The sequence below is a fragment of the Engystomops pustulosus genome, chromosome 6 (assembly GCF_040894005.1).
Source record: "Engystomops pustulosus chromosome 6, aEngPut4.maternal, whole genome shotgun sequence".
Lineage (NCBI taxonomy): Eukaryota > Metazoa > Chordata > Amphibia > Anura > Leptodactylidae > Engystomops > Engystomops pustulosus.
The window spans coordinates 187,736,031-187,880,209 of record NC_092416.1 but is presented as its reverse complement, the minus strand read 5'-3'; the positions used below and the strand labels follow the sequence as shown (position 1 = coordinate 187,880,209).

At 48.4% G+C, this 144,179-nt stretch overlaps 4 protein-coding genes and 1 pseudogene across 7 annotated transcripts in view; 3 read left to right on the top strand and 2 right to left on the bottom strand.

Annotated features, from left to right (window-relative positions):
- The window catches only part of TMEM220 (transmembrane protein 220), a 38,021-nt gene extending 25,023 nt beyond the window's left edge, over positions 1 to 12,998 (bottom strand). Inside the window, exon 1 of the mRNA XM_072112737.1 lies at positions 11,757 to 12,998. Coding sequence (XP_071968838.1) covers positions 11,757 to 11,891 — 135 coding nt within the window. The 5' untranslated portion in view covers positions 11,892 to 12,998. The remainder of the gene's footprint in view (positions 1 to 11,756) is intronic.
- On the top strand, positions 12,182 to 22,644 carry ADPRM (ADP-ribose/CDP-alcohol diphosphatase, manganese dependent). Of its 3 annotated transcripts, XM_072112735.1 has the most exons (5): positions 12,182 to 12,239; positions 12,778 to 12,975; positions 20,689 to 21,294; positions 21,592 to 21,708; positions 22,137 to 22,644. In XM_072112735.1, the coding sequence occupies exons 3-5, from the start codon at positions 20,724 to 20,726 to the stop codon at positions 22,430 to 22,432; spliced, it is 984 nt and encodes a 327-aa protein (XP_071968836.1). In that variant the 5' UTR covers positions 12,182 to 12,239; positions 12,778 to 12,975; positions 20,689 to 20,723; the 3' UTR covers positions 22,433 to 22,644. The 3 variants fall into 3 exon arrangements, with proteins under 3 accessions (XP_071968836.1, XP_071968837.1, XP_071968835.1); XM_072112736.1 differs by lacking the exon at positions 12,182 to 12,239 and having other exon boundaries at positions 12,756 to 12,975; XM_072112734.1 differs by lacking the exons at positions 12,182 to 12,239; positions 12,778 to 12,975 and adding an exon at positions 12,991 to 13,149.
- An 8,954-nt stretch (positions 22,645 to 31,598) lies between these two features.
- MAP2K4 (mitogen-activated protein kinase kinase 4) lies at positions 31,599 to 92,573 on the top strand. 2 transcript variants are annotated; one of them, XM_072112732.1, is made up of 13 exons: positions 31,599 to 31,762; positions 37,736 to 37,768; positions 41,486 to 41,579; positions 42,202 to 42,315; positions 43,147 to 43,321; positions 43,403 to 43,522; positions 43,602 to 43,721; positions 45,124 to 45,175; positions 64,633 to 64,760; positions 69,486 to 69,563; positions 70,804 to 70,952; positions 75,714 to 75,759; positions 91,804 to 92,573. In XM_072112732.1, the coding sequence occupies exons 1-13, from the start codon at positions 31,645 to 31,647 to the stop codon at positions 91,915 to 91,917; spliced, it is 1,341 nt and encodes a 446-aa protein (XP_071968833.1). In that variant the 5' UTR covers positions 31,599 to 31,644; the 3' UTR covers positions 91,918 to 92,573. The 2 variants fall into 2 exon arrangements, with proteins under 2 accessions (XP_071968833.1, XP_071968834.1); XM_072112733.1 differs by lacking the exon at positions 37,736 to 37,768.
- Positions 92,574 to 95,945: 3,372 nt separating this feature from the next.
- Positions 95,946 to 99,597, top strand: LOC140065170 (E3 ubiquitin/ISG15 ligase TRIM25-like). The gene has a single exon (XM_072112731.1). The coding sequence runs from the start codon at positions 96,099 to 96,101 to the stop codon at positions 97,662 to 97,664; it is 1,566 nt and encodes a 521-aa protein (XP_071968832.1). The 5' UTR covers positions 95,946 to 96,098; the 3' UTR covers positions 97,665 to 99,597.
- A 2,898-nt stretch (positions 99,598 to 102,495) lies between these two features.
- On the bottom strand, positions 102,496 to 104,949 carry LOC140066207 (nuclear factor 7, ovary-like; annotated as a pseudogene).
- Between the last annotated feature and the right edge of the window lie 39,230 nt (positions 104,950 to 144,179).

The following is a 144,179-nucleotide window of genomic DNA, read 5'->3' as shown; positions in this document are numbered from 1 at the left end:
TGATCAGCTCCTCTCCTGAAATACTCTGTGCTGCTGTGTCCTGCTCCCCCACTATGTAACTCTCAGTCTATACCCCACATGATCAGCTCCTCTCCTGAAATACTCTGTGCTGCTGTGTCCTGCTCCCCCACTATGTAACTCTCAGTCTATACCCCACATGATCAGCTCCTCTCCTGAAATACTCTGTGCTGCTGTGTCCTGCTCCCCCACTATGTAACTCTCAGTCTATACCCCACATGATCAGCTCCTCTCCTGAAATACTCTGTGCTGCTGTGTCCTGCTCCCCCACTATGTAACTCTCAGTCTATACCCCACATGATCAGCTCCTCTCCTGAAATACTCTGTGCTGCTGTGTCCTGCTCCCCCACTATGTAACTCTCAGTCTATACCCCACATGATCAGCTCCTCTCCTGAAATACTCTGTGCTGCTGTGTCCTGCTCCCCCACTATGTAACTCTCAGTCTATACCCCACATGATCAGCTCCTCTCCTGAAATACTCTGTGCTGCTGTGTCCTGCTCCCCCACTATGTAACTCTCAGTCTATACCCCACATGATCAGCTCCTCTCCTGAAATACTCTGTGCTGCTGTGTCCTGCTCCCCCACTATGTAACTCTCAGTCTATACCCCACATGATCAGCTCCTCTCCTGAAATACTCTGTGCTGCTGTGTCCTGCTCCCCCACTATGTAACTCTCAGTCTATACCCCACATGATCAGCTCCTCTCCTGAAATACTCTGTGCTGCTGTGTCCTGCTCCCCCACTAACTCTCAGTCTATACCCCACATGATCAGCTCCTCTCCTGAAATACTCTGTGCTGCTGTGTCCTGCTCCCCCACTATGTAACTCTCAGTCTATACCCCACATGATCAGCTCCTCTCCTGAAATACTCTGTGCTGCTGTGTCCTGCTCCCCCACTATGTAACTCTCAGTCTATACCCCACATGATCAGCTCCTCTCCTGAAATACTCTGTGCTGCTGTGTCCTGCTCCCCCACTATGTAACTCTCAGTCTATACCCCACATGATCAGCTCCTCTCCTGAAATACTCTGTGCTGCTGTGTCCTGCTCCCCCACTATGTAACTCTCAGTCTATACCCCACATGATCAGCTCCTCTCCTGAAATACTCTGTGCTGCTGTGTCCTGCTCCCCCACTATGTAACTCTCAGTCTATACCCCACATGATCAGCTCCTCTCCTGAAATACTCTGTGCTGCTGTGTCCTGCTCCCCCACTATGTAACTCTCAGTCTATACCCCACATGATCAGCTCCTCTCCTGAAATACTCTGTGCTGCTGTGTCCTGCTCCCCCACTATGTAACTCTCAGTCTATACCCCACATGATCAGCTCCTCTCCTGAAATACTCTGTGCTGCTGTGTCCTGCTCCCCACTATGTAACTCTCAGTCTATACCCCACATGATCAGCTCCTCTCCTGAAATACTCTGTGCTGCTGTGTCCTGCTCCCCCACTATGTAACTCTCAGTCTATACCCCACATGATCAGCTCCTCTCCTGAAATACTCTGTGCTGCTGTGTCCTGCTCCCCCACTATGTAACTCTCAGTCTATACCCCACATGATCAGCTCCTCTCCTGAAATACTCTGTGCTGCTGTGTCCTGCTCCCCCACTATGTAACTCTCAGTCTATACCCCACATGATCAGCTCCTCTCCTGAAATACTCTGTGCTGCTGTGTCCTGCTCCCCCAACTATGTAACTCTCAGTCTATACCCCACATGATCAGCTCCTCTCCTGAAATACTCTGTGCTGCTGTGTCCTGCTCCCCCACTATGTAACTCTCAGTCTATACCCCACATGATCAGCTCCTCTCCTGAAATACTCTGTGCTGCTGTGTCCTGCTCCCCCACTATGTAACTCTCAGTCTATACCCCACATGATCAGCTCCTCTCCTGAAATACTCTGTGCTGCTGTGTCCTGCTCCCCACTATGTAACTCTCAGTCTATACCCCACATGATCAGCTCCTCTCCTGAAATACTCTGTGCTGCTGTGTCCTGCTCCCCCACTATGTAACTCTCAGTCTATACCCCACATGATCAGCTCCTCTCCTGAAATACTCTGTGCTGCTGTGTCCTGCTCCCCCACTATGTAACTCTCAGTCTATACCCCACATGATCAGCTCCTCTCCTGAAATACTCTGTGCTGCTGTGTCCTGCTCCTCCACTATGTAACTCTCAGTCTATACCCCACATGATCAGCTCCTCTCCTGAAATACTCTGTGCTGCTGTGTCCTGCTCCCCCACTATGTAACTCTCAGTCTATACCCCACATGATCAGCTCCTCTCCTGAAATACTCTGTGCTGCTGTGTCCTGCTCCCCCACTATGTAACTCTCAGTCTATACCCCACATGATCAGCTCCTCTCCTGAAATACTCTGTGCTGCTGTGTCCTGCTCCCCCACTATGTAACTCTCAGTCTATACCCCACATGATCAGCTCCTCTCCTGAAATACTCTGTGCTGCTGTGTCCTGCTCCCCCACTATGTAACTCTCAGTCTATACCCCACATGATCAGCTCCTCTCCTGAAATACTCTGTGCTGCTGTGTCCTGCTCCCCCACTATGTAACTCTCAGTCTATACCCCACATGATCAGCTCCTCTCCTGAAATACTCTGTGCTGCTGTGTCCTGCTCCCCCACTATGTAACTCTCAGTCTATACCCCACATGATCAGCTCCTCTCCTGAAATACTCTGTGCTGCTGTGTCCTGCTCCCCCACTATGTAACTCTCAGTCTATACCCCACATGATCAGCTCCTCTCCTGAAATACTCTGTGCTGCTGTGTCCTGCTCCCCACTATGTAACTCTCAGTCTATACCCCACATGATCAGCTCCTCTCCTGAAATACTCTGTGCTGCTGTGTCCTGCTCCCCCACTATGTAACTCTCAGTCTATACCCCACATGATCAGCTCCTCTCCTGAAATACTCTGTGCTGCTGTGTCCTGCTCCCCCACTATGTAACTCTCAGTCTATACCCCACATGATCAGCTCCTCTCCTGAAATACTCTGTGCTGCTGTGTCCTGCTCCCCCACTATGTAACTCTCAGTCTATACCCCACATGATCAGCTCCTCTCCTGAAATACTCTGTGCTGCTGTGTCCTGCTCCCCCACTATGTAACTCTCAGTCTATACCCCACATGATCAGCTCCTCTCCTGAAATACTCTGTGCTGCTGTGTCCTGCTCCCCCACTATGTAACTCTCAGTCTATACCCCACATGATCAGCTCCTCTCCTGAAATACTCTGTGCTGCTGTGTCCTGCTCCCCCACTATGTAACTCTCAGTCTATACCCCACATGATCAGCTCCTCTCCTGAAATACTCTGTGCTGCTGTGTCCTGCTCCCCCACTATGTAACTCTCAGTCTATACCCCACATGATCAGCTCCTCTCCTGAAATACTCTGTGCTGCTGTGTCCTGCTCCCCCACTATGTAACTCTCAGTCTATACCCCACATGATCAGCTCCTCTCCTGAAATACTCTGTGCTGCTGTGTCCTGCTCCCCCACTATGTAACTCTCAGTCTATACCCCACATGATCAGCTCCTCTCCTGAAATACTCTGTGCTGCTGTGTCCTGCTCCCCCACTATGTAACTCTCAGTCTATACCCCACATGATCAGCTCCTCTCCTGAAATACTCTGTGCTGCTGTGTCCTGCTCCCCCACTATGTAACTCTCAGTCTATACCCCACATGATCAGCTCCTCTCCTGAAATACTCTGTGCTGCTGTGTCCTGCTCCCCCACTATGTAACTCTCAGTCTATACCCCACATGATCAGCTCCTCTCCTGAAATACTCTGTGCTGCTGTGTCTCCTGCTCTCCTCCCACTATGTAACTCTCAGTCTATACCCCACATGATCAGCTCCTCTCCTGAAATACTCTGTGCTGCTGTGTCCTGCTCCCCCACTATGTAACTCTCAGTCTATACCCCACATGATCAGCTCCTCTCCTGAAATACTCTGTGCTGCTGTGTCCTGCTCCCCCACTATGTAACTCTCAGTCTATACCCCACATGATCAGCTCCTCTCCTGAAATACTCTGTGCTGCTGTGTCCTGCTCCCCCACTATGTAACTCTCAGTCTATACCCCACATGATCAGCTCCTCTCCTGAAATACTCTGTGCTGCTGTGTCCTGCTCCTCCACTATGTAACTCTCAGTCTATACCCCACATGATCAGCTCCTCTCCTGAAATACTCTGTGCTGCTGTGTCCTGCTCCCCCACTATGTAACTCTCAGTCTATACCCCACATGATCAGCTCCTCTCCTGAAATACTCTGTGCTGCTGTGTCCTGCTCCCCCACTATGTAACTCTCAGTCTATACCCCACATGATCAGCTCCTCTCCTGAAATACTCTGTGCTGCTGTGTCCTGCTCCCCCACTATGTAACTCTCAGTCTATACCCCACATGATCAGCTCCTCTCCTGAAATACTCTGTGCTGCTGTGTCCTGCTCCTCCACTATGTAACTCTCAGTCTATACCCCACATGATCAGCTCCTCTCCTGAAATACTCTGTGCTGCTGTGTCCTGCTCCCCCACTATGTAACTCTCAGTCTATACCCCACATGATCAGCTCCTCTCCTGAAATACTCTGTGCTGCTGTGTCCTGCTCCCCCCACTATGTAACTCTCAGTCTATACCCCACATGATCAGCTCCTCTCCTGAAATACTCTGTGCTGCTGTGTCCTGCTCCTCCACTATGTAACTCTCAGTCTATACCCCACATGATCAGCTCCTCTCCTGAAATACTCTGTGCTGCTGTGTCCTGCTCCCCCACTATGTAACTCTCAGTCTATACCCCACATGATCAGCTCCTCTCCTGAAATACTCTGTGCTGCTGTGTCCTGCTCCCCCACTATGTAACTCTCAGTCTATACCCCACATGATCAGCTCCTCTCCTGAAATACTCTGTGCTGCTGTGTCCTGCTCCCCCACTATGTAACTCTCAGTCTATACCCCACATGATCAGCTCCTCTCCTGAAATACTCTGTGCTGCTGTGTCCTGCTCCCCCACTATGTAACTCTCAGTCTATACCCCCACATGATCAGCTCCTCTCCTGAAATACTCTGTGCTGCTGTGTCCTGCTCCCCCACTATGTAACTCTCAGTCTATACCCCACATGATCAGCTCCTCTCCTGAAATACTCTGTGCTGCTGTGTCCTGCTCCCCCACTATGTAACTCTCAGTCTATACCCCACATGATCAGCTCCTCTCCTGAAATACTCTGTGCTGCTGTGTCCTGCTCCTCCACTATGTAACTCTCAGTCTATACCCCACATGATCAGCTCCTCTCCTGAAATACTCTGTGCTGCTGTGTCCTGCTCCCCCACTATGTAACTCTCAGTCTATACCCCACATGATCAGCTCCTCTCCTGAAATACTCTGTGCTGCTGTGTCCTGCTCCCCACTATGTAACTCTCAGTCTATACCCCACATGATCAGCTCCTCTCCTGAAATACTCTGTGCTGCTGTGTCCTGCTCCCCCACTATGTAACTCTCAGTCTATACCCCACATGATCAGCTCCTCTCCTGAAATACTCTGTGCTGCTGTGTCCTGCTCCCCCACTATGTAACTCTCAGTCTATACCCCACATGATCAGCTCCTCTCCTGAAATACTCTGTGCTGCTGTGTCCTGCCCTCCCCTCCCACTATGTAACTCTCAGTCTATACCCCACATGATCAGCTCCTCTCCTGAAATACTCTGTGCTGCTGTGTCCTGCTCCCCACTATGTAACTCTCAGTCTATACCCCACATGATCAGCTCCTCTCCTGAAATACTCTGTGCTGCTGTGTCCTGCTCCCCCACTATGTAACTCTCAGTCTATACCCCACATGATCAGCTCCTCTCCTGAAATACTCTGTGCTGCTGCCTGCTCCCCACTATGTAACTCTCAGTCTATACCCCACATGATCAGCTCCTCTCCTGAAATACTCTGTGCTGCTGTGTCCTGCTCCCCCACTATGTAACTCTCAGTCTATACCCCACATGATCAGCTCCTCTCCTGAAATACTCTGTGCTGCTGTGTCCTGCCCCCCCACTATGTAACTCTCAGTCTATACCCCACATGATCAGCTCCTCTCCTGAAATACTCTGTGCTGCTGTGTCCTGCTCCCCACTATGTAACTCTCAGTCTATACCCCACATGATCAGCTCCTCTCCTGAAATACTCTGTGCTGCTGTGTCCTGCTCCCCCACTATGTAACTCTCAGTCTATACCCCCACATGATCAGCTCCTCTCCTGAAATACTCTGTGCTGCTGTGTCCTGCTCCCCACTATGTAACTCTCAGTCTATACTCCACATGATCAGCTCCTCTCCTGAAATACTCTGTGCTGCTGTGTCCTGCTCCTCCACTATGTAACTCTCAGTCTATACCCCACATGATCAGCTCCTCTCCTGAAATACTCTGTGCTGCTGTGTCCTGCTCCCCCACTATGTAACTCTCAGTCTATACCCCACATGATCAGCTCCTCTCCTGAAATACTCTGTGCTGCTGTGTCCTGCTCCCCCACTATGTAACTCTCAGTCTATACCCCACATGATCAGCTCCTCTCCTGAAATACTCTGTGCTGCTGTGTCCTGCTCCCCCACTATGTAACTCTCAGTCTATACCCCACATGATCAGCTCCTCTCCTGAAATACTCTGTGCTGCTGTGTCCTGCTCCTCCACTATGTAACTCTCAGTCTATACCCCACATGATCAGTTCCTCTCCTGAAATACTCTGTGCTGCTGTGTCCTGCTCCCCACTATGTAACTCTCAGTCTATACCCCACATGATCAGCTCCTCTCCTGTAATACTCTGTGCTGCTGTGTCCTGCTCCCCCACTATGTAACTCTCAGTCTATACCCCACATGATCAGCTCCTCTCCTGAAATACTCTGTGCTGCTGTGTCCTGCTCCCCCACTATGTAACTCTCAGTCTATACCCCACATGATCAGCTCCTCTCCTGAAATACTCTGTGCTGCTGTGTCCTGCTCCCCACTATGTAACTCTCAGTCTATACCCCCCCACATGATCAGCTCCTCTCCTGAAATACTCTGTGCTGCTGTGTCCTGCTCCTCCACTATGTAACTCTCAGTCTATACCCCACATGATCACCTCCTCTCCTGAAATACTCTGTGCTGCTGTGTCCTGCCCCCCACTATGTAACTCTCAGTCTATACCCCACATGATCAGTTCCTCTCCTGAAATACTCTGTGCTGCTGTGTCCTGCTCCCCCACTATGTAACTCTCAGTCTATACCCCACATGATCACCTCCTCTCCTGAAATACTCTGTGCTGCTGTGTCCTGCCCCCCCACTATGTAACTCTCAGTCTATACCCCCCACATGATCAGCTCCTCTCCTGAAATACTCTGTGCTGCTGTATCCTGCTCCCCCACTATGTAACTCTGTCTATACCCCACATGATCAGCTCCTCTCCTGAAATACTCTGTGCTGCTGTGTCCTGCTCCCCCACTATGTAACTCTCAGTCTATACCCCACATGATCAGCTCCTCTCCTGAAATACTCTGTGCTGCTGTGTCCTGCTCCTCCACTATGTAACTCTCAGTCTATACCCCACATGATCAGCTCCTCTCCTGAAATACTCTGTGCTGCTGTGTCCTGCTCCCCACTATGTAACTCTCAGTCTATACCCCACATGATCAGCTCCTCTCCTGAAATACTCTGTGCTGCTGTGTCCTGCCCCCCCACTATGTAACTCTCAGTCTATACCCCCACATGATCAGCTCCTCTCCTGAAATACTCTGTGCTGCTGTGTCCTGCTCCCCCACTATGTAACTCTCAGTCTATACCCCACATGATCAGCTCCTCTCCTGAAATACTCTGTGCTGCTGTGTCCTGCTCCCCACTATGTAACTCTCAGTCTATACCCCACATGATCAGCTCCTCTCCTGAAATACTCTGTGCTGCTGTGTCCTGCTCCCCCACTATGTAACTCTCAGTCTATACCCCACACATGATCAGCTCCTCCCCTGAAATACTCTGTGCTGCTGTGTCCTGCTCCCCACTATGTAACTCTCAGTCTATACCCCACATGATCAGCTCCTCTCCTGAAATACTCTGTGCTGCTGTGTCCTGCTCCCCACTATGTAACTCTCAGTCTATACCCCACATGATCAGCTCCTCTCCTGAAATACTCTGTGCTGCTGTGTCCTGCTCCCCCACTATGTAACTCTCAGTCTATACCCCACATGATCAGCTCCTCTCCTGAAATACTCTGTGCTGCTGTGTCCTGCCCCCCACTATGTAACTCTCAGTCTATACCCCACATGATCAGCTCCTCTCCTGAAATACTCTGTGCTGCTGTGTCCTGCCCCCCACTATGTAACTCTCAGTCTATACCCCACATGATCAGCTCCTCTCCTGAAATACTCTGTGCTGCTGTGTCCTGCTCCCCCACTATGTAACTCTCAGTCTATACCCCCACATGATCAGCTCCTCTCCTGAAATACTCTGTGCTGCTGTGTCCTGCTCCTCCACTATGTAACTCTCAGTCTATACCCCACATGATCAGCTCCTCTCCTGAAATACTCTGTGCTGCTGTGTCCTGCTCCCCCACTATGTAACTCTCAGTCTATACCCCACATGATCAGCTCCTCTCCTGAAATACTCTGTGCTGCTGTGTCCTGCTCCCCACTATGTAACTCTCAGTCTATACCCCACATGATCAGCTCCTCTCCTGAAATACTCTGTGCTGCTGTGTCCTGCTCCCCCACTATGTAACTCTCAGTCTATACCCCACATGATCAGCTCCTCTCCTGAAATACTCTGTGCTGCTGTGTCCTGCTCCCCACTATGTAACTCTCAGTCTATACCCCCACATGATCAGCTCCTCTCCTGAAATACTCTGTGCTGCTGTGTCCTGCCCCCACTATGTAACTCTCAGTCTATACCCCACATGATCAGCTCCTCTCCTGAAATACTCTGTGCTGCTGTGTCCTGCTCCCCCACTATGTAACTCTCAGTCTATACCCCACATGATCAGCTCCTCTCCTGAAATACTCTGTGCTGCTGTGTCCTGCTCCCCCCACTATGTAACTCTCAGTCTATACCCCACATGATCAGCTCCTCTCCTGAAATACTCTGTGCTGCTGTGTCCTGCTCCCCACTATGTAACTCTCAGTCTATACCCCACATGATCAGCTCCTCTCCTGAAATACTCTGTGCTGCTGTGTCCTGCTCCCCACTATGTAACTCTCAGTCTATACCCCACATGATCAGCTCCTCTCCTGAAATACTCTGTGCTGCTGTGTCCTGCCCCCCCCCCCCCACTATGTAACTCTCAGTCTATACCCCACATGATCAGCTCCTCTCCTGAAATACTCTGTGCTGCTGTGTCCTGCCCCCCCCCACTATGTAACTCTCAGTCTATACCCCCACATGATCAGCTCCTCTCCTGAAATACTCTGTGCTGCTGTGTCCTGCTCCCCCACTATGTAACTCTCAGTCTATACCCCACATGATCAGCTCCTCTCCTGAAATACTCTGTGCTGCTGTGTCCTGCTCCCCACTATGTAACTCTCAGTCTATACCCCACATGATCAGCTCCTCTCCTGAAATACTCTGTGCTGCTGTGTCCTGCTCCCCACTATGTAACTCTCAGTCTATACCCCACATGATCAGCTCCTCTCCTGAAATACTCTGTGCTGCTGTGTCCTGCTCCCCACTATGTAACTCTCAGTCTATACCCCACATGATCAGCTCCTCTCCTGAAATACTCTGTGCTGCTGTGTCCTGCTCCCCACTATGTAACTCTCAGTCTATACCCCACATGATCAGCTCCTCTCCTGAAATACTCTGTGCTGCTGTGTCCTGCTCCCCCACTATGTAACTCTCAGTCTATACCCCACATGATCAGCTCCTCTCCTGAAATACTCTGTGCTGCTGTGTCCTGCTCCCCACTATGTAACTCTCAGTCTATACCCCACATGATCAGCTCCTCTCCTGAAATACTCTGTGCTGCTGTGTCCCGCTCCCCCACTATGTAACTCTCAGTCTATACCCCACATGATCAGCTCCTCTCCTGAAATACTCTGTGCTGCTGTGTCCTGCTCCCCCACTATGTAACTCTCAGTCTATACCCCACATGATCAGCTCCTCTCCTGAAATACTCTGTGCTGCTGTGTCCTGCTCCCCACTATGTAACTCTCAGTCTATACCCCCACATGATCAGCTCCTCTCCTGAAATACTCTGTGCTGCTGTGTCCTGCTCCTCACTATGTAACTCTCAGTCTATACCCCACATGATCAGCTCCTCTCCTGAAATACTCTGTGCTGCTGTGTCCTGCTCCCCCCCACTATGTAACTCTCAGTCTATACCCCACATGATCAGCTCCTCTCCTGAAATACTCTGTGCTGCTGTGTCCTGCCCCCCACTATGTAACTCTCAGTCTATACCCCACATGATCAGCTCCTCTCCTGAAATACTCTGTGCTGCTGTGTCCTGCTCCCCCACTATGTAACTCTCAGTCTATACCCCACATGATCAGCTCCTCTCCTGAAATACTCTGTGCTGCTGTGTCCTGCTCCCCCACTATGTAACTCTCAGTCTATACCCCACATGATCAGCTTCTGTCCTGAAATACTCTGTGCTGCTGTGTCCTGCCCCCCACTATGTAACTCTCAGTCTATACCCCCCACATGATCAGCTCCTCTCCTGAAATACTCTGTGCTGCTGTGTCCTGCTCCCCCACTATGTAACTCTCAGTCTATACCCCACATGATCAGCTCCTCTCCTGAAATACTCTGTGCTGCTGTGTCCTGCTCCCCCACTATGTAACTCTCAGTCTATACCCCACATGATCAGCTCCTCTCCTGAAATACTCTGTGCTGCTGTGTCCTGCTCCTCCACTATGTAACTCTCAGTCTATACCCCACATGATCAGCTCCTCTCCTGAAATACTCTGTGCTGCTGTGTCCTGCTCCCCCACTATGTAACTCTCAGTCTATACCCCACATGATCAGCTCCTCTCCTGAAATACTCTGTGCTGCTGTGTCCTGCTCCCCCCACTATGTAACTCTCAGTCTATACCCTACATGATCAGCTCCTCTCCTGAAATACTCTGTGCTGCTGTGTCCTGCCCCCCACTATGTAACTCTCAGTCTATACCCCACATGATCAGCTCCTCTCCTGAAATACTCTGTGCTGCTGTGTCCTGCTCCCCACTATGTAACTCTCAGTCTATACCCCACATGATCAGCTCCTCTCCTGAAATACTCTGTGCTGCTGTGTCCTGCCCCCCACTATGTAACTCTCAGTCTATACCCCACATGATCAGCTCCTCTCCTGAAATACTCTGTGCTGCTGTGTCCTGCTCCCCCACTATGTAACTCTCAGTCTATACCCCACATGATCAGCTCCTCTCCTGAAATACTCTGTGCTGCTGTGTCCTGCCCCCCACTATGTAACTCTCAGTCTATACCCCACATGATCAGCTCCTCTCCTGAAATACTCTGTGCTGCTGTGTCCTGCCCCCCACTATGTAACTCTCAGTCTATACCCCACATGATCAGCTCCTCTCCTGAAATACTCTGTGCTGCTGTGTCCTGCTCTCCACTATGTAACTCTCAGTCTATACCCCACATGATCAGCTCCTCTCCTGAAATACTCTGTGCTGCTGTGTCCTGCTCCCCCACTATGTAACTCTCAGTCTATACCCCCACATGATCAGCTTCTCTCCTGAAATACTCTGTGCTGCTGTGTAGATCCGCTGCTCCAGCATGCTCGGGGTTACCTGCACATAAGCCGCCAGGGCAAAAAACATGGACATGATGAGATTGCAGATCCTCCATAGTGTGAGCTGATATTGGGGTCCTGGTAATGTTGGGGGCTTCATGTGGGGGTCCGGGGCTCTATCCGCTCCCTCCATGGCCTCCGGGGCTTTTTGCTACTCTATGCAGATTCTGTCACTCCCATTTGTCAGAATGCTTCCTGTTCTGTCACAAAAACCCCACCCACCTCTCCACAGACTCCGCCCATTGTATTAACCCCATCCCTGCCACTCCGCTATAACCTCTGCACTTTCTTTCCTTCACCATTGCCCTCTCTGTACAGGTGAAATTACTTCAATCTGAAAACATGTGTCACAGCTGAGGGTTTGTTACAATTGCTCCTTGCTACAGCATCTTCTGGCGGCAGGAATCTGTATTCAGTTTGTTACAGTGTATCGGTGCAGGTGACATGTAGTTATGTTTCTAGACGATTCTCTAGACTGGAGGTAATTGTAACAAAGTTTCAGCAGTGAGAAATCTCAGCTGCTATTCACTGACAGCAAGCAGTCACCTTCCTGTCATCAGTGATATCATAATGGGAGCTTTAACAGCTGAAATTATTTAGGAACATGAGGACCCCTTTAACCGGGGGTCATGTTTGCAGGTATAACGCTATATATGGTCCAGTCCTCACTACAGGATATTCTTAAAGGGATGTTCCAGGTGGTCTCTGGGTGGGTCAGCAGCTACTCAGGCCAGGGACAGCACCTTTAACAGTCCTGAGCTGCGACACAAGGCATGGCCACTATAGACTGTGCGGCGCTGTGCTCATGGCAATAATTCACACTTGGAGACTGCCCCTTTAACAATAAACGGCTGCTAACAGAGAGCAATAGTTTATAATCAATTACACAAAAACAGGCTAACAATGGGTTAAAAAAACAAAAAATGCTAATTACTTGCTACTCCCTATAGTGACTGACACTGGACATCCCCTTTAAGGAAATGGCACAATTGTTTGCTAATGATGTCATCTGTGTATAGATGAACTGTTACTAGGCGGCTGATAACAGAGAACAATAGCCTGCAGCTCACTAACTGATCCTGCAGAGGCGGCTGCTAACAGAGAGCAATAGCTGCGTGCTGAGGCGCTATACATGCCATGGATGGCTGATACAAGAGAGCAATAGCTTATGCGCAGGAGGATGTCACGGATTCAGCACTGGAGCCCAGGAGCTTGAGGTGAGGTCTCTGTGCGCTGCACATGGTTGTGTTGTTTCAGTGTGTCAGCTCAGATTGTGGGCGGAGCCTGGTCACATGACATGTAGGGGGCGGGCTGTGATGAGGAAGGACACCCCTGCGCCTGCAATGCAGCCGTGTGTCACCAGCACCTCCTGACGTCACCCAACATGCCGGGTAAGAGTGACCCCTGCACCCCGGGCACCCAGCTGGGCACCCGTAACCCCGGGCAATGCTCTGCTCCCAGTCCCTCATAGCAATGCTCCTGTCCCTGTGTCCTGAGAGGGTTAATAGTTACTTCTGTATGGCCCATAGCGGGTCGGGCAGGACAGAACCGCTGCCCCTACCTATAGTCTTAGTATTGTAGACATCAGTCAGGACTGTGACATCTTCTCTCCTGCCCAGAAGTGGCTCCGCGGAACATCAGTCATTCCGGACTCTACCTCAAATGTAACGGAAAAGATACATTGTATAAGATACCTAAAACCTAAGGAGAATATAAGAGAGCAGCAAAGGTCCTGGAAGGAGAATATAAGAGAGCAGCAAAGGTCCTGGAAGGAGAATATAAGAGAGCAGCAAAGGTCCTGGACAGAGAATATAAAAGAGCAACAAAGGTCCTGGAAGGAGAATATAAGAGAGCACCCCAGGTCCTGGAAGCAGATTATAAGAGAGCAGCAAAGGTCCTGGAAGGAGAATATAAGAGAGCAGCAAAGGTCCTGGACAGAGAATATAAAATAGCAACAAAGGTCCTGGACAGCGCATATAAGAGAGCAGCAAAGGTCCTGGAAGGAGAATATAAGAGAGCAGCAAAGGTCCTGGACAGAGAATATAAGAGAGCAGCAAAGGTCCTGGAAGGAGAATATAAGAGAGCAGCAAAGGTCCTGGAAGGAGAATATAAGAGAGCAGCCCAGGTCCTGGACAGCGAATATAAGAGAGCAGCCCAGGTCCTGGACAGCGAATATAAGAGAGCAGCCCAGGTCCTGGACAGCGAATATAAGAGAGCAGCCCAGGTCCTGGACAGCGAATATAAGAGAGCAGCCCAGGTCCTGGACAGCGAATATAAGAGAGCAGCCCAGGTCCTGGACAGAGAATATAAAAGAGCAACAAAGGTCCTGGACAGAGAATATATGAGAGCAGCCCAGGTCCTGGACAGGAAATATAAGAGAAGAGCCCAGGTCATGGAAGGAGAATGTAAGAGAGCAGCCCAGGTCCCGGACAAAGAATATAAGAGAGCAGCCCAGGTCCTTCACAGAGAATATAAGAGAGCAGCCCAGGTCCTGGAAGGAGAATATAAGAGAGCAGCCCAGGTCCTTCACAGAGAATATAAGAGAGCAGCCCAGGTCCTTCACAGAGAATGTAAGAGAGCAGCTCAGGTCCTGGAAAGGGAATATAAGAGAGTAGCCCAGGTCCTGGGCAAAGAATATGAGAGTAGCCAAGGTCCTGGACAGAGAATATAAAAGAGCAGCCCAGGTCCTGGACAGAGAACATGTGAGAGCAGCCCAGTTCTCGGAAGGTAAATATAAGAGAGCAGCCCAGGTCCTGGACAGAGAATAAGAGAAAGCAGCCCAGATTCAGCAAGGAGAATATGAGAGAGCAGCCCAGGTACAGGAAGGAGAATATGAGAGAGCAGCCCAGGTACAGGAAGGAGAATATGAGAGAGCAGCCCAGGTACAGGAAGGAGAATATGAGAGAGCAGCCCAGGTACAGGAAGGAGAATATGAGAGCAGCTCAGGTCCTGGACAGAGAATATAAGAGAGCAGCCCAGGTACAGGAAGGAGAATATGAGAGCAGCTCAGGTCCTGGACAGAGAATATAAGAGAGGAGCCCAGGTCCTGGCCAGAGAATAGAAGAAAGCAGCCCAGATTAAGGAATGAGAATATAAGGGAGCAGCCTAAGTCCAGGAAGGAGAATATGAGAGAGCAGCCCAGATCCTGGAAGGAGAATAAGAGAGCATCCCAGGTCCTGGAAGGAGAATATGAGAGAGCAACTCAGGTCCAGGAAGGAGAATATAAGAGAGCAGCCCAGGTACAGGAAGGAGAATATAAGAGAGCAACCCAGGTCCTGGCGGGAGAATATAAGAGAGCAGCCCAGGTCCTGGACATAGAATATAAGAGAGCAGCCCAGGTACTGGCCAGAGAATAGTAGAGAGCAGCCCAGGTACAGGAAGGAGAATATAAGAGAGCAGTCCAGGTCCTGGCGGGAGAATAGAGGAGAGCAGCCCAGGTCCTGGCCAGAGAATATAAGAGAGCAGCCCAGGTACTGGCCAGAGAATATAAGAGAGCAGCCAAGGTCCTGGACAGAAAATATAAGAGAGAAGCCCAGGTCCAGGAAGGAGAAAATAAGGAAGCACCCCAGATCCCAGAAGGAGAATATAAGACAGCAGCCCAGGTCCTGGACAGACAATATTAAACAGCAGCCCAGGTCCCGCAAGGAGAATAAAAGAGAGCAGCCCAGGACCTGGCCAGAGCATAGAAGACAGCAGCCCAGATTCAGGAAGGAGAACATGAGAAAGCAGCCCAGGTACAGAAAGGAGAATATGAGAGAGCAGCCCAGGTACAGGAAGGAGAATATGAGAGAGCAGCCCAGGTACAGGAAGGAGAATATGAGAGCAGCTCAGGTCCTGGAAGGAGAATAAGAGAGCAGCCCAGGTACAGGAAAGAGAATATGAGAGAGCAACCCAGGTCCAGGAAGGAGAATATAAGAGAGCAGCCCAGGTACAGGAAGGAGAATATGAGAGAGCAACCCAGGTCCAGGAAGGAGAATATAAGAGAGCAGCCCAGGTACAGGAAGGAGAATGTAAGAGAGCAACCCAGATCCAGGAAGGAGAATATAAGAGAGCAGCCCAGGTCCTGGCGGGAGAATAGAGGAGAGCAGCCCAGGTCCTGGCGGGAGAATAGAGGAGAGCAGCCCAGGTCCTGGCCAGAGAATATAAGAGAGCAGCCAAGGTCCTGGACAGAAAATATAAGAGAGAAGCCCAGGTCCAGGAAGGAGAAAATAAGGAAGCACCCCAGATCCCAGAAGGAGAATATAAGACAGCAGCCCAGGTCCTGGACTGAGAATATAAAACAGCAGCCCAGGTCCCGCAAGGAGAATAAAAGAGAGCATCCTATGCCCAGGAAGGACAATATGAGAGAGCAGCCCAGGACAGGACTTAAAATATAAGAGAACAGCCCAGGTCTCGGAAGGAGAATATAAGAGAGCAGCCCAGGTCCTGGCCAGAGCATAGAAGACAGCAGCCCAGATTCAGGAAGGAGAACATGAGAGAGCAGCCCAGGTCCTCGACAAAGAATTTAAGAGAGCAGCCCAGATTCTTCACAGAGAATATAATTGAGCAGCTCAGGTCCTGGACAGAGAATATAAGAGAGCAGTCCAGGTCCTGGACAGAGAATATAAGAGAGCATTCCAGGTCCAGGAAGGAGAATCTGAGAGAGCAGCCCAGTTCTCGGAAGGAGAAAATAAGAGAGCAGCCCCGGTCCTTGCCAGAGAATAGAAGAAAGCAGCCCAGATCCAGAAAGGAGAATAAAAGGGAGCAGCCCAGGCCCAGGAAGGAGAATATGAGGGAGCAGACTAAGTCCAGAAAGGAAAATATGAGAGAGCAGCCCAGGTACAGGAAGGAGAATATGAGAGAGCAACCCAGGTCCAGGAAGGAGAATATGTGAGAGCACCCCTGGTCCTGGAAGGAGAATATAAGAGAGCAGCCCGGGTCCTGGCAAGAGAATATAAGAGAGCAGCCCAGGTCCTGGAAGGAGAATAAAAGAGAGCACCCCAAGTTCAGGAAGGACAATATGAGAGAGCAGCCCAGGACCAGGACTCAAAATATAAGAGAACAGCCCAGGTCTCGGAAGGAGAATATAAGAGAGCAGCCCAGGTCCTGGACAGAGCAAAGAAGAGAGCAACCCAGGTCCTGGAAGGAGAATAGAAGAAAGCAGCCCAGATTCAGGAAGGAGAATATAAGGCAGCAGTGTAAGTCCAGGAAGGAGAATATAAAAGAGCAGCCCAGGTACAGGAAGGAGAATATAAGAAGGCAGCCCAGGTCCAGGAAGGATAATATGAGAGAGCAGCCCAGGTCCTGCAAGGAGAATATGAGAGAGCAGCAAAGGTCCTGGAAGGAGAATATAAGAGAGCAACTCAGGTCCTGGAAGGAGAATATAAGAGAGCAACTCAGGTCCTGGAGGGAGAATATAAGAGAGCAGCCCAGGTCCAGGAAAGAGAATATAAGAGAGCAGCCCAGGTCCTGAATAGAGAATATAAGAGAGCAGCCCAGGTCCTGGACAAAAAATATACAAGAGGAGCCAATGTCTGGAAGGAGAATATAGGGGAGCAGCCTAAGTTCAGGAAGGAGAATATGAGAGAGCAGCCCAGGTCCTGGAAGAAGAATATAAGAGAGGAGCCCAGGACCTGGAAGGAGAATATAAGAGAGGAGTACAGGTCCAGGAAGGAGAATGTAAGAGAGCAGCCCAGGTCCTGGACAGAGAATATAAGAGAGAAGCCCAGGTCCAGGAAGGAGAAAATAAGGAAGCACCCCAGATCCCAGAAGGAGAATATAAGACAGCAGCCCAGGTCCTGGACTGAGAATATAAAACAGCAGCCCAGGTCCCGCAAGGAGAATAAAAGAGAGCATCCTATGCCCAGGAAGGACAATATGAGAGAGCAGCCCAGGACAGGACTTAAAATATAAGAGAACAGCCCAGGTCTCGGAAGGAGAATATAAGAGAGCAGCCCAGGTCCTGGCCAGAGCATAGAAGACAGCAGCCCAGATTCAGGAAGGAGAACATGAGAGAGCAGCCCAGGTCCTCGACAAAGAATTTAAGAGAGCAGCCCAGATTCTTCACAGAGAATATAATTGAGCAGCTCAGGTCCTGGACAGAGAATATAAGAGAGCAGTCCAGGTCCTGGACAGAGAATATAAGAGAGCATTCCAGGTCCAGGAAGGAGAATCTGAGAGAGCAGCCCAGTTCTCGGAAGGAGAAAATAAGAGAGCAGCCCCGGTCCTTGCCAGAGAATAGAAGAAAGCAGCCCAGATCCAGAAAGGAGAATAAAAGGGAGCAGCCCAGGCCCAGGAAGGAGAATATAAGGGAGCAGACTAAGTCCAGAAAGGAAAATATGAGAGAGCAGCCCAGGTACAGGAAGGAGAATATGAGAGAGCAACCCAGGTCCAGGAAGGAGAATATGTGAGAGCACCCCTGGTCCTGGAAGGAGAATATAAGAGAGCAGCCCGGGTCCTGGCAAGAGAATATAAGAGAGCAGCCCAGGTCCTGGAAGGAGAATTAAAAGAGAGCACCCCAAGTTCAGGAAGGACAATATGAGAGAGCAGCCCAGGACCAGGACTCAAAATATAAGAGAACAGCCCAGGTCCTGGACAGAGCAAAGAAGAGAGCAACCCAGGTCCTGGAAGGAGAATAGAAGAAAGCAGCCCAGATTCAGGAAGGAGAATATAAGGCAGCAGTGTAAGTCCAGGAAGGAGAATATAAAAGAGCAGCCCAGGTACAGGAAGGAGAATATAAGAAGGCAGCCCAGGTCCAGGAAGGATAATATGAGAGAGCAGCCCAGGTCCTGCAAGGAGAATATGAGAGAGCAGCAAAGGTCCTGGAAGGAGAATATAAGAGAGCAACTCAGGTCCTGGAAGGAGAATATAAGAGAGCAACTCAGGTCCTGGAGGGAGAATATAAGAGAGCAGCCCAGGTCCAGGAAAGAGAATATAAGAGAGCAGCCCAGGTCCTGAATAGAGAATATAAGAGAGCAGCCCAGGTCCTGGACAAAAAATATACAAGAGGAGCCAATGTCTGGAAGGAGAATATAGGGGAGCAGCCTAAGTTCAGGAAGGAGAATATGAGAGAGCAGCCCAGGTCCTGGAAGAAGAATATAAGAGAGGAGCCCAGGACCTGGAAGGAGAATATAAGAGAGGAGTACAGGTCCAGGAAGGAGAATGTAAGAGAGGAGCCCAGTTCCAGGAAGTAGAATATGAGAGAGAAGCCCAGGTCCAGGAAGGAGAATATGTGAGAGCAGCCCAGGTCCCACAAGGAGAATATAAGAGTGGAAGAAAGCAGCAAAGGTCCTCGGCAGATAATATCAGAGAGCAGCCCAGGTCCTGGACAGAGAATATAAAGAGAGCAGCCCAGATCCTGGACAGAGAATATAAAGGGAGCAGCCCAGGTCCAGGAAGGAGAATAGAAGAGAGCAGCCCAGGACCTGGACAGAGAATAGAAGAGAGCAGCCCAGGTGCCATACATAGAATATAAGAGAGCAGCTCAGGTCCCGGAAGGAGAATATAAGAGAGCAGCTCAGGTCCCGGAAGGAGAATATGAGGGCAGCTCATATCTCGGGAGAAGAATATAAGAGAGCAGCCCAGGTCCCGTACATAGAATATAAGAGAGCAGCCCAGGTCCCGGAAGGAGAATAGAAGAGAGTAGCTCAGGTCCCGGAAGGAGAACATGAGGGCAGCTCATATCTCGGGAGAAGAATAGAAGAGAGCAGCCCAGGTCCCGTACATAGAATATAAGAGAGCAGCCCAGGTCCCGGAAGGAGAATATAAGAGAGCAGCCCAGGTCCCGGAAGGAGAATATAAGAGAGCAGCTCAGGTCCCGGAAGGAGAATATGAGGGCAGCTCATATCTCGGTAGAAGAATATAAGAGAGCAGCCCAGGTCCCGTACATAGAATATAAGAGAGCAGCCCAGGTCCCGGAAGGAGAATATAAGAGAGCAGCTCAGGTCCCGGAAGGAGAACATGAGGGCAGCTCATATCTCGGGAGAAGAATATAAGAGAGCAGCCCAGGTCCCGTACATAGAATATAAGAGAGCAGCTCAGGTCCCGGAAGGAGAACATGAGGGCAGCTCATATCTCGGGAGAAGAATATAAGAGAGCAGCCCAGGTCCCGTACATAGAATATAAGAGAGCAGCCCAGGTCCCGGAAGGAGAATATAAGAGAGCAGCTCAGGTCCCGGAAGGAGAATATGAGGGCAGCCCAGGTCCCGGAAGGAGAATATAAGAGAGCAGCTCAGGTCCCGGAAGGAGAATATGAGGGCAGCTCATATCTCGGGAGAAGAATATAAGAGAGCAGCCCAGGTCCCGTACATACAATATAAGAGAGCAGCCCAGGTCCCGGAAGGAGAATAGAAGGGAGCAGCCCAGGACCTGGACAGAGAATAGAAGAGAGCAGACCAGGTCCCGTACATAGAATATAAGAGAGCAGCTCAGGTCCCGGAAGGAGAATATAAGAGAGCATCCCAGGTTCTGGAAGGAAAATATAAGAGAGCAGCCCAGGTCCAGGAAGTAGAATATAGGAGTCCTGGAATGACCTTCATACAGCTACTGTTCCTGAATGGGTATACCCAGGCCTAGAACAGTCAGGGGTTGCTGTGGTGGGCACAGAATTCCCAGTCATAAATGTAACACAGAGGTGAGAGAGAGGATGTGATGTACCTGCAGTCATAGGTGGAGAATCTATATGGGTGGGATGTGTAGAGGATGAGCCCAAGTAAGGATGGACCACTTCACTGTAGACGTGGGGGTTCTTCTAATGTAGCAGGTGCGGACCTATAAACATGTGAGTAACCCTTCCCCATAGGCTTCATAATGGCCTATGATGTAGTGAAGCGTCATCACAATGGCTCTGAGAACAATTACATGCAGAATCTTGGGTGAGGTCCATGTCCAACCATCGCCGGTGGAAGACAGTGATCACTCTTGTTATAATTTCCATGAATCTTGTGTTTCAGAAGCTGAGCGGTTAAAGCCCCCCATAAATAAAGAAATGGAAGACCCACTATTTACGTTCGGTGTGATTGCCGACATCCAGTATGCCGACATTGACGACGGGTACAACTACACCAAGACAAGGATGAGATACTACCGAAACAGCCTGTCACTACTAAAGGGGGCCATGAACGAGTGGGCTTCTGAGCCCCACACCCCTCAGTTCATTCTCCAACTTGGTGACATCATAGACGGTTTCAATGTCAAGTACAAGACATCCGAGTCCTCTCTGAAGAAGGTCCTCGCCGAGATCGAGAAACTGAACACCCCTGTCCATCACATCTGGGGAAACCATGAGTTCTACAACTTTACTAGGAAGCAGTTAATGGAGTCCAGGCTGAACAGTTCCAGATGCCAAGAGACCTCAACCAAGTTTACTGAAGATGATGGTGACCTCCTGGACTCAACCTACGCCTATCACTTCAGTCCGTGCCCCAATTTTCGGTTACTTCTAATTGACTCTTACGACTTTAGCGTCATCGGAAGAGATCCGTCCACTGACAAGCATCTCAAGTCCTCGAAGCTCTTGAAACAGAAGAACCCAAATGAGGACAAGAACAGCCCTAAAGGTATTGAAGACGAAACATGATGGTAACCTCCATGGGGGGGGGGGGGGGGTATCGGAGTTGGTCATGTATATCACAAACTCACTAACTTATTGTCACATAGAGGCATCCTCTAATGAAACCTTCAGAAGGTCTTGGAATAGAACCTTTAGGTGGAGCCTTTGGCCGAACTTTCGTCCTCTTTAGGGCAGATCTGGACAATCCTCGTGGTGTTTTTGAGTTGTCAGATGACTAGTGTAGCATGGAGGGCGTTCCTGGTGATCATTAGGGTTATTACCTTTGTCTTTTTTTACGTTGTAGATCTTGCCGAAACTCGTTTTGTCCAGTTTAACGGTGGGATCAGCACTGCCCAGCTCAACTGGATCAATGAGGTTCTTGAGGCCTCAGATAAAAACCTTGAAAAAGTGATGGTTGCAGGTAGGTCATCTTATGGGGAGTTGTCAGATGTAGCAGCTGAAGAGGGTGCTGTGTCATTTGAAGACCATGCCATCTGGTGGCTTCTCGTTTGGATACGAGACAGGCATGTAGAGGGTATTGCTATCTTGCCGACCTCACCCTTGATATGGCAATGGATCAACCTTCACCAGGTAACAACTATGAAGGTCCATTGAAGATATTGAAGATCCAAAATCTTGAACAAAGTGTTATCATTGAGACCAACCTCTTATTTGGGTCTCCTATTGCCCCCAGTGCTATAATTGGACCTACCCATCAAAACTACCAGGTCCAAAACCTAAACTCAATCCAAAGGGAGTCCTATCCAGTCTATTATGAGGTCCTCATCATCCAAGCTTGAGTCCCATGGTTTGGCATAGTTTATGATAAACATTTCTCATCCTTTCCAGGTCACCTCCCGATCCACCCCGGATCCACAGATTTCGTGTGCTTGACGTGGAACTATGAGAAGGTCTTAGCTCTTCTACAAGCCCATCCCTCGGTGGTGGCCTATTTTGCCGGACATGATCATGATGGTGGCTACTTCTTAGACGAGTGTGGAATCCATCACCTAACCTTTAATGGCGTTATCGAGACTCCACCCGAGAGCCAGGCGTTTGGTACCATGTATATATACAGGGACAAAATGGTCCTAAAGGGGCGGGGCCTCATCCCTGACAGAACTCTAAGCTATAGGAAGGCTTAGTGCATGATGGGAAAAACACTCCAACAATCTGCAGGGAAGACACCATAATCCCAGAATGCATTGCTGTGCTAGAGGGACAACATAAAACTACTATAACAATCCTGGGAGAATAGAGCCACAGATGTCTATAATACATGGAAAGAGTATAAAATCCAGTGTGAGATACCAGATTTATTTTCGACACATTATAGTAAATTATATCTTATATGATCCGTGTGCTGTGTGATTCCTGTACATAGGGGGCAGTATTATAGCAGTTATATTCCTGTACATAGGGGGCAGTATTATAGTAGTAATATTCTTGTACATAGGAGGCAGTATTATAGTAGTTATATTCATGTACATAGGGGGCAGTATTATAGTAGTTATATTCCTGTACATAGGGGGCAGTATTATAGTAGTTATATTCCTGTACATAGGGGGCAGTATTATAGTAGTTATATTCCTGTACATAGGAGGCAGTATTATAGTAGTTATATTCCTGTACATAGGGGGCAGTATTATAGCAGTTATATTCCTGTACATAGGGGGCAGTATTATAGTAGTTATATTCCTGTACATAGGGGCAGTATTATAGTAGTTATATTCCTGTACATAGGGGGCAGTATTATAGCAGTTATATTCCTGTACATAGGGGGCAGTATTATAGTAGTTATATTCCTGTACATAGGGGCAGTATTATAGTAGTTATATTCCTGTACATAGGGGGCAGTATTATAGTAGTTATATTCTTGTACATAGGGGGCAGTATTATAGTAGTTATATTCCTGTACATAGGGGCAGTATTATAGTAGTTATATTCCTGTACATAGGGGGCAGTATTATAGTAGTTATATTCCTGTACATAGGGGGCAGTATTATAGTAGTTATATTCTTGTACATAGGAGGCAGTATTATAGTAGTTATATTCCTGTACATAGGGGGCAGTATTATAGTAGTTATATTCCTGTACATAGGGGGCAGTATTATAGTAGTTATATTCCTGTACATAGGGGGCAGTATTATAGCAGTTATATTCCTGTACATAGGGGGCAGTATTATAGTAGTTATATTCCTGTACATAGGGGGCAGTATTATAGCAGTTATATTCTTGTACATAGGAGGCAGTATTATAGTAGTTATATTCATGTACATAGGGGGCAGTATTATAGTAGTTATATTCCTGTACATAGGGGGCAGTATTATAGTAGTTATATTCTTGTACATAGGAGGCAGTATTATAGTAGTTATATTCCTGTACATAGGGGGCAGTATTATAGTAGTTATATTCCTGTACATAGGGGGCAGTATTATAGTAGTTATATTCCTGTACATAGGGGGCAGTATTATAGCAGTTATATTCTTGTACATAGGAGGCAGTATTATAGCAGTTATATTCTTGTACATAAGGGGGCAGTATTATAGTAGTTATATCCCTGTACATAGGGGGCAGTATTATAGTAGTTATATTCCTGTACATAGGGGGCAGTATTATAGTAGTTATATCCCTGTACATAGGGGGCAGTGTTATAGTAGTTATATTCCTGTACATAGGGAGCAGTATTATAGTAATTATATTCTTGTACATAGGGGGCAGTATTATAGTAGTTATATTCTTGTACATAGAGGGCAGTATTATAGTAGTTATATTCTTGTACATAGGGGACAGTATTATAGTAGTTATATTCCTGTACATAGAGGGCAGTATTATAGTAGTTATATTCTTGTACATAGAGGGCAGTATTATAGTAGTTATATTCTTGTACATAGGGGACAGTATTATAGTAGTTATATTCTTGTACATAGGGGGCAGTATTATAGTAGTTATATTCTTGTACATAGGAGGCAGTATTATAGTAGTTATATTCCTGTACATAGGGGGCAGTATTATAGTAGTTATATTCTTGTACATAGGGGGCAGTATTATAGTAGTCATATTCCTGTACATAGGGGGCAGTATTATAGTAGTTATATTCTTGTACATAGGGGCAGTATTATAGTAGTTATATTCTTGTACATAGGGGGCAGTATTATAGTAGTTATATTCTTGTACATAGGGGGCAGTATTATAGTAGTTATATTCCTGTACATAGGGGTAGTATTATAGTAGTTATATTCTTGCACATAGGGGGCAGTATTATAGTAGTTATATTCCTGTACATAGGGGGCAGTATTATAGTAGTTATATTCTTGTACATAGGAGGCAGTATTATAGCAGTTATATTCTTGTACATAGGAGGCAGTATTATAGCAGTTATATTCTTGTACATAAGGGGGCAGTATTATAGTAGTTATATCCCTGTACATAGGGGGCAGTATTATAGTAGTTATATTCCTGTACATAGGGGGCAGTATTATAGTAGTTATATTCCTGTACATAGGGGGCAGTATTATAGTAGTTATATCCCTGTACATAGGGGGCAGTATTATAGTAGTTATATTCTTGTACATAGGGGGCAGTATTATAGTAGTTATATTCTTGTACATAGAGGGCAGTATTATAGTAGTTATATTCTTGTACATAGGGGACAGTATTATAGTAGTTATATTCCTGTACATAGAGGGCAGTATTATAGTAGTTATATTCTTGTACATAGAGGGCAGTATTATAGTAGTTATATTCTTGTACATAGGGGACAGTATTATAGTAGTTATATTCTTGTACATAGGGGGCAGTATTATAGTAGTTATATTCTTGTACATAGGAGGCAGTATTATAGTAGTTATATTCCTGTACATAGGGGGCAGTATTATAGTAGTTATATTCTTGTACATAGGGGGCAGTATTATAGAAGTTATATTCTTGTACATAGGGGGCGGTATTATAGTAGTTATATTCTTGTACATAGGGGGCGGTATTATAGTAGATATATTCCTGTACATAGGGGGCGGTATTATAGTAGTTATATTCCTGTACATAGGGGGCAGTATTATAGTAGTTATATTCCTGTACATAGGGGCAGTATTATAGTAGTTATATTCCTGTACATAGGGGGCAGTATTATAGTAGTTATATTCCTGTACATAGGGGGCAGTATTATAGTAGTTATATTCCTGTACATAGGGGGCAGTATTATAGCAGTTATATTCCTGTACATAGGGGGCAGTATTATAGTAGTTATATTCCTGTACATAGGGAGCAGTATTATAGTAGTTATATTCTTGTACATAGGGGGCAGTATTATAGTAGTTATATTCTTGTACATAGGGGCAGTATTATAGCAGTTATATTCTTGTACATAGGGGGCAGTATTATAGTAGTTATATTCCTGTACATATGGGGCAGTATTATTGTAGTTATATTCCTGTACATAGGGGGCAGTATTATAGTAGTTATATTCCTGTACATAGGGGGCAGTATTATAGTTGTTATATATCTGTACATAGGGGGCAGTATTATAGTAGTTATATTCCTGTACATAAGGGGGCAGTATTATAGTAGTTATATTCCTGTACATAGGGGGCAGTATTATAGTAGTTATATTCCTGTACATGGGGGGCAGTATTATAGTAGTTATATTCCTGTACATAGGGGGCAGTATTATAGTAGTTATATTCCTGCACATAGGGGGCAGTATTATAGTAGTTATATTCTTGTACATAGGGGCAGTATTATAGTAGTTATATTCCTGTACATAGGGGCAGTATTATAGTAGTTATATTCCTGTACATAGGGGCAGTATTATAGTAGTTATATTCCTGTACATAGGGGCAGTATTATAGTAGTTATATTCCTGTACATAGGGGCAGTATTATAGTAGTTATATTCTTGTACATAGGGGGCAGTATTATAGTAGTTATATTCCTGTATATAGGGGCAGTATTATAGTAGTTATATTCCTGTACATAGGGGGCAGTATTATAGTAGTTATATTCCTGTACACAGGGGGCAGTATTATAGTAGTTATATTCCTGTACATAGGAGGCAGTATTATAGTAGTTATATTCTTGTACATAGGAGGCAGTATTATAGTAGTTATATTCCTGTACATAGGGGGCAGTATTATAGTAGTTATATTCATGTACATAGGGGGCAGTATTATAGTAGTTATATTCTGGTACATAGGGGGCAGTATTATAGTAGTTATATTCTTGTACATAGGGGGCAGTATTATAGTAGTTATATTTTTGTACATAGGGGCAGTATTATAGTAGTTATATTCTTGTACATAGGGGGCAGTATTATAGTAGTTATATTCCTGTACATAGGGGGCAGTATTATAGTAGTTATATTCCTGTACATAGGGGGCAGTATTATAGTAGTTATATTCCTGTACATAGGGGGCAGTATTATAGTAGTTATATTCCTGTACATAGGGGGCAGTATTATAGTAGTTATATTTTTGTACATAGGGGGCAGTATTATAGTAGTTATATTCCTATACATAGGGGGCAGTATTATAGTAGTTATATTCCTGTACATAGGGGGCAGTATTATAGTAGTTATATTCCTATACATAGGGGGCAGTATTATAGTAGTTATATTCTTGTACATGGGGGGCAGTATTATAGTAGTTATATTCCTGTACATAGGGGGCAGTATTATAGTAGTTATATTCCTGTACATAGGGGGCAGTATTATAGCAGTTATAATCCTGTACATAGGGGGCAGTATTATAGTAGTTATATTCCTGTACATAGGGGGCAGTATTATAGTAGTTCTATTCCTGTACATAGGGGGCAGTATTATAGTAGTTATATTCCTGTACATAGGGGCAGTATTATAGTAGTTATATTCCTGTACATAGGGGGCAGTATTATAGTAGTTATATTGCTGTACATAGGGGGCAGTATTATAGTAGTTATATTCCTGTACATAGGGGGAAGTATTATAGTAGTTATATTCCTGTACATAGGGGGCAGTATTATAGTAGTTATATTCCTGTACATAGGGGACATTATTATAGTAGTTATATTCCTGTACATAGGGGGCAGTATTATAGTAGTTATATTCTTGTACATAGGGGGCAGTATTATAGTAGTTATATTCCTGTACATAGGGGGCAGTATTATAGTAGTTATATTCTTGTACATAGAGGGCAGTATTATAGTAGTTATATTCCTGTACATAGGGGGCAGTATTATAGTAGTTATATTCTTGTACATAGGGGGCAGTATTATAGTAGTTATATTCTTGTACATAGGGGGCAGTATTATAGCAGTTATATTCTTGTACATAGGGGGCAGTATTATAGTAGTTATATTCTTGTACATAGGGGGCAGTATTATAGTAGTTATATTCTTGTACATAGGGGCAGTATTATAGTAGTTATATTCTTGTACATAGAGGGCAGTATTATAGTAGTTATATTCCTGTACATAGGGGGCAGTATTATAGTACTTATATTCTTGTACATAGGGGGCAGTATTATAGTAGTTATATTCTTGTACATAGGGGGCAGTATTATAGTAGTTATATTCCTGTACATAGGGAGCAGTATTATAGTAGTTATATTCTTGTACATAGGGGGCAGTATTATAGTAGTTATATTCTTGTACATAGGGGGCAGTATTATAGTAGTTATATTCTTGTACATAGGGGCAGTATTATAGCAGTTATATTCTTGTACATAGAGGGCAGTATTATAGTAGTTATATTCTTGTACATAGAGGGCAGTATTATAGTAGTTATATTCCTGTACATAGGGGGCAGTATTATAGCAGTTATATTCTTGTACATAGAGGGCAGTATTATAGTAGTTATATTCTTGTACATAGAGGGCAGTATTATAGTAGTTATATTCTTGTACATAGGGAGCAGTATTATAGTAGTTATATTCTTGTACATAGGGGGCAGTATTATAGTAGTTATATTCTTGTACATAGGGGGCAGTATTATAGTAGTTATATTCTTGTACATAGGGGCAGTATTATAGCAGTTATATTCTTGTACATAGAGGGCAGTATTATAGTAGTTATATTCTTGTACATAGAGGGCAGTATTATAGTAGTTATATTCCTGTACATAGGGGGCAGTATTATAGCAGTTATATTCTTGTACATAGAGGGCAGTATTATAGTAGTTATATTCTTGTACATAGGGGGCAGTATTATAGTAGTTATATTCCTGTACATAGGGGGCAGTATTATAGTAGTTATATTCTTGTACATAGGGGGCAGTATTATAGTAGTTATATTCCTGTACATAGGGGGCAGTATTATTGTAGTTATATTCTTGTACATAGAGGGCAGTATTATAGTAGTTATATTCTTGTACATAGGGGGCAGTATTATAGCAGTTATATTCTTGTACATAGGGGGCAGTATTATAGTAGTTATATTCTTGTACATAGGGGGCAGTATTATAGTAGTTATATTCTTGTACATAGGGGCAGTATTATAGTAGTTATATTCTTGTACATAGGGGACAGTATTATAGTAGTTATATTCTTGTACATAGGGGGCAGTATTATAGTAGTTATATTCTTGTACATAGGGGGCAGTATTATAGTAGTTATATTCTTGTACATAGGGGGCAGTATTATAGTAGTTATATTCTTGTACATAGGGGACAGTATTATAGTAGTTATACTCCTGTACATAGGGGGCAGTATTATAGTAGTTATATTCTTGTACATAGGGGGCAGTATTATAGTAGTTATACTCCTGTACATAGGGGGCAGTATTATAGTAGTTATATTCTTGTACATAGGGGGCAGTATTATAGTAGTTATATTCTTGTACATAGGGGGCAGTATTATAGTAGTTATATTCTTGTACATAGGGGGCAGTATTATAGTAGTTATATTCCTGTACATAGGGGGCAGTATTATAGTAGTTATATTCCTGTACATAGGGGCAGTATTATAGTAGTTATATTCCTGTACATAGGGGGCAGTATTATAGTAGTTATATTCCTGTACATAGGGGGCAGTATTATAGTAGTTATATTCCTGTACATAGGGGGCAGTATTATAGTAGTTATATTCCTGTACATAGGGGGCGGTATTATAGTAGTTATATTCTTGTACATAGGGGGCAGTATTATAGTAGTTATATTCCTGTACATAGGGGGCAGTATTATAGTAGTTATATTCTTGTACATAGGGAGCAGTATTATAGCAGTTATATTCCTGTACATAGGGGGCAGTATTATAGTATGTATGTATATATATATGGGGTATATATGGGGTGTAAGGCTCGGTCACACTGATGGCTGAGCTGTAACTATTTAATCTGAGCAGAAATTTTGAGGTTAAATTATGAATTTCTGCAAATTTCTAGAAAATAAATCCATCCCCAGGTCTGCGGGGCCACGTGTTGGTGTCTCCCGTGGCTCTTATCTCTCCTTGTTTTTCTTGTGCGGGTCCAGTGTGATCCGTTATGGCGTTGGACTCGCTCTCTGTCTCGGAGATCGTTACATCAGGCTTTTCTCTTGCCGCGCGTCTGTGATACGATAAGTGAATGGTGTCTGACTTTTCTGTGAGTCAGAGGGAAAATATCATCATCTGGAGTCATTGGGTGAAAAACTTCTGACAGCACAAGGGAACATGAGGGGAGTATCGGTGACTCCTCAGTATAGACGGAGTCACCGAGCCCCGGACTGACCCTCATGCACCTACCCCCTGCCGGGGGGCTCTGGACACCCCTCACATTGTCAGCAGGGGATCGGGGTGGGATTATAGGTGCTCCACAGGGTGCGGGATGTGTCCCTGGGATATTACATACCCTGCAGCTGCAATGTGCTCTGCTACCAGCAGGGGGCAGGACATTCTCTATACAGAACTTCAGCTGCACATTAAGTTCTGCTGCAGTTCTGGGCCTGTGTAGAAGAGGTTCTGTGGCGGTTCTGGGACTGTATAGAAGAGGTTCTGTGGCGGTTCTGGGACTGTATAGAAGAGGTTCTGTGGCGGTTCTGGGCCTGTGTAGAAGAGGTTCTGTGGCGGTTCTGGGCCTGTGTAGAAGAGGTTCTGCGGCGGTTCTGGGCTTGTATAGAAGACGTTGTGTGGCGGTTCTGGGCTTGTATAGAAGAGGTTCTGCAGCAGCTCTGGGCCTGTATAGAAGAGGTTCTGTGGCGGTTCTGGGACTGTATAGAAGAGGTTCTGCTGCGATTCTGGGACTGTATATTAGAGGTTCTGCTGCGATTCTGGGACTGTATATTAGAGGTTCTGCTGCGATTCTGGGACTGTATATTAGAGGTTCTGCAGCAGTTCTGGGACTGTATATTAGAGGTTCTGCAGCAGTTCTGGGCCTGTGTATAAGAGGTTCTGCAGCAGTTCTGGGACTGTATATTAGAGGTTCTGCAGCAGTTCTGGCCCTCTATAGAAGAGTTTTTGCGGCAGTTCTGGGCCTGTGTATAAGAGGTTCCGCAGCTTCTGGGGCCTTTATAAAAGAGGTTCTGTGGAACCTTTGGTCGCATAAATAAGAGGTTTTATGGCAGCTCTGGGACTTTATAAAAGAGGTTCTGCAGTAGTTCTGGGCCTGTATTGAAGAGGTTCAGCGGCGGCTTTAGGTCTGTATATAAGAGGTTCTGTGATGGCTCTGGGCCTGTATATAAAAGGTTCTGCAACAGTTCTAGGTCTGTATAGAAGAGGTTCTGCAGCAGCTCTGGGTCTGTGTATAAGAGGTTCTGTGGCAGCTCTGGGCCTGTATATGAGAGGTTCTGAGGAGATTCTGGGCCTGTATACTAGAAGCTCTGCAGTGGTTCTGGGCCTCTATAGAAGACTTTTTGTGGCAGTTCTGGGCCTGTGTATAAGAGGTCCTGCGGCAGCTATGGGACTGTGTGCAAGAGGTTCTGCGGCGGTTCTGGGCCTCTGTATTAGAAGCTCTGCAGCAGTTCTGGGCCTCTATAGAAGAGGTTCTGCAATAGTTCTGGGCCTGTATAGAAGAGGTTCCGCAGCGGCTTCAGGTCTGTATATAAGAGGTTCTGCGGCGGTTCTGGGCCTGTATAGAAGAGGTTCTGCAGCAGCTCTGGGTTTGTGTATAAGAGGTTCTGTGGCAGCTCTGGGCCTGTATATGAGAGGTTCTGAGGAGATTCTGGGCCTGTATACTAGGAGCTCTGCAGTGGTTCTGGGCCTCTATAGAAGACTTTTTGTGGCAGTTCTGGGCCTGTGTATAAGAGGTCCTGCGGCAGCTATGGGCCTGTGTACAAGAGGTTCTGCGGCGGCTCCGGGCAGCGCTGGTGACGTCACGCTGGGGGCGGGCCGTGACGTCAGAGTGAGGCATTGTGGGAGGGGGCGGGGCGGTGGGGGTTGCTGCATTGCAGCCTTCATCTGGAATCTAATATATTAACAATGGCGACTTCCAATCCCAGCAACAGCGGCGGCGGAGGAGGAGGAGCGGGGCCCGGGCTCCCGGCACAGCAGCAGCAGCAGCAGCAGCAGCAGCACAGCGCGGTCAGCAGCATGCAGGGTGAGAGCCGCCCGGACACCCCCAGCTACACCCTGAGCTCACCTCCCCATCTAACCCTGCACCCCAGGGGGTCATCCCCGGGGCCCCCGCACCCCCTGATCAACCCCCCGGAACCGCCTGCGCCCCCGGGGGTCATCCCCGATAACCCGCACAACCCCAAAGCCCCCGCACCCCCTGATCTACCCCCCGGAACCGCCTGCACCCCCGGGGGTCATCCCCGATCACCCGCACAACCCCAAAGCCCCCGCACCCCCTGATCAACCCCCCGGAACTGCCTGCGCCCCCGGGGGTCATCCCCGGGGCCCCCGCACCCCCTGATCAACCCCCCCGGAACCGCCTGCACCCCCGGGGGTCATCCCCGATCACCCGCACAACCCCAAAGCCCCCGCACCCCCTGATCTACCCCCCGGAACCGCCTGCACCCCCGGGGGTCATCCCCAAAGCCCCCGCACCCCCTGATCTACCCCCCGGAACCGCCTGCACCCCAGGGGGTCATCCCCAAAGCCCCCGCACCCCCTGATCAACCCCCCGGAACCGCCTGCACCCCCGATGTTAACCCCGATCACCCGCACAACCCCAAAGCCCCTGCACCCCCTGATCTACCCCCCCGGAACCGCCTGCACCCCCGGGGATCATCCCCGATCACCCGCACAACCCCAAAGCCCCCGCACCCCCTGATCAACCCCCCGGAACCGCCTGCACCCCCGGGGGTCATCCCCAAAGCCCCCGCACCCCCTGATCAACCCCCCGGAACCGCCTGCACCCCCGGGGGTCATCCCCGATCACCCGCACAACCCCAAAGGCCCCGCACCCCCTGATCTACCCCCCGGAACCGCCTGCACCCCCGGGGGTCATCCCCAAAGCCCCCGCACCCCCTGATCAACCCCCCGGAACCGCCTGCACCCCCGGGGGTCATCCCCGATCACCCGCACAACCCCAAAGCCCCCGCACCCCCTGATCAACCCCCCGGAACCGCCTGCACCCCCGGGGATCATCCCCGATCACCCGCACAACCCCAAAGCCCCCGCACCCCCTGATCAACCCCCCGGAACCGCCTGCACCCCCGGGGGTCATCCCCAAAGCCCCCGCACCCCCTGATCAACCCCCCGGAACCGCCTGCACCCCCGGGGGTCATCCCCGATCACCCGCACAACCCCAAAGCCCCCGCACCCCCTGATCAACCCCCCGGAACCGCCTGCACCCCCGGGGATCATCCCCGATCACCCGCACAACCCCAAAGCCCCCGCACCCCCTGATCAACCCCCCGGAACCGCCTGCACCCCCGGGGGTCATCCCCGATCACCCGCACAACCCCAAAGCCCCCGCACCCCCTGATCAACCCCCCGGAACCGCCTGCACCCCCGGGGGTCATCCCCGATCACCCGCACAACCCCAAAGCCCCCGCACCCCCTGATCAACCCCCCGGAACCGCCTGCACCCCCGGGGGTCATCCCCGATCACCCGCACAACCCCAAAGCCCCCACACCTCCCAAGCTCATCCCCGGGAACCCCCTGCACCCCCCGAGCTCACCCTCAGGCACCCCGCACACCCGGAGGTCATCCCCGGGGCCCCCGCACCCCCTGATCAAACCCCCGGGACCGCCTGCACCCCCGGGCGTCATCCCCGATCACCCGCACAAGCCCAAAGCCCCCGCACCCCCTGATCAATCCCCCGGAACCGCCTGCACCCCCGGGGATCATCCCCGATCACCCGCACAACCCCAAAGCCCTGCACCCCCTGATCTTCCCCCGGGAACCCCAACACCCCCGAGCTCATCCCCAGACATCCCGCGCCCCCGGAGGTCATCCACGATCACCTGCACAACCCCAAAGTCCCTGCACCCCCTGAGCTACCCCCGAGAACCCCAACACCTCCCAAGCTCATCCCCAGACATCCCGCACCCCAGGGGGTCATACTCGAACACCCGCTCCCCCTGATCTACCCCCAGGAACCCCCGCACCCCAGGGGTCATTCCACAACACTCCGCACCGCACCCTGCAATCTACCCCTGGAGAACCTCCGCACCCCCAAGCTCATCCCCAGGAGCCCCTGCACTCCCCCCCCCCCCCCATCCTTCCTCCGGGCTCCCGCACCCCTATATATTCCCCCAGAGCCCCTGCACTCTCCCCCCCCCCCCCCATCCTTCCTCTGGGGCTCCCGCACCCCTGTATATTCCCCCAGAGCCCCTGCACTCCCCCCCCCCCCCCCATCCTTCCTCTGGGGCTCCCGCACCCCTGTATATTCCCCCAGAGCCCCTGCACTCCCCCCCCCCCCCCCATCCTTCCTCTGGGGCTCCCGCACCCCTGTATATTCCCCCAGAGCCCCTGCATTACCCCCCCCCCCCCCATCCTTCCTCTGGGGCTCCCGCACCCCTGTATATTCCCCCAGAGCCCCTGCAATCCCCCCCCCACATCCTTCCTCTGGGGCTCCCGCACCCCTGTATATTCCCCCAGAGCCCCTGCAATCCCCCCCCCACATCCTTCCTCTGGGGCTCCCGCACCCCTGTATATTCCCCCAGAGCCCCTGCACTCCCCCCCCCCCCCCATCCTTCCTCTGGGGCTCCCGCACCCCTGTATATTCCCCCAGAGCCCCTGCACTCCCGCACCCCTGTATATTCCCCCAGAGCCCCTGCACTCCCCCCCCCCCCCCCCCATCCTTCCTCTGGGGCTCCCGCACCCCTGTATATTCCCCCAGAGCCCCTGCACTCCCGCACCCCTGTATATTCCCCCAGAGCCCCTGCACTCCCCCCCCCCCCCCCATCCTTCCTCCGGGGCTCCCGCACCCCTGTATATTCCCCCAGAGCCCCTGCACCCCCCCCCATCCTTCCTCTGGGGCTCCCGCACCCCTGTATATTCCCCCAGAGCCCCTGCACCCCCCCCCCCCCCCATCCTTCCTCTGGGGCTCCCGCACCCCTGTATATTCCCCCAGAGCCCCTGCACCCTCCGAGCTCACCCACTCCCCCTTTCGGGCCCCTGATCTCCAGCTCCTTCCACACCCCCCCCCCCTGGACACCCCTGAGTGCAGACCCCTGTAATGCCGCCTCCCCCCCCCCCGGACACCCCTGAGTGCAGACCCCTGTAATGCTCTCCCCAGGATGTTATCCCCTTTCCTTGTGACATCAGTCTCTGAGTGCATCTATTATCCCTGTGTAATTGTAGAGGTGTGTGGTGCCGGCTCATGTAGCCCCGATTCTCTCCGCCCGTCCTTGGGTGCCCCCCGTCTCCTTCCGGCTGTGTCCCCGGCGCTGCCTGGCTCCTTGGGTGCCCCCCGTCTCCTTCCGGCTGTGTCCCCGGCGCTGCCTCGCTCCTTGGGTGCCCCCCGTCTCCTTCCGGCCGTGTCCCCGGCGCTGCCTCGCTCCTTGGGTGCCCCCCGTCTCCTTCCGGTTGTGTCCCCGGCGCTGCCTCCCTCTTTGGGTGCCCCCCGTCTCCTTCCGGCTGTGTCCCCGGCGCTGCCTGGCTCCTTGGGTGCCCCCCGTCTCCTTCCGGCTGTGTCCCCGGCGCTGCCTCGCTCCTTGGGTGCCCCCCGTCTCCTTCCGGCTGTGTCCCCGGCGCTGCCTCGCTCCTTGGGTGCCCCCTCGTCTCCCTCGGGCCGTGTCCCCGGCGCTGCCTCGCTCCTTGGGTGCCCCCTCGTCTCCCTCGGGCCGTGTCCCCGGCGCTGCCTCGCTCCTTGGGTGCCCCCTCGTCTCCTTCCGGCCGTGTCCCCGGCGCTGCCTCGCTCCTTGGGTGCCCCCCGTCTCCCTCGGGCCGTGTCCCCGGCGCTGCCTCGCTCCTTGGGTGCCCCCTCGTCTCCTTCGGGCCGTGTCCCCGGCGCTGCCTCGCTCCTTGGGTGCCCCCTCGTCTCCCTCGGGCCGTGTCCCCGGCGCTGCCTCGCTCCTTGGGTGCCCCCTCGTCTCCTTCGGGCCGTGTCCCCGGCGCTGCCTCGCTCCTTGGGTGCCCCCTCGTCTCCCTCGGGCCGTGTCCCCGGCGCTGCCTCGCTCCTTGGGTGCCCCCCTGCCTATGTCGTCACTGTACTGGTGGACATGGTGACAGCTTGTGACCAGATTCTTGACACTTCTTCTCACCCGCACATCATTGGGGATGTTGGGTGTAAATGTCCTACAGGGGTCCCATCCTCCCCTGTGCCCTCAGCTCTTGTCCTGACACAGCTGGTATCGTGTGTGGATTGGCATCTAGTTGTAGAAGGTTCAATGAAAATATTGTTTCTGTCCTTCCATCCTGTCAGATGATGATGTCGTCTTGTGGTGGCCATTTTGAATTATTTATTTATTTTTGGTTCCTGTTGCTCCTAACAACCAAACACTTGCAGATCTTGGACCTCTGGCCAGTTGCTATGGGCAACAATATTCCCGCTAATGTTCTGTCTTCTGATGGGCCATCTCAGGGGATGTGTTTGTGTGGTTGTAGGAAGGTCGATGACCAGGCCAGGTTTTCTGGTCTCCACCATCAGTCACAGTTACAGAGACTCTTGGGTTTTTGTCGCCTTTTAAAATAGTCCATCCAGTCCTTGTTTAAGGTGGAGACATCGGATGTTGCTGATGGGAACGATGAGATATCAGGAGGTCCATCACGTGGAAGGCAAAATGTAGTTTACGGTGACGTAGCGACAGATGAACCCACCAAGACCTTAGTGGTGGCCTTAGATTTTTTTACTATAAATGGTCGCGATTGTCTTCTGATCTCAGAAAAGAACAATGTTCCTCCACCAATCCAGGAGCAGGTTGTCCTGATGCCATGGGGGAGGTTCTTCAGATCTCTTGGGGCCTGGAGTTCTTGTGACTAGTTGGATCGTCTTGTGGTGTGACCCTCCAGACGTTTTCCATCTTCTGGAGGATCCATCTATAGGTGATTGGTCTCCCATGAATTATTTTTTTCTTTTAAAAAAAAAATTGGGTTTAGTCCAAAACCGAAGAGAAACCAATCCACGGAGATTTTACATTTTCTCTAGAGGATTTTCCTCCATTTCCAGCAGGGTCTCCCGAGGAGAACCTGGAGGGGGGGTCCTTCATGTGCAGGGACCTGTGCAGGAAGCCGTTGTAGATCACTTGGTCATGCTGCATCTTTAGGCGGGAATTTGATGAACTTGTGGATATAACGTAGGAGAAGCGGCCATACACCTGAGATATGGTGGCCAAACATTGGACAGTCCGTTGTGTCATGGTCCGTATCGGCCGTAACAGTCATCCAACAGGGAACCTGTCACCAGGGACCTCATTTTCACCTGCAGTGCACATCTGCCTTTCTGCATTTGAATTACAATATAATTGTGCGTTATAACTTACCTTGCACCCTAACAGAATCCTCTGTGTAGCCCCAGGGGTTGGGCTTTGGTTTGGATGTATTTTAAAAAAAACAACACGCGAGCTTTGTGAAGGAGCAGGAGGGAGGAGCTGTACAGGAGCACAAATGAGGAGAAGTCACGTGTTGTTTTTTTTTTTTAAATGCATCCAAACCAAAGCCCAACCCCTGGGACTATAGAGAGGATTCTGTCAGGGTGCAAGGTAAGTTATAAGACACAATTCTATTGTAATGCAAATGCTTAGAGAAGGCAGATGTGTGATGGGCCTGTGCTGCCTGTCTCTGGTGAGAATGAGGTCCCTGCTGACAGGTTCCTTTTAAGGATGAATTATGTTTTTTGGAAGGATTTTTGTGGCGACAGAACCTCACTGGGGGTTGACTTCTCTTCAGTGACCGATGGTGAAGAAGTGCCCTGACGGAACGTTATGGGCCCTGGACACTCAACGAAACTTGTAGGTCCCATTGGTTCTGGAGATCCGTCTTATTTTGTGGGTGACATTTCCTGTTTTCCTCAGTTCTCCACATGATAAATAATGGTGTTTTTCAAGTTTTTGGTTTTTGTTTTTTACTTTACTTGGTTCAGTTTCATCTTCTGATGACTTTTGTAGTTTTGTGTCTTTTTAATGTTTTTTTTTTTTTCAGCTAATGAACAAGAATTTTGTGTTTTTCTTACTTTAGGCCTTCAGATAAACTTCTGTGACAATGCACAAAGTAAGATGTGATTTTTCTTCTTCATGGCCTTGTGGTTGCTGTCACCTCCATCTTGGGATCGGGGATGTATCCACTGTCGCTCCGACTAACAGCTCTGTAAAGTGAACCGTCCGCCTCGCGCCCCTCTCTTATGCTTTTCTTAGATTTTTTAAGTTTTAATGTCATTTTGGAGATTCTTTTTACCTCACGAATCACCTGTTTGGGATAAAATCTGATAAAAAATTTTTTTTAGTGTAAATATATGAGAACAATCCCGGCGCGATGTTTGCGAGCGTTCACTTTACAAAGCGACTCGCCATAAAGATGAAATACCATAGAAATGAATGTCAAGGTGGTCCCTTTCCTGCCGCCCCCCCTCTCAGAAGATTTCACTATCACCGGTTGCTTGATTTGAATGAAATGAGCCTCATTATGTCTGGTGGCCAGTGCACATTATCTGTTGAACTACAACTCCCAGCATGCTCAGGTTCAACAGCTATAGAGCATTGGATGTCTCCGGCCTAAAGGGACCATATTTGACATATTCGGATTTTTATGGCGAGTGTCCTGAAGCAGCAATCCTTCCTTCCTCCTCCCCGTAGGACGCAGAGTAACATGGTGATGGGATCTCAGTCTCTCCTGCTACGCACCGCTCACATCCAGAGCTGCATATTCTCTGGACACTAAACCCTACATCTCCTGCAATGGGATAAGGCTGATAAGACGCCGCTGTATGAGACATAGATGAACCATGCAGCTTTGGATGTGACAGGAGTAGACTATACATTAGTAGCTGGTCTCCAGTAATGGCTTCTTGCTCTTCACTTTCTGAGGTAAAAATCTGAAGTGACTGAGATTTTAGCGATGCCTGAAGCTCGTGCGGGGATTGCTGCTGCTTTTCTATTATTTTTTGGTATCGTGATTTTATTTTTTTACCTCATCTTCATCGTGATCATCAGACATGTCTTCTCTTCTCCCCCACACACTATGAAAACCCAATGGCAAACCCGTTCCCAGCTGGAGCCCGTGGCGGGCCCGGGTGCGATATTATACAGGGACCGATTACTGCTGTGAAGTGCCTGGATCCCCAGCGTTGTAGGGCAGCAAAATGATGTCAGGATCCCCCGGTCATATAGGATAATGAATAGTGTCAGGAGTCAATGGTGGAGAGGTCTGCGGTATTATACTGGGATCGGATAATTCAGGGAAAGTGTCAGGATCCTGCTGTAAGGTGGGATCCCCTTTTGGTGTAGGTTGATGCCAGGTAGTTAAATGATGTCTGGATCCCCTGTCGTGTAGGATAATGAATTGGAATAGTGTCCTATAGTGATTGTTTGAGGTGTTTTTTTTTTTTTTTTGTGGGGGGAGGTTTGACATGGTGCTGGTCATTTTCTCCTCACTATGGGTCAAAGAACCGTAATGAGGGTTGTGGATATCAAAAAATGTGGTCCTGTCTTTGGGTCTGCCCAGCTCTGTCAGCCAGCGGCCCACGTCCAGGCCACGGCAGTGACCCAGTGTGGTTTTCCAGGTTTTCTTATTGTATTCGTGGTCTCCTGGTGTGAAGATGGAGGCCTTAGAAATTAGGATTTGCTCCTCTGCCCATTACAAGTTTCCCACTACAGAGAATGGAGAGATCTGTAAAATTTTTCGGAGGTCACTTCACCTAATGAGAAATCACATGGTCTGATATAAATAATTAGCATCTTATTAGTATTTGCTAAAATAGAATAACAGAACCTGATAGCCGGTCCATTTCACTTTGTGGTTATTCGGTACAGGATCTTCTCCAGATCTTTCGGGGCTGTCACTGGGGAACATTTTGGGTTTCGGCTCCTTCATAGATTTTGGACTTGGTTCAGGACTGCAGAAGCCACTCTGTGACCTTCTTCTTACCGAGCCGCGGCTTAGTTGTCCTGACTTGGGTCATTGTCCTGCTGGAAGACTCGGCCATGACCCATCTACATGCTCTTACTGAGGGAAGGAGGTTGTATCTGGCCCCATCCATCCTCCCTTCAATACATTGAAGTCCTGTAACCCCCATAGTATGATGTCCCCCATGGTTGGAACATTGTTCTTGGGGTTTTATCATCCTCCAGACATGGCGAATGGAGTTGATGTATATTGATACCCCTTCTTATTATCATACCCCTTAACATTTTTGTGGCTCTATGTTGTCCCCTCTCCAGCTCCAGGGCCTCCTTTTTATGGACCGGCGCCCAGAACTGGACGGCATATTCCAGGTGAGGCGGAACCAGTGCCTTGTACAGTGTAATATTACGTCCCTATCCCCAGAGTCCAGATCACTGCTGATACATGACAAGAATTTTATATTTCACCCGCGCGGGAGGAGCTTCAGGGAGCGGGGGTCCCCGCGCGGGAGGAGCTTCAGGGAGCGGGGGTCCCCGCGCGGGAGGAGCTTCAGGGAGCGGGGGTCCCCGCGCGGGAGGAGCTTCAGGGAGCGGGGGTCCCCGCGCGGGAGGAGCTTCAGGGAGCGGGGGTCCCCGCGCGGGAGGAGCTTCAGGGAGCGGGGGTCCCCGCGCGGGAGGAGCTTCAGGGAGCGGGGGTCCCCGCGCGGGAGGAGCTTCAGGGAGCGGGGGTCCCCGCGCGGGAGGAGCTTCAGGGAGCGGGGGTCCCCGCGCGGGAGGAGCTTCAGGGAGCGGGGGTCCCCGCGCGGGAGGAGCTTCAGGGAGCGGGGGTCCCCGCGCGGGAGGAGCTTCAGGGAGCGGGGGTCCCCGCGCGGGAGGAGCTTCAGGGAGCGGGGGTCCCCGCGCGGGAGGAGCTTCAACTGGTCTGTCAGAATTTTTGCTGGTTGATCAAATCCTTATTTCACATAATAAAATGCAGATTGATTATTTAGAGCATAAAATGTGATTTCTGGATACTTTTAGGTTCTGTCTCGCAGGTGAAGTATAAATTTGATAATTATAGACCTCCCCATTCACTGTAGCGGGAAATCCTACAATGAAACAAGTACCTTTCCCCACTCCCACTCCACCAACTAAATTTTTTTAGATTTTTTGGTAAACTTTGTCTAGTTGTCACCATTGTAGTTGCGTCAAAAATGTTTTGATGATTTGTTGAGATTTCTGGTTGGTTTTCGGGGGATTCTTACCCAGCAGTTCAGACGTTTCTCTCCTCCACCAAAACCTGAATGACTGCAACGTCCCCGTCACCAGATGTTTTTTTTTCTTCTTTACATTTTTTTTTATGTACATTTTATTCTTGGCTGTTTATGATTTTATTATGTTTTCTCCTCTGCTTTGCCCCGGCTGTTGGTGGCCGGTCTCTTCATCTCGTTGCGATTGCTCTGCTATTGCAGCAGCTGGGACCCTGCACCCATCCCCCTCCATCGCGCCCGCGTCTGATCAATAATTCATGCGGCTTATGTCTTGTGGTGGGACAGACCTTCAAGGGATTATTACTTCCCGGTGTCTGCTGCGGACATGAGTCACCGAGAAGATGTGTCACAGGTTGTGGATTGTCTCCTGGTCAGATGTGGGAAGAGTTGCCGGCCGCCCGTCACTGCCAGGAAGCGCACTCCAGGTCGCCGGCTGCATCATCATACTCAATGTCAGGCCGGGCCCTAAAGCTCTACAAGAGAGCCGGGACCCCTGACGTGAAAGTCATTTTGTCTGTATTTTGTTTTTGTCCTTTTTTATATAGGAAGGAGGTGTTTTCCCCCTTTTCCCCCTTATATTGTCTCTTCCTGGTGTATAATATATTTTTTTCGCCCTCCAGGTAAACGTAAAGCGCTGAAGTTAAATTTTGCCAATCCGGCCTTCAAATCAACGGCAAAGTTCACCCTGAACCCCACGATTCAGCCCGCGCACCTGTGAGTACAGAATCACCAGACGAGGAGGGATTCGGACAAGATTAAAAAAACAAAAAAAAAAACTGGAAAACTGGAACCATTGACTTATTTTCTATACAATTACAAAAATATCTTGATTAAAAAAAATAAAATAAATAAAAGCGTATTGAGAGAGGACTCGCAGTGACTCGGGTCAGCCACTACATGGCGACCGGCGCTGTGTTTTCTTATCTTAGTCTTGAGTGCCGGACCCCCCCACAGATCTGATACGGGGGACATAGTCCATGGAAATGTTAATACCTGTAGTGTTTTTATCCAAAAATAAATCCCTTTAATACTGAAAAACTTGGGTGGAGGACGATGATAAACTGTGAGGAGAATCCACTATATCAAAACTATTTCATTGCAATTTTTTGTTCTATTTTGAGTTTGAGCCCTTATTAAAAGGGGTAGATTTTAGTTTTCTAGTTTTCATCCCCCCCCCGAATATTCCTCACATGATTAATAAATGCCCTCATGTGTGTCTCTATGACTCTCTACATCTCATGATAATGGGATAGCCCCCCTGTATCCATGCTGTCACTACCCCCACAGACCCTCGGTGTAACCCACCGGTCCCTTATGTCTCTTCTCGTCCACTTAGGATGCATAAAACGGACGCGATGAGGAACTTTGAGACCACCTACCAGAAACAGGACGGGCGCCCGGCAGTCACCAAGCAGTACAGCTCCAATGAGCAGGCGACAAAAAACAGACTGTAAGTTCCTTGTGCTTGGCGTCTGCACCTGCACCCACTGCCATTTTGCGTTGGGCTGGCACAGGACGCTTCCTCAGAGATACAAAATGGCTGCCACAACCTGCCCTGATGTTTGTAGTTGTAAACCCTCCCTAGTCTTTGTTGCTCTTCAGATAGCGATTTTTGTTATGGCAGAAAGCGGCAATAAATCTTGATGAGATTTGGACCGAAGGCGGGAAAGAACCGACATGGAGTCCCAGAATTACATTAAGGAAATTTTATTTGCCTTTTTACTCCTAGATCTTCGATCGCTATCTGGTGTGTAGGGGAATATCCCATCCCCTCACCTATTCCTTTTGTTTTGTCGCCTTTCGGACCATACGCATGCGTTCGCCCACCCAGACCTTCACAATGTATGCGCTAAGCACACGGTCGGCCATTAATCCTGTCAGACGTGCATTTCTGAGGTAAATTTCAGTCAGAACAACAATCCCCACGCCCCTCATCACATTCAGTCTATAGATCATCCCTATATACCTTATATACGGATCTTATAATCCAGATTTAACCCTTTGTTGGGTCACCCGCTAACTCCTCCCCGTTGTCTCCTGAGCAGAGAGCGATTACGGACACACAGCATCGCATGCGCTAAGCACACGGCCGGCCATTGATCCTGTCAGGATCAAACGGGCGTTTCTGAGGTAAATTTTAGTCAGAACAACAATCCCCGCGCCTCTCATCTCATCCAGTCTATAGATTTATCCCTATATACCTTAAATACGGCTCTTATAATCCAGATTTAACCCTTTGTTGGGTCACCCGCTAAACTCCTCCCCGTTGTCTCCTGAGCAGAGAGCGATTACGAACACACAGCATCGAATCTTCGGGAAAATTGAAGCTTTCCCCGGAACAGCATTGGGACTTCACAGCCGAGGACCTGAAGGATCTGGGGGAGATCGGGAGAGGCGCGTACGGATCCGTTAATAAAATGATCCACAACCCGAGCGGACAGATAATGGCGGTCAAGGTAAGAGCCGCCCCCTCAGAGCAGGGCATGCGTCCGCCATCTTCCTGGGTGGCAGATCTCCAATTTATTTATTGGTTTTAGCGCATTCGATCAACGGTGGACGAGAAGGAGCAGAAACAACTCCTGATGGATCTGGACGTGGTGATGAGGAGCAGCGACTGTCCGTACATCGTCCAGTTCTATGGGGCGCTATTCCGAGAGGTGGGTGCCGCAGGCGAGGGGGACGCGCAGCACCCTCTCCACAGGCCGTCATGGCTGACTTGTGTTTCTCTCTCGGCAGGGCGACTGCTGGATCTGTATGGAGCTCATGGCTACCTCGTTTGACAAGTTTTACAAATATGTATATAGTTCATTAGATGATGTTATTCCAGAGGAGATTCTGGGGAAAATCACTTTAGCTGTGAGTATCGCCCTGTATCTAAGTAATGCTGTCCTGGGGGTCTGTATATGGGGGGTCTCTGTATAATGCTGTCCTGGGGGGCTGTATATGGGGGTCTCTGTATAATGCTGTCCTGGGGGTCTCTGTATAATGCTGTCCTGGGGGTCTGTATATGGGGGTCTCTGTATAATGCTGTCCTGGGGGTCTGTATATGGGGGTCTCTGTATAATGCTGTCCTGGGGGGCTGTATATGGGGGTCTCTGTATAATGCTGTCCTGGGGGGCTGTATATGGGGGTCTCTGTATAATGCTGTCCTGGGGGTCTCTGTATAATGCTGTCCTGGGGGTCTGTATATGGGGGTCTCTGTATAATGCTGTCCTGGGGGTCTGTATAGGGGGGTCTCTGTATAATGCTGTCCTGGGGGTCTCTGTATATGGGGGTCTCTGTATAATGCTGGTCTGGGGGTCTCTGTATAATGCTGTCCTGGGGGTCTGTATATGGGGGTCTCTGTATAATGCTGTCCTGTGGGTCTCTGTATATGGGGGTCTCTGTATAATGCTGTCCTGGGGGGCTGTATAGGGGGGTCTCTGTATAATGCTGTCCTGGGGGTCTGTATAGGGGGGTCTCTGTATAATGCTGTCCTGGGGGTCTCTGTATATGGGGGTCTCTGTATAATGCTGGTCTGGGGGTCTCTGTATAATGCTGTCCTGGGGGGCTGTATATGGGGGTCTCTGTATAATGCTGTCCTGGGGGGCTGTATATGGGGGTCTCTGTATAATGCTGTCCTGTGGGTCGCTGTATATGGGGGTCTCTGTATAATGCTGTCCTGTGGGTCTCTGTATATGGGGGTCTCTGTATAATGCTGTCCTGGGGGTCTCTGTATATGGGGGTCTCTGTATAATGCTGTCCTGGGGGTCTGTATATGGGGGTCTCTGTATAATGCTGTCCTGGGGGTCTCTGTATAGGGGGGTCTCTGTATAATGCTGTCCTGGGGGTCTCTGTATAGGGGGGTCTCTGTATAATGCTGTCCTGGGGGTCTCTGTATAGGGGGGTCTCTGTATAATGCTGTCCTGGGGGTCTCTGTATAGGGGGGTCTCTGTATAATGCTGTCCTGGGGGTCTCTGTATAGGGGGGTCTCTGTATAATGCTGTCCTGGGGGGCTGTATATGGGGGTCTCTGTATATGGGGGGTCTCTGTATAATGCTGTCCTGGGGGTCTGTATATGGGGGTCTCTGTATAATGCTGTCCTGGGGGGCTGTATATGGGGGTCTCTGTATATGGGGGGTCTCTGTATAATGCTGTCCTGGGGGGCTGTATATGGGGGTCTCTGTATAATGCTGTCCTGGGGGGCTGTATATGGCGGGTCTCTGTATATGCAGGGATGTTGCTCCTCGTTGTAGTAAACCTTCTCCTTCTCTTACAGACTGTGAAGGCGTTAAACCACTTAAAAGAGAACTTGAAAATAATTCACAGAGGTGAGAACCGACCCGACCCGGAGCCTCAGAACCACCACTGCTTCCCCTGCTTAGAGGTTCCTTGTATCTCTGGCTGCAAACACAGAACCTGATGGGGGGGGGGGTAGTTTGTAGAATATATATAACCATTTTATAGTAGTGCCCACAGTATAATGTATATCCCCCAGAGCTGCACTCACTATTCTGCTGCTGGTGCAGTCACTGTGTACATACATGACATTACTTATCCTGTACTGATCCTGAGTTACATCCTGTATTATACCCCAGAGCTGCACTCACTATTCTGCTGCTGGTGCAGTCACTGTGTACATACATGACATTACTTATCCTGTACTGATCCTGAGTTACATCCTGTATTATACCCCAGAGCTGCACTCACTATTCTGCTGCTGGTGCAGTCACTGTGTACATACATGACATTACTTATCCTGTACTGATCCTGAGTTACATCCTGTATTATACCCCAGAGCTGCACTCACTATTCTGCTGCTGGTGCAGTCACTGTGTACATACATGACATTACTGATCCTGTACTGATCCTGAGTTACATCCTGTATTATACCCCAGAGCTGCACTCACTATTCTGCTGCTGGTGCAGTCACTGTGTACATACATGACATTACTTATCCTGTACTGATCCTGAGTTACATCCTGTATTATACCCCAGAGCTGCACTCACTATTCTGCTGCTGGTGCAGTCACTGTGTACATACATGACATTACTTATCCTGTACTGGTCCTGAGTTACATCCTGTATTATACCCCAGAGCTGCACTCACTATTCTGCTGCTGGTGCGGTCACTCTGTACATACATGACATTACTTATCCTGTACTGATCCTGAGTTACATCCTGTATTATACAGCAGAGCTGCACTCACTATTCTGCTGCTGGTGCGGTCACTGTGTACATACATGACATTACTTATCCTGTACTGATCCTGAGTTACATCCTGTATTATACCCCAGAGCTGCACTCACTATTCTGCTGCTGGTGCGGTCACTGTGTACATACATGACATTACTTATCCTGTACTGATCCTGAGTTACATCCTGTATTATACTCCAGAGCTGCACTCACTATTCTGCTGCTGGTGCAGTCACTGTGTACATACATGACATTACTTATCCTGTACTGATCCTGAGTTACATCCTGTATTATACCCCAGAGCTGCACTCACTATTCTGCTGCTGGTGCGGTCACTGTGTACATACATGACATTACTTATCCTGTACTGATCCTGAGTTACATCCTGTATTATGCTCCAGAGCTGCACTCAGTATTCTGCTGGTGCAGTCACTGTGTACATACATGACATTACTTATCCTGTACTGATCCTGAGTTACATCCTGTATTATACTCCAGAGCTGCACTCACTATTCTGCTGCTGGTGCAGTCACTGTACATACATGACATTACTTATCCTGTACTGATCCTGAGTTACATCCTGTATTATACCCCAGAGCTGCACTCACTATTCTGCTGCTGGTGCAGTCACTGTGTACATACATCACATTACTTATCCTGTACTGATCCTGAGTTACATCCTGTATTATACTGCAGAGCTGCACTCACTATTCTGCTGCTGGTGCAGTCACTGTGTACATACATGACATTACTTATCCTGTACTGATCCTGAGTTACATCCTGTATTATACCCCAGAGCTGCACTCACTATTCTGCTGCTGGTGCAGTCACTGTGTACATACATGACATTACTTATCCTGTACTGATCCTGAGTTACATCCTGTATTATACCCCAGAGCTGCACTCACTATTCTGCTGCTGGTGCAGTCACTGTGTACATACATGACATTACTTATCCTGTACTGATCCTGAGTTACATCCAGTATTATACTCCAGAGCTGCACTCACTATTCTGCTGCTGGTGCAGTCACTGTGTACATACATGACATTACTTATCCTGTACTGATCCTGAGTTATATCCTGTATTATACTCCAGAGCTGCACTCACTATTCTGCTGCTGGTGCAGTCACTGTGTACATACATGACATTACTTATCCTGTACTGATCCTGAGTTACATCCTGTATTATACAGCAGAGCTGCACTCACTATTCTGCTGCTGGTGCAGTCACTGTGTACATACATGACATTACTTATCCTGTACTGATCCTGAGTTACATCCTGTATTATACCCCAGAGCTGCACTCACTATTCTGCTGCTGGTGCAGTCACTGTACATACATGACATTACTTATCCTGTACTGATCCTGAGTTACATCCTGTATTATACCCCAGAGCTGCACTCACTATTCTGCTGCTGGTGCAGTCACTGTGTACATACATGACATTACTTATCCTGTACTGATCCTGAGTTACATCCTGTATTATACCCCAGAGCTGCACTCACTATTCTGCTGCTGGTGCAGTCACTGTGTACATACATGACATTACTTATCCTGTACTGATCCTGAGTTACATCCTGTATTATACAGCAGAGCTGCACTCACTATTCTGCTTCTGGTGCAGTCACTGTGTACATACATGACATTACTTATCCTGTACTGATCCTGAGTTACATCCTGTATTATACTCCAGAGCTGCACTCACTATTCTGCTGCTGGTGCAGTCACTGTACATACATGACATTACTTATCCTGTACTGATCCTGAGTTACATCCTGTATTATACCCCAGAGCTGCACTCACTATTCTGCTGCTGGTGCAGTCACTGTGTACATACATCACATTACTTATCCTGTACTGATCCTGAGTTACATCCTGTATTATACTGCAGAGCTGCACTCACTATTCTGCTGCTGGTGCAGTCACTGTGTACATACATGACATTACTTATCCTGTACTGATCCTGAGTTACATCCTGTATTATACCCCAGAGCTGCACTCACTATTCTGCTGCTGGTGCAGTCACTGTACATACATGACATTACTTATCCTGTACTGATCCTGAGTTACATCCTGTATTATACCCCAGAGCTGCACTCACTATTCTGCTGCTGGTGCAGTCACTGTGTACATACATGACATTACTTATCCTGTACTGATCCTGAGTTACATCCTGTATTATACCCCAGAGCTGCACTCACTATTCTGCTGCTGGTGCAGTCACTGTGTACATACATGACATTACTTATCCTGTACTGATCCTGAGTTACATCCTGTATTATACAGCAGAGCTGCACTCACTATTCTGCTGCTGGTGCAGTCACTGTGTACATACATGACATTACTTATCCTGTACTGATCCTGAGTTACATCCTGTATTATACCCTAGAGCTGCACTCACTATTCTGCTGCTGGTGCAGTCACTGTACATACATGACATTACTTATCCTGTACTGATCCTGAGTTACATCCTGTATTATACCCCAGAGCTGCACTCACTATTCTGCTGCTGGTGCAGTCACTGTGTACATACATGACATTACTTATCCTGTACTGATCCTGAGTTACATCCTGTATTATACACCAGAGCTGCACTCACTATTCTGCTGCTGGTGCAGTCACTGTGTACATACATGACATTACTTATCCTGTACTGATCCTGAGTTACATCCTGTATTATACCCCAGAGCTGCACTCACTATTCTGCTGCTGGTGCAGTCACTGTGTACATACATGACATTACTTATCCTGTACTGATCCTGAGTTACATCCTGTATTATACCCCAGAGCTGCACTCACTATTCTGCTGCTGGTGCAGTCACTGTGTACATACATGACATTACTGATCCTGTACTGATCCTGAGTTACATCCTGTATTATACCCCAGAGCTGCACTCACTATTCTGCTGCTGGTGCAGTCACTGTGTACATACATGACATTACTTATCCTGTACTGATCCTGAGTTACATCCTGTATTATACCCCAGAGCTGCACTCACTATTCTGCTGCTGGTGCAGTCACTGTGTACATACATGACATTACTTATCCTGTACTGATCCTGAATTACATCCTGTATTATACTCCAGAGCTGCACTCACTATTCTGCTGCTGGTGCAGTCACTGTGTACATACATGACATTACTTATCCTGTACTGGTCCTGAGTTACATCCTGTATTATACCCCAGAGCTGCACTCACTATTCTGCTGCTGGTGCGGTCACTCTGTACATACATGACATTACTTATCCTGTACTGATCCTGAGTTACATCCTGTATTATACAGCAGAGCTGCACTCACTATTCTGCTGCTGGTGCGGTCACTGTGTACATACATGACATTACTTATCCTGTACTGATCCTGAGTTACATCCTGTATTATACCCCAGAGCTGCACTCACTATTCTGCTGCTGGTGCGGTCACTGTGTACATACATGACATTACTTATCCTGTACTGATCCTGAGTTACATCCTGTATTATACTCCAGAGCTGCACTCACTATTCTGCTGCTGGTGCAGTCACTGTGTACATACATGACATTACTTATCCTGTACTGATCCTGAGTTACATCCTGTATTATACCCCAGAGCTGCACTCACTATTCTGCTGCTGGTGCGGTCACTGTGTACATACATGACATTACTTATCCTGTACTGATCCTGAGTTACATCCTGTATTATGCTCCAGAGCTGCACTCAGTATTCTGCTGGTGCAGTCACTGTGTACATACATGACATTACTTATCCTGTACTGATCCTGAGTTACATCCTGTATTATACCCCAGAGCTGCACTCACTATTCTGCTGCTGGTGCAGTCACTGTGTACATACATGACATTACTTATCCTGTACTGATCCTGAGTTACATCCTGTATTATACTCCAGAGCTGCACTCACTATTCTGCTGCTGGTGCAGTCACTGTACATACATGACATTACTTATCCTGTACTGATCCTGAGTTACATCCTGTATTATACCCCAGAGCTGCACTCACTATTCTGCTGCTGGTGCAGTCACTGTGTACATACATCACATTACTTATCCTGTACTGATCCTGAGTTACATCCTGTATTATACTGCAGAGCTGCACTCACTATTCTGCTGCTGGTGCAGTCACTGTGTACATACATGACATTACTTATCCTGTACTGATCCTGAGTTACATCCTGTATTATACCCCAGAGCTGCACTCACTATTCTGCTGCTGGTGCAGTCACTGTGTACATACATGACATTACTTATCCTGTACTGATCCTGAGTTACATCCTGTATTATACCCCAGAGCTGCACTCACTATTCTGCTGCTGGTGCAGTCACTGTGTACATACATGACATTACTTATCCTGTACTGATCCTGAGTTACATCCTGTATTATACTCCAGAGCTGCACTCACTATTCTGCTGCTGGTGCAGTCACTGTGTACATACATGACATTACTTATCCTGTACTGATCCTGAGTTACATCCTGTATTATACACCAGAGCTGCACTCACTATTCTGCTGCTGGTGCAGTCACTGTGTACATACATGACATTACTTATCCTGTACTGATCCTGAGTTACATCCTGTATTATACAGCAGAGCTGCACTCACTATTCTGCTGCTGGTGCAGTCACTGTGTACATACATGACATTACTTATCCTGTACTGATCCTGAGTTACATCCTGTATTATACCCCAGAGCTGCACTCACTATTCTGCTGCTGGTGCAGTCACTGTACATACATGACATTACTTATCCTGTACTGATCCTGAGTTACATCCTGTATTATACCCCAGAGCTGCACTCACTATTCTGCTGCTGGTGCAGTCACTGTGTACATACATGACATTACTTATCCTGTACTGATCCTGAGTTACATCCTGTATTATACCCCAGAGCTGCACTCACTATTCTGCTGCTGGTGCAGTCACTGTGTACATACATGACATTACTTATCCTGTACTGATCCTGAGTTACATCCTGTATTATACAGCAGAGCTGCACTCACTATTCTGCTGCTGGTGCAGTCACTGTGTACATACATGACATTACTTATCCTGTACTGATCCTGAGTTACATCCTGTATTATACTCCAGAGCTGCACTCACTATTCTGCTGCTGGTGCAGTCACTGTGTACATACATGACATTACTTATCCTGTACTGATCCTGAGTTACATCCTGTATTATACCCTAGAGCTGCACTCACTATTCTGCTGCTGGTGCAGTCACTGTACATACATGACATTACTTATCCTGTACTGATCCTGAGTTACATCCTGTATTATACCCCAGAGCTGCACTCACTATTCTGCTGCTGGTGCAGTCACTGTGTACATACATGACATTACTTATCCTGTACTGATCCTGAGTTACATCCTGTATTATACACCAGAGCTGCACTCACTATTCTGCTGCTGGTGCAGTCACTGTGTACATACATGACATTACTTATCCTGTACTGATCCTGAGTTACATCCTGTATTATACCCCAGAGCTGCACTCACTATTCTGCTGCTGGTGCAGTCACTGTGTACATGACATTACTTATCCTGTACTGATCCTGAGTTACATCCTGTATTATACCCCAGAGCTGTACTCACTATTCTGCTGCTGGTGCAGTCACTGTGTACATACATGACATTACTTATCCTGTACTGATCCTGAGTTACATCCTGTATTATACCCCAGAGCTGCACTCACTATTCTGCTGCTGGTGAAGTCACTGTGTACATACATCACATTACTTATCCTGTACTGATCCTGAGTTACATCCTGTATTATACTCCAGAGCTGCACTCACTATTCTGCTGCTGGTGCAGTCACTGTGTACATACATGACATTACTTATCCTGTACTGATCCTGAGTTACATCCTGTATTATATCCCAGAGCTGCACTCACTATTCTGCTGCTGGTGCAGTCACTGTGTACATACATGACATTACTTATCCTGTACTGATCCTGAGTTATATCCTGTATTATACTCCAGAGCTGCACTCACTATTCTGCTGCTGGTGCAGTCACTGTGTACATACATGACATTACTTATCCTGTACTGATCCTGAGTTATATCCTGTATTATACTCCAGAGCTGCACTCACTATTCTGCTGCTGGTGCAGTCACTGTGTACATACATGACATTACTTATCCTGTACTGATCCTGAGTTACATCCTGTATTATACTCCAGAGCTGCACTCACTATTCTGCTGCTGGTGCAGTCACTGTGTACATACATGACATTACTTATCCTGTACTGATCCTGAGTTACATCCTGTATTATATCCCAGAGCTGCACTCACTATTCTGCTGCTGGTGCAGTCACTGTGTACATACATGACATTACTTATCCTGTACTGATCCTGAGTTACATCCTGTATTATACCCCAGAGCTGCACTCACTATTCTGCTGCTGGTGCAGTCACTGTACATACATGACATTACTTATCCTGTACTGATCCTGAGTTATATCCTGTATTATACTCCAGAGCTGCACTCACTATTCTGCTGCTGGTGCAGTCACTGTGTATATAGATGACATTACTTATCCTGTACTGATCCTGAGTTACATCCTGTATTATACAGCAGAGCTGCACTCACTATTCTGCTGCTGGTGCAGTCACTGTGTATATACATGACATTACTTATCCTGTACTGATCCTGAGTTACATCCTGTATTATACTCCAGAGCTGCACTCACTATTCTGCTGCTGGTGCAGTCACTGTGTACATACATGACATTACTTATCCTGTACTGATCCTGAGTTACATCCTGTATTATACTCCAGAGCTGCACTCACTATTCTGCTGCTGGTGCAGTCACTGTGTACAAACATGACATTACTTATCCTGTACTGATCCTGAGTTACATCCTGTATTATACCCCAGAGCTGCACTCACTATTCTGCTGCTGGTGCAGTCACTGTGTACATACATGACATTACTTATCCTGTACTGATCCTGAGTTACATCCTGTATTATACCCCAGAGCTGCACTCACTATTCTGCTGCTGGTGCAGTCACTGTGTACATACATGACATTACTTATCCTGTACTGATCCTGAGTTACATCCTGTATTATACCCCAGAGCTGCACTCACTATTCTGCTGCTGGTGCAGTCACTGTGTACATACATGACATTACTTATCCTGTACTGATCCTGAGTTACATCCTGTATTATACCCCAGAGCTGCACTCACTATTCTGCTGCTGGTGCAGTCACTGTGTACATACATGACATTACTTATCCTGTACTGATCCTGAGTTACATCCTGTATTATACCCCAGAGCTGCACTCACTATTCTGCTGCTGGTGCAGTCACTGTGTACATACATGACATTACTTATCCTGTACTGATCCGGAGTTACATCCTGTATTATACTCCAGAGCTGCACTCACTATTCTGCTGCTGGTGCAGTCACTGTGTACATACATGACATTACTTATCCTGTACTGATCCTGAGTTACATCCTGTATTATACCCCAGAGCTGCACTCACTATTCTGCTGCTGGTGCAGTCACTGTGTACATACATCACATTACTTATCCTGTACTGATCCTGAGTTACATCCTGTATTATACTGCAGAGCTGCACTCACTATTCTGCTGCTGGTGCAGTCACTGTGTACATACATGACATTACTTATCCTGTACTGATCCTGAGTTACATCCTGTATTATACCCCAGAGCTGCACTCACTATTCTGCTGCTGGTGCAGTCACTGTGTACATACATGACATTACTTATCCTGTACTGATCCTGAGTTACATCCTGTATTATACCCCAGAGCTGCACTCACTATTCTGCTGCTGGTGCAGTCACTGTGTACATACATGACATTACTTATCCTGTACTGATCCTGAGTTACATCCAGTATTATACTCCAGAGCTGCACTCACTATTCTGCTGCTGGTGCAGTCACTGTGTACATACATGACATTACTTATCCTGTACTGATCCTGAGTTATATCCTGTATTATACTCCAGAGCTGCACTCACTATTCTGCTGCTGGTGCAGTCACTGTGTACATACATGACATTACTTATCCTGTACTGATCCTGAGTTACATCCTGTATTATACAGCAGAGCTGCACTCACTATTCTGCTGCTGGTGCAGTCACTGTGTACATACATGACATTACTTATCCTGTACTGATCCTGAGTTACATCCTGTATTATACCCCAGAGCTGCACTCACTATTCTGCTGCTGGTGCAGTCACTGTGTACATACATGACATTACTTATCCTGTACTGATCCTGAGTTACATCCTGTATTATACCCCAGAGCTGCACTCACTATTCTGCTGCTGGTGCAGTCACTGTGTACATACATGACATTACTTATCCTGTACTGATCCTGAATTACATCCTGTATTATACTCCAGAGCTGCACTCACTATTCTGCTGCTGGTGCAGTCACTGTGTACATACATGACATTACTTATCCTGTACTGGTCCTGAGTTACATCCTGTATTATACCCCAGAGCTGCACTCACTATTCTGCTGCTGGTGCGGTCACTCTGTACATACATGACATTACTTATCCTGTACTGATCCTGAGTTACATCCTGTATTATACAGCAGAGCTGCACTCACTATTCTGCTGCTGGTGCGGTCACTGTGTACATACATGACATTACTTATCCTGTACTGATCCTGAGTTACATCCTGTATTATACCCCAGAGCTGCACTCACTATTCTGCTGCTGGTGCGGTCACTGTGTACATACATGACATTACTTATCCTGTACTGATCCTGAGTTACATCCTGTATTATACTCCAGAGCTGCACTCACTATTCTGCTGCTGGTGCAGTCACTGTGTACATACATGACATTACTTATCCTGTACTGATCCTGAGTTACATCCTGTATTATACCCCAGAGCTGCACTCACTATTCTGCTGCTGGTGCGGTCACTGTGTACATACATGACATTACTTATCCTGTACTGATCCTGAGTTACATCCTGTATTATGCTCCAGAGCTGCACTCAGTATTCTGCTGGTGCAGTCACTGTGTACATACATGACATTACTTATCCTGTACTGATCCTGAGTTACATCCTGTATTATACCCCAGAGCTGCACTCACTATTCTGCTGCTGGTGCAGTCACTGTGTACATACATGACATTACTTATCCTGTACTGATCCTGAGTTACATCCTGTATTATACTCCAGAGCTGCACTCACTATTCTGCTGCTGGTGCAGTCACTGTACATACATGACATTACTTATCCTGTACTGATCCTGAGTTACATCCTGTATTATACCCCAGAGCTGCACTCACTATTCTGCTGCTGGTGCAGTCACTGTGTACATACATCACATTACTTATCCTGTACTGATCCTGAGTTACATCCTGTATTATACTGCAGAGCTGCACTCACTATTCTGCTGCTGGTGCAGTCACTGTGTACATACATGACATTACTTATCCTGTACTGATCCTGAGTTACATCCTGTATTATACCCCAGAGCTGCACTCACTATTCTGCTGCTGGTGCAGTCACTGTGTACATACATGACATTACTTATCCTGTACTGATCCTGAGTTACATCCTGTATTATACCCCAGAGCTGCACTCACTATTCTGCTGCTGGTGCAGTCACTGTGTACATACATGACATTACTTATCCTGTACTGATCCTGAGTTACATCCTGTATTATACTCCAGAGCTGCACTCACTATTCTGCTGCTGGTGCAGTCACTGTGTACATACATGACATTACTTATCCTGTACTGATCCTGAGTTACATCCTGTATTATACACCAGAGCTGCACTCACTATTCTGCTGCTGGTGCAGTCACTGTGTACATACATGACATTACTTATCCTGTACTGATCCTGAGTTACATCCTGTATTATACCCCAGAGCTGCACTCACTATTCTGCTGCTGGTGCAGTCACTGTGTACATACATGACATTACTTATCCTGTACTGATCCTGAGTTACATCCTGTATTATACCCCAGAGCTGCACTCACTATTCTGCTGCTGGTGCAGTCACTGTACATACATGACATTACTTATCCTGTACTGATCCTGAGTTACATCCTGTATTATACCCCAGAGCTGCACTCACTATTCTGCTGCTGGTGCAGTCACTGTGTACATACATGACATTACTTATCCTGTACTGATCCTGAGTTACATCCTGTATTATACCCCAGAGCTGCACTCACTATTCTGCTGCTGGTGCAGTCACTGTGTACATACATGACATTACTTATCCTGTACTGATCCTGAGTTACATCCTGTATTATACAGCAGAGCTGCACTCACTATTCTGCTGCTGGTGCAGTCACTGTGTACATACATGACATTACTTATCCTGTACTGATCCTGAGTTACATCCTGTATTATACTCCAGAGCTGCACTCACTATTCTGCTGCTGGTGCAGTCACTGTGTACATACATGACATTACTTATCCTGTACTGATCCTGAGTTACATCCTGTATTATACCCTAGAGCTGCACTCACTATTCTGCTGCTGGTGCAGTCACTGTACATACATGACATTACTTATCCTGTACTGATCCTGAGTTACATCCTGTATTATACCCCAGAGCTGCACTCACTATTCTGCTGCTGGTGCAGTCACTGTGTACATACATGACATTACTTATCCTGTACTGATCCTGAGTTACATCCTGTATTATACACCAGAGCTGCACTCACTATTCTGCTGCTGGTGCAGTCACTGTGTACATACATGACATTACTTATCCTGTACTGATCCTGAGTTACATCCTGTATTATACCCCAGAGCTGCACTCACTATTCTGCTGCTGGTGCAGTCACTGTGTACATGACATTACTTATCCTGTACTGATCCTGAGTTACATCCTGTATTATACCCCAGAGCTGTACTCACTATTCTGCTGCTGGTGCAGTCACTGTGTACATACATGACATTACTTATCCTGTACTGATCCTGAGTTACATCCTGTATTATACCCCAGAGCTGCACTCACTATTCTGCTGCTGGTGAAGTCACTGTGTACATACATCACATTACTTATCCTGTACTGATCCTGAGTTACATCCTGTATTATACTCCAGAGCTGCACTCACTATTCTGCTGCTGGTGCAGTCACTGTGTACATACATGACATTACTTATCCTGTACTGATCCTGAGTTACATCCTGTATTATATCCCAGAGCTGCACTCACTATTCTGCTGCTGGTGCAGTCACTGTGTACATACATGACATTACTTATCCTGTACTGATCCTGAGTTATATCCTGTATTATACTCCAGAGCTGCACTCACTATTCTGCTGCTGGTGCAGTCACTGTGTACATACATGACATTACTTATCCTGTACTGATCCTGAGTTATATCCTGTATTATACTCCAGAGCTGCACTCACTATTCTGCTGCTGGTGCAGTCACTGTGTACATACATGACATTACTTATCCTGTACTGATCCTGAGTTACATCCTGTATTATACTCCAGAGCTGCACTCACTATTCTGCTGCTGGTGCAGTCACTGTGTACATACATGACATTACTTATCCTGTACTGATCCTGAGTTACATCCTGTATTATATCCCAGAGCTGCACTCACTATTCTGCTGCTGGTGCAGTCACTGTGTACATACATGACATTACTTATCCTGTACTGATCCTGAGTTACATCCTGTATTATACCCCAGAGCTGCACTCACTATTCTGCTGCTGGTGCAGTCACTGTACATACATGACATTACTTATCCTGTACTGATCCTGAGTTATATCCTGTATTATACTCCAGAGCTGCACTCACTATTCTGCTGCTGGTGCAGTCACTGTGTATATAGATGACATTACTTATCCTGTACTGATCCTGAGTTACATCCTGTATTATACAGCAGAGCTGCACTCACTATTCTGCTGCTGGTGCAGTCACTGTGTATATACATGACATTACTTATCCTGTACTGATCCTGAGTTACATCCTGTATTATACTCCAGAGCTGCACTCACTATTCTGCTGCTGGTGCAGTCACTGTGTACATACATGACATTACTTATCCTGTACTGATCCTGAGTTACATCCTGTATTATACTCCAGAGCTGCACTCACTATTCTGCTGCTGGTGCAGTCACTGTGTACAAACATGACATTACTTATCCTGTACTGATCCTGAGTTACATCCTGTATTATACCCCAGAGCTGCACTCACTATTCTGCTGCTGGTGCAGTCACTGTGTACATACATGACATTACTTATCCTGTACTGATCCTGAGTTACATCCTGTATTATACCCCAGAGCTGCACTCACTATTCTGCTGCTGGTGCAGTCACTGTGTACATACATGACATTACTTATCCTGTACTGATCCTGAGTTACATCCTGTATTATACCCCAGAGCTGCACTCACTATTCTGCTGCTGGTGCAGTCACTGTGTACATACATGACATTACTTATCCTGTACTGATCCTGAGTTACATCCTGTATTATACCCCAGAGCTGCACTCACTATTCTGCTGCTGGTGCAGTCACTGTGTACATACATGACATTACTTATCCTGTACTGACCCTGAGTTACATCCTGTATTATACCCCAGAGCTGCACTCACTATTCTGCTGCTGGTGCAGTCACTGTGTACATACATGACATTACTTATCCTGTACTGATCCGGAGTTACATCCTGTATTATACTCCAGAGCTGCACTCACTATTCTGCTGCTGGTGCAGTCACTGTGTACATACATGACATTACTTATCCTGTACTGACCCTGAGTTACATCCTGTATTATACCCCAGAGCTGCACTCACTATTCTGCTGCTGGTGCAGTCACTGTGTACATACATGACATTACTTATCCTGTACTGATCCGGAGTTACATCCTGTATTATACCCCAGAGCTGCACTCACTATTCTGCTGCTGGTGCAGTCACTGTGTACATACATGACATTACTTATCCTGTACTGATCCTGAGTTACATCCTGTATTATACCCCAGAGCTGCACTCACTATTCTGCTGCTGGTGCAGTCACTGTGTACATACATGACATTACTTATCCTGTACTGATCCTGAATTACATCCTGTATTATACTCCAGAGCTGCACTCACTATTCTGCTGCTGGTGCAGTCACTGTGTACATACATGACATTACTTATCCTGTACTGGTCCTGAGTTACATCCTGTATTATACCCCAGAGCTGCACTCACTATTCTGCTGCTGGTGCGGTCACTCTGTACATACATGACATTACTTATCCTGTACTGATCCTGAGTTACATCCTGTATTATACAGCAGAGCTGCACTCACTATTCTGCTGCTGGTGCGGTCACTGTGTACATACATGACATTACTTATCCTGTACTGATCCTGAGTTACATCCTGTATTATACCCCAGAGCTGCACTCACTATTCTGCTGCTGGTGCGGTCACTGTGTACATACATGACATTACTTATCCTGTACTGATCCTGAGTTACATCCTGTATTATACTCCAGAGCTGCACTCACTATTCTGCTGCTGGTGCAGTCACTGTGTACATACATGACATTACTTATCCTGTACTGATCCTGAGTTACATCCTGTATTATACCCCAGAGCTGCACTCACTATTCTGCTGCTGGTGCGGTCACTGTGTACATACATGACATTACTTATCCTGTACTGATCCTGAGTTACATCCTGTATTATGCTCCAGAGCTGCACTCAGTATTCTGCTGGTGCAGTCACTGTGTACATACATGACATTACTTATCCTGTACTGATCCTGAGTTACATCCTGTATTATACCCCAGAGCTGCACTCACTATTCTGCTGCTGGTGCAGTCACTGTGTACATACATGACATTACTTATCCTGTACTGATCCTGAGTTACATCCTGTATTATACTCCAGAGCTGCACTCACTATTCTGCTGCTGGTGCAGTCACTGTACATACATGACATTACTTATCCTGTACTGATCCTGAGTTACATCCTGTATTATACCCCAGAGCTGCACTCACTATTCTGCTGCTGGTGCAGTCACTGTGTACATACATCACATTACTTATCCTGTACTGATCCTGAGTTACATCCTGTATTATACTGCAGAGCTGCACTCACTATTCTGCTGCTGGTGCAGTCACTGTGTACATACATGACATTACTTATCCTGTACTGATCCTGAGTTACATCCTGTATTATACCCCAGAGCTGCACTCACTATTCTGCTGCTGGTGCAGTCACTGTGTACATACATGACATTACTTATCCTGTACTGATCCTGAGTTACATCCTGTATTATACCCCAGAGCTGCACTCACTATTCTGCTGCTGGTGCAGTCACTGTGTACATACATGACATTACTTATCCTGTACTGATCCTGAGTTACATCCTGTATTATACTCCAGAGCTGCACTCACTATTCTGCTGCTGGTGCAGTCACTGTGTACATACATGACATTACTTATCCTGTACTGATCCTGAGTTACATCCTGTATTATACACCAGAGCTGCACTCACTATTCTGCTGCTGGTGCAGTCACTGTGTACATACATGACATTACTTATCCTGTACTGATCCTGAGTTACATCCTGTATTATACAGCAGAGCTGCACTCACTATTCTGCTGCTGGTGCAGTCACTGTGTACATACATGACATTACTTATCCTGTACTGATCCTGAGTTACATCCTGTATTATACCCCAGAGCTGCACTCACTATTCTGCTGCTGGTGCAGTCACTGTACATACATGACATTACTTATCCTGTACTGATCCTGAGTTACATCCTGTATTATACCCCAGAGCTGCACTCACTATTCTGCTGCTGGTGCAGTCACTGTGTACATACATGACATTACTTATCCTGTACTGATCCTGAGTTACATCCTGTATTATACCCCAGAGCTGCACTCACTATTCTGCTGCTGGTGCAGTCACTGTGTACATACATGACATTACTTATCCTGTACTGATCCTGAGTTACATCCTGTATTATACAGCAGAGCTGCACTCACTATTCTGCTGCTGGTGCAGTCACTGTACATACATGACATTACTTATCCTGTACTGATCCTGAGTTACATCCTGTATTATACTCCAGAGCTGCACTCACTATTCTGCTGCTGGTGCAGTCACTGTGTACATACATGACATTACTTATCCTGTACTGATCCTGAGTTACATCCTGTATTATACTCCAGAGCTGCACTCACTATTCTGCTGCTGGTGCAGTCACTGTGTACATACATGACATTACTTATCCTGTACTGATCCTGAGTTACATCCTGTATTATACTCCAGAGCTGCACTCACTATTCTGCTGCTGGTGCAGTCACTGTGTACATACATGACATTACTTATCCTGTACTGATCCTGAGTTACATCCTGTATTATACCCTAGAGCTGCACTCACTATTCTGCTGCTGGTGCAGTCACTGTACATACATGACATTACTTATCCTGTACTGATCCTGAGTTACATCCTGTATTATACCCCAGAGCTGCACTCACTATTCTGCTGCTGGTGCAGTCACTGTGTACATACATGACATTACTTATCCTGTACTGATCCTGAGTTACATCCTGTATTATACACCAGAGCTGCACTCACTATTCTGCTGCTGGTGCAGTCACTGTGTACATACATGACATTACTTATCCTGTACTGATCCTGAGTTACATCCTGTATTATACCCCAGAGCTGCACTCACTATTCTGCTGCTGGTGCAGTCACTGTGTACATGACATTACTTATCCTGTACTGATCCTGAGTTACATCCTGTATTATACCCCAGAGCTGTACTCACTATTCTGCTGCTGGTGCAGTCACTGTGTACATACATGACATTACTTATCCTGTACTGATCCTGAGTTACATCCTGTATTATACCCCAGAGCTGCACTCACTATTCTGCTGCTGGTGAAGTCACTGTGTACATACATCACATTACTTATCCTGTACTGATCCTGAGTTACATCCTGTATTATACTCCAGAGCTGCACTCACTATTCTGCTGCTGGTGCAGTCACTGTGTACATACATGACATTACTTATCCTGTACTGATCCTGAGTTACATCCTGTATTATACCCCAGAGCTGCCCTCACTATTCTGCTGCTGGTGCAGTCACTGTGTACATACATGACATTACTTATCCTGTACTGATCCTGAGTTATATCCTGTATTATACTCCAGAGCTGCACTCACTATTCTGCTGCTGGTGCAGTCACTGTGTACATACATGACATTACTTATCCTGTACTGATCCTGAGTTATATCCTGTATTATACTCCAGAGCTGCACTCACTATTCTGCTGCTGGTGCAGTCACTGTGTACATACATGACATTACTTATCCTGTACTGATCCTGAGTTATATCCTGTATTATACTCCAGAGCTGCACTCACTATTCTGCTGCTGGTGCAGTCACTGTGTACATACATGACATTACTTATCCTGTACTGATCCGGAGTTACATCCTGTATTATACTCCAGAGCTGCACTCACTATTCTGCTGCTGGTGCAGTCACTGTGTACATACATGACATTACTTATCCTGTACTGATCCTGAGTTACATCCTGTATTATATCCCAGAGCTGCACTCACTATTCTGCTGCTGGTGCAGTCACTGTGTACATACATGACATTACTTATCCTGTACTGATCCTGAGTTACATCCTGTATTATACCCCAGAGCTGCACTCACTATTCTGCTGCTGGTGCAGTCACTGTACATACATGACATTACTTATCCTGTACTGATCCTGAGTTATATCCTGTATTATACTCCAGAGCTGCACTCACTATTCTGCTGCTGGTGCAGTCACTGTGTATATAGATGACATTACTTATCCTGTACTGATCCTGAGTTACATCCTGTATTATACAGCAGAGCTGCACTCACTATTCTGCTGCTGGTGCAGTCACTGTGTATATACATGACATTACTTATCCTGTACTGATCCTGAGTTACATCCTGTATTATACTCCAGAGCTGCACTCACTATTCTGCTGCTGGTGCAGTCACTGTGTACATACATGACATTACTTATCCTGTACTGATCCTGAGTTACATCCTGTATTATACTCCAGAGCTGCACTCACTATTCTGCTGCTGGTGCAGTCACTGTGTACAAACATGACATTACTTATCCTGTACTGATCCTGAGTTACATCCTGTATTATACCCCAGAGCTGCACTCACTATTCTGCTGCTGGTGCAGTCACTGTGTACATACATGACATTACTTATCCTGTACTGATCCTGAGTTACATCCTGTATTATACCCCAGAGCTGCACTCACTATTCTGCTGCTGGTGCAGTCACTGTGTACATACATGACATTACTTATCCTGTACTGATCCTGAGTTACATCCTGTATTATACCCCAGAGCTGCACTCACTATTCTGCTGCTGGTGCAGTCACTGTGTACATACATGACATTACTTATCCTGTACTGATCCTGAGTTACATCCTGTATTATACCCCAGAGCTGCACTCACTATTCTGCTGCTGGTGCAGTCACTGTGTACATACATGACATTACTTATCCTGTACTGACCCTGAGTTACATCCTGTATTATACCCCAGAGCTGCACTCACTATTCTGCTGCTGGTGCAGTCACTGTGTACATACATGACATTACTTATCCTGTACTGATCCGGAGTTACATCCTGTATTATACTCCAGAGCTGCACTCACTATTCTGCTGCTGGTGCAGTCACTGTGTACATACATGACATTACTTATCCTGTACTGACCCTGAGTTACATCCTGTATTATACCCCAGAGCTGCACTCACTATTCTGCTGCTGGTGCAGTCACTGTGTACATACAGGACATTACTTATCCTGTACTGATCCTGAGTTACATCCTGTATTATACCCCAGAGCTGCACTCACTATTCTGCTGCTGGTGCAGTCACTGTGTACATACATGACATTACTTATCCTGTACTGATCCTGAGTTACATCCTGTATTATACCCCAGAGCTGCACTCACTATTCTGCTGCTGGTGCAGTCACTGTGTACATACATGACATTACTTATCCTGTACTGATCCTGAGTTACATCCTGTATTATACCCCAGAGCTGCACTCACTATTCTGCTGCTGGTATAGTCACTGTGTACATACATGACATTACTTATCCTGTACTGATCCGGAGTTACATCCTGTATTATACCCCAGAGCTGCACTCACTATTCTGCTGCTGGTGCAGTCACTGTGTACATACATGACATTACTTATCCTGTACTGATCCTGTGTTACATCCTGTATTATACTCCAGAGCTGCACTCACTATTCTGCTGCTGGTGCAGTCACTGTGTACATACATGACATTACTTATCCTGTACTGATCCTGAGTTACATCCTGTATTATACCCCAGAGCTGCACTCACTATTCTGCTGCTGGTGCAGTCACTGTGTACATACATGACATTACTTATCCTGTACTGATCCTGAGTTACATCCTGTATTATACTCCAGAGCTGCACTCACTATTCTGCTGCTGGTGCAGTCACTGTGTACATACATGACATTACTTATCCTGTACTGATCCTGAGTTACATCCTGTATTATACTCCAGAGCTGCACTCACTATTCTGCTGATTATAACCCCCGTTCTCTGTATTACAGATATCAAACCCTCTAATATCCTCCTGGACAGGAATGGGAATATTAAGCTGTGTGACTTTGGGATTAGTGGGCAGCTGGTGGACTCCATCGCTAAGACCCGAGACGCGGGCTGCAGACCCTACATGGCGGTAAGGGGGGGATCTGTGTGTGTTTGTGCGTTCATCCTGGTGTGATGCTGTGGTGGGGGAGGGCTCCTCCGTGTTGGCGCAGTCCTGTCCCTTTAAGAGCCGTTGCTGGTGTTTATATTTGCGTTCATGTGAGGTCACGGCTCCGGTGCGCTCAGGCTTCTGCTATCTCTCTGTTTCCGAGCCAAGTTTGGCTGTAAGGTCCGGTGTCGGATCCCGGCATCTCTCCGCGTCACTCCCAGCACGCTGGGTCATTCCCAGGATGAGGTCAGCGCCGAGAAATGCTGCAGCTCCGGCCCCTGTATATGGATAGGATGATTAACCCCTCGTGTGTGTGTGTGTGTGTGAGCCGAACCGATCAGCTGCGACGCGGAAGGAAATTATTTTATGACTTTTATGGGTTTTTTTTTTTTTTTCCCCACTAATTTGTTAGAATTGTTACAATTAAAAAAAAAAAAAAAAAGGGTTCTTCTGGGGTCAAGTGTAGATGTGAACTTTCCCTGTATTTGTGGGGCTCTGGATTTCCCCTAGACTTGGGGGGCTCTGGCTGCTCCCTGCAGGGTTCCCCTGTACTTGGGGGGGGCTCTGGGTGCTCCTGGGGTCATGTGCAGTAGACGTGAGCTCAGCCTGGCCCCCTCTGTAGTTGGTGCTGTCACCCCCTATTTATAGCCCCCCCCCCCCCCTCCCCCGCTGTGACTGGGCCCAGGGATTTCTCCGATGACACCAGTGGAGAATGTGGTGACGCGGCGCGGAGCGTCCAGAGCTGAGTCATCGCTTTATAGTGGAAGGAGCTGATGTCACCCGGGGGAGGGGGGGAGGGGATTCCGGATTCTGGAATGTCGTCCTGACGAGTGCAGATTCCAGGGAAAGTATCCGGAGCAGCCTTGTATGTATACAGGGACACAACCGGTACTGGGTGCTACCGGGTCCAGCTACAGGCGCATGATCCGAGATGTTCTGTTACCTCCTGATAGGAACCGCTATTCAAATATGACAAAATCCTGTGTCTTCTACTGAATGCACCTACCCCCCCCCCCCCTCTACCACAGCGGCATACCCCCTCCTCTCCTTTACTACTGAGGGCCCTCTCTCTACACCAGTGAAGCCCCGTGTCTGCAGCAGCATATCCCCCCTCCCATATTATTGAGGTCCTGTGTCTGCAGCAGCATATCCCCCCTTCCATATTATTGAGGCCCTGTGTCTGCAGCAGCATATCCCCCCTCCCATATTATTGAGGCCCCGTGTCTGCAGCAGCATATCCCCCCTTCCATATTATTGAGGCCCTGTGTCTGCAGCAGCATATCCCCCCTTCCATATTATTGAGGCCCTGTGTCTGCAGCAGCATATCCCCCTTCCCATATTATTCAAGCCCTGTGACTGCAGCAGCATATCCCCCCTTCCATATTATTGAAGCCCGTGTCTGCAGCAGCATATCCCCCCTCCCATATTATTGATGCCCCATGTCTGCAGCAGCATATCCCCTCCTCCCATATTATTGAAGCTCTGTGACTGCAGCAGCATATCCCCCCTCCCATATTATTGAGGCCCCGTGTCTGCAGCAGCATATCCCCCCTCCCATATTATTGAGGCCCTGTGTCTGCAGCCGCATATCCCCCCTCCCTTATTATTGAGGCCCTGTGTCTGCAGCAGCATATCCCCTCCTCCCATATTATTGAGGCCCTGTGTCTGCAGCAGCATATCCCCCCCCTCCCATATTATTGAGGCCCTGTGTCTGCAGCAGCATATCCCCCCCCTCCCATATTATTGAGGCCCTGTGTCTGCAGCAGCATATCCCCCCCTTCCATATTATTGAGGCCCTGTGTCTGCAGCAGCATATCCCCCTTCCATATTATTGAGGCCCTGTGTCTGCAGCCGCATATCCCCCCTTCCATATTATTGAGGCCCTGTGTCTGCAGCAGCATATCCCCTCCTCCCATATTATTGAGGCCCTGTGTCTGCAGCCGCATATCCCCTCCTCCCATATTATTGAGGCCCTGTGTCTGCAGCAGCATATCCCCCCTTCCATATTATTGAAGCCCGTGTCTGCAGCAGCATATCCCCCCTCCCATATTATTGATGCCCCATGTCTGCAGCAGCATATCCCCTCCTCCCATATTATTGAAGCTCTGTGACTGCAGCAGCATATCCCCCCTCCCATATTATTGAGGCCCCGTGTCTGCAGCAGCATATCCCCCCTCCCATATTATTGAGGCCCTGTGTCTGCAGCAGCATATCCCCCCTTCCATATTATTGAGGCCCTGTGTCTGCAGCAGCATATCCCCCCTTCCATATTATTGAGGCCCTGTGTCTGCAGCCGCATATCCCCCCTCCCTTATTATTGAGGCCCTGTGTCTGCAGCAGCATATCCCCTCCTCCCATATTATTGAGGCCCTGTGTCTGCAGCAGCATATCCCCCCCCTCCCATATTATTGAGGCCCTGTGTCTGCAGCAGCATATCCCCCCCCCTCCCATATTATTGAGGCCCTGTGTCTGCAGCAGCATATCCCCCCCCTTCCATATTATTGAGGCCCTGTGTCTGCAGCAGCATATCCCCCTTCCATATTATTGAGGCCCTGTGTCTGCAGCCGCATATCCCCCCTTCCATATTATTGAGGCCCTGTGTCTGCAGCAGCATATCCCCTCCTCCCATATTATTGAGGTCCTGTGTCTGCAGCCGCATATCCCCCCTTCTATATTATTGAGGCCCTGTGTCTGCAGCAGCATATCCCCCCCTCCCATATTATTGAAGCCCCGTGTCTGCAGCAGCATATCCCCCCCTCCCATATTATTGAAGCCCCGTGTCTGCAGCAGCATATCCCCCTTCCCATATTGAGGCCCTGTGTCTGCAGCAGCATATCCCCCCCTTCCATATTATTGAAGCCCTGTGTCTGCAGCAGCATATCCCCCCCCTCCCCATATTATTGAGGTCCTGTGTCTGCAGCAGCATATCCCCCCTTCCATATTATTGAAGCCCTGTGTCTGCAGCAGCATATCCCCCTTCCCATATTGAGGCCCTGTGTCTGCAGCAGCATATCCCCCCCCTCCCCATATTATTGAGGCCCTGTGTCTGCAGCAGCATATCCCCCCCCTCCCCATATTATTGAGGCCCTGTGTCTGCAGCAGCATATCCCCCCCTCCCATATTATTGAGGCCCTGTGTCTGCAGCAGCATATCCCCCCTCCCATATTATTGAGGCCCTGTGTCTGCAGCCGCATATCCCCCCTCCCATATTATTGAGGCCCTGTCTCTGCAGCAGCATATCCCCCCCTCCCATATTATTGAGGCCCTGTGTCTGCAGCAGCATATCCCCCCTTCCATATTATTGAAGCCCTGTGTCTGCAGCAGCATATCCCCCCTCCCATATTATTGAGGCCCTGTGTCTGCAGCAGCATATCCCCCCTTCCATATTATTGAGGCCCTGTGTCTGCAGCCGCATATCCCCCCCCCCTCCCATATTATTGAGGTCCTGTGTCTGCAGCAGCATATCCCCCCTTCCATATTATTGAGGTCCTGTGTCTGCAGCAGCATATCCCCCCCCCCTCCCATATTATTGAGGTCCTGTGTCTGCAGCCGCATATCCCCCCTTCCATATTATTGAGGCCCTGTCTCTGCAGCAGCATATCCCCCCCCCCTCCCATATTATTGAGGTCCTGTGTCTGCAGCAGCATATCCCCCCCTCCCATATTATTGAGGCCCTGTGTCTGCAGCCGCATATCCCCCTTCCCATATTGAGGCCCCGTGTCTTTAGCAGCATATCCCCCCCCCCCTTCCATATTATTGAAGCCCTGTGTCTGCAGCAGCATATCCCCCCCCCCTTCCATATTATTGAGGCCCCGTGTCTGCAGCAGCATATCCCCCCTTCCATATTATTGAGGCCCTGTGTCTGCAGCCGCATATCCCCCCTCCCATATTATTGAGGCCCTGTCTCTGCAGCAGCATATCCCCCCTCCCATATTATTGAGGCCCTGTGTCTGCAGCAGCATATCCCCCCTCCCATATTATTGATGCCCCGTGTCTGCAGCAGCATATCCCCCCTCCCATATTATTGAAGCCCAGTGTCTGCAGCAGCATATCCCCTTTCCATATTATTGAGGCCCTGTGTCTGCAGCAGCATATCCCCTCCTCCCATATTATTCAGGTCCTGTGTCTGCAGCAGCATATCCCCTCCTCCCATATTATTGAGGTCCTGTGTCTGCAGCAGCATATCCCCTCCTTCCATATTATTGAGGCCCTGTGTCTGCAGCAGCATATCCCCTCCTCCCATGCTATTGAGGCCCTGTGTCTGCAGCAGCATATCCCCCCTTCCATATTATTGAGGTCCTGTGTCTGCAGCAGCATATCCCCTCCTCCCATGCTATTGAGGCCCTGTCTCTGGAGCAGCATACCCCCCCCCCCCTCCCATATTATTGAGGTCCTGTGTCTGCAGCGGTGGAGCCGTGTCCTCGTGCACTTCCCACGTTTCTTCCTCTCAAAAGTAAATAGAGGAAACGCGGGAGGAATCCCGGAGGCTGGAGCGCGGCCAGGAGGCTGATGTCAGTACTACACCACGCGGGGAGGAGCTCAGTCACACTGCTGCATCCTTATTAGGAGGTGGCGAGCTCTGCTCAATCTGTACTGACCTCCGTGCAACTGTGACAAACCCTCAGCTGTGTTTCCATTCACTGACACAAAGCAGAAATCATAAAAATGTGAAGTTCTGATCTGACCCATTGTGTTTTTTTGGTGTAGCCGGAACGGATAGACCCCAGTGCGTCCCGGCAGGGATATGACGTGCGCTCCGATGTGTGGAGTCTGGGCATCACATTGGTGAGTAGTTTTTCAGTTCTCATCGCTTTTAACCCCTTCCTTCCATTATTCAAGGGGCTGCCCTATGATGACCCCGATCTCCCCCCCCCCCGAATACTGTACATGGGGGAGGGATAACTATGGATTTTATTGGGCTGATACAAACTTGCAGAGAAAGTGGATGAGGCCAGAGGATTTACCTTTCTAGTAATTTCCTACAAGCCCCATAACACCTTGTGTAACGCTTCCTGCCACTACAGCAGCATCGTTCACCTACAGCATCATAATAGTCTTACTTACAGACCCCCAGCCCAAAGATCAACAGCCCCTCTCCAGGCTTCTCTTACTGCTGATAAAAGAGGTGGAGCTTGATGGCAGTTTCCTACAGTCCCCATAATGACTTGTGTGTAACACTTCCTACCACTACTTCCACCTGCTGCATTATAATAGTCCTACATACAGAGACCAGCAGCCCCTTCCCCAGCTCCAGGCTTCTCACTGCTGATATGAAGGAGGAGGAGATGATGGCCGTTTCCTACAAGCCCAATAATGCCTTGTGTGTAACACTTCCTGCTACTTCTTCCTGCTGATGTGCGCAGTCTCCTTCCACCTACAACCGCATATTAGTCCTACTTATAGACATCGTGCACCAGGTTACCCTTACTGCTGGTATAAAAGAGGGGGAACTTGATGACCGTTTTTTACAAGCCACATAATGCCTTGTACTTACCTCTTCCTGTCACTGCAGCATATCCTTCACCTACAGCGTCCTCCTAGTCTACATAGAGAGACCAGCAGTTAGCAGCTCCCTCACAATTTCCAGGCTCTTCTCACTGCTGATATAGAGGAGGAGGGCTTGATGCTAGTTTCCTACAATCCCCATAATGCCTTGTGTGTAACACTTCCTGCCTTCTGCTGTGTGCAGGCTCCTCCAGCATCACAATAGACCTACACACAGAGACCCCAGCAGTCCCCTCCACAGCCCCAGGCTGCTGTTACTGCTGATATAAAGGAGGAGTCAGGGCTTGAAGGCAGTTTCCTACAAGCCCCATAATGCCTTGTGTGTAACACTTCCTGCAACTACTTTTGTCCATCTTTCTCTTGGCACCTACAGTAACCGGACAGTCTAATATAGACCAGCAACCCCCCCCCGCCCCCAGCTCCTGGCTGCCCCATTAGAGGCTCTATGAGGCCAGTTGCTGCCCCTTCTGGTTGTAGCTCACGTTGCGATTTCTTACGATCTCCTCTTCCGTCTCTGCAGTATGAACTGGCGACCGGCCGCTTCCCGTACCCCAAGTGGAACAGCGTATTCGACCAACTGACGCAGGTGGTGAAGGGGGACCCCCCGCAGCTCTGCAACTCCGACGAGAGGGAGTTCTCCCCCAGTTTTATCAACTTTGTCAACCTGTGGTAAGTCCGGAGCGGACTCCATCCAACATCTCCTTTAATAGTCGCCGCTCCAAGGATTCCGGGTGTATTCTCTGTCTATCCCCCATGTCAGGTGCGTGAACAGACAGCTTGGCTCCGCCCACCTGCCTGTAGAGACTAATTAGCATATTCTGGTTGCAGTGGTGACCGTTTACCTTTGATGTTGATACTTTCCAGTCTTCTAGTGCAAGGACATCATGGCCGCTGTCTCGCAGGGCGATATATTCCGTGTGACCTCGCTGCCACCTGCTGGCCACCTAGTGTATTACACCACTAGTAATATTATGTGCAGCTGCTGCCACCTGCTGGCCACCTAGTGTATTACACCACTAGTAATATTATGTGCAGCTGCTGCCACCTGCTGGCCACCTAGTGTATTACACCACTAGTAATATTATGTGCAGCTGCTGCCACCTGCTGGCCGCCTAGTGTATTACACCACTAGTAATATTATGTGCAGCTGCTGCCACCTGCTGGCCGCCTAGTGTATTACACCACTAGTAATATTATGTGCAGCTGCTGCCACCTGCTGGTCACCTAGTGTATTACACCACTAGTAATATTATGTGCAGCTGCTGCCACCTGCTGGCCACCTAGTGTATTACACCACTAGTAATATTATGTGCAGCTGCTGCCACCTGCTGGTCACCTAGCGTATTACACCACTAGTAATATTATGTGCAGCTGCTGCCACCTGCTGGCCGCCTAGTGTATTACACCACTAGTAATATTATGTGCAGCTGCTGCCACCTGCTGGTCACCTAGTGTATTACACCACTAGTAATATTATGTGCAGCTGCTGCCACCTGCTGGCCGCCTAGTGTATTACACCACTAGTAATATTATGTGCAGCTGCTGCCACCTGCTGGCCGCCTAGTGTATTACACCACTAGTAATATTATGTGCAGCTGCTGCCACCTGCTGGCCGCCTAGTGTATTACACCACTAGTAATATTATGTGCAGCTGCTGCCACCTGCTGGCCGCCTAGTGTATTACACCACTAGTAATATTATGTGCAGCTGCTGCCACCTGCTGGCCGCCTAGTGTATTACACCACTAGTAATATTATGTGCAGCTGCTGCCACCTGCTGGCCACCTAGTGTATTACACCACTAGTAATGTTATGTGCAGCTGCTGCCACCTGCTGGCCGCCTAGTGTATTACACCACTAGTAATATTATGTGCAGCTGCTGCCACCTGCTGGCCGCCTAGTGTATTACACCACTAGTAATATTATGTGCAGCTGCTGCCACCTGCTGGTCACCTAGTGTATTACACCACTAGTAATATTATGTGCAGCTGCTGCCACCTGCTGGCCACCTAGTGTATTACACCACTAGTAATATTATGTGCAGCTGCTGCCACCTGCTGGCCACCTAGTGTATTACACCACTAGTAATATTATGTGCAGCTGCTGCCACCTGCTGGCTGCCTAGTGTATTACACCACTAGTAATATTATGTGCAGCTGCTGCCACCTGCTGGCCACCTAGTGTATTACACCACTAGTAATATTATGTGCAGCTGCTGCCACCTGCTGGCCACCTAGTGTATTACACCACTAGTAATATTATGTGCAGCTGCTGCCACCTGCTGGCCACCTAGTGTATTACACCACTAGTAATATTATGTGCAGCTGCTGCCACCTGCTGGCCACCTAGCGTATTACACCACTAGTAATATTATGTGCAGCTGCTGCCACCTGCTGGTCACCTAGTGTATTACACCACTAGTAATATTATGTACGGCTGCTGCAACCTGCTGGTCACCTAGTGTATTACACCACTAGTAATATTATGTGCAGCTGCTGCCACCTGTTGGCCACCTAGTGTATTACACCACTAGTAATATTATGTGCAGCTGCTGCCACCTAGCGTATTACACCACTAGTAATATTATGTGCAGCTGCTGCCACCTGCTGGCCACCTAGTGTGTTACACCACTAGTAATATTATGTGCAGCTGCTGCCACCTAGTGTATTACACCACTAGTAATATTATATGCAGCTGCTGCCACCTGCTGGTCACCTAGCGTATTACACCACTAGTAATATTATGTGCAGCTGCTGGCCACCTAGTGTATTACACCACTAGTAATATTATGTGCAGCTGCTGCCACCTAGCGTATTACACCACTAGTAATATTATGTGCAGCTGCTGCCACCTGCTGGCCACCTAGCGTATTACACCACTAGTAATATTATGTGCAGCTGCTGCCACCTGCTGGCCACCTAGTGTATTACACCACTAGTAATATTATGTGCAGCTGCTGCCACCTGCTGGCCACCTAGTGTATTACACCACTAGTAATATTATGTGCAGCTGCTGCCACCTGCTGGCCACCTAGTGTATTACACCACTAGTAATATTATGTACCGCTGCTGCCACCTGCTGGTCACCTAGTGTATTACACCACTAGTAATATTATGTGCAGCTGCTGCCACCTGCTGGCCACCTAGCGTATTACACCACTAGTAATATTATGTGCAGCTGCTGCCACCTGCTGGCCACCTAGTGTATTACACCACTAGTAATATTATGTGCAGCTGCTGCCACCTGCTGGCCACCTAGTGTATTACACCACTAGTAATATTATGTGCAGCTGCTGCCACCTGCTGGCCACCTAGTGTATTACACCACTAGTAATATTATGTGCAGCTGCTGCCACCTGCTGGCCACCTAATGTATTACACCACTAGTAATATTATGTGCCGCTGCTGCCACCTGCTGGTCACCTAGTGTATTGCACCACTAGTAATATTATGTGCAGCTGCTGCCACCTACTGGTCACCTAGCGTATTACACCACTAGTAATATTATGTGCAGCTGCTGCCACCTGCTGGCCACCTAATGTATTACACCACTAGTAATATTATGTGCAGCTGCTGCCACCTGCTGGCCACCTAGTGTGTTACACCACTAGTAATATTATGTGCAGCTGCTGCCACCTGCTGGCCACCTAGTGTGTTACACCACTAGTAATATTATGTGCAGCTGCTGCCACCTGCTGGCCACCTAGTGTATTACACCACTAGTAATATTATGTGCAGCTGCTGCCACCTGCTGGCCACCTAGTGTATTACACCACTAGTAATATTATGTGCAGCTGCTGCCACCTGCTGGCCACCTAGTGTATTACACCACTAGTAATATTATGTGCAGCTGCGGCCACCTGCTGGCCACCTAGTGTATTACACCACTAGTAATATTATGTGCAGCTGCTGCCACCTGCTGGCCACCTAGTGTATTACACCACTAGTAATATTATGTGCAGCTGCTGCCACCTGCTGGTCACCTAATGTATTACACCACTAGTAATATTATGTGCAGCTGCTGCCACCTAGTGTATTACACCACTAGTAATATTATGTGCAGCTGCTGCCACCTGCTGGCCACCTAGTGTATTACACCACTAGTAATATTATGTGCAGCTGCTGGCCACCTAGTGTATTACACCACTAGTAATATTATGTGCAGCTGCTGGCCACCTAGTGTATTACACCACTAGTAATATTATGTGCAGCTGCTGGCCACCTAGTGTATTACACCACTAGTAATATTATGTGCAGCTGCTGCCGCCTGCTGGCCACCTAGTGTATTACACCACTAGTAATATTATGTGCAGCTGCTGCCACCTGCTGGCCACCTAGTGTATTACACCACTAGTAATATTATGTGCAGCTGCTGCCACCTGCTGGCCACCTAGTGTATTACACCACTAGTAATATTATGTGCAGCTGCTGCCACCTGCTGGCCACCTAGTGTATTACACCACTAGTAATATTATGTGCCGCTGCTGCCACCTGCTGGCCACCTAGTGTATTACACCACTAGTAATATTATGTGCAGCTGCTGCCACCTGCTGGCCACCTAGCGTATTACACCACTAGTAATATTATGTGCAGCTGCTGCCACCTGCTGGCCGCCTAGTGTATTACACCACTAGTAATATTATGTGCAGCTGCTGCCACCTGCTGGTCACCTAGTGTATTACACCACTAGTAATATTATGTACGGCTGCTGCAACCTGCTGGTCACCTAATGTATTACACCACTAGTAATATTATGTGCAGCTGCTGCCACCTAGTGTATTACACCACTAGTAATATTATGTGCAGCTGCTGCCACCTGCTGGCCACCTAGTGTATTACACCACTAGTAATATTATGTGCAGCTGCTGGCCACCTAGTGTATTACACCACTAGTAATATTATGTGCAGCTGCTGCCACCTAGTGTATTACACCACTAGTAATATTATGTACAGCTGCTGCCACCTGCTGGCCACCTAATGTATTACACCACTAGTAATATTATGTGCAGCTGCTGCCACCTGCTGGCCACCTAGTGTGTTACACCACTAGTAATATTATGTGCAGCTGCTGCCACCTGCTGGCCACCTAGTGTGTTACACCACTAGTAATATTATGTGCAGCTGCTGCCACCTGCTGGTCACCTAGTGTATTGCACCACTAGTAATATTATGTGCAGCTGCTGCCACCTGCTGGCCACCTAGTGTATTACACCACTAGTAATATTATGTGCAGCTGCTGCCACCTGCTGGTCACCTAGTGTATTACACCACTAGTAATATTATGTGCAGCTGCTGCCACCTGCTGGTCACCTAATGTATTGCACCACTAGTATTGCGCCACCTGCTGGTCAGAGGCAGCATGTGATCGTTTTTTTTACTTTAATTATGGTTAATCCTTTCACACACCAGCACCTAACACTTTTTTTTTGTAGCCTTACAAAGGACGAGTCCAAAAGGCCAAAGTACAGAGAGCTTCTGGTGAGTAGCTTTTATTAAAGGGATTGTCGGGGGTTTTATGGCTTAGACAAAATGCAGTTGCTTCACTTTCTACTGAGCACAGCCCGCATGTTGGATAGTGGACGGACTTGGTATTGCAACTCAGGACTACAGCCAGGTCATGTGAACAGTGGTTGTTATTGGAAAAGCTTAATAAAGGAACCTGTGATCAGGAACTGCCTGCAGCCAGTGTTATGTATTGTCCCTGGAGAGATGTGTAATCAGTCCTCACACTGCTGTGCTCTGTGCTCTCTGCAGCCAGTGTTATGTATTGTCCCTGGAGAGATGTGTAATCAGACCTCACACTGCTGTGCTCTGTGCTCCCTGCAGCCAGTGTTATGTATTGTCCCTGGAGAGATGTGTAATCAGACCTCACACTGCTGTGCTCTGTGCTCTCTGCAGCCAGTGTTATGTACTGTCCCTGGAGAGATGTGTAATCAGACCTCACACTGCTGTACTCTCTGCAGCCAGTGTTATGTATTGTCCCTGGAGAGATGTGTGATCAGACCTCACACTGCTGTACTCTGTGCTCTCTGCAGCCAGTGTTATGTATTGTCCCTGGAGAGATGTGTAATCAGACCTCACACTGCTGTGCTCTGTGCTCTCTGCAGCCAGTGTTATGTATTGTCCCTGGAGAGATGTGTAATCAGTCCTCACACTGCTGTGCTCTGTGCTCTCTGCAGCCAGTGTTATGTATTGTCCCTGGAGAGATGTGTAATCAGACCTCACACTGCTGTGCTCTGTGCTCCCTGCAGCCAGTGTTATGTATTGTCCCTGGAGAGATGTGTAATCAGACCTCACACTGCTGTGCTCTGTGCTCTCTGCAGCCAGTGTTATGTACTGTCCCTGGAGAGATGTGTAATCAGACCTCACACTGCTGTACTCTCTGCAGCCAGTGTTATGTATTGTCCCTGGAGAGATGTGTGATCAGACCTCACACTGCTGTACTCTGTGCTCTCTGCAGCCAGTGTTATGTATTGTCCCTGGAGAGATGTGTAATCAGTCCTCACACTGCTGTGCTTTGTGCTCTCTGCTGCCAGTGTTATGTATTGTCCCTGGAGAGATGTGTAATCAGACCTCACACTGCTGTGCTCTGTGCTCTCTGCAGCCAGTGTTATGTATTGTCCCTGGAGAGGTGTGTAATCAGACCTCACACTGTTTGCTCTCTGCAGCCAGTGTTATGTATTGTCCCAGGAGTGATGTGTAATCAGACCTCACACTGCTGTGCTCTGTGCTCTCTGCAGCCAGTGTTATGTATTGTCCCTGGAGAGATGTGTAATCAGACCTCACACTGCTGTGCTCTGTGCAGCCAGTGTTATGTATTGTCCCAGGAGTGATGTGTAATCAGACCTCACACTGCTGTGCTCTGTGCTCTCTGCAGCCAGTGTTATGTATTGTCCCTGGAGAGATGTGTAATCAGACCTCACACTGCTGTGCTCTGTGCAGCCAGTGTTATGTATTGTCCCTGGAGAGATGTGTAATCAGACCTCACACTGCTGTGCTCTCTGCAGCCAGTGTTATGTATTGTCCCTGGAGAGATGTGTAATCAGACCTCACACTGCTGTGCTCTCTGCAGCCAGTGTTATGTACTGTCCCTGGAGAGATGTGTAATCAGACCTCACACTGCTGTGCTCTGTGCTCTCTGCAGCCAGTGTTATGTATTGTCCCTGGAGAGATGTGTAATCAGACCTCACACTGCTGTGCTCTCTGCAGCCAGTGTTATGTATTGTCCCAGGAGTGATGTGTAATCAGACCTCACACTGCTGTGCTCTGTGCTCTCTGCAGCCAGTGTTATGTATTGTCCCAGGAGTGATGTGTAATCAGACCTCACACTGCTGTGCTCTGTGCTCTCTGCAGCCAGTGTTATGTATTGTCCCTGGAGAGATGTGTTATCAGACCTCACTGCTGTGCTCTGTGCCCTCTGCAGCCAGTGTTATGTATTGTCCCTGGAGAGATGTGTAATCAGACCTCACACTGCTGTGCTCTGTGCTCCCTGCAGCCAGTGTTATGTACTGTCCCTGGAGAGATGTGTAATCAGACCTCACACTGCTGTGCTCTGTGCTCTCTGCAGCCAGTGTTATGTATTGTCCCTGGAGAGATGTGTAATCAGACCTCACACTGCTGTGCTCTCTGCAGCCAGTGTTATGTATTGTCCCTGGAAAGATGTGTAATCAGACCTCACACTGCTGTGCTCTGTGCTCTCTGCAGCCAGTGTTATGTATTGTCCCTGGAGAGATGTGTAATCAGACCTCACACTGCTTTGCTCTGTGCTCTGTGCAGCCAGTGTTATGTATTGTCCCAGGAGTGATGTGTAATTAGACCTCACACTGCTGTGCTCTGTGCTCTCTGCAGCCAGTGTTATGTATTGTCCCTGGAGAGATGTGTAATCAGACCTCACACTGCTGTGCTCTGTGCTCTCTGCAGCCAGTGTTATGTATTGTCCCTGGAGAGATGTGTAATCAGACCTCACACTGCTGTGCTCTGTGCTCTCTGCAGCCAGTGTTATGTATTGTTACTGCAGAGATATGTAATCAGACCTCACACTGCTGTGCTCTGTGCTCTCTGCAGCCAGTGTTATGTATTGTCCCTGGAGAGATGTGTAATCAGACCTCACACTGCTGTGCTCTGTGCTCTCTGCAGCCAGTATTATGTATTGTCCCTGGAGAGATGTGTAATCAGACCTCACACTGCTGTGCTCTGTGCTCTCTGCAGCCAGTGTTATGTATTGTCCCTGGAGAGATGTGTAATCAGACCTCACACTGCTGTGCTCTGTGCTCTCTGCAGCCAGTGTTATGTATTGTCCCTGGAGAGATGTGTAATCAGACCTCACACTGCTTTGCTCTCTGCAGCCAGTGTTATGTATTGTCCCAGGAGTGATGTGTAATCAGACCTCACACTGCTGTGCTCTGTGCTCTCTGCAGCCAGTGTTATGTATTGTCCCTGGAGAGATGTGTAATCAGACCTCACACTGCTGTGCTCTGTGCTCTCTGCAGCCAGTGTTATGTATTGTCCCTGGAGAGATGTGTAATCAGACCTCACTGCTGTGCTCTGTGCCCTCTGCAGCCAGTGTTATGTATTGTCCCTGGAGAGATGTGTAATCAGACCTCACACTGCTGTGCTCTGTGCTCTCTGCAGCCAGTGTTATGTATTGTCCCTAGAGAGATGTGTAATCAGACCTCACACTGCTGTGCTCTGTGCTCCCTGCAGCCAGTGTTATGTACTGTCCCTGGAGAGATGTGTAATCAGACCTCACACTGCTGTGCTCTGTGCTCTCTGCAGCCAGTGTTATGTATTGTCCCTGGAGAGATGTGTAATCAGACCTCACACTGCTGTGCTCTGTGCTCTCTGCAGCCAGTGTTATGTATTGTCCCTGGAGAGATGTGTAATCAGACCTCACTGCTGTGCTCTGTGCCCTCTGCAGCCAGTGTTATGTACTGTCCCTGGAGAGATGTGTAATCAGACCTCACACTGCTGTGCTCTGTGCTCTCTGCAGCCAGTGTTATGTATTGTCCCTAGAGAGATGTGTAATCAGACCTCACACTGCTGTGCTCTGTGCTCCCTGCAGCCAGTGTTATGTACTGTCCCTGGAGAGATGTGTAATCAGACCTCACACTGCTGTGCTCTGTGCTCTCTGCAGCCAGTGTTATGTATTGTCCCTGGAGAGATGTGTAATCAGACCTCACACTGCTGTGCTCTGTACTCTCTGCAGCCAGTGTTATGTATTGTCCCTGGAGAGATGTGTAATCAGACCTCACACTGCTGTGCTCTGTGCTCTCTGCAGCCAGTGTTATGTATTGTCCTCGGAGAGATGTGTAATCAGACCTCACACTGCTGTGCTCTGTGCTCTCTGCAGCCAGTATTATGTATTGTCCCTGGAGAGATGTGTAATCAGACCTCACACTGCTGTGCTCTGTGCTCTCTGCAGCCAGTGTTATGTATTGTCCCTGGAGAGATGTGTAATCAGACCTCACACTGCTGTGCTCTGTGCTCTCTGCAGCCAGTGTTATGTATTGTCCCTGGGGAGTGATGTGTAATCAGACCTCACACTGCTGTGCTCTGTGCTCTCTGCAGCCAGTGTTATGTATTATACCTGGAGAGATGTGTTATCAGACCTCACTGCTGTGCTCTGTGCCCTCTGCAGCCAGTGTTATGTATTGTCCCTGGAGAGATGTGTAATCAGACCTCACACTGCTGTGCTCTGTGCTCTCTGCAGCCAGTGTTATGTATTGTCCCTGGAGAGATGTGTAATCAGACCTCACACTGCTGTGCTCTGTGCTCTCTGCAGCCAGTGTTATGTACTGTCCCTGGAGAGATGTGTAATCAGACCTCACACTGCTGTGCTCTGTGCTCTCTGCAGACAGTGTTATATAATGTCCTGGAGAGATGTGTAATCAGACCTCACACTGCTGTGCTCTGTGCTCTCTGCAGCCAGTGTTATGTATTGTCCCTGGAGAGATGTGTAATCAGACCTCACACTGCTGTGCTCTGTGCTCTCTGCAGCCAGTGTTATGTATTGTCCCTGGAGAGATGTGTAATCAGACCTCACACTGCTGTGCTCTATGCAGCCAGTGTTATGTATTGTCCCTGGAGAGATGTGTAATCAGACCTCACACTGCTGTGCTCTGTGCTCTCTGCAGCCAGTGTTATGTATTGTCCCTGGAGAGATGTGTAATCAGACCTCACACTGCTGTGCTCTGTGCAGCCAGTGTTATGTATTGTCCCAGGAGTGATGTGTAATCAGACCTCACACTGCTGTGCTCTGTGCTCTCTGCAGCCAGTGTTATGTATTGTCCCTGGAGAGATGTGTAATCAGACCTCACACTGCTGTGCTCTGTGCTCTCTGCAGCCAGTGTTATGTATTGTTACTGCAGAGATATGTAATCAGACCTCACACTGCTGTGCTCTGTGCTCTCTGCAGCCAGTGTTATGTATTGTCCCTGGAGAGATGTGTAATCAGACCTCACACTGCTGTGCTCTGTGCTCTCTGCAGCCAGTATTATGTATTGTCCCTGGAGAGATGTGTAATCAGACCTCACACTGCTGTGCTCTGTGCTCTCTGCAGCCAGTGTTATGTATTGTCCCTGGAGAGATGTGTAATCAGACCTCACACTGCTGTGCTCTGTGCTCTCTGCAGCCAGTGTTATGTATTGTCCCTGGAGAGATGTGTAATCAGACCTCACACTGCTTTGCTCTCTGCAGCCAGTGTTATGTATTGTCCCAGGAGTGATGTGTAATCAGACCTCACACTGCTGTGCTCTGTGCTCTCTGCAGCCAGTGTTATGTATTGTCCCTGGAGAGATGTGTAATCAGACCTCACACTGCTGTGCTCTGTGCTCTCTGCAGCCAGTGTTATGTATTGTCCCTGGAGAGATGTGTAATCAGACCTCACACTGCTGTGCTCTGTGCTCTCTGCAGCCAGTGTTATGTACTGTCCCTGGAGAGATGTGTAATCAGACCTCACACTGCTGTGCTCTGTGCTCTCTGCAGCCAGTGTTATGTATTGTCCCTGGAGAGATGTGTAATCAGACCTCACACTGCTGTGCTCTGTGCTCTCTGCAGCCAGTGTTATGTATTGTCCCTGGAGAGATGTGTAATCAGACCTCACACTGCTGTGCTCTCTGCAGCCAGTGTTATGTACTGTCCCTGGAGAGATGTGTAATCAGACCTCACACTGCTGTGCTCTGTGCTCTCTGCAGCCAGTGCTATGTATTGTCCCTGGAGAGATGTGTAATCAGACCTCACACTGCTGTGCTCTGTGCTCTCTGCAGCCAGTGTTATGTATTGTCCCTGGAGAGATGTGTAATCAGACCTCACACTGCTGTGCTCTGTGCTCTCTGCAGCCAGTGTTATGTATTGTCCCTGGGGAGTGATGTGTAATCAGACCTCACACTGCTGTGCTCTGTGCTCTCTGCAGCCAGTGTTATGTATTATACCTGGAGAGATGTGTTATCAGACCTCACTGCTGTGCTCTGTGCCCTCTGCAGCCAGTGTTATGTATTGTCCCTGGAGAGATGTGTAATCAGACCTCACACTGCTGTGCTCTGTGCTCTCTGCAGCCAGTGTTATGTATTGTCTCTGGAGAGATGTGTAATCAGACCTCACACTGCTGTGCTCTGTGCTCTCTGCAGCCAGTGTTATGTATTGTCCCTGGAGAGATGTGTAATCAGACCTCACACTGCTGTGCTCTGTGCTCTCTGCAGCCAGTGTTATGTATTGTCTCTGGAGAGATGTGTAATCAGACCTCACACTGCTGTGCTCTGTGCTCTCTGCAGCCAGTGTTATGTATTGTCCCTGGAGAGATGTGTAATCAGACCTCACACTGCTGTGCTCTGTGCTCTCTGCAGCCAGTGTTATGTATTGTCTCTGGAGAGATGTGTAATCAGACCTCACACTGCTGTGCTCTGTGCTCTCTGCAGCCAGTGTTATGTATTGTCCCTGGAGAGATGTGTAATCAGACCTCACACTGCTGTGCTCTGTGCTCTCTGCAGCCAGTGTTATGTACTGTCCCTGGAGAGATGTGTAATCAGACCTCACACTGCTGTGCTCTGTGCTCTCTGCAGACAGTGTTATATAATGTCCTGGAGAGATGTGTAATCAGACCTCACACTGCTGTGCTCTGTGCTCTCTGCAGCCAGTGTTATGTATTGTCCCAGGAGTGATGTGTAATCAGACCTCACACTGCTGTGCTCTGTGCTCTCTGCAGCCAGTGTTATGTATTGTCCCTGGAGAGATGTGTAATCAGACCTCACACTGCTGTGCTCTGTGCAGCCAGTGTTATGTACTGTCCCTGGAGAGATGTGTAATCAGACGTCACACTGCTGTGCTCTGTGCTCTCTGCAGCCAGTGTTATGTATTGTCCCTGGAGAGATGTGTAATCATACCTCACACTGCTGTGCTCTGTGCAGCCAGTGTTATGTACTGTCCCTGGAGAGATGTGTAATCAGACCTCACACTGCTGTGCTCTGTGCTCTCTGCAGCCAGTGCTATGTATTGTCCCTGGAGAGATGTGTAATCAGACCTCACACTGCTGTGCTCTGTGCTCTCTGCAGCCAGTGTTATGTATTGTCCCTGGAGAGATGTGTAATCAGACCTCACACTGCTGTGCTCTGTGCTCTCTGCAGCCAGTGTTATGTATTGTCCCTGGGGAGTGATGTGTAATCAGACCTCACACTGCTGTGCTCTGTGCTCTCTGCAGCCAGTGTTATGTATTATACCTGGAGAGATGTGTTATCAGACCTCACTGCTGTGCTCTGTGCCCTCTGCAGCCAGTGTTATGTATTGTCCCTGGAGAGATGTGTAATCAGACCTCACACTGCTGTGCTCTGTGCTCTCTGCAGCCAGTGTTATGTATTGTCCCTGGAGAGATGTGTAATCAGACCTCACACTGCTGTGCTCTGTGCTCTCTGCAGCCAGTGTTATGTACTGTCCCTGGAGAGATGTGTAATCAGACCTCACACTGCTGTGCTCTGTGCTCTCTGCAGACAGTGTTATATAATGTCCTGGAGAGATGTGTAATCAGACCTCACACTGCTGTGCTCTGTGCTCTCTGCAGCCAGTGTTATGTATTGTCCCTGGAGAGATGTGTAATCAGACCTCACACTGCTGTGCTCTCTGCAGCCAGTGTTATGTATTGTCCCAGGAGTGATGTGTAATCAGACCTCACACTGCTGTGCTCTGTGCTCTCTGCAGCCAGTGTTATGTATTGTCCCTGGAGAGATGTGTAATCAGACCTCACACTGCTGTGCTCTGTGCAGCCAGTGTTATGTACTGTCCCTGGAGAGATGTGTAATCAGACCTCACACTGCTGTGCTCTGTGCTCTCTGCAGCCAGTGCTATGTATTGTCCCTGGAGAGATGTGTAATCAGACCTCACACTGCTGTGCTCTGTGCTCTCTGCAGCCAGTGTTATGTATTGTCCTCGGAGAGATGTGTAATCAGACCTCACACTGCTGTGCTCTGTGCTCTCTGCAGCCAGTGTTATGTATTGTCCCTGGAGAGATGTGTAATCAGACCTCACACTGCTGTGCTCTGTGCTCTCTGCAGCCAGTGTTATGTATTGTCCCTGGAGAGATGTGTAATCAGACCTCACACTGCTGTGCTCTGTGCTCTCTGCAGCCAGTGTTATGTATTGTCCCTGGAGAGATGTGTAATCAGACCTCACACTGCTGTGCTCTGTGCTCTCTGCTCTCTGCAGCCAGTGTTATGTATTGTCCCTGGAGAGATGTGTAATCAGACCTCACACTGCTGTGCTCTGTGCTCTCTGCAGCCAGTGTTATGTATTGTCCCTGGAGAGATGTGTAATCAGACCTCACACTGTTTGCTCTCTGCAGCCAGTGTTATGTATTGTCCCAGGAGTGATGTGTAATCAGACCTCACACTGCTGTGCTCTGTGCTCTCTGCAGCCAGTGTTATGTATTGTCCCTGGAGAGATGTGTAATCAGACCTCACACTGCTGTGCTCTGTGCAGCCAGTGTTATGTATTGTCCCAGGAGTGATGTGTAATCAGACCTCACACTGCTGTGCTCTGTGCTCTCTGCAGCCAGTGTTATGTATTGTCCCTGGAGAGATGTGTAATCAGACCTCACACTGCTGTGCTCTGTGCAGCCAGTGTTATGTACTGTCCCTGGAGAGATGTGTAATCAGACCTCACACTGCTGTGCTCTGTGCTCTCTGCAGCCAGTGTTATGTATTGTCCCTGGAGAGATGTGTAATCAGACCTCACACTGCTGTGCTCTCTGCAGCCAGTGTTATGTATTGTCCCTGGAGAGATGTGTAATCAGACCTCACACTGCTGTGCTCTCTGCAGCCAGTGTTATGTACTGTCCCTGGAGAGATGTGTAATCAGACCTCACACTGCTGTGCTCTGTGCTCTCTGCAGCCAGTGTTATGTATTGTCCCTGGAGAGATGTGTAATCAGACCTCACACTGCTGTGCTCTCTGCAGCCAGTGTTATGTATTGTCCCAGGAGTGATGTGTAATCAGACCTCACACTGCTGTGCTCTGTGCTCTCTGCAGCCAGTGTTATGTATTGTCCCTGGAGAGATGTGTAATCAGACCTCACACTGCTGTGCTCTCTGCAGCCAGTGTTATGTATTGTCCCAGGAGTGATGTGTAATCAGACCTCACACTGCTGTGCTCTGTGCTCTCTGCAGCCAGTGTTATGTATTGTCCCTGGAGAGATGTGTTATCAGACCTCACTGCTGTGCTCTGTGCCCTCTGCAGCCAGTGTTATGTATTGTCCCTGGAGAGATGTGTAATCAGACCTCACACTGCTGTGCTCTGTGCTCTCTGCAGCCTGTGTTATGTACTGTCCCTGGAGAGATGTGTAATCAGACCTCACACTGCTGTGCTCTGTGCTCTCTGCAGCCAGTATTATGTATTGTCCCTGGAGAGATGTATAATCAGACCTCACACTGCTGTGCTCTGTGCTCTCTGCAGCCAGTGTTATGTATTGTCCCTGGAGAGATGTGTAATCAGACCTCACACTGCTGTGCTCTGTGCTCCCTGCAGCCAGTGTTATGTATTGTCCCTGGAGAGATGTGTAATCAGACCTCACACTGCTGTGATCTGTGCTCTCTGCAGCCAGTGTTATGTATTGTCCTCGGAGAGATGTGTAATCAGACCTCACACTGCTGTGCTCTGTGCTCTCTGCAGCCAGTATTATGTATTGTCCCTGGAGAGATGTGTAATCAGACCTCACACTGCTGTGCTCTGTGCTCTCTGCAGCCAGTGTTATGTATTTTCCCTGTAGAGATGTGTAATCAGACCTCACACTGCTGTGCTTTGTGCTCTCTGCAGCCAGTGTTATGTATTGTCCTCGGAGAGATGTGTAATCAGACCTCACACTGCTGTGCTCTGTGCTCTCTGCAGCCAGTATTATGTATTGTCCCTGGAGAGATGTGTAATCAGACCTCACACTGCTGTGCTCTGTGCTCTCTGCAGCCAGTGTTATGTATTGTCCCTGGAGAGATGTGTAATCATACCTCACACTGCTGTGCTCTGTGCAGCCAGTGTTATGTACTGTCCCTGGAGAGATGTGTAATCAGACCTCACACTGCTGTGCTCTGTGCTCTCTGCAGCCAGTGTTATGTATTGTCCCTGGAGAGATGTGTAATCAGACCTCACACTGCTGTGCTCTCTGCAGCCAGTGTTATGTATTGTCCCTGGAGAGATGTGTAATCAGACCTCACACTGCTGTGCTCTGTGCAGCCAGTGTTATGTATTGTCCCAGGAGTGATGTGTAATCAGACCTCACACTGCTGTGCTCTGTGCTCTCTGCAGCCAGTGTTATGTATTGTCCCTGGAGAGATGTGTAATCATACCTCACACTGCTGTGCTCTGTGCAGCCAGTGTTATGTACTGTTCCTGGAGAGATGTGTAATCAGACCTCACACTGCTGTGCTCTGTGCTCTCTGCAGCCAGTGTTATGTATTGTCCCTGGAGAGATGTGTAATCAGACCTCACACTGCTGTGCTCTGTGCTCTCTGCAGCCAGTGTTATGTATTGTCCCTGGAGAGATGTGTAATCATACCTCACACTGCTGTGCTCTGTGCAGCCAGTGTTATGTACTGTTCCTGGAGAGATGTGTAATCAGACCTCACACTGCTGTGCTCTGTGCTCTCTGCAGCCAGTGTTATGTATTGTCCCTGGAGAGATGTGTAATCAGACCTCACACTGCTGTGCTCTGTGCACTCTGCAGCCAGTGTTATGTATTGTCCTCGGAGAGATGTGTAATCAGACCTCACACTGCTGTGCTCTGTGCTCTCTGCAGCCAGTGTTATGTACTGTCCCTGGAGAGATGTGTAATCAGACCTCACACTGCTGTGCTCTGTGCTCTCTGCAGCCAGTATTATGTATTGTCCCTGGAGAGATGTGTAATCAGACCTCACACTGCTGTGCTCTGTGCTCCCTGCAGCCAGTGTTATGTACTGTCCCTGGAGAGATGTGTAATCAGACCTCACACTGCTGTGCTCTGTGCTCTCTGCAGCCAGTGTTATGTATTGTCCCTGGAGAGATGTGTAATCAGACCTCACACTGCTGTGCTCTCTGCAGCCAGTGTTATGTATTGTCCCTGGAAAGATGTGTAATCAGACCTCACACTGCTGTGCTCTGTGCTCTCTGCAGCCAGTGTTATGTATTGTCCCTGGAGAGATGTGTAATCAGACCTCACACTGCTTTGCTCTGTGCTCTGTGCAGCCAGTGTTATGTATTGTCCCAGGAGTGATGTGTAATTAGACCTCACACTGCTGTGCTCTGTGCTCTCTGCAGCCAGTGTTATGTATTGTCCCTGGAGAGATGTGTAATCAGACCTCACACTGCTGTGCTCTGTGCTCTCTGCAGCCAGTGTTATGTATTGTCCCTGGAGAGATGTGTAATCAGACCTCACACTGCTGTGCTCTGTGCTCTCTGCAGCCAGTGTTATGTATTGTCCCTGGAGAGATGTGTAATCAGACCTCACACTGCTGTGCTCTGTGCTCTCTGCAGCCAGTGTTATGTATTGTCCCTGGGGAGTGATGTGTAATCAGACCTCACACTGCTGTGCTCTGTGCTCTCTGCAGCCAGTGTTATGTATTATACCTGGAGAGATGTGTTATCAGACCTCACTGCTGTGCTCTGTGCCCTCTGCAGCCAGTGTTATGTACTGTCCCTGGAGAGATGTATAATCAGACCTCACACTGCTGTGCTCTGTGCTCTCTGCAGCCAGTGTTATGTATTGTCCCTGGAGAGATGTGTAATCAGACCTCACACTGCTGTGCTCTGTGCTCTCTGCAGCCAGTGTTATGTATTGTCCCTGGAGAGATGTGTAATCAGACCTCACACTGCTGTGCTCTGTGCTCTCTGCAGCCAGTGTTATGTATTGTCCCTGGAGAGATGTGTAATCAGACCTCACACTGCTGTGCTCTGTGCTCTCTGCAGCCAGTGTTATGTATTGTCCCTGGAGAGATGTGTAATCAGACCTCACCCTGCTGTGCTCTGTGCTCTCTGCAGCCAGTGTTATGTATTGTCCCTGGAGAGATGTGTAATCAGACCTCACCCTGCTGTGCTCTGTGCTCTCTGCAGCCAGTGTTATGTACTGTCCCTGGAGAGATGTGTAATCAGACCTCACACTGCTGTGCTCTGTTCTCTCTGCAGCCAGTGTTATGTATTGTCCCTGGAGAGATGTGTAATCAGACCTCACACTGCTGTGCTCTGTGCTCTCTGCACCCAGTGTTATGTATTGTCCCTGGAGAGATGTGTAATCAGACCTCACACTGCTGTGCTCTGTGCTCTCTGCAGCCAGTGTTATGTATTATCCCTGGAGAGATGTGTAATCAGACCTCACACTGCTGTGCTCTGTGCTCTCTGCAGCCAGTGTTATGTATTGTCCCTGGAGAGATGTGTAATCAGACCTCACACTGCTGTGCTCTGTGCTCTCTGCAGCCAGTGTTATGTATTATCCCTGGAGAGATGTGTAATCAGACCTCACACTGCTGTGCTCTGTGCTCCCTGCAGCCAGTGTTATGTACTGTCCCTGGAGAGATGTGTAATTAGACCTCACACTGCTGTGCTCTGTGCAGCCAGTGTTATGTACTGTCCCTGGAGAGATGTGTAATCAGACCTCACACTGCTGTGCTCTGTGCTCTCTGCAGCCAGTGTTATGTATTATCCCTGGAGAGATGTGTAATCAGACCTCACACTGCTGTGCTCTGTGCTCTCTGCAGCCAGTGTTATGTATTGTCCCTGGAGAGATGTGTAATCAGACCTCACACTGCTGTGCTCTGTGCTCTCTGCAGCCAGTGTTATGTATTGTCCTCGGAGAGATGTGTAATCAGACCTCACACTGCTGTGCTCTGTGCTCTCTGCAGCCAGTATTATGTATTGTCCCTGGAGAGATGTGTAATCAGACCTCACACTGCTGTGCTCTGTGCTCTCTGCAGCCAGTGTTATGTATTATCCCTGGAGAGATGTGTAATCAGACCTCACACTGCTGTGCTCTGTGCTCCCTGCAGCCAGTGTTATGTACTGTCCCTGGAGAGATGTGTAATTAGACCTCACACTGCTGTGCTCTGTGCTCTCTGCAGCCAGTGTTATGTATTGTCCATGGAGAGATGTGTAATCAGACCTCACACTGCTGTGCTCTGTCCTCTCTGCAGCCAGTGTTATGTATTATCCCTGGAGAGATGTGTAATCAGACCTCACACTGCTGTGCTTTGTGCTCCCTGCAGCCAGTGTTATGTACTGTCCCTGGAGAGATGTGTAATTAGACCTCACACTGCTGTGCTCTGTGCAGCCAGTGTTATGTACTGTCCCTGGAGAGATGTGTAATCAGACCTCACACTGCTGTGCTCTGTGCTCTCTGCAGCCAGTGTTATGTATTGTCCCTGGAGAGATGTGTAATCAGACCTCACACTGCTGTGCTCTGTGCTCTCTGCAGCCAGTGTTATGTATTGTCCTCGGAGAGATGTGTAATCAGACCTCACACTGCTGTGCTCTGTGCTCTCTGCAGCCAGTATTATGTATTGTCCCTGGAGAGATGTGTAATCAGACCTCACACTGCTGTGCTCTGTGCTCTCTGCAGCCAGTGTTATGTATTATCCCTGGAGAGATGTGTAATCAGACCTCACACTGCTGTGCTCTGTGCTCCCTGCAGCCAGTGTTATGTACTGTCCCTGGAGAGATGTGTAATCAGACCTCACACTGCTGTGCTCTGTCCTCTCTGCAGCCAGTGTTATGTATTGTCCCTGGAGAGATGTGTAATCAGACCTCACGCTGCTGTGCTTTGTGCTCTCTGCAGCCAGTGTTATGTATTGTCCCTGGAGAGATGTGTAATCAGACCTCACACTGCTGTGCTCTGTGCTCTCTGCAGCCAGTGTTATGAATGGTCCCTGGAGAGATGTGTAATCAGACCTCACACTGCTGTGCTCTGTGCTCTCTGCAGCCAGTGTTATGTATTGTCCCTGGAGAGATGTGTAATCAGACCTCACACTGCTGTGCTCTGTGCTCCCAGCAGCCAGTGTTATGTATTGTCCCTGGAGAGATGTGTAATCAGACCTCACACTGCTGTGCTCTGTCCTCTCTGCAGCCAGTGTTATGTATTGTCCCTGGAGAGATGTGTAATCAGACCTCACGCTGCTGTGCTTTGTGCTCTCTGCAGCCAGTGTTATGTATTGTCCCTGGAGAGATGTGTAATCAGACCTCACACTGCTGTGCTCTGTGCTCTCTGCAGCCAGTGTTATGAATGGTCCCTGGAGAGATGTGTAATCAGACCTCACACTGCTGTGCTCTGTGCTCTCTGCAGCCAGTGTTATGTATTGTCCCTGGAGAGATGTGTAATCAGACCTCACACTGCTGTGCTCTGTGCTCCCAGCAGCCAGTGTTATGTATTGTCCCTGGAGAGATGTGTAATCAGACCTCACACTGCTGTGCTCTCTGCAGCCAGTGTTATGTATTGTCTTTGGAGAGATGTGTAATCAGACCTCACACTGCTGTGCTCTGTGCTCCCTGCAGCCAGTGTTATGTATAGTCCCTAGAGAGATGTGTAATCAGACCTCACACTGCTGTGCTCTGTGCTCTCTGCAGCCAGTGTTATGTATTGTCCCTGGAGAGATGTGTAATCAGACCTCACACTGCTGTGCTCTGTGCAGCCAGTGTTATGTACTGTCCCTGGAGAGATGTGTAATCAGACCTCACACTGCTGTGCTCTGTGCTCTCTGCAGCCAGTGTTATGTATTGTCCCTGGAGAGATGTGTAATCAGACATCACACTGCTGTGCTCTGTGCTCTCTGCAGCCAGTGTTATGTATTGTACCTGGAGAGATGTGTAATCAGACCTCACATTGCTGTGCTCTGTGCTCCCTGCAGCCAGTGTTATGTATTGTCCCTGGAGAGATGTGTAATCAGACCTCACACTGCTGTGCTCTGTGTTCTCTGCAGCCAGTGTTATGTACTGTGCCTGGAGAGATGTGTAATCAGACCTCACACTGCTGTGATCTGTGCTCTCTGCAGCCAGTGTTATGTATTGTCCCTGGAGAGATGTGTAATCATACCTCACACTGCTGTGCTCTGTGCTCTCTGCAGCCAGTGTTATGTATTGTCTTTGGAGAGATGTGTAATCAGACCTCACACTGCTGTGCTCTGTGCTCTCTGCAGCCAGTGTTATGTATTGTCCCTGGAGAGATGTGTAATCAGACCTCACACTGCTGTGCTCTGTGCTCTCTGCAGCCAGTGTTATGTACTGTCCCTGGAGAGATGTGTAATCAGACCTCACACTGCTGTGCTCTGTGCTCTCTGCAGCCAGTGTTATGTATTGTCCCTGGAGAGATGTGTAATCAGACCTCACACTGCTGTGCTCTGTGCTCTCTGCAGCCAGTGTTATGTATTGTACCTGGAGAGATGTGTAATCAGACCTCACATTGCTGTGCTCTGTGCTCCCTGCAGCCAGTGTTATGTATTGTCCCTGGAGAGATGTGTAATCAGACCTCACACTGCTGTGCTCTGTGTTCTCTGCAGCCAGTGTTATGTACTGTGCCTGGAGAGATGTGTAATCATACCTCACACTGCTGTGCTCTGTGCTCTCTGCAGCCAGTGTTATGTATTGTCTTTGGAGAGATGTGTAATCAGACCTCACACTGCTGTGCTCTGTGCTCTCTGCAGCCAGTGTTATGTATTGTCCCGGGAGAGATGTGTAATCAGACCTCACACTGCTGTGCTCTGTGCACTCTGCAGCCAGTGTTATGTATTGTCCCTGGAGAGATGTGTAATCAGACCTCACACTGCTGTGATCTGTGCTCTCTGCAGCCAGTGTTATGTATTGTCCCTGGAGAGATGTGTAATCATACCTCACACTGCTGTGCTCTGTGCTCTCTGCAGCCAGTGTTATGTATTGTCCCTGGAGAGATGTGTAATCAGACCTCACACTGCTGTGCTCTGTGCTCTCTGCAGCCAGTGTTATGTATTGTCCCTGGAGAGATGTGTAATCAGACCTCACACTGCTGTGCTCTGTGCAATGACCTGGAAGGATATTATTATACTTTTCTCTCTCCATACAGAAACACTCTTTTATCATGATGTACGAGGAGCGATACGTGGACGTGGCCACGTACGTCATCAAAATCCTGGATCAGATGCCGGCCACGCCCAGCTCCCCCATGTACGTCGATTGACCTCGCTGCCACCCAAAACTCTAGCAAACGGCAACTAAAGAGAAAGCGCTGGGAGCCCCCCGCAGGCAGAGCCGCCCCCGCACCACCTCCCGTGGCACCACGTGCAATAAGATCCGTCTTTGTTTCCTCTTTCCATCGTGTCCGTGCGCTGCAGTCCCATGTAAATCGCATCCCGTTACTCTGCTGGTCACACATCATCATCATCATCCAGGGACTGGACCGTGCCCCCCCCCCCCCCCCCCCCCAGCTCAGTGGAGCCGCTGCTGCCCTAAAGGAGGCGTCGCCAGAGAGAGAGGGAAGACCTGGTGTCATCATCCAACCTGACCCCGCCCCTCACCCTCCCAGGGGCGGGGCAAGGCAAAGAATATGAATTATATATAAATATATATTTTTTATTATTTTTAAATAAAAAAACAAAAAAAAAATTTTTTTTTTTCTTCACAAAGTGCAATAGGTTAACCGATTCTCCGCCAGGTGGTCCGGTGACGCGCCCGGTCTGGACACACTTCTTTTTTTTTTTTTTCCTTCCCATATTTTTTAATTTTTTTTTTGTGGCAGAGAATGGAGTCCTGTTCTGCTAAAATATTGTTATGTTATTGCGAGTGTTGGTTGAATATTTTTTTTTCCCCTCTTTTTTTTTTTTTTTTTTTTTTAAAGAATCATAAATCGTTAAAAAAAATATATAAATCTCTACCAAAAAAAAAAACAAAAACACACAAAAAAGTAATAAAGTTGCATTGAAGAAAATCTAACATTAAATATTAAGAGATGGAGCATCGGCTGGTGGCCTCTTCCTTGTTCTCCTGTTTTTTATAGATTTTTATTGTTGTCTTTTTAGTTTCTCTCCTTCTGTGTCTCGGCGTCACTTATAATGATTATTACGCCCCGGAATCCTTGGTTCTGTAGCACCTGGAACTGCGCTTCTGGTGACAAAGTAACGGCTGTATAATAGTATCGCCCTGTAGAGGTGGAGGTCCCGGCAGCTGAAGGCCTCGGCAGGGATGACCATCTCTGGCTCTTCACCGTAGAACCTGCCAGTCTGTGTCTTACAGTTGGGATTTTCATCTGTAAAATGGCACCAGATTCACAATTCAAGGTTCATTAGAGGCTCCAGAGGGAACCTCGCCCCAGAACTGTGAAGCTCCCTCTCTAGATGCACCTAGAACCTTTATGCTCCTGCTTCTGGACTGGCCCGGAACGGGGAGCGGCGCTCCCTCTGGACTCGAGGGAACATCATGGGCTCTAGAGGCTTGAGAGGGAACGTCCCTGATGGCTGTAGATGAGTCTAGAGGACGGAGAAGGAAAGTTGCTCACGGTTCTAGGCGAGTCTAGAGGACGGAGAAGGAAAGTTGCTCACGGTTCTAGGCGAGTCTAGAGGACGGAGAAGGAAAGTTGCTCACGGTTCTAGGCGAGTCTAGGGGACGGAGAAGGAAAGTTGCTCACGGTTCTAGGTGAGTCTAGGGGACGGAGAAGGAAAGTTGCTCACGGTTCTAGGTGAGTAGAGGACGGAGAAGGAAAGTTGCTCACGGTTCTAGGTGAGTAGAGGACGGAGAAGGGAAGTTGCTCACGGTTCTAGGTGAGTCTAGGGGACGGAGAAGGAAAGTTGCTCACGGTTCTAGGTGAGTAGAGGACGGAGAAGGGAAGTTGCTCACGGTTCTAGGCGAGTCTAGAGGACGGAGAAGGAAAGTTGCTCACGGTTCTAGGCGAGTCTAGAGGACGGAGAAGGAAAGTTGCTCACGGTTCTAGGCGAGTCTAGGGGACGGAGAAGGAAAGTTGCTCACGGTTCTAGGTGAGTCTAGGGGACGGAGAAGGAAAGTTGCTCACGGTTCTAGGTGAGTAGAGGACGGAGAAGGAAAGTTGCTCACGGTTCTAGGTGAGTAGAGGACGGAGAAGGGAAGTTGCTCACGGTTCTAGGTGAGTCTAGGGGACGGAGAAGGAAAGTTGCTCACGGTTCTAGGTGAGTAGAGGACGGAGAAGGGAAGTTGCTCACGGTTCTAGGCGAGTCTAGGGGACGGAGAAGGAAAGTTGCTCACGGTTCTAGGTGAGTCTAGGGGACGGAGAAGGAAAGTTGCTCACGGTTCTAGGTGAGTAGAGGACGGAGAAGGGAAGTTGCTCACGGTTCTAGGTGAGTCCAGAGGACGGAGAAGGAAAGTTGCTCACGGTTCTAGGGGATGGAGAAGGGAAGTTGATCACGGTTCTAGGTGAGTCTAGGGGATGGAGAAGGGAAGTTGATCACGGTTCTAGGTGAGTCCAGAGGACGGAGAAGGAAAGTTGCTCACGGTTCTAGGTGAGGACGGAGAAGGAAAGTTGCTCACGGTTCTAGGTGAGGACGGAGAAGGGAAGTTGATCACGGTTCTAGCTGAGTCTAGAGGACGGAGAAGGAAAGTTGCTCACGGTTCTAGCTGAGTCTAGAGGACGGAGAAGGAAAGTTGCTCACGGTTCTAGGTGAGTCTAGGGGACGGAGAAGGGAAGTTGCTCACGGTTCTAGGTGAGTCCAGAGGACGGAGAAGGAAAGTTGCTCACGGTTCTAGCTGAGTCTAGAGGACGGAGAAGGAAAGTTGCTCACGGTTCTAGGTGAGTCTAGGGGACGGAGAAGGGAAGTTGCTCACGGTTCTAGGTGAGTCCAGAGGACGGAGAAGGGAAGTTGCTCACGGTTCTAGGTGAGTACCTAAGTTCTGTCCCAATGTCGCCAGACTGCCCTATTAATGAGGTCGCTCTACTCCGATAACGTTGATGATATTACTCCTCCCCTGGGATGACGTTATCGGAGCACCAGAATCTTAGTGATCGGGCGTCCTAGCGACATTGAAGGACATCTACCACCGGATTACTGGTAGTGTCCTAAATAGGCCGCTCCTTTCAGATATCTCCGGCTCTTACATGACTCAATTTGGGGTAAAAGTGACTTTGCCCCTGGGCCTGACTTTGGGAGGGTATAACCTAGGGTAAGAGGCAGAACATATATTAAGCCTCGTGTTTTTTCAGTAATTTTATCCTTGTGCTATAAGCCGATGGTTTCTGACGACTTCTAGTAAATCTGCAGAAATCGTCCGGCTCAAACTATGGCGAAGAGTTTTACAAATTTGATGCATTTATCTTAATTCTCAGTCCTTTCCTAAAGCCCCGGGGTGCAGAGTGGCCCCACTTTCTCCAGCTGGTACCAGTCCGCACCTCTATCCATACATCAGACACGGGAGTCCTTCCTGTTCTGGTCGTCTCCCTGCATGAGGCATCCAGAGTGTCCAACTGTACGGAGTAAGAGGTAAGTTATAGCTGGAATCTGTATAAGGTGTGAATTAGGGTTTGGTTCTGGGGTGACATCTTGTGCCGCACCGTGTGGTGTGTGATGCCTCTGGGGTGACATCTTGTGCTGCACCGTGTGGTGTGTGATGCTCTGGGGTGACATCTTGTGCTGCACCGTGTGGTGTGTGATGCCTCTGGGGTGACATCTTGTGCTGCACCGTGTGGTGTGTGATGCCTCTGGGGTGACATCTTGTGCCGCACCGTGTGGTGTGTGATGCCTCTGGGGTGACATCTTGTGCTGCACCGTGTGGTGTGTGATGCCTCTGGGGTGACATCTTGTGCTGCACCGTGTGGTGTGTGATGCCTCTGGGGTGACATCTTGTGCAGCACCGTGTGGTGTGTGATGCTCTGGGGTGACATCTTGTGCTGCACCGTGTGGTGTGTGATGCCTCTGGGGTGACATCTTGTGCTGCACCGTGTGGTGTGTGATGCCTCTGGGGTGACATCTTGTGCTGCACCGTGTGGTGTGTGATGCCTCTGGGGTGACATCTTGTGCTGCACCGTGTGGTGTGTGATGCCTCTGGGGTGACATCTTGTGCCGCACCGTGTGGTGTGTGATGCTCTGGGGTGACATCTTGTGCTGCACCGTGTGGTGTGTGATGCCTCTGGGGTGACATCTTGTGCTGCACCGTGTGGTGTGTGATGTCTCTGGGGTGACATCTTGTGCTGCACCGTGTGGTGTGTGATGTCTCTGGGGTGACATCTTGTGCTGCACCGTGTGGTGTGTGATGCTCTGGGGTGACATCTTGTGCTGCACTGTGTTTTGGCTTAGATACACTGTATTAGTAGGGCTCCTGTTCTCATGTATAACTGTAGCTCAGACATGAAAGTGTTAATAGGCGGTGACTTCATCACGTTGCGTCTTCCTGCTGCCAACAATGGCTTCCGCTGATCTGAGGGACGAGCTGAGCTGCTCCATCTGCCTGGAGGTCTACACCGATCCCGTCACCCTGAGGTGTGGACACAACTACTGCCGGGGGTGTATTAATCGTGTGATGGACACCCAGGATGGGGCTGGGGGCTACTCCTGTCCTGACTGCAGAGAAGACTTCCTAGAACGTCCAGTCCTGAGGAGAAACACAACTCTATGTAACATTGTGAGGGACCTCCTCTCGGCTCCAGAAGAAGAGACGTCCACCATGTTCTGCACCTTCTGTGACCTCCCTGTCCCAGCTGTTAGGACCTGCGTACAGTGTGAGACCTCCATGTGCCAGCATCACCTGAGGAAGCATGACCAATCAGTGGAACATACCTCAACGCTACCCAGGCCTCCCCCTGTGAGTAAGAAATGTGGGGTCCACCACAAGGTCCTGAAACATTACTGCTGTGTGGACTCTGTCTGTATCTGTGCACAGTGCGTCGTGTCCGGTCATAGTGGACATCGTGTGGAATTACTGGCCACTTCTCTCAACATGAAGAAGGACAACCTGAGAAAGGTCCTCAAGAACCTCACAACCAGCATGGAGGAGACGGAGAAGAGAGTCCAGAGTCTACGGGAGAGTGAGGTGGACCTTCAGGAAAAAGCTCACTGTTTAACCAAGATGGTAACCGTTCAGTTTGAGGATATAAGAAGACATCTAGAAGACCTTGAGAAGAAGCTCTTGAGAGACATCTCCAGACAGAAAGATCAGGTGTCCTCTTCAATCTTGGGCTGGATCCAACAGCTGGAAGTTGAGAAGGATGCATTGACTAGGAAGATGTCCCACATGAGGGAGCTGTGTGACCTGACAGACCCGGTCACTGTACTACAAGATGCACCAGATGATTTTTGGGACACTGGGGCGGGCGCACATGAGGAGACATTTTCAGAAGATGCTCTTTATGTCGCTGGTGATCTGGATGAAGATCTGATCTCGGAGATGCTTGAAGAAGGACTGTCTAATATTCTGACCGGTGTGAAGGCAAGGCTTAGCAGGCCAGGCCGTGCAGGTCTGCTGATGGACATTAACACAGCAGGAAGCCATGTCCACCTATCACATGACTCAAAGACTGCGACCTGGTCCAATGAAAACCAAAACTATCCAGAACGTCTGGGTAGATGTCAGTACCCGCAGATACTGAGCAGTGACAGCTTCCACACCGGCCGGCATCATTGGGATGTGGAGACCAGTCAGACCGGAGGCTGGAGGGTCGGAATGTGTTACCCCAGCATGGACCGGACAGGTGACCAGTCCTACATCGGGGACAATGAAAGGTCTTGGTGTCTGCGGTGGCAGAAGAATTATTACTCTGTCCTCCATCAAAATGTGGAGACCATGTTGTCACCGGAGCCTTCATGTCAGAGGCTGAGGATGTGTCTCGACTACGAAGCCGGGAAGATCTCCTTCTATGAGCTCAGTGACCCCATCAGTCACCTCTATACCTTCACCACCACCTTCAGCGAGCCTCTCCATGTTGGTTTCCGGCTGCTCAAGTCTTGGGTGAAGATTATTAATCACGAGTGAACAATAGCCAAGTTATCCATGACTGAAGTATAAGGACCATGGAAGATGTTAGATCATTGCTGATCCAGCTACTGCCATGGAAGGAGGACAGAAGGTTCTGATGGTCATCAAGTCCAACAGATGACAGTCACATCTTCTGACTGCAGAGACTTCAAGTCCTCCAATCACTACCACTGGTGCGCACAGTCCGGATGGTACTGGTGCCACCTCACACAAGCAGTCAGTGTCAGGCCTGATAGGCTTAGGCTACATTCACATGACTGTGTGCCTGGGGCCTAAGATACACACCTCAGCAGACTGTATCACACAGGATAAGATTAGATACATGGCTCAGCACACAGTATCACACATAATGGGATGGGAGTTCTGAGTGAGAACAGATCATTCTTAGAGTTCCTCCAGAGAGGACGATCCCCCTCCATCAGGCCCGCTGCCGGTGTCTCCTACCTGAGGACAATCTCCCTCCATCAGGCCCGCTGCCGGTGTCTCCTACCTGAGGACAATCTCCCTCCATCAGGCCCGCTGCCGGTGTCTCCTACCTGAGGACAATCTCCCTCCATCAGGCCTGCTGCTGGTGTCTCCTACCTGAGGACAATCTCCCTCCATCAGGCCTGCTGCTGCTGGTGTCTCCTACCTGAGGACAATCCCCCTCCATCAGGCCCGCTGCCGCTGTCTCCTACCTGAGGACAATCTCCCTCCATCAGGCCCGCTGCCGGTGTCTCCTACCTGAGGACAATCTCCCTCCATCAGGCCCGCTGCCGGTGTCTCCTACCTGAGGACAATCTCCCTCCATCAGGCCTGCTGCTGCTGGTGTCTCCTACCTGAGGACAATCCCCCTCCATCAGGCCCGCTGCCGGTGTCTCCTACCTGAGGACAATCTCCCTCCATCAGGCCTGCTGCTGCTGGTGTCTCCTACCTGAGGACAATCCCCCTCCATCAGGCCCGCTGCCGCTGTCTCCTACCTGAGGACAATCTCCCTCCATCAGGCCTGCTGCTGGTGTCTCCTACCTGAGGACAATCCCCCTCCATCAGGCCTGCTGCTGCTGTCTCCTACCTGAGGACAATCTCCCTCCATCAGGCCTGCTGCTGCTGTCTCCTACCTGAGGACAATCTCCCTCCATCAGGCCTGCTGCTGGTGTCTCCTACCTGAGGACGATCTCCCTCCATCAGGCCTGCTGCTGGTGTCTCCTACCTGAGGACAATCCCCCTCCATCAGGCCTGCTGCTGGTGTCTCCTACCTGAGGACAATCCCCCTCCATCAGGCCTGCTGCTGGTGTCTCCTACCTGAGGACAATCTCCCTCCATCAGGCCTGCTGCTGCTGTCTCCTAGCTGAGGACAATCTCCCTCCATCAGGCCTACTGCCGGTGTCTCCTAGCTGAGGACAATCTCCCTCCATCAGGCCTGCTGCTGCTGTCTCCTACCTGAGGACAATCTCCCTCCATCAGGCCTGCTGCTGGTGTCTCCTACCTGAGGACAATCTCCCTCCATCAGGCCTGCTGCTGGTGTCTCCTACCTGAGGACAATCTCCCTCCATCAGGCCTACTGCCGGTGTCTCCTAGCTGAGGACAATCTCCCTCCATCAGGCCTGCTGCCGGTGTCTCCTACCTGAGGACAATCTCCCTCCATCAGGCCTGCTGCTGCTGTCTCCTACCTGAGGACAATCCCCCTCCATCAGGCCTGCTGCTGGTGTCTCCTACCTGAGGACAATCTCCCTCCATCAGGCCTACTGCCGGTGTCTCCTAGCTGAGGACAATCTCCCTCCATCAGGCCTGCTGCTGCTGTCTCCTACCTGAGGACGATCTCCCTCCATCAGCCCTTCTGCTGGTGTCTCCTAGTTGAGGGCGATCCCCCTCCATCAGGCCCGCTGCTGCTGTCTCCTACCTGTCTCCCCCCTCCTTCTCCAGCTTCCTGAGTCTGAGTTGTGAGCTTCTATCCCAGAGTGCATCCAACATTGCCCTCAGAATGTTACCGTTGCTGAGTTGAAGTTCTGGAATAAAGGAACTGAGTTTGTTCTACATCTTGTCTCCACGTGTGATCCCTGGCTGCCGTTAACATCATGGGCCTCCCCTCTACCATCTACCCGGGGATCCCTACCACACACCGGGACTGCCCCACAGAGAACTACTTGCACCTTACCACATCTTCTCCCTCTTCTTGCGAGGTGGGAAGATGTTGCATATATATCGTACAGCACTCACTCTCTGCTGACCTGGGTATCTAATCCCACAGTGATACTGACATCTGTATCTAATCCTACCACATAGTGATACTGGCTGCTGACCTATGTATCTAATCCCACAGTGATACTGACTACTGACATCTGTATCTAATCCTACCACATAGGATTAGATACACATAGAATTAGATACACAGGCCTGCAGTCAGTATCACTATGTAGTAGGATTAGATACACAGGCCTGCAGTCAGTATCACTATGTAGTAGGATTAGATACACAGGCCTGCAGTCAGTATCACTATGTAGTAGGATTAGATACACAGGCCTGCAGTCAGTATCACTATGTGGTAGGATTAGATACACAGGCCTGCAGTCAGTATCACTATGTGGTAGGATTAGATACACAGGCCTGCAGTCAGTATCACTATGTGGTAGGATTAGATACACAGGCCTGCAGTCAGTATCACTATGTGGTAGGATTAGATACACAGGCCTGCAGTCAGTATCACTATGTAGTAGGATTAGATACACAGGCCTGCAGTCAGTATCACTATGTGGTAGGATTAGATACACAGGCCAGCAGTCAGTATCACTATGTGGTAGGATTAGATACACAGGCCAGCAGTCAGTATCACTATGTGGTAGGATTAGATACACAGGCCTGCAGTCAGTATCACTATGTAGTAGGATTAGATACACAGGCCTGCAGTCAGTATCACTATGTGGTAGGATTAGATACACAGGCCAGCAGTCAGTATCACTATGTGGTAGGATTAGATACACAGGCCAGCAGTCATGATCACTATGTGGTAGGATTAGATACACAGGCCAGCAGTCAGTATCACTGTGGTAGGATTAGATACACAGGCCAACAGTCAGTATCACTGTGTGGTAGGATTGGATACACAGGCCTGCAGTCAGTATCACTGTGGTAGGATTAGATACACAGGCCTGCAGTCAGTATCACTATGTGGTAGGATTAGATACACAGGCCTGCAGTCAGTATCACTATTAGATACACAGGCCTGCAGTCAGTATCACTATGTGGTAGGATTAGATACACAGGCCTGCAGTCAGTATCACTATGTGGTAGGATTAGATACACAGGCCAGCAGTCAGTATCACTATGTGGTAGGATTAGATACACAGGCCAGCAGTCAGTATTATTATGTGGTAGGATTAGATACACAGGCCAGCAGTCAGTATCACTATGTGGTAGGATTAGATACACAGGCCAGCAGTCAGTATCACTATGTGGTAGGATTAGATACACAGGCCTGCAGTCAGTATCACTATGTGGTAGGATTAGATACACAGGCCTGCAGTCATGATCACTATGTGGTAGGATTAGATACACAGGCCTGCAGTCAGTATCACTATGTGGTAGGATTAGATACACAGGCCTGCAGTCATGATCACTATGTGGTAGGATTAGATACACAGGCCTGCAGTCAGTATCACTATGTGGTAGGATTAGATACACAGGCCAGCAGTCAGTATTATTATGTGGTAGGATTAGATACACAGGCCAGCAGTCAGTATCACTATGTGGTAGGATTAGATACACAGGCCAGCAGTCAGTATCACTATGTGGTAGGATTAGATACACAGGCCAGCAGTCAGTATCACTATGTGGTAGGATTAGATACACAGGCCAGCAGTCAGTATCACTATGTGGTAGGATTAGATACACAGGCCTGCAGTCAGTATCACTATGTAGTAGGATTAGATACACAGGCCTGCAGTCAGTATCACTATGTGGTAGGATTAGATACACAGGCCAGCAGTCAGTATCACTATGTGGTAGGATTAGATACACAGGCCAGCAGTCATGATCACTATGTGGTAGGATTAGATACACAGGCCAGCAGTCAGTATCACTGTGGTAGGATTAGATACACAGGCCAACAGTCAGTATCACTGTGTGGTAGGATTGGATACACAGGCCTGCAGTCAGTATCACTGTGGTAGGATTAGATACACAGGACAGCAGTCATTATCACTGTGGGATTACATACACAGGCCAGCAGTCAGTATCACTGTGTGGTAGGATTGGATACACAGGCCAGCAGTCAGTATCACTGTGGGATTAGATACACAGGTCAGCAGTCAGTATCACTGTGTGGTAGGATTGGATACACAGCTCAGCAGTCAGTATCACTGTGGGATTAGATACAGTAAGGCAGGAGGCCTTACTTACGGCCTATGCAGCACATAGCAGTAGATGTGGTGGCGGCCATCTTGCCCTCCTGTTTCTGTCAGTCGTGTGTGATTAGGATTTCTCTCCTCATAGATGGATGATGTGGCGGCTCCTCGGCAGATGTTTCCCTGGTATCTCCGTGTGATGATTGTGAGGTAACAGATGTGCTGCCATTACTCTCTGATACTACAGGACACTAATGATGACATGTTACATGTATGTAGTGACGCCACCCGACATGATTACATGTGAATCTAATGTTCAGGCCTGGTCCGTGGTCAGGGAACATGGCCGTTCTCCTGGAAACAGCGCCACCTTTATCTACAGGTGGCATCTGGCATCGCTGCATAACCTGACACGGCCTGTGGAGAAGGGAGGCGCTGTCTCAAGTAAGCAGCCATCTGTATGGAAGACCACCCAGGTGCGGACCACCAGAAAACCAAATAACTGGATATTGAAAAAAAATAAATCTTTAATTTTCAGCAATACACACATATATTTCAAGAGATCTTACACCCCTAAAAACATGGCAGCTTCTTGTAGTAACTGCGCCACCCCTGCCCATGGTTGTGTCTGGTACTGCTAGTCACCGTGGCTAATGTGCAGTACCATTCACGGCCTGACAACCAGAGGGGCACAGTTTTTCCAGATCTACATAAGAAAGTGTTTGGGATATAATTGGTCTCTGAAGATCCCTTTAAGATCCCTTTTATTACAGATACATTTTTATATTAAACACAAGCAAGAAAAAAATTTACTTTGACCAACAGAACCCCGACCCGGGTGCAGGATTTGACCAAATAATGTAAAAAAAAAGGGTCTGGTCGCCGTTGCTAGAAGTGCTCACCACAACAGGGCCACATATAGTGAATTTGGTGTTACCCTCTTAAGAGCCCCTTCCACTTGCTAAATATTGGCCTTTTTACCCAATGAGCTACTGCCTTGCCCCCTCCCCATTAGTGTACTGGCCCGGTTCTGGCCTGCGCCTTCCACCCACTTTTCATACACACTGTCCTTCTACCACCCCAAATCTCTTACTGTCGTCCCCTTCTTAACTACCTGGTAGTAGGTATTGGAGCTTGTCGCAAATGGTCCTTGACTTTGTGGACCCTAAACATTTCTGATGGTGACCCTCATGAACATCCTGCTAGGACTGGTGACCCTTTGGTTGTCCATGACTTGTCCATGAGGCTTTGAAGGTGACCATCATATTGGTTGTCATTCCAAGACGGGGAACGGCCAAATATTTGAATTCACAGGATGTTCCTCAACATTGACCTTCTCACGGATCCTGAAGATGAAGATTAGGTCTGTCCCATAATTCCTTAGCTACAGATCTTTATGCAGCCGTCCTTCAGTACGCAGAAGGCGGCATGGAGGGGTTCGGTGAAGGTGGTGGTGAAGGTGTGGAGGTGTCTGATTGGGTCACTGAGCTCGTAGAAGGACACCTGCCCGGCCTCGTAGTCCAAGTAGACCCTGAACCTGTGAGATGGCAGCTGGTGGGGTAACTGGACCACCTTGCTGTCGTGCATGACCGAGTATAGGTTGCTGTTATTATAGAAGACCTTACGTAAGCACCAGGACTTTTTGTTGTCTCCAATCCACGCCTGGTGTCCGCTGCGCTCTATACTGGGATAACACAACCCCACTCTCCAGTTTCCAGTCTTACTGGTCTCCACCTCAAAATAATGGCGTCCAGTCGAGAAGCTCCTGGAACTCAACACTTGAGGTTCCTGGAATCTCCTGTTAGTTTCTGGACGGTTCAGCTTACTTTGGGACCAGGATGCCGTCTTCAGGTCAGGTGATATTTTGACATTTTTACAGGCAGTGTTGACGTCGAGGAGGATGTCCGTAGGGGCTTGGACATTTATTCCTTTCTTTACATTTTTCACTATTTCGGATAAACCTTGTAGCAATGTCTCTGAGATGAAACCTTCATCCAGATTGTCCACCTTCTCCACATCCTTCTCCTGGTTTTTATTCTCCTTCTTGAGGAAATCACAGAAATGTTCTTGGTTTGACTCTTGTTCTTGTAAAATGGCCAGAGGGTCAGTCATGTTACACAACTCCTTGACGTAGAGTATCTTACTGTACAGCTCGTCTTTCTGGACCTCCAGCTCTTGGATTATCTGAAGAGTCGCGTGGATGACCTGGTCGTGCTGCTTGGAGATGTCACTCAGGACCTTCCTCTCAAGGTCCTCCAGCTGCCTCCTGATGTCTCTGAAGATTGCAGTGACTCTCTTTCTTAGCCCAGACACCTTCTCCTGAATTCCTCTCTTGCCCTCTTGAAGGCCATGGACCCTTTTTTCAGTTTCTGCTGTCCTGGAGTTCAGGTTTTTCAGGAGAAGGTTCATCTTGTCCTTTTTCTTCTTGGCAGCTTCTTCTAGGAGCTCCACCTTGTGGGCCTGGTGCTCGCTGCCCATACAGCAGCTCACACATATGAAGGTGGCATCTTCCAGACAATAGTACTCCAGGGTCTTTCTGTGGACGGAGCACGTTCTCTCTTCCGTGGTGGCAGTGGGTTCAGTAAGGACATGTTCTCTGGACTTGATGTGGACCCTCAGGTGTCTCTCACACAAGGACACCTTACACGATAGACCTGACTTTGCAGCAGGTGTTGGGGAGTGACTACAGTAGGTGCAGTAGATGGTCCTCTCTGGTTGGACGGCCTGGAATCGCTCCGCTATGTTTCTTAGTGCTATAGATGTGTAGAGCAGTGGACGCTCTGCAAATTCTTCTCGACATTCGGGACAGGTGTAACGGCCAGACGTCTGCTGTGTGTCCAAAACCTGGACAATACACCCCCGGCAGTAGTTGTGTGACGGGGTTGTGTCAGGGTGACGGGGTCCGTATAGATGTTCAGGCAGATGGAGCAGCTCAGCTCGTCCCTCACATCGGCAGAGGCCATCTTGGTAACTGAAAGTCTCTCCTAGACATTTAGAGTTGATGCAATGACAAAGCAAATTCTATTAACCCAGAAGTCTCCAGAGACAAACTCTACAGTCCAAGACCCACAATTGTCAGAGGCCGACCTATCTAGTCATGGACCCTATGTATACCTACCTCATCCATGACTCCACACATACCTTCTCTAGGAAAGTGACGCTACCAGCAGCTCATAAAGAATGTGCACATTTTTTAAGAAATTCCATTAATGGGTTAATGTGCAATGTTCTGTTGAAGAAAGATAAGAAAGGACATTCAGGGCGGTCCCAAAATGTAGGGAACTATAACCTGTTATGTATATACTAAAGATAAGTACTATAATACTGCCCCCCATGTACAAGAATATAACTACTATAATACTGCCACCTATATACAGGAATATAACTACTATAATACTGCCCCCTATGTACAGGAATATAACTACTATAATACTGCCCCCTATGTACAGGAATATAACTACTATAATACTGCCCCTATGTACAGGAATATAACTACTATAATACTGCCCCTATGTACAGGAATATAACTACTATAATACCGCCTCCTATGTACAGGGATATAACTACTATAATACTGCCCCCTATGTACAAGAATATAACTACTATAATACTGCCCCCTATGTACAGGAATATAACTACCATAATACTGCGCCCCGTGTACAGGAATATAACTACTATAATACTGCCCCCTATGTACAGGAATATAACTACTATAATACTGCCCCCTATGTACAGGAATATAACTACTATAATACTGCCCCCTATGTACAAGAATATAACTACTATAATACTGCCCCCTATGTACAGGAATATAACTACTATAATACTGCCCCCTATGTACAGGAATATAACTACTATAATACTGCCCCCTATGTACAAGAATATAACTACTATAATACTGCCCCCTATGTACAGGAGTATAACTACTATAATACTGCCCCCTATGTACAGGAATATAACTACTATAATACTGCCCCCCATGTACAAGAATATAACTACTATAATACTGCCCCCCATGTACAAGAATATAACTACTATAATACTGCCCCTATGTACAAGAATATAACTACTATAATACTGCCCCCTATGTACAGGAATATAACTACTATAATACTGCCTCCTATGTACAAGAATATAACTACTATAACACTGGCCCCTATGTACAAGAATATAACTACTATAATACTGCCCCCTATGTACAGGAATATAACTACTATAATACTGCCCCCTATGTACAGGAATATAACTACTATAATACTGCCCCCTATGTACAGGAATATAACTACTATAATACTGCCTCCTATGTACAAGAATATAACTACTATAATACTGCCCCCTATGTACAGGAATATAACTACTATAATACTGGCCCCTATGTACAGGAATATAACTACTATAATACTGCCCCCTATGTACAGGGATATAACTACTATAATACTGCCCCTATGTACAAGAATATAACTACTATAATACTGCCCCCTATGTACAAGAATATAACTACTATAATACTGCCCCCTATGTACAGGAATATAACTACTATAATACTGCCCCCTATGTACAGGAATATAACTACTATAATACTGCCCCCTATGTACAGGAATATAACTACTATAATACTGCCCCCTATGTACAGGGATATAACTACTATAATACTGCCCCTATGTACAAGAATATAACTACTATAATACTGCCCCCTATGTACAAGAATATAACTACTATAATACTGCCCCCTATGTACAAGAATATAACTACTATAATACTGCCCCCTATGTACAAGAATATAACTACTATAATACTGCCCCCTATGTACAAGAATATAACTACTATAATACTGCCCCCTATGTACAAGAATATAACTACTATAATACATCCCCCTATGTACAGGAATATAACTACTATAATACTGCCCCCTATGTACAGGAATATAACTACTATAATACTGGCCCCTATGTACAGGAATATAACTACTATAATACTACCCCTATGTACAAGAATATAACTACTATAATACTGCCCCCTATGTACAGGGATATAACTACTATAATACTGCCCCTATGTACAGGAATATAACTACTATAATACTGCCCCCTATGTACAAGAATATAACTACTATAATACTGCCCCCCATGTACAAGAATATAACTACTATAATACTGCCCCCTATGTACAGGAATATAACTACTATAATACTGCCCCCTATGTACAGGAATATAACTACTATAACTGCCCCCTATGTACAGGAATATAACTACTATAATACTGCCCCCTATGTACAGGAATATAACTACTATAATACTGCCCCCTATGTACAGGAATATAACTACTATAATACTGCCCCCTATGTACAGGAATATAACTACTATAATACTGCCCCCTATGTACAGGAATATAACTACTATAATACTGCCCCCTATGTACAAGAATATAACTACTATAATACTGCCCCCTATATACAAGAATATAACTACTATAATACTGCCCCCTATGTACAAGAATATAACTACTATAATACTGCCCCCTATGTACAAGAATATAACTACTATAATACTGCCCCCTATGTACAGGAATATAACTACTATAATACTGCCCCCTATGTACAAGAATATAACTACTATAATACTGCCCCCTATGTACAGGAATATAACTACTATAATACTGCCCCCTATGTACAGGAATATAACTACTATAATACTGCCCCCTATGTACAGGAATATAACTACTATAATACTGCCCCCTATGTACAAGAATATAACTACTATAATACTGCCCCCTATGTACAGGAATATAACTACTATAATACTGCCCCCTATGTACAAGAATATAACTACTATAATACTGCCCCCTATGTACAGGAATATAACATGAAATAAAACAAGAAGAAATTTTTTGGTAACGGCTCACCAAGCGCAGGCTGCAATCTTCTAGAGGATGTTCACTGGCCAGGTGCACGGAGTATTTCCAAACGCTGGTCCGGAGATCCATATAGTAGTAATATGGATAAAGCAAAAAGGAAGGGTGGGAATCCAGCACCAAAAAGTGTTCCAAGGGAAAAAGCAGCTTGTCTGCTGTAGCCCGCCAAGAGTTTAAATCAATACTGCCCCCTATGTACAAGAATCTTTTTTACGGTGATGTAGGTGTCTGTGTGGACCTCCATATCCGGAAGCAAAGATCCATCTCCACAACGGTGGTGTGAATGTGGCCTTAGACACCAGCGCATGTACCACACAGAGTTCCTGCACACACTCCTATAACAGCTACTGATGATGATGATCCTCACACGTCTGTCCTCCTGCCCCACAAGATCTGTGCACAACATCAAACTCTGCAATGACTTGGAGGAAATCTTCAGAAAATAAGAGAATATTTCTCCTGACAGCACAGACTCAGAAGCAACCCAAAAATTTACCTGGATCCCACAACCTGGAAGCATCTCAATCTCAAGAAAGAAGGTCCATAACCCAACCCTGCAGGAGAAGAAGGCTATTAGGTCATGGAAAGCGACCTCAGATATCATCATAAACCCTGCAATAGTCCTGAGGAACACCTCCGACTATACCAGGAAGCCATCAGTCAGCTGTCCAACCACATCCATTATTGTAACCTTGAATGAGGCCTACAAGAAACATCTCAATGACACGACAAGAGGTCTTCAGCACAAGGTCAACCTTCTCATCCCAGGCCAGGCTGTTTCTATGTGGTCCCAAAGACCCTCAAAGACGGCAGTCCAGGAAGGCCGATTATTTCTGGCATTGAGGGAAAGCATCTCACGTTTGGTGGAAAACCTCCTAAAAGCCCTGGTCAGAAATACTCCCAGCTACATCCAGGACACTACTGACCTTCTAAATCAACTCCAGGCTGTAGGCCATTGCCTGGAGGTACAATCCTAAGAACCATGGATGTGGCCTCCTCGGTAGGGTCGTACTAAATATATCCAGGGTATTGCAACTGGTCTATCTCTTTTGGCCTGTAGTAACCGGGCCAAGCAGACCTCCACCCTCTGGAGTTTGTCCTACCTGCTGCTGGAGCAGCCAACTATCTCCTCCAGCCTGAGGCCACCATACCAGGCTGAGAGCTCCTGTGGACCAAGATCCCACCAGCCATCCCTATCCAGCTGAAGTTGCTGCTGTTGAGGCCGTTGCCCAGTTCCAATAAAGGACGGTAAGTTGAATGTTTTACCAACGTTGCCTCTGAGTGATCCCTGTGGTAGGCTGTGTACCACCAAGGGTGCCCCATCCTCTATCACCATGGATCCCGTCTACACACCGGGGTTGCCCAAGGGAGACACGTAGACCTTCAGCCTCCCGGTCTATTTTCTTGCACACACCAGCCAGACTGTGGACGAGGCCTCCTGATACCAAGCACCATGACCACCCAGGAGCGCTAGCCAGCCACTCCGCTATTCAGGGCAGTGGCTTCCTCCAGCCACCAAAAAAGGCCAGGCCCCGGTGGGGGATGTCGTACATTCCCCATACAGAGGGGATAGCAGCATGTTGGGCACACATGGAGAAGCAGAACCTACCAACAGAACTGGTCTCAGATCTCATACAATTTGTGCTCAGCCACAACTATTTCTCGTCCGGAGAGGATCTGTACCTACAGTGTAGGGGGGCATCAATGGGGTCAGGGTGGGCACCACAGTCTGTGGCTGAACTGGAAGGTGCTTACTTATCCACATGCACCACAAAACCCACGATCTACCTCCGTTATATTGATGATATTCTGATCATCTGGATGGCAGGTGAGGAGGCCACGCTTCATGATGGATACAACTTTCACCCCCCACCATCAGTCTGACATGAAGCTATTCAGATAAGGATAAGCACTTTCTGGATACCTCCATATGTATTAAAGACTAAACCACCACAATATACCACAAGCCAACGAGAAGAACAACCTACCTGAGAAATGACATCTTCCACCCCAAGCACACAAGACACTCCATTATATACAGCCGGGCCATACGCTACCACCGGATCTGCTCACAGACCTGGGAAAACACCTCCCGGAGCTCAGGGCTGGATTTGTACGGTTGGGACTGATGAAAAGTGACTGCGAGTCTAATAAGCAAAGCAGCCGCCATCAGCAGAGACTGGATATCACATATAAGGAGACCCCACAGGAGGCCCGGGTGCCCCTAGTAGTCACCTACAGACACAACCGGAGATCCTACGTCCTATTGGTGGGAACTACAACTGATTCTGCATAAAGATACAAGACTAAGAGAATATTCCCAGTCCCTCCTCTCCTGTCCTTACGGCAACCACCAAACCTGAAACCACTTCTTGTCCGTGGCCCCTGATCTGGGGTCTGGATTACTAACTCTGATAGGTCACTATTATGAGACAAGGGTTGTTCTGGGGTCTATATTATCAATTATCGAATAGTCTGAACGGTAAATGCAGTAAAAATAAAACCCGAAAAGTGTTTCGAAAATAAATAACATAGATCATTTTTTATTAATACCCTTAACAAAATGCTCTAAAAAGCGATAAAAAAAGTTACGCGCTCCAAAATAACACCGCTAAAAAGAATAACTTTCTCACAAAAAATAAGCCCCTAATCAGATTTGTCAGGCCAAAAATAAAAACATTCTGCCTCTGAAAAGACGGCGATGCTAAAATTGACAAGATTTTCTCCAAATTCATTTTTAATTCAGTAAAATTGGGAAAAAAATAGAAAATCTACATAAATGAGGTATTTCTGTAATTGTAGCGACTCGCAGAATAAAAAGAACATTTTATTTTTATGGGCCCAAAAAAAAAAAGAGAAAAAAATCTTCCCAAAAATTGATGATTTTCATTTTCTCCACCAACAAGGAGTTAATAATATCCCACCAATTAGCTATAGATGCCCCAAAAATATGTACCAGAAAAGTGCATCTCGTGTGGCAAAAAAATAAGCCCCTATAGGTCCACATTAAAAAAAGAAAAAAAAATTATATCCTGTACAATGTGACAATGTAAATCTGCTCTGGATGGCTCCTCCCATTCTATGCTCCTCCCATTCTATGCTCCTCCCATTCTATGCTCCTCCCATTCTATGCTCCTCCCATTCTATGCTCCTCCCATTTTATGCCCCTCCCATTCTATACTCCTCCCATTCTATGCTCCTCCCATTCTATGCTCCTCCCATTCTATGCTCCTCCCATTCTATGCTCCTCCCATTCTATGCTCCTCCCATTCTATGCTCCTCCCATTCTATGCTCCTCCCATTCTATTCCCGGCCGTGCGCCCGTACAGCTGTCACCACCACATATGGGGGATCGGCACTCGGGAGAAAATGGGAATCAAACTTTGTGATTTGTCATTTAATCCATTACAAATGTTTAATATTCAGCCCAAAATAAATGCATTGTCCAAAAATATTACAATTTGTAGATCGCACTTTCATTTTGTTATAACCCCAATAAAACACCTAAAGGGTTAACAAACTTCTTAAAATCGCTTTTTCATACTATGAGGGGGTGTAGTTTCCATAATGGGGTCATTTACGAGTCTCGCTATTATTTAGGCCTCGCAACATCAATTGAAAGTTGCGCAGGTGCCTATAAATATGGGGTTTGGCGATTCTCCAAAAAATCTGAAAAATGGCCCCAAATTCTGAGCCTCAGAACATTCCAGTAAAATCGGTGGAATCTTAAAAAACCCTGCCAACATAAAGTAGGAATTTGGGAAATGTAAGTTATGACGTAATTTGGGCGCTGTGACCATCTGCTGCGAAAGTAGAGGATTTAGAACTTTGAAAATGAAGAATTTTTAAAAAATTTTTGCCAAATTTTCTTTTTCTTTCATAACTAAACAGAAAAGATTCATCCAAATTATTTGAAGTTCACGAGAAAACAATCTCCCAATCCCCTGGATATGTTATAGTGTCCAAAGCTACAACCACAGGGCAGAAAAATGGGGGCTGCGTCCTAGAGGCCAAAATAGGCCAAGTCCTGAAGGGGTTAATATTATTGGTTATTGTCTGGTCTGTGGTCTACATTATGAATATTTTTCGTTATTGTCTGGTCCGGCGTTTGTCTCGCCCTCCTCCATGTTGGAGCTGTGTCGCTCGTCTTGGCTTGTTCTTGCCGTGGTTCTTTCGTGGACCATCATTGAGACCATGTCCAGGTTTAGATGTTTTTGGTTCCCAGGCTTCCTGAGAATGTGATCTTCTTCTCGCAGATATCTGGACGTGTGACTTAGATCCTGAGTTGTGTGTCCCAGGGGGTGAGACGTCCAGAGGCTCCATCTTTGTAGAACACCCACAGCTATGACACGGAGGGGGGCAGATGACTTCTCTGCAGGGGAAGGATCATACTCGGAGAATATCTTATCTATAGAGAAGATCATCCTGGCAGCGGGGGTTGTCCTATCACAAATCACTGAACGGGATGAGATAGCGACCCAGACATGTGCAACGCGTTGGGTGGTCATCTTCTGGAAGCTCTTATCTCGGCAGGATGGGGTGGGAGGTCGGCCAGTCCCATGGTGTCTACACATCCTACTCGTCCCTGGCAGAGAACAATGTTTTGTCTGTAAGTTTTTTGGAGAATGACTCCACCCAACAGCGGAGATATCAGAAGATTTTTGCATCTAGAAAAGAAAAATGTGAGATACAATGCAGGTTTATGTTTAACTTGAATCTTCTGGACCCCCAAGGCGTATTTATAACAGGGGGCCCCCACCTACACAGACCTTGGCACACACCCTAAACCCGTTTTCTTCGGCAGTGCTCCAGGAGTGCCGAACGTCTGTGGAAAATATCACGCACATCTACAGACTTCATATTTATGCTCAGAACATATAACCCTGATCCTGTTCACTCTCTTCCTATGAGACAGTCACGGAGGAAGAAGTGTCCGGGCTCCTTTCCACTGCTCGCCCCTCACCGTCTGCCAGACTCTCCCCTTCATCTCCAAACTCCTGGAACACCTGGTCTGTTCTCTGTAACCTGCTGTCTCTCTATAACCCGCTGTCTCTCTATAACCCGCTGTCTCTCTGTAACCCGCTGTCTCTCTATAACCCGCTGTCTCTCTATAACCCGCTGTCTCTCTATAACCCGCTGTCTCTCTATAACCCGCTGTCTCTCTATAACCCGCTGTCTCTCTATAACCTGCTGTCTCTCTATAACCTGCTGTCTCTCTATAACCCGCTGTCTCTCTATAACCCGCTGTCTCTCTATAACCCGCTGTCTCTCTATAACCCGCTGTCTCTCTATAACCCGCTGTCTCTCTATAACCCGCTGTCTCTCTATAACCCGCTGTCTCTCCGCAAACTCACTCCGTGATCCCCTACAATCTGGTTCCACGTGCAACATCCCCCACCGGGGCCTAGCTCTTGAGGTGAGGCCTGGAGACAGCCGGGGCCCGCGATACCGGAGTGGCTGGCGGTTGTGGCCTAAGCACGCTATTGTCACGGTGCTTGGTACGGGGGAACCGGAGGGCTGTCCTACAGCCTGGCAGGTCTCCAGCAGGGTGGTGTTGGCAAGAAAAGATGAGGGAGAGGCTGCTATAGCGGATCTCCCTGGGGCAACCCCTTAATGTCCCGAGTGTGAGTCTCTGGGTGATGGGCAGGGTGCCGGTGATGAAGGCAGCCGTATTAGCAGGGACCAGACGGAGACAGAAGTTGAAGAAAACAACTTACAGTTCTTTATTTGAACCGCAGGAACCGCAGCAAACGTGCCTTTAACAGGTAGGTAGGGTGCCGAGATGTGAGTTGGAGGGAGCCTCAGGAGATAGTTCACCAGCCTGGAAGTAGAGGGCAGGCTGGGAGGCAGCTGTGTCCTGGTAGGAAGCTTCAGGTATCACCTTCAAAGGTAAGATGATACCCCTTTTCCTCACTACACTAACTCTAGTCTAATGCTCCACTCTTCAGAGGCAGGGGCTAGGCTCTTCCTGCTCTGGTATGGGCTAGACAGAGATTACTCACTCACTCACTGATTCTCCTAGGATTCCACACTAGAATAATCCTCTAATGTTCTGATCTGAGCTGAGCTCAGACTAAACTGTTCTCCAGAACATTCCTGGCCAGAGGTTCCATTACCTCCCCTTGGTCAGGTGGTGGCTGCTCCTCCAATCACATCTCAGCTTACAAAGGACAGGATGTAACACATATGATTGGACAATAGCATCTTGCATTATACAAAATACTTAACCTCTGCCTTGCCAGGCAGGATTCACCACTGCAATACCCCTTTCCCTATCAGGACCATGTAGTATCATGTGGGTATATGCAGGTGGGACGTATTCGCAAGCACTACCTCGCCATTGCATCGGCGAGGGTGTTGCATACCCCGGGGGCAATTGAAAGAGCCGCCCTCGGCTCGACTACAGATGGTTTGGGGCACAGAGGGGGCTAAGGGCACTTCTGGGAAGTGCAGGCTATGTGAGGTGTAGGGACAAACCGCCCATGGTCCTGGAGACAGGCACCTGGGTTGGTGTCGGACTAAGACAAAACATGTAGCTGTATGACAGTTGGTCGCTGACGCCATTAAACCGAACTGTACAGTAGGAAAGGTGTGGTGTCATGTCCTGTAATCCACTCCTTGCACCAGGGCCTGTATATTTGTTTTATCAACGCTTCTTCCCTGGCGGCAATTATATAGTGTATATATGCATACATTGGCATATGCGACACAATAAAACATTGTACTACATAGAGACGGTCCGACACAGCCACACTACAACCTGAAAAGCCTATGAAAGGGTTAATGCAGACTACTGGCAGATATGACAGTGTGCAACAGGTTAGCAAAATCACATTGGCTTAGCAGCCCAATGGGTACACATCTTATAACATAACGTTACAGATAGATAGGCTACTCAGAGTAGCACGGTAGCAAATGTCTCTTTTCCTGCAAAGAAAAAGCATAAAAAGTGCAAACAGAATGTCCATACCTAAAAAGGAAGGCATTAAGTGCAAAATAATAGTCAATAGCAATAGCAACTTTTCCCTGGAGTATCTGGCAAAAGTCTCACAGAAGGTCTCTACTGACAAAGTCCATCTTCTGGGTACAGCCCTTGAGGTGGGGAAAAGTGCACTGAGAAGCAAAGGGTCTCCTCTTTTTTTTGGACAGGGACAGAGTCCTTTGAAGCAATCTCTGCTGTGGCAGAGGAAGGGTGCTATCATAGCACATGACAATAATCAGTTCAAGGTATGTCTCTTGACTGAGATAAATAAGGGTGAGAGTCTCAGGAAAGTCTCTGGCTCTTTGGGGTAAGGACAGAAATATACACAATATGTACAGTACCTGAAGTGGGCTACAGCCCTTCAGGGGTTACTCTGCATCTTCTTCGGTGGTAAGTACTTCGGTGTCAGAAAAACGTACCTGCCTCCTGCTTCTGCGTGTCACCAGCTGGTACTCCTGCAGGTACGCAGGAGCTTTACCTTTTGTCTCCCTTTGAGACCTTCGAAGTTCCGGCCTGGAGAAGATAACAACCTCCTCATCGTCCTCCTCTGAGTCAAGCGCTGGAGTCGGAGTCTCAGCTGCCTCTGATGCTTCAGGGGTTGCAGACACTGGAGCCGGATCATCCTCCACAGGCAGCAGTATTGGAGACTGCGGTGGGGATGATGGTCTCTCCGAGGTACCTCTTACTGGAGTGGAAACAAAACAGAATTGAGGCACAGTCACAAGTTCCAAGAAACTGGGGGTAGGTGAACACAAGGAGGTCTGTAAGTTGGGGGACGAGGTGAGAGGTGTAGACATAGGGGCAAAAGGACGAAGACATCTCTTCAGCCGGTTCCTATGTACCCGGAGTGGTGGACGGTCTCCTCTTGAAATCTCGTAGACTTCAGGGGAGAGACTGTCCCTAACTAGGTATGGCTCACGCTCCCAACGCCCATCTAGCTTACTGGTAGGATGGTTGTTGCGCAGCCACACTCGATCTCCTGGGGCAAAAGGCTCAGCACAGGCATTACGATCGAAGTCCCTTTTTTGTTTCTCTCGGGCCTCTTCCAACCGCAGATCCACAACTTCTCTGGCATCCGCCAGGCGCCTCTGGTGTTCGTGAACCCAGTCAGTCTGGGGGAGTAAAGACTGGGAATCAGGGGACTCCATGTCCCAGGTCATATCCGCAGGGAGATGTCCGTGTCTCCCGAACATCAGATAGTACGGGGTGTACCCTGTGGAGCAATGATTGGTATTGTTGTACAGGTACACTAATTCGGGCAACAGCTTTGGCCAGTCAGCCCTTTTTGCAGGGGTCAGAGTCCTCAGCATATTGATTAGAGTCTGGTTCATCTTTTCACAAAGCCCGTTGCCTTGGGGATGATAGGCTGTGGTCCTTAGCTTCTTGCAGCCATAAAGAGTGCACAGCTCCTGGAAGACTTGGGACTCAAATGCTGTTCCTTGGTCTGTAAGGATCTGGTCCGGACAGCCATAGGGGAGGATGAAGCTCTTCCACAGGGCCGCTGCGGTGGTCCTTGCAGACAGATCTCTGACAGGTACTGCAACCACAAATTTGGTATAGTGGTCGATGATCGTAAGGGCATAACTGTGACCGGATCTGCTGGGCTCCAACTTCACGTGGTCCAATGCCAGGATCTCCAAAGGCCGTTGGCTCACAATGGGACGTAGAGGGGCCCTTTGATTGTGTCGCTCTCCTCGAGCGATGGCGCAGGCTGGGCATTCTCGACACCAGGCTTCAATGTCGGACTTCATGTTGACCCAGAAGAATCGCCTTCGGAGGGTGGCTTCAGTCTTCTGAGCGCCAAAGTGTCCGGACTGGTCATGGTACATTTCCAGCACTATTTTGGCATCCCTCCTGGGAATCACAATCTGGTACAGCCGGTCATAAGTGATAGGGTCCAGAGTTCTTCTCTTTAACAGACCCTGGTGCATGCTCAGAGTCTTTCTCTGGCGCCACAATTGAGACAGTTCTCCATCAGCTCTTCTGCGCCGGATTCTTTCAGGCACTCGCCCACTAGAGAGATAGTCCATTACTTCTCCTATGGCACGGCTATCAGCCTGAAGACTCATCCAGAGGTCCTTTTCCGCAGGGGGCTCTGACTCTTCTTGAGGAGTAGCTGGCGCTGCCTCTGTCGGTAGGGAGTAAACTCTCTGGGCATCTTGACGCACAAACCGGGCATAGAACGCTGGCATCTCCCCATCTTCCCACTGAGCATCCGTGGAGGGTCCCTCCCACTGGTCAGGGAGACGGGACAGAGCGTCGGCGTTGTCATTGGTCTTACCAGCCCGGTACTTGATGGTAAAGCTGAAATTGGCAAGTCTGGAGGCCCACCGTTGTTCCAGTGCTCCAAGACGTGCGGTGTTCAGATGCGCCAAAGGATTATTGTCTGTGAAGACAGTGAAAGATGATGCAGCTAGGTAGTCCTTGAACTTTTCGGTCACAGCCCAGACTAACGCCAGAAACTCCAACTTGAAGGAACTATAGTTCTGGTCGTTTTGCTCCGGTTCTCGGAGGGAACGGCTGGCGTAGGCTATGACCCTTTCAGTTCCGTTTTGGAGCTGGGATAATACCGCCCCTAGACCTTGCTTGCTGGCATCAGTGTATAGGGTGAAAGGCAGACTATAGTCTGGATATCCCAACACCGGAGGTTCAGTCAGCCGTTGCTTGAGCATCTGGAAGGCAGCTTCTCGTTCGGCCGTCCACTCAATGGATACTCGGGAACGTTGGCTCTCCTTTGGCAGGCCCCGTAGAAGCTCTTGCAGGGGAGCCGCCAGCTGGGCAAACTTCGGGATGAAACGCCTGTAATAACTGGCAAATCCCAGGAAGCTTTTGATGTCCCGTACGGTTGATGGGGTAGGCCAGTCGTGGACAGCTGCAATCTTCTCTGGATCTGGCTCAATTCCATGAGCGCTCACCACATGTCCCAAGTACTTGACGCTAGGTTGTAGCAGGTGGCACTTGGATGGCTTGACTTTCAACCCATGTTGGGTCAGGATTTGGAAGACTTCAGCCAGATGGTGGAGGTGGTCTTCATAAGTCTTGGAGTAGATGATAATGTCGTCCAAATATAGCAGGACGGTCTCGAAGTTGCGATGACCCAAACATCTCTCCATCAGCCGTTGAAATGTGCCTGGGGCGTTGCATAGCCCGAACGGCATGTTGTTGAACTCGAACAGGCCCATTGGGGTGGTGAAAGCCGTCTTCTCTCTGTCTTCCGGCGCCATGGCTACTTGCCAGTAGCCACTGGTCAGGTCCAGGGTAGAGAAGTAGGCAGCTGACCCTAGGGCTGCGAGGGATTCCTCGATTCGAGGCAGAGGATAGGCGTCCTTGTGGGTGATATTGTTGATCTTCCTATAGTCAACACAGAATCGAAGGGTTCCATCCTTCTTCTTCACAAGGACCAGCGGGGCAGCCCATGGGCTGTGACTCTCCCGGATAACGTTGGCTGTCTTCATCTCTTGTACCAGCTTCTTCACCTCTTGGTAACGGGCTGGAGGTATGGGCCGGTATCGTTCCTTGATAGGAGGATGAGAGCCAGTAGGGATGGTATGTTGGATCAGAGTAGTCTGCCCAAAATCCAGTGGGTGTTTGCTGAAGGCCTGGTGGTGCTTCATAACGACATCCAGGACACCTTGTACTTGGTCTGCAGGAGTAAAATCGTCATCTCCAATATTGAGCTCAAGCCACCAGGATTGCTCGGCAGGCTCACCTTCAGCACTCGGCTTCACTTCCAACTGTTGGGAGGCAGACAGAGCGGTTTCCACCAAGTCTTCAGGATGGACACTGAAGAGAGTGGCTACGGCTTGGTACTTTCTCAGATCCACTGGGGAGTCTCCCACATTTAGTAATCGAATGGGTACTTGTCCTCGGGATACGGTGACTAGGCTCCTGGCGGCTAGAATGGGCAGGTCTTCATCAGCTGGTAGAGGTTCTACTATCGCCTGGTAGTCTTGACCTTGGACGCCCATGCAGGCTCGACACCATACTAACGTCTCAGTCCCAGGTTGAAGGCGGACAGGTTGGGGATCCTTGATCCGGGCTCTGCAGATTTCTCCATTAGGGCCAGCAAACTTCTGTTGCGCCGCTAGAACCTGCATAGTCTCTTGAATTACCTTCCGGGAACCGTTGGGCACTGTTGGCAGGGAGTCGTGGAGAGCCTTCAGCACTTCAGGGTAGCAGTTGCGGAGGACATTGGTACCCAGTACCAGGGAGAAGTTACCGTTTTCGGGCACACGTGTCACCACTACGCCCTGTCTGGTTAACTCAGTGTCTCCAATGGTTAGCGTGGGCTCCCAGTAGCCGCGGATGGGTACGGGTTTTCCGTTCGTAGCAATAATGTTCAAGTAAGCCTTGGGAGGCTGGACTAAGGATGCTCTTCCTCGGCATTTCTCAAAGGCAGCACTCCGGAGGGTGGTCACTTGAGAGCCGGTGTCAATTAAGGCCGGTAGGGTAACTCCATTGATGGTTACATGAACCGTGGGGCGAGTCCCCACGAACCTGGGCATCCAGTTAGCATCTCGGGGACTTACAAGTTCTTTCCTTGGAGGTCGTCCCTTAGCTCCAAGGGTTTGTCGTTTAACTGACGACAATCATTCTCTTCATGCCCATATTTATGGCAGTAGCTGCAGCGCTGACGTGGTTTCTTCTGACTCCAGGTGCTTAACGACTTCGCTTCCTTTGGGCGCTGTTTAGTCGGAGATTCACGAGGAGTAGCTGACCGTACCGGGTTCTCTGGAGGTTTCCTCCTCATAGCAGAGACAGTTACTTCCAACTGGGTCAACCGATCGAGGATTTGATGCAGGGTGTCCGCCAGATTAGAGACCTGTCCTGCTAAGTCAGCAACTTCCGTAGCCGCAGGAGTAGGTGATGTCGACTGCATTGGATAGCAAGCTAGAGCAGATTCCTCCATTTCCACGGATTCAGGCTCTTTCTGCGGTCCAGTAGGCGGTCGGTCCCCTAATATGTCAATGGCAATTTCCTTAAACTCAAGGAAGGAGGCCTGGGCATGTTGAGAAGAGATGATCTTTAGTTGACACCTTTGATTTCTATCAACAAGTCCATTAATAAATTGTTCCCTTAAGGTTTGATCAGAGGTTTCAGCATCTTTGGGCTCAAGGCAGGTGATGGCCTTCCATGTCTCCTGTAGGGAGAGGGCAAAGTCTCGGAGGGACTCTTGGGGCTTCTGTCTTTTCCCGAAGAATTTCTGCTTCAACTCGGAGACAGTACACTTGTTAAAGGTATTGCGTAGCCTATCAAGAATCTGGACCACATTCTGACACTGTTCTCGGGGCCAAGACTTGACTTCCCGGAGAGCGGCTCCTTTCAACTGCCCGATGAGGATGCCCACTTTCTGTTCCTCTGTAAACGGACACAGGGCGAAGGTGGCTAACAATTTGTCTCTGAATTCAGAGAGAGTGTGTGATTCTCCCTCGTAGTGGGATAACCAGGGGGCCCCCGGATAGTAGGGCATAGTCAGAGGCATCATGGTGGGAGTCCCAGGGACACTAGCTGTAGCAGGGCTGAAGGGACTCTCTGGAGGACTTAACATGCTCCGGTACCCTGAGGAGGGACCAGGGGACGGGACTTGCGCCAGTCCCGTATCTTCGTCCTGGGCGGACATGACTGGCCTTGCTGAGGGAAGCCTGTAGGGTTACACAATGTCCGTTGCTATGGGCGATGGCTAGAATGGGACGTGGGCACTTTAAGACACAGTCACTATTCCCTGGGAGGTGAGCCAATAACCTAGCGTCGGAAACAATCTCTACCCCCCTTTAACTTCCCCAGCGGTACTCACTCAGGATCAGCCGCGGTGACAGGACAGCTCCGGTGCACGAAGGTCTCCGTTCCCGATGTCCGGCAGGCAGCAGGGCTCAGTGATGCTCAGCGGTGTTCTCCTCCAGTCGCAGGACACGTGCGCCGGATCTCCGGATGAGGCGCACACTGCTGGCAGGCTTCAGGCGCGGCCTGCGCCGAAATCCAAGATGGCCGATTAACCCTCTTCGTTGCCGGCCGCACACGCTCCAGCTCCTCCTCCACGGTGCTTCGTGCCACTCGCGCAGGGGGCGGAGCCTAGTGACGCCTCTGGAGTTCCCGCCAGTGAAGATTTGGCGGGCTTGAAATACTTGCTGCGCCACACGCCTCTGAGGTAAATGCCTCAGGCGCAGCAGCGCCGGATGTAGCAGAGCTGACACAGTTCTTGCAGGAATTAACCTCTTGAGTGCTAGAGCGGCGCTCGACAGCACGTGGCAGCAGTATAAAGTTCAATGTAGAAACACACAAATACTTGGGCCTAAACCCGGATGGCAGCAGGGTTAGGCAGCACAGTCTTTTTCTTAATAAAGTACAGTCTTTAGTGCCAGGATAAGGCACAGAAGTAAATATCCTGTGATTCGTGACGCCACTTGCAACATCCCCCACCGGGGCCTAGCCTTAAAGGGGAGGCCTGGAGTCAGCCGGGGCCCGCTGTACCGGAGTGGCTGGCGGTTGCGGCCTAAGCACGCTATTGTCACGGTGCTTGGTACGGGGGAACCGGAGGGCTGTCCTACAGCCTGGCAGGTCTCCAGCAGGGTGGTGTTGGCAAGAAAAGATGAGGGAGAGGCTGCTATAGCGGATCTCCCTGGGGCAACCCCTTAATGTCCCGAGTGTGAGTCTCTGGGTGATGGGCAGGGTGCCGGTGATGAAGGCAGCCGTATTAGCAGGGACCAGACGGAGACAGAAGTTGAAGAAAACAACTTACAGTTCTTTATTTGAACCGCAGGAACCGCAGCAAACGTGCCTTTAACAGGTAGGTAGGGTGCCGAGATGTGAGTTGGAGGGAGCCTCAGGAGATAGTTCACCAGCCTGGAAGTAGAGGGCAGGCTGGGAGGCAGCTGTGTCCTGGTAGGAAGCTTCAGGTATCACCTTCAAAGGTAAGATGATACCCCTTTTCCTCACTACACTAACTCTAGTCTAATGCTCCACTCTTCAGAGGCAGGGGCTAGGCTCTTCCTGCTCTGGTATGGGCTAGACAGAGATTACTCACTCACTCACTGATTCTCCTAGGATTCCACACTAGAATAATCCTCTAATGTTCTGATCTGAGCTGAGCTCAGACTAAACTGTTCTCCAGAACATTCCTGGCCAGAGGTTCCATTACCTCCCCTTGGTCAGGTGGTGGCTGCTCCTCCAATCACATCTCAGCTTACAAAGGACAGGATGTAACACATATGATTGGACAATAGCATCTTGCATTATACAAAATACTTAACCTCTGCCTTGCCAGGCAGGATTCACCACTGCAATACCCCTTTCCCTATCAGGACCATGTAGTATCATGTGGGTATATGCAGGTGGGACGTATTCGCAAGCACTACCTCGCCATTGCATCGGCGAGGGTGTTGCACACGCTTTGCTCTCCACTGAAACTGCTCATACTAGAGTCTCCAATGATCTCCTCACGGCTAGATACAGAGGTGACTCTTCTCTCCTGGTTCTTCTGGATCTCTCGGCAGCGTCTGATACTGTGGACCACCAGCTCCTCCTCAGGGGCTTCGCTGCATTGGCCTGAAGGACCCTGCACTCTCCTGGTTTTCTTCCTATCTCTCTGACCGCACTTTCAGTGTCTCCTTTTCTGGATATTTCTCTTCTCCTCTCCTCTCAGTGTCAGGGTCCTCAGGGCTCAGTCCTATGTCCTCTCCTCTCAGTGTAGGGGGTCCTCAGGGCTTAATCCTGGGTCCTCTCCTCTCAGTGTCGGGGTCCTCAGGGCCCGGTCCTAGGTCCTCTTCCTCTGTGTCGGGTCCTCAGGGCTCAGTCCTAGGTCCTCTCCTCTCAGTGTCAGGGTCCTCAGGGCTCAGTCCTATGTCCTCTCCTCTCAGTGTAGGGGGTCCTCAGGGCTTAATCCTGGGTCCTCTCCTCTCAGTGTCGGGGTCCTCAGGGCCCGGTCCTAGGTCCTCTTCCTCTGTGTCGGGTCCTCAGGGCTCAGTCCTAGGTCCTCTCCTCTCAGTGTAGGGGGTCCTCAGGGCTTAATCCTGGGTCCTCTCCTCTCAGTGTCGGGGTCCTCAGGGCCCGGTCCTAGGTCCTCTTCCTCTGTGTCGGGTCCTCAGGGCTCAGTCCTAGGTCCTCTCCTCTCAGTGTCGGGTCCTCAGGGCTCAGTCCTAGGTCCTGTCCTCTCAGTGTCGGGGTCCTCAGGGCTCAGTCCTAGGTCCTCTTCCTCTGTGTCGGGGTCCTCAGGGCTCAGTCCTAGGTCCTCTCCTCTCATTGTCGGGGTCCTCAGGGCTCAGTCCTAGGTCCTCTCCTCTCCTTGTCAGGTTCCTCAGGGCTCAGTCCTAGGTCCTCTCCTCTCAGTGTCGGGGTCCTCAGGGCTCAGTCCTAGGTCCTCTCCTCTCAGTGTCGGGGTCCACAGGGCTCAGTCCTAGGTCCTCTTCCTCTCAGTGTCAGGTTCCTCAGGGCTCAGTCCTAGGTCCTCTTCTCTTCTCCCTCTATACTATCAGATTTGGTCTCCAGTATCATTTCTCTGCTGATGACCCCCAGCTATAGACTACTGCACCTAACATCCCCCCGGCCTTACTCCAGAACACCAGTGACTGTCTCTCTACTGTCTCTAACATCATGTCCTCTCTCTACCTGAAGCTTAATCTTTCTAAGACTCAACTCCATGGGGGACATTTATCAAAAACAGTGCAGTGTCCTGTGTAGTTTGCAGGGGGCGCCAGATTCAGGAATTGTGGCGCTTGTTCTTCATGAATCTGGCGCCCCCTGCACTGCTCTGTCAGAGTGCGGCAACTTTTATTTTGGTGCACCTTTAACATGGGACGTGCAAAACAATTGGCAAATAAAGGTAAGGGGCTGGTGGGGATTTCTTGAATGTGGTGCAGTCCAAAAAGGCTTGGCTAGCTCTGTACTCGAGAATAGTCATCCCTGGCCACTGCCAGTCCTGAAACCCATGGTCTTATACAAGATCTTCTGGCTCCCTCCGACAGCAGAGCATGGAGGAGGCACCACCCTTTAGGATACAGTCATGTTGATTTCTACTGAAACCCAAGTGAGAGGAGAAGCTGGACACTTCCTTCATGAGACACTGCATGATCAGAAGCTTCTGCTCTTCTGACGTTAGACACCAATCTGGAATCTGTCCTAAGATTTTGGAAATGTCCATAGTGAAGTTTTCTTCTGTGAACTTATTGGAAACAAGAACAACGCACTTCTGACCTAGATGTCCTCAGAAGATATCCATAGTGAAGATTTCTGCTGTGTTTTTGTGGGTCTAAGATGTTCTTAGACATCTGTAGTGAAGTAGGAAGATCTAGAATGTTCTCCTAAATTAATAGTTTTCTTCTGCGTTTGTGTGGGGCCTGGATGGTCACCAGTCACAGTCGACAAGTCTTCTGCGTTTGTGTGGGTCCTGGATGGTCACCAGTCACAGTCGACAAGTCTTCTGGGTTTGTGTGGGTCCTGGATGGTCACCAGTCACAGTCGACAAGTCTTCTGCGTTTGTGTGGGTCCTGGATGGTCACCAGTCACAGTCCACAAGTCTTCTGGGTTTGTGTGGGTCCTGGATGGTCACCAGTCACAGTCGACAAGTCTTCTGGGTTTGTGTGGGTCCTGGATGGTCACCAGATACAGTCGACAAGTCTTCTGTGTTTGTGTGGGTCCTGGATGGTCACCAGTCACAGTCGACAAGTCTTCTGTGTTTGTGTGGGTCCTGGATGGTCACCAGTCACAGTCGACAAGTCTTCTGCGTTTGTGTGGGTCCTGGATGGTCACCAGTCACAGTCGACAAGTCTTCTGGGTTTGTGTGGGTCCTGGATGGTCACCAGTCACAGTCGACAAGTCTTCTGCGTTTGTGTGGGTCCTGGATGGTCACCAGTCACAGTTGACAAGTCTTCTGGGTTTGTGTGGGTCCTGGATGGTCACCAGTCACAGTCGACAAGTCTTCTGGGTTTGTGTGGGTCCTGGATGGTCACCAGTTACAGTCGACAAGTCTTCTGCGTTTGTGTGGGTCCTGGATGGTCACCAGTCACAGTCGACAAGTCTTCTGGGTTTGTGTGGGTCCTGGATGGTCACCAGTCACAGTCCACAAGTCTTCTGGGTTTGTGTGGGTCCTGGATGGTCACCAGTCACAGTCGACAAGTCATCTGGGTTTGTGTGGGTCCTGGATGGTCACCAGTCACAGTCGACAAGTCATCTGGGTTTGTGTGGGTCCTGGATGGTTACCAGTCACAGTCGACAAGTCTTCTGGGTTTGAGTGGGTCCTGGATGGTCACCAGTCACAGTCGACAAGTCTTCTGGGTTTGTGTGGGTCCTGGATGGTCACCAGTCACAGTCGACAAGTCTTCTGGGTTTGTGTGGGTCCTGGATGGTCACCAGTCACAGTCGACAAGTCTTCTGGGTTTGTGTGGGTCCTGGATGGTCACCAGTCACAGTCGACAAGTCTTCTGGGTTTGTGTGGGTCCTGGATGGTCACCAGTCACAGTCGACAAGTCTTCTGCATTTGTGTGGGTCCTGGATGGTCACCAGTCACAGTCCACAAGTCTTCTGCGTTTGTGTGGGTCCTGGATGGTCACCAGTCACAGTCGACGAGTCTTCTGTGTTTGTGTGGGTCCTGGATGGTCACCAGTCACAGTCGACAAGTCTTCTGGGTTTGTGTGGGTCCTGGATGGTCACCAGTCACAGTCGACAAGTCTTCTGCTTTTGTGTGGGTCCTGGATGGTCACCAGTCACAGTCGACAAGTCTTCTGGGTTTGTGTGGGTCCTGGATGGTCACCAGTCACAGTCGACAAGTCTTCTGGGTTTGTGTGGGTCCTGGATGGTCACCAGTCGCAGTTTACAAGTCTTCTGCATTTGTGTGGGTCCTGGATGGTCACCAGTCGCAGTTGACAAGTCTTCTGCATTTGTGTGGGTCCTGGATGGTCACCAGTCACAGTCGACAAGTCTTCTGCGTTTGTGTGGGTCCTGGATGGTCACCAGTCACAGTCGACGAGTCTTCTGTGTTTGTGTGGGTCCTGGATGGTCACCAGTCACAGTCGACAAGTCTTCTGGGTTTGTGTGGGTCCTGGATGGTCACCAGTCACAGTCGACAAGTCTTCTGCTTTTGTGTGGGTCCTGGATGGTCACCAGTTACAGTCGACAAGTCTTCTGCGTTTGTGTGGGTCTTGGATGGTCCCCAGTCACAGTCGACAAGTCTTCTGGGTTTGTGTGGGTCCTGGATGGTCACCAGTCACAGTCGACAAGTCTTCTGGGTTTGTGTGGGTCCTGGATGGTCACCACTCGCAGTCGACAAGTCTTCTGGGTTTGTGTGGGTCCTGGATGGTCACCAGTCGCAGTTGACAAGTCTTCTGCATTTGTGTGGGTCCTGGATGGTCACCAGTCGCAGTTGACAAGTCTTCTGCATTTGTGTGGGTCCTGGATGGTCACCAGTCGCAGTTGACAAGTCTTCTGCATTTGTGTGGGTCCTGGATGGTCACCAGTCGCAGTTGACAAGTCTTCTGCGTTTGTGTGGGTCCTGGATGGTCACCAGTCGCAGTTGACAAGTCTTCTGTGTTTGAGTCGGACCAGGTTGGACAGCAGTTCTGTTTATCCAGGATGATCCAGAACTTGCTTTTAACTAAGATGTCCTCAGAATATGAGCTGATGATGAGGCTTCACCATCACCTGAGGCTCTTGAGATGTTCTTTTCGTGTAGACCAGGATGGATTTTAGCCCGATATCAGGAGGGACAGGTGAAACTTGGTGGTGGCCCATGTGTGTCTTCTCCTCCGTCGGCCTCACAATAGTTACTTATTCTGCAGTTTTCTAGAAGAACCTAATGACGTGTCTCCTGATCCTGTAAACATCTTGGCAACCAGATTGCCGGCGACTCTATAGACTGTTTACTATTATAGGGTGGGGGGCAACGGTCAACGTCCCAAACAACTTGGCATGACTAGAAAGGATTCCATGAGTGCGGCTGTGTGCGTACGAGCGGAGCCTACGTGTGACCTCCGAGCGCGACCGATACCGCGCCTTATGTAAACCGTGGAGGAGGAACTGCTGATTCATCACATCTTGTTCTGCGGATCACCCCTTATTGAAGTTACAGTCTCTTCCTCCTCATCAGCTCAGCTCATCCTGTGCTTCATCAAAAGGCAGAGCAGCAGCAGCAGGGTAAAGCATGGAGGATTCAGCATCTCCCTCTGGTCCAGTTGCAGTTTTACGTTATTCACACAGGAGAGGAATAGTCACCTCCAGAACCCCCCCTTCTGTGCAGGTACCCAGGTCTATATCGGTGCCGCACCCAGGATGGAGGTATAGATGGCAGACGTTATAGCACCACATGGGCACTAGGTGGCAGTAAAGCCATATGATTATATCACTGAAGACTATCCAAGTGCGACTGCGCTGCGTCCTGGAGCCTTATCTGTAGTATAGAAGCAATGTTACAAGAATACCCCTATAACTATGGCAGGATCACCATAACAATGGCAAGACCCCCATAACAATGGCAAGACCCCCATAACTATGGCAGCCAGTGCCCAGAGTACAGCCATGTATAATATAGCCGGCCATGGTGCCCCCATAACAATGGCAGGACCCCCATAACTATGCCAGCCAGTGCCCCAGAGTACAGCCATGTATAATATAGCCGGCCATGGTGCCCCCATAACAATGGCAGGACCCCCATAACTATGGCAGCCAGTGCCCCAGAGTACAACCATGTATAATATAGCCGGCCATGGTGCCCCCATAACAATGGCAGGACCCCCATAACTATGGCAGCCAGTGCCCCAGAGTACAGCCATGTATAATATAGCCGGCCATGGTGCCCCCATAACAATGGCAGGACCCCCATAACTATGGCAGCCAGTGCCCCAGAGTACAGCCATGTATAATATAGCCGGCCATGGTGCCCCCATAACAATGGCAGGACCCCCATAACTATGGCAGGACCCCCATAACAATGGCAGCCAGTGCCCCAGAGTACAGCCATGAATAATATAGCCGGCCATGGTGCCCCCATAACAATGGCAGGACCCCCATAACTATGCCAGCCAGTGCCCCAGAGTACAGCCATGTATAATATAGCCGGCCATGGTGCCCCCATAACAATGGCAGGACCCCCATAACTATGGCAGCCAGTGCCCAGAGTACAGCCATGTATAATATAGCCGGCCATGGTGCCCCCATAACAATGGCAGGACCCCCATAACTATGGCAGCCAGTGCCCCAGAGTACAGCCATGTATAATATAGCCGGCCATGGTGCCCCCATAACAATGGCAGGACCCCCATAACTATGGCAGCCAGTGCCCCAGATTACAGCCATGTATAATATAGCCGGCCATGGTGCCTCCATAACAATGGCAGGACCCCCATAACTATGGCAGCCAGTGCCCCAGAGTACAGCCATATATAATATAGCCGGCCATGTTGCCCCCATAACAATGGCAGGACCCCCATAACTATGCCAGCCAGTGCCCCAGAGTACAGCCATGTATAATATAGCCGGCCATGGTGCCTCCATAACAATGGCAGGACCCCCATAACTATGGCAGCCAGTGCCCCAGAGTACAGCCATATATAATATAGCCAGCCATGGTGCCCCCATAACAATGGCAGGACCCCCATAACTATGGCAGCCAGTGCCCCAGCGTACAGCCATGTGTAATATAGCCGGCCATGGTGCCCCCATAACAATGGCAGGACCCCCATAACTATGGCAGCCAGTGCCCCAGAGTACAGCCATGTATAATATAGCCGGCCATGGTGCCCCCATAACAATGGCAGGACCCCCATAACTATGGCAGCCAGTGCCCCAGAGTACAGCCATGTATAATATAGCCGGCCATGGTGCCCCCATAACTATGGCAGGACCCCCATAACTATGGCAGCCAGTGCCCCAGAGTACAGCCATGTACAATATAGCCGGCCATGGTGCCCCCATAACTATGGCAGGACCCCCATAACTATGCCAGCCAGTGCCCCAGAGTACAGCCATGTATAATATAGCCGGCCATGGTGCCCCCATAACAATGGCAGGACCCCCATAACTATGGCAGCCAGTGCCCCAGAGTACAGTCATGTATAATATAGCCAGCCATGGTGCCCCTATAACAATGGCAGGACCCCCATAACTATGGCAGCCAGTGCCCCAGAGTACAGCCATGTATAATATAGCCGGCCATGGTGCCCCCATAACAATGGCAAGACCCCCATAACTATGGCAGGACCCCCATAACTATGGCAGCCAGTGCCCCAGATTACAGTGATGTATAATATAGCCAGCCATGGTGCCCCCATAACAATGGCAGGACCCCCATAACTATGCCAGCCAGTGCCCAGAGTACAGCCATGTATAATATAGCCGGCCATGGTGCCCCCATAACAATGGCAGGACCCCCATAACTATGGCAGCCAGTGCCCCAGATTACAGCCATGTATAATATAGCCGGCCATGGTGCCCCCATAACAATGGCAGGACCCCCATAACTATGCCAGCCAGTGCCCCAGAGTACAGCCATGTATAATATAGCCGGCCATGGTGCCCCCATAACAATGGCAGGACCCCCATACCTATGGCAGCCAGTGCCCCAGAGTACAGCCATGTATAATATAGCCGGCCATGGTGCCCCCATAACTATGGCAGGACCCCCATAACTATGCCAGCCAGTGCCCCAGAGTACAGCCATGTATAATATAGCCGGCCATGGTGCCCCCATAACTATGGCAGGACCCCCATAACTATGCCAGCCAGTGCCCCAGAGTACAGCCATGTATAATATAGCCGGCCATGGTGCCCCCATAACTATGGCAGGACCCCCATAACTATGCCAGCCAGTGCCCCAGAGTACAGCCATGTATAATATAGCCGGCCATGGTGCCCCCATAACAATGGCAGGACCCCCATAACTATGCCAGCCAGTGCCCAGAGTACAGCCATGTATAATATAGCCGGCCATGGTGCCCCCATAACAATGGCAGGACCCCCATAACTATGGCAGCCAGTGCCCCAGAGTACAGCCATGTATAATATAGCCGGCCATGGTGCCCCCATAACTATGGCAGGACCCCCATAACTATGGCAGCCAGTGCCCCAGAGTACAGCCATGTATAATATAGCCGGCCATGGTGCCTCCATAACAATGGCAGGACCCCCATAACTATGCCAGCCAGTGCCCCAGAGTACAGCCATGTATAATATAGCCGGCCATGGTGCCCCCATAACAATGGCAGGACCCCCATAACTATGCCAGCCAGTGCCCCAGAGTACAGCCATGTGTAATATAGCCGGCCATGGTGCCCCCATAACAATGGCAGGACCCCCATAACTATGCCAGCCAGTGCCCCAGAGTACAGCCATGTATAATATAGCCGGCCATGGTGCCCCCATAACAATGGCAGGACCCCCATAACTATGGCAGCCAGTGCCCCAGAGTACAGCCATGTATAATATAGCCGGCCATGGTGCCCCCATAACTATGGCAGGACCCCCATAACTATGGCAGCCAGTGCCCCAGAGTACAGCCATGTATAATATAGCCGGCCATGGTGCCCCCATAACAATGGCAGGACCCCCATAACTATGCCAGCCAGTGCCCCAGAGTACAGCCATGTATAATATAGCCGGCCATGGTGCCCCCATAACAATGGCAGGACCCCCATAACTATGGCAGCCAGTGCCCCAGAGTACAGCCATGTATAATATAGCCGGCCATGGTGCCCCCATAACAATGGCAGGACCCCCATAACTATGGCAGCCAGTGCCCCAGAGTACAGCCATGTATAATATAGCCGGCCATGGTGCCCCCATAACAATGGCAGGACCCCCATAACTATGCCAGCCAGTGCCCCAGAGTACAGCCATGTATAATATAGCCGGCCATGGTGCCCCCATAACTATGGCAGGATCACCATAACAATGGCAAGACCCCCATAACAATGGCAAGACCCCCATAACTATGGCAGCCAGTGCCCAGAGTACAGCCATGTATAATATAGCCGGCCATGGTGCCCCCATAACAATGGCAGGACCCCCATAACTATGCCAGCCAGTGCCCCAGAGTACAGCCATGTATAATATAGCCGGCCATGGTGCCCCCATAACAATGGCAGGACCCCCATAACTATGGCAGCCAGTGCCCCAGAGTACAACCATGTATAATATAGCCGGCCATGGTGCCCCCATAACAATGGCAGGACCCCCATAACTATGGCAGCCAGTGCCCCAGAGTACAGCCATGTATAATATAGCCGGCCATGGTGCCCCCATAACAATGGCAGGACCCCCATAACTATGGCAGCCAGTGCCCCAGAGTACAGCCATGTATAATATAGCCGGCCATGGTGCCCCCATAACAATGGCAGGACCCCCATAACTATGGCAGGACCCCCATAACAATGGCAGCCAGTGCCCCAGAGTACAGCCATGAATAATATAGCCGGCCATGGTGCCCCCATAACAATGGCAGGACCCCCATAACTATGCCAGCCAGTGCCCCAGAGTACAGCCATGTATAATATAGCCGGCCATGGTGCCCCCATAACAATGGCAGGACCCCCATAACTATGGCAGCCAGTGCCCAGAGTACAGCCATGTATAATATAGCCGGCCATGGTGCCCCCATAACAATGGCAGGACCCCCATAACTATGGCAGCCAGTGCCCCAGAGTACAGCCATGTATAATATAGCCGGCCATGGTGCCCCCATAACAATGGCAGGACCCCCATAACTATGCCAGCCAGTGCCCCAGAGTACAGCCATGTATAATATAGCCGGCCATGGTGCCTCCATAACAATGGCAGGACCCCCATAACTATGGCAGCCAGTGCCCCAGAGTACAGCCATATATAATATAGCCGGCCATGTTGCCCCCATAACAATGGCAGGACCCCCATAACTATGCCAGCCAGTGCCCCAGAGTACAGCCATGTATAATATAGCCGTCCAAGGTGCCCCCATAACAATGGCAGGACCCCCATAACTATGGCAGCCAGTGCCCCAGCGTACAGCCATGTGTAATATAGCCGGCCATGGTGCCCCCATAACAATGGCAGGACCCCCATAACTATGGCAGCCAGTGCCCCAGAGTACAGCCATGTATAATATAGCCGGCCATGGTGCCCCCATAACAATGGCAGGACCCCCATAACTATGGCAGCCAGTGCCCCAGAGTACAGCCATGTATAATATAGCCGGCCATGGTGCCCCCATAACTATGGCAGGACCCCCATAACTATGGCAGCCAGTGCCCCAGAGTACAGCCATGTACAATATAGCCGGCCATGGTGCCCCCATAACTATGGCAGGACCCCCATAACTATGCCAGCCAGTGCCCCAGAGTACAGCCATGTATAATATAGCCGGCCATGGTGCCCCCATAACAATGGCAGGACCCCCATAACTATGGCAGCCAGTGCCCCAGAGTACAGTCATGTATAATATAGCCAGCCATGGTGCCCCTATAACAATGGCAGGACCCCCATAACTATGGCAGCCAGTGCCCCAGAGTACAGCCATGTATAATATAGCCGGCCATGGTGCCCCCATAACAATGGCAAGACCCCCATAACTATGGCAGGACCCCCATAACTATGGCAGCCAGTGCCCCAGATTACAGTGATGTATAATATAGCCAGCCATGGTGCCCCCATAACAATGGCAGGACCCCCATAACTATGCCAGCCAGTGCCCAGAGTACAGCCATGTATAATATAGCCGGCCATGGTGCCCCCATAACAATGGCAGGACCCCCATACCTATGGCAGCCAGTGCCCCAGAGTACAGCCATGTATAATATAGCCGGCCATGGTGCCCCCATAACTATGGCAGGACCCCCATAACTATGCCAGCCAGTGCCCCAGAGTACAGCCATGTATAATATAGCCGGCCATGGTGCCCCCATAACTATGGCAGGACCCCCATAACTATGCCAGCCAGTGCCCCAGAGTACAGCCATGTATAATATAGCCGGCCATGGTGCCCCCATAACTATGGCAGGACCCCCATAACTATGCCAGCCAGTGCCCCAGAGTACAGCCATGTATAATATAGCCGGCCATGGTGCCCCCATAACAATGGCAGGACCCCCATAACTATGCCAGCCAGTGCCCCAGAGTACAGCCATGTATAATATAGCCGGCCATGGTGCCCCCATAACTATGGCAGGACCCCCATAACTATGGCAGCCAGTGCCCCAGAGTACAGCCATGTATAATATAGCCGGCCATGGTGCCTCCATAACAATGGCAGGACCCCCATAACTATGCCAGCCAGTGCCCCAGAGTACAGCCATGTATAATATAGCCGGCCATGGTGCCCCCATAACAATGGCAGGACCCCCATAACTATGCCAGCCAGTGCCCCAGAGTACAGCCATGTGTAATATAGCCGGCCATGGTGCCCCCATAACAATGGCAGGACCCCCATAACTATGCCAGCCAGTGCCCCAGAGTACAGCCATGTATAATATAGCCGGCCATGGTGCCCCCATAACAATGGCAGGACCCCCATAACTATGGCAGCCAGTGCCCCAGAGTACAGCCATGTATAATATAGCCGGCCATGGTGCCCCCATAACTATGGCAGGACCCCCATAACTATGGCAGCCAGTGCCCCAGAGTACAGCCATGTATAATATAGCCGGCCATGGTGCCCCCATAACAATGGCAGGACCCCCATAACTATGGCAGCCAGTGCCCCAGAGTACAGCCATGTATAATATAGCCGGCCATGGTGCCCCCATAACAATGGCAGGACCCCCATAACTATGGCAGCCAGTGCCCCAGAGTACAGCCATGTATAATATAGCCGGCCATGGTGCCCCCATAACAATGGCAGGACCCCCATAACTATGCCAGCCAGTGCCCCAGAGTACAGCCATGTGTAATATAGCCGGCCATGCTGCCCCCATAACAATGGCAGGACCCCCATAACTATGCCAGCCAGTGCCCCAGAGTACAGCCATGTGTAATATAGCCGGCCATGGTGCCCCCATAACAATGGCAGGACCCCCATAACTATGGCAGCCAGTGCCCCAGAGTACAGCCATGTATAATATAGCCGGCCATGGTGCCCCCATAACAATGGCAGGACCCCCATAACTATGCCAGCCAGTGCCCCAGAGTACAGCCATGTGTAATATAGCCGGCCATGCTGCCCCCATAACAATGGCAGGACCCCCATAACTATGCCAGCCAGTGCCCCAGAGTACAGCCATGTGTAATATAGCCGGCCATGGTGCCCCCATAACAATGGCAGGACCCCCATAACTATGCCAGCCAGTGCCCCAGAGTACAGCCATGTGTAATATAGCCGGCCATGGTGCCCCCATAACAATGGCAGGACCCCCATAACTATGGCAGCCAGTGCCCCAGAGTACAGCCATGTATAATATAGCCGGCCATGGTGCCCCCATAACAATGGCAGGACCCCCATAACTATGGCAGCCAGTGCCCCAGAGTACAGCCATGTATAATATAGCCGGCCATGGTGCCCCCATAACAATGGCAGGACCCCCATAACTATGCCAGCCAGTGCCCCAGAGTACAGCCATGTATAATATAGCCGGCCATGGTGCCCCCATAACAATGGCAGGACCCCCATAACTATGCCAGCCAGTGCCCCAGAGTACAGCCATGTATAATATAGCCGGCCATGGTGCCCCCATAACAATGGCAGGACCCCCATAACTATGCCAGCCAGTGCCCCAGAGTACAGCCATGTATAATATAGCCGGCCATGGTGCCCCCATAACAATGGCAGGACCCCCATAACTATGGCAGCCAGTGCCCCAGAGTACAGCCATGTATAATATAGCCGGCCATGGTGCCCCCATAACAATGGCAGGACCCCCATAACTATGGCAGCCAGTGCCCTAGAGTACAGCCATATATAATATAGCCGGCCATGGTGCCCCCATAACAATGGCAGGACCCCCATAACTATTGCCTCCGGTGCCCGAGCCCATATATAATATATAATATAGCCGGCCATGGTGCCTCCATAACAATGGCAGGACCCCCAAAACTATGGCAGCCAGTGCCCCAGAGTACAGCCATGTGTAATATAGCCGGCCATGGTGCCCCTATAACAATGGCAGGACCCCCATAACTATGGCAGCCAGTGCCCTAGAGTACAGCCATATATAATATAGCCGGCCATGGTGCCCCCATAACAATGGCAGGACCCCCATAACTATGGCAGCCAGTGCCCCAGAGTACAGCCATGTATAATATAGCCGACCATGGTGCCCCCATAACAATGGCAGGACCCCCATAACTATGGCAGCCAGTGCCCCAGAGTACAGCCATGTATAATATAGCCAGCCATGGTGCCCCTATAACAATGGCAGGACCCCCATAACTATGGCAGCCAGTGCCCTAGAGTACAGCCATATATAATATAGCCGGCCATGGTGCCTCCATAACAATGGCAGGACCCCCATAACTATGGCAGCCAGTGCCCCAGAGTACAGCCATGTATAATATAGCCGGCCATGGTGCCCCCATAACAATGGCAGGACCCCCATAACTATGCCAGCCAGTGCCCCAGAGTACAGCCATGTATAATATAGCCGGCCATGGTGCCCCCATAACAATGGCAGGACCCCCATAACTATGGCAGCCAGTGCCCCAGAGTACAGCCATGTATAATATAGCCGGCCATGGTGCCCCCATAACAATGGCAGGACCCCCATAACTATGGCAGCCAGTGCCCCAGAGTACAGCCATGTATAATATAGCCGGCCATGGTGCCCCCATAACAATGGCAGGACCCCCATAACTATTGCCTCCGGTGCCCGAGCCCATATATAATATATAATATAGCCGGCCATGGTACCTCCATGATGATGCCAGCCTGTGCCCATAGTCCAGCCATGGATGATGTATGACATGTTGAGCTCTGCTTCATCAGTACTTGATGGCTGTGGACCCCTGATTGCGATCAGTGCTGCGGGAGCAGTGTCAGGGCCCGGTGCCAGTACATGCCAGCCTGTGCCAGCCTGTGCCAGCGCTCCACATTACTCTGACAGACTGAGTGGATATTGATCAGGTTCTTGTTGATGCAGAGACGAGTCATTGCCAGGTTTACAACCTTTACTAATCTGTGAGTCACTGCTGTCTCTATAAAGAAGGCCAGACACTAAACACAACGAGAGCTGCCCCCCACCGCTCTAATACAGGATGGTGGGCACCAACACATGGAAAATCACTGGGAGGGGCTCATCCTCAGCGAGAGATGGCATCTGTGATTGAACTGCCAAGCGTTATGCCCGATATTAATGTGTCTGCTCTAGTCACTGCTCAAGCTGCAGCAATAACCCTTGTATAAGTTTCCTTGGTCCTTGAGCTTTGCTGAATGTCCCACTGAAGATTGTCTCATGGAACCGGCTGATCCACAGCAGCGCAGAGCATTTCAGCACAGAAAAGGTTCTGATTATATACGACATATTAGGCCCCAGCAGCGCAGAGTATTTCAGGAGAGGAATGTGTTGATCCCGTGGAAGGTCATGGACTGAGTTACATAGTGGAGGAGCTACTTAGAAGGATATAGAGCTTATAAAGCCAAGTTCAGTTCATAAATACAGCAACAGAACCAAGCCGTGTAATTCTTAGGTAATTTACTCTCAAAACAGTATCCAAAATGTATCTCAGTATGTAAATGCAGTGCAAGAAATAAACTTAGTACATACATACAGCACCAGAACCAATCTCAGTATATAAATACTGCATCAAACTGTGGTCATCAAACTTAAATACACTACTAAACATAGGGCTGCACATAAATAGAGCATCAGAACCACGCTCAGTACACAACTACAGCTTCAGCAGCAAACTCAGTTTATAAATAAAGGGCCAGGACCAAGTTCAGCACATAAATACAGCACCAACTTAAAGTCAGCACATAAATACAGCACTAGCACCAAGCTTGATAATTAACTACAGCACCAGAACCAAGCTCGGTATACAAATATAGCGCCAGAAGCAAGCTCAGTGTATATATATATATACATACACACATCACCAGGACCAAGCTTAGTACATAATTACAGGGCTAGAACCAAGCTCAGTATCAGGGTCGGCTCCAGGTTTCAGTAGGCCCCTGTGCATTAGTGGCAGCATTAAAAATTCGGAAAATGAAATGGTCTCCTGTTCCCTTAAATATTCCCTAGCTAATCATCCCAAACAGCCCCCTGACCCTCTATGGATTCATTAGATACAGCCCCCTCACCCCCTATGCATGAATTAGATACAGCTCCCTCACCCCCTATGCATTAATTAGATACAGCTCCCTCACCCCCTATGCATTAATTAGATACAGCCCCCTCACCCCCTATGCATTAATTAGATACAGCCCCCTCACCCCCTACGCATTAATTAGATACAGCTCCCTCACCCCCTATGCATTAATTAGATACAGCCCCCTCACCCCCTATGGATTCATTAGTTGTTGGCTTGAACACAAATAGAACACAACATAGATTGAACACAAATACAGCACCAGGACCAAGCTCAGTATGTAAATAAGGGACCAGGACCAAGCTAAGTATGTAAATAAAGGACCAGGACCAAGCTAAGTATGCAAATAAAGGACCAAGACCAAGCTCAGTATGTAAATAAAGGACCAGGACCAAGCTCAGTATGTAAATAAAGGACCAGGACTAAGATCAGTATGTAAATAAAGGACCAGGACCAAGCTCAGTATGTAAATAAAGGACCAGGACCAAGCTCAGTATGTAAATAAATGACCAGGACCAAACTCAGTATGTAAATAAAGGACCAAGTCCAAGCTCAGTATGTAAATAAATGATCAGGACCAAGCTCAGTATGTAAATAAAGGACCAGGACCAAGCTCAGTATGTAAATAAAGGACCAAGACCAAGCTCATTATGTAAATAAATGACCAGGACCAAACTCAGTATGTAAATAAATGACCAGGACCAAGCTCAGTATGTAAATAAAGGACCAGGACCAAGCTCAGTATGTAAATAAATGACCAGGACCAAGCTCAGTATGTAAATAAAGGACCAGGACCAAGCTCAGTATGTAAATAAATGACCAGGACCAAGCTCAGTATGTAAATAAATGACCAGGACCAAGATAAGTATGTAAATAAAAGACCAGGACCAAGCTCAGTATGTAAATAAATGACCAAGACCAAGCTCAGTATGTAAATAAAGGACTAAGACCAAGCTCAGTATGTAAATAAAAGACCGGGACCAAGCTCAGTATGTAAATAAATGACCAAGACCAAGCTCAGTATGTAAATAAAGGACTAAGACCAAGCTCAGTATGTAAATAAAAGACCGGGACCAAGCTCAGTATGTAAATAAATGACCAAGACCAAGCTCAGTATGTAAATAAAAGACCGGGACCAAGCTCAGTATGTAAATAAAGGACCAGGACCAAGCTCGACACATAAATACATCATCAAAACCATTTATAAATATAGCACCAAGTACAGCGGAATAATGCAGCACAAGCACCAAGCTCTAGGACCAGGTTCTATCCAGAAATACAGCTCCAGAGCCATAAAGGAAAGAAGTGTCAATAAAAAGTCCCTAAAACGTCCTCATAGACAGAACTATAAAGAAGTTTGATGGGAGAAAGATGATATTACGGCTCTTTGAAGGTGGAAAGTAAAAAACAAAAGTGAAAAAATATTGCAGTTGTCCTGGAGGGAATAAGATCATTACTAAAGTGGGAGAACCTTGTGTATCCAGCATTTGTTACAATGTATCAGTAAAGGCATCAGCAATGAGTCTCCCTCATCACACAAAGGTTGGGTACATTATAACAAACCCTCAGCTGTGAGAAGGCAATGCTTCTGCCATGTTTAGAATATACCCCCCCCTATTGTCAGTTATATATGGATACAGCTACACAGCTACTGGCGATAAAACACGAGGGCCTGTCACCGGGTTATATACCAGACCCATATCCTAATGTCCATAATGTGTCTGTGTGGTCTCCTGCATGATGGGCCTCATGTCACATAATAATCACACATCATAACATATGGAACAAGGAAACAGAGAACTGTTATAATAGTGCCCCCCCCCCCCCCCGAACCATCATTATCTACACAAAGCAGAACAAAATGTGACTATGTGCTGCATAGTAAGTACAGTTACTAGACTACTATAATACCGCATATTACTATAATACTGCCCCCTATGTAAAGGAATATAACTACTAAAATACTGCCCCCTATGTACAAGAATATAACTACTATAATACTGCCCCCTATGTACAAGAATATAACTACTATAATACTGCCCCCTATGTACAGGAATATAACTACTATAATACTGCCCCCTATGTACAAGAATATAACTACTATAATACTGCCCTCTATGTACAAGAATATAACTACTATAATACTGCCCCTATGTACAGGAATATAACTACTATAATACTGCCCTCTATGTACAAGAATATAACTACTATAATACTGCCCTCTATGTACAAGAATATAACTACTATAATACTGCCCCTATGTACAAGAATATAACTACTATAATACTGCCTCCTATGTACAAGAATATAACTACTATAATACTGCCCCCTATGTACAGGAATATAACTACTATAATACTGACCCCTATGTACAGGAATATAACTACTATAATACTGCCCTCTATGTACAGGAATATAACTACTATAATACTGCCCCCTATGTACAAGAATATAACTACTATAATACTGCCCCCTATGTACAAGAATATAACTACTATAATACTGCCCCCTATGTACAAGAATATAACTACTATAATACTACCCTATGTACAGGGATATAACTACTATAATACTGCCCCCTATGTACAGGAATATAACTACTATAATACTGCCCCCTATGTACAAGAATATAACTACTATAATACTGCCCCCTATGTACAGGAATATAACTACTATAATACTGCCCCCTATGTACAGGAATATAACTACTATAATACTGCCCCCTATGTACAGGAATATAACTACTATAATACTGCCCCCTATGTACAGGAATATAACTACTATAATACTGCCCCCTATGTACAGGAATATAACTACTATAATACTGCCCTCTATGTACAGGAATATAACTACTATAATACTGCCCCCTATGTACAAGAATATAACTACTATAATACTGCCCCCTATGTACAAGAATATAACTACTATAATACTGCCCCCCTATGTACAAGAATATAACTACTATAATACTGCCTCCTATGAACAGGAATATAACTACTATAATACTGCCCCTATGTACAAGAATATAACTACTGTAATACTGCCCCCTATGAACAGGAATATAACTACTATAATACTGCCCCTATGTACGAGAATATAACTACTATAATACTGCCCCCTATGTACAGGAATATAACTACTATAATACTGCCCCCTATGTACAGGGATATAACTACTATAATACTGCCCCCTTGTAGATGAATATAACTACTATAATACTGCCCCCTATGTACAAGAATATAACTACTATAATACTCCCCCCTATGTACAGGAATATAACTACTATAATACTGCCCCCTATGTACAGGAATATAACTACTATAATACTGCCCCCTATGTACAAGAATATAACTACTATAATACTGCCCCCTATGTACAGGAATATAACTACTATAATACTGCCCCCTATGTACAGGAATATAACTACTATAATACTGCCCCCTATGTACAGGGATATAACTACTATAATACTGCCCCCTATGTACAGGAATATAACTACTATAACACTGCCTCCTATGTACAGGAATATAACTACTATAATACTGCCCCCTATGTACAAGAATATAACTACTATAATACTGCCCCCTATGTACAAGAATATAACTACTATAATACTGCCCCCTATGTACAGGAATATAACTACTATAATACTGCTCGCTATGTACAAGAATATAACTACTATAATACTGCCCCCTATGTACAAGAATATAACTACTATAATACTGCCCCCTATGTACAAGAATATAACTACTATAATACTGCCCCCTATGTACAGGGATATAACTACTATAATACTGCCTCCTATGTACAGGGATATAACTACTATAATACTGCCTCCTATGTACAGGAATATAACTACTATAATACTGCCCCCTATGTACAAGAATATAACTACTATAATACTGCCCCCTATGTACAGGAATATAACTACTATAATACTGCTCGCTATGTACAAGAATATAACTACTATAATACTGCCCCCTATGTACAGGAATATAACTACTATAATACTGCCCCCTATGTACAAGAATATAACTACTATAATACTGCCCTCTATGTACAGGAATATAACTACTATAATACTGCCCCCTATGTACAGGAATATAACTACTATAATACTGCCCCCTATGTACAAGAATATAACTACTATAATACTGCCCTCTATGTACAGGGATATAACTACTATAATACTGCCTCCTATGTACAGGAATATAACTACTATAATACTGCCCCCTATGTACAAGAATATAACTACTATAATACTGCCCCCTATGTACAGGAATATAACTACTATAATACTGCTCGCTATGTACAAGAATATAACTACTATAATACTGCCCCCTATGTACAGGAATATAACTACTATAATACTGCCCCCTATGTACAGGAATATAACTACTATAATACTGCCCCCTATGTACAGGAATATAACTACTATAATACTGCTCGCTATGTACAAGAATATAACTACTATAATACTGCCCCCTATGTACAGGAATATAACTACTATAATACTGCCCCCTATGTACAAGAATATAACTACTATAATACTGCCCCCTATGTACAGGAATATAACTACTATAATACTGCCCCCTGTGTACAAGAATATAACTACTATAATACTGTCCCCTATGTACAGGAATATAACTACTATTATACTGCACCCTATGTACAGGAATATAACTACTATAATACTGCCCCCTATGTACAGGAATATAACTACTATAATACTGCCCCCTATGTACAAGAATATAACTACTATAATACTGCCCCCTATGTACAGGAATATAACTACTATAATACTGCCCCCTATGTACAAGAATATAACTACTATAATACTGCCCCCTATGTACAGGAATATAACTACTATAATACTGCCCCCTGTGTACAAGAATATAACTACTATAATACTGCCCCCTATGTACAGGAATATAACTACTATAATACTGCCCCCTATGTACAAGAATATAACTACTATAATACTGCCCCTATGTATAAGTATATAAGTTGTGGGGTGAGTACATTACTGTATCATTACTCCGCACTTTCCACATTTGTGAATGACTTGTGTACTCGGATGCTGTAGATGATGAGTTGCAGATTCCCGGGATGCTGTAGATTTTCCTTGGCCTGTGCCAGGTGATGCCCGGGGCTGATTTATGGGCATGTCTTGTAGTGTACACACAGTCACACAGTATAATCAGGGTGATACATCCCATGCTCGCTGGCACGGAGGGACCTCGGCCACTGTTTGCAATGTTAGTAACAAGCGCTTCACGGTTTTTTATATGTGAATGTGGAATATAAACCTTCAGAGAAAAAAAAGAATCCCTTGGGGGTCGTCCAAAGTGTGAATTATACGATATCATGGAAATTCTGTCAAATTATAGCAACTACCTGAACCTACTTCCCCTACTAGAAAAAAAATCCAAAAAAAATCGAATTGTAATACAATAATTATGAAATATGACAATTTTCAATGAAAATTATTTACAAAAAATGGAAAAATAATCAATTCTGGCCTTTTAATGTAGCAACGAATTCTGAAGAAAAGTGATAAATAATAGTATAAGCCCCCCCCTTATACAACGAAAATTCTAAATGACAATTTAAAATGAAAAAGAATCAAACCCCCTATTAGTAGATTTTTTAACTAGAGAGAAATTCTAAAAAATTCCCTTCATATAAAATTTCATTGATGAGATTTACCCAATTCAGCTGCCACAGACCAGTTATGGTGATAACGTGATGCATAACAGACGGTTATAAGATATGGGGGTTATGCCCCACACTCCAGCATGTCCTGTCCCCTCCCAACTCCGCTGCACCCCATGTATCAAAAGGCTGTGCCCCTGCCTGGCGTAAATTTGCACCTGAGACCATCCAGGCCTGAACGGGTGCAGGCTATCGCTAGCACACAGACCTCAGGGGAGGGACCTTGCTGCCACTGACCACACCCCATTCACACCCCTACACGCCCCCTCGGTGCAGAAATGGCATAAATCAGGAAATAACCACTGTTATTTTGTTTTTTTTTTACCAGAACATCGGCACCCGAGGCCTGATAAACATCCCCTCTACGTGTCACGATGCAGCATCTTTACATTTTTTTTTTTACTACACATTTTAGTTTTAGGAAAAAAAAAAAAAAAAACAATGTTGTGGATGTATTAAGAATAGAAAACTGTGGTGGAATTACTGAGAGGATTAGACCTGTACCAGTTTTATGCTACAAAGTATAGTAAATCTGGCTGGCCCCGGCCATGAGCCCGCCTTGTTCCCCTCTCAACCATTTTATTTTCCAAGGGGCATTCGTGGTGCAAAAAAGTCTCAAATTCCATGGTGTGCATGTCTACAGGGCATGATTCATCGGGACTACAGGGCATGATTCTTTGGGGCTACAAGACATGATTTACCGGGACTACAAGACATGATTCATCGGGGCTACAGGACAGGATTCATCGGGGCTAGCGGACAGGATTCATCGGGGCTACCGGACAGGATTCATCGGAGCTACAGGAAATGATTTATCGGGACTACAGGACAGGATTCATCGGGGCTAGCGGACAGGATTAATTGGGGCTACCGGAGAGGATTCATCAGAGCTACATGGCATGATTCATCGTGGCTACTGGACAGGATTCATCGGGGCTACAGGGCATGATTCATCGTGGCTACCGGACAGGATTCATCGGGGCTACAGGACGTGATTCTTCGGGGCTACAGGACAGGATTCATCGGGGCTACAGGACAGGATTCATCGGGGCTACTGGAGAGCCAGATTCTGCATTCGGGTTCAGTATGACCTGGCCAATCTGGTATTATGTCCGGACAGGATTCATCGGGGCTACAGGACATGATTTATCGGGACTACAGGACAGGATTCATCGGGGCTACCGGACAGGATTCATCGGGGCTACCGGACAGGATTCATCGGGGCTACAGGACATGATTTATCGGGACCACCGGACAGGATTCATCGGGGCTACCGGACAGGATTCATCGGGGCTACCGGACAGGATTCAATCGGGGTTACCGGACAGGATTCATCGGGGCTACCGGACAGGATTCATCGGGACTACCTGACAGGATTCAATCGGGGTTACCGGA

Excerpts from the sequence above, each read along its gene's own strand:
- LOC140065170 (XM_072112731.1), top strand. The coding sequence starts at position 96,099 with ATGGCTTCCGCTGATCTGAGGGACGAGCTGAGCTGCTCCATCTGCCTG.
- ADPRM (XM_072112734.1), top strand. Across the intron at positions 21,295-21,591 it reads GGACAAGAACAGCCCTAAAG|ATCTTGCCGAAACTCGTTTT; the intron begins GTATTGAAGACG and ends TTTACGTTGTAG. Across the intron at positions 21,709-22,136 it reads TGAAAAAGTGATGGTTGCAG|GTCACCTCCCGATCCACCCC; the intron begins GTAGGTCATCTT and ends CATCCTTTCCAG.
- MAP2K4 (XM_072112732.1), top strand. The coding sequence starts at position 31,645 with ATGGCGACTTCCAATCCCAGCAACAGCGGCGGCGGAGGAGGAGGAGCG. Across the intron at positions 42,316-43,146 it reads CAGGCGACAAAAAACAGACT|AGAGCGATTACGAACACACA; the intron begins GTAAGTTCCTTG and ends TCTCCTGAGCAG. Across the intron at positions 75,760-91,803 it reads CAAAGTACAGAGAGCTTCTG|AAACACTCTTTTATCATGAT; the intron begins GTGAGTAGCTTT and ends CTCTCCATACAG.